The following is a 144,179-nucleotide window of genomic DNA, read 5'->3' on the forward strand; positions in this document are numbered from 1 at the left end:
GTCCAAGGGCCTCATCAGCATTGGTCTCCAACACTGAAGAGAGAATTCTTCATCTTGATCAACTCTTCATTTTTAGTAAAGTATGTTTCTCCACTCAAGGTGTCATAGTCCTCCCCTGTGTGGGGCGGGGAAATGATTTAACATCCTTGACTAGTCTAGAAAGTAGGCATCTAATTATGTGATTTGCATGAAACCTTCTGCAGTATCAGTAAGGAAATAGGAGGCCCTTTAATAGTTATCTCCTCTGGCAGTTGTTTTCATTTCTGCTGGGTTGGTTTTTTTTTTGCCTTCCTCCCTTTGATTTTTGATATGGTTTCACTGAAAACCTTGCCCATGGTTTAAAGTGCAAAGCTGTTTTGGAAAAAAAACAAAACACCTTTGGATTAATAAAGGAGATCAGCCCCTACCCATTAGCTCATTTGGCCTCTGGAGCAACAGGAAACAAGTCACTCATTCTCTGGATGAAGAAATTGAGTTCTACATTGGTTGAGAATCAGATACATCAATGGTCCCCGACCTTTCTGAATCCAGGAAAAGGTTTCAGAAGAAAAATTGTCTCCCGTGGGGCAGGAATGGTTTCGCGTGTGCCAATCTAGATCCTGCATAAAATCTAGGTTGGCACATGCGATGCCATTCTCCCGCTCCCCCAGTCCATGGGATGTATTCCCTCCCCTCTTCGTGGGATGAAGTTTCGCTTGGTTGTCCACTTGTGCAGCCCAGTTCACAATGGGTTGGGGACCCGTGAGATACATAATTGAATATACGCACAAATGTGTTTTCAAGAAGCTGTTTGCATAACACAGATTTTGAGTCCTCTCGCTAATTTGGACTTTCTTGCTCCGAGGGTAGAATTAAGGCAAGCAAGGAATCAAATAACACTTAATACACAGAAAGAAATGGCTCAGTGATTCAGAATCCCCGGTTAGTAAATCAGACATAAAATAAAGGAACACACATACCCACACAACTACGGGGTGGGGCGGCACCATGAGAACCCTCTTGTCTGCCTCTATTAATAACTGCTAATCCATCATCTTGGATTTTTTCACCTTTTGGAATTGTTATAATGCTGTTTTATAATTTTAAAATGTGTTAATCCAAAATTATTCTGATTTCAGAGGTTGATTTTAATTGTATACTGCCCAGAGTCCCTCTCTGAGGGAGATAGCAGTTTAAAAATATGAAGCATAAAGTATAAGAAATGAATACTTCATCCCTCATTACCATAGCATAGATACTATTCAAGCAATGGGCAAAACATTATTTTTGATTCCTTAATAAAACATTGAAATCCTGTAAAGCAGGGGTCTCCAACCTTGGTAACGTTAAGCCTGGAGGACATCAACTCCCAGAATTCCCCAGCCAGCAAAGCTGGCTGGGGAATTCTGGGAGTTGAAGTCCTCCAGGCTTAACGTCACCAAGGTTGGAGACCCTGCTGTAAAGGAAACGATGTAAAAGGAATGGGGTCTCTGTCAGTTCTCTAAAAACTGAACAGTAATTTACTATTACTATTAATCCTCCCATCCTTCCTTTCACCCATCTCCTCCTATTTATGACTGTATGTCTGTAACCTTGTTGCTTGTATCCTAACGATTTTTATTGACTGTTTCCTAGTATTTGATTGCTTATGACTATTATTAAGTGTTGTACCTTACGATTCTTGACTCTTGACAAATGTAGCTTTTCTTTTATGTACACTGAGAGCATTTGCGCCAAGACAAATTCCTTGTGTCACACTTGGCCAAGAAAAATTTCTCTTCTATTCTATTTGGTGCGATTAAAGACTTAGAAAGAGTTCAAAAATGGAACCATCCACCCCAATGCTTCCCTAAAAGAGAGTAGTCCAGAGATGCAAAATGAGGATAGAGCATTTATTTTATTTATTTAGCATATGGCATTCCTGAAATCTCCTCATAGTGATGTGCTTTAAGCCAGATCACAAGGATTGCCTGGCTGCCATTGTGGAAGAATTAGCCAACTCTATGTCATTGCCCAGGAGATGTCCTAGTTTAGGATTCCTACACCCTTCAGGGAGGCAACTTCCTTTTCTCCTGAGAGTAGAGCAGACTCACATAGCTACAACTTTATATTCCAATCTTCTGAATTCAGCACAGAGACCTCCTATGACTACTGCTGGTTAAGGGGAGGGGGGAAATCTTGAAGCCATTGCTGTTCGCTTTCCCTACCTTTGTGATAAGGCAAAAATAATCTGTCTAGAATGGAGTTTCCACTGATGCCCGCCCTTGAAGAAAAGAGAATTAAATGAGATACCAGCATTACATGTGGTTACTCACTAAACATTACTTAGAGAAGAATAGACAGTAGGTGGATTTCAAGAAATTCTACTTTTATGGTATGCTGCTGTCTCTTTCTAATAAGAAGCCGCTAATGGGAGTCCCTGTAGGTTATTTAAGAAATTGTATGTTAGAGTGTGCACGAGAGTTGCATATGTGTCAACTAACTAGTAGAAAATAAATCAGATTAGCCTTTCACAGGCTTCATCGACATTTGCTTGTCATCTTAGCTGTGACCCATGGCAATGGATGTATTGTGGTTTCGGCTGCTTTGAGGTTGCAAGATCTGGTGGATCACAATCATTAAGGGAACAAAGGATTCTGCATTGCATCAGTACATTCTAGAGGAGAATATAAAGAATGTGCATAATTAAAGCTTAAACCACTGTGAGACATACAGCATCCTAAACACATAAATGATTTTACAATAAAATTGCTGTTTGGAGAAGAAACATTGCATCATGGAATAGCCAAATCAAAGACCCCACCTGAATTAAAAAAAAAGTGGCATTACCTGAAAAGCTTGTGCAAAGTAGCTAATAGGCGATTACTGTATTATTGTCAGGAAATGGGTTGAAATCATTGCTACTAAAGGAAACTAAAATTTCACATGTTTTTTTTTCCAATAAGAACATTGATGAATGTTGGCCCAGTGAGTTCAATAGACAAAATACAGTTTGTTGTTTGTTTAACCAGAACCTCATTATTAATAGTATTTAGAGAAACGTCAGACACTATTTTAGGTAAGTACTGCAGGATTCCTGATAATTCTGAAGAGTTCACAAATCTCCCTTCAATTTTCCCTGCCTAGCTTTTCTGCAATATTTTTTTCTCGAATCACTTTTATTATACCCTAAAGAAAAAGGTGGGAGGAGTGTTTATTCTAAGTAATGCTTGTCTCTTCTGGAGGAAAAATCTGTTGGTAAGATACAACTACAAAAAGTGGGGATAGCAATTGATTTAAGTTTTTCCATCTAAAATAAGTTTTTTAAAAGGAATTCATGAAACTTCAAAGCTCAGACATAGAAACGTGAACCCAGCACCCGAGAAAACTGACACTTGACTAATTAGAAACTGCTGAAATAAAATTCACATTAAAGATATAGATCATATTGATAAGACTGCAGGCTCAGTCTAATCCTAACCCAGTATTTGTCAATCGTATTATGTGAAATAGATGTAAAATCAGAGCAGACATAATACCCAATGTAGGAAATATTTCTTTTTAGTTGCTTAGTAAACTTGACATCCATGGAATTGCATACAAATCTCACCTACAGGGATTTTAAACTTAGCTCCTCTTCAGAATCACAAACAGACTGCTTTCACCAAAGAGAGCTTTAAAGTAAATCCTTACTTTTCTTTTGCTAGAATAAAAGTTCATTTTAACATCATCAGTTGGGAAGAAGTAAAGCAAATATTATCTTAATTGCTTGGTTTCCCAAATACTTATCAACAGGGCTGTGTACTATTGTTCATATATCATAAAAACATAGTAAAGTTTTCCAATCCTTAAGAATTAGAGCCATTTGAAGTATCACAATACTATACATGTTTATTCACGTTCACATAGAATGTACACCTATCAGCCATCACACACAAGGTTATACAATAACCAGCTGCTATCTCTTCAGAAATATTTCAGTAATACTTCTGATGCAAACAGGAGATCCATGATGCTTTCTCACAACATAATTGGGCTTTGGATTGTCTGCCTCTGTCACAGTGGAAAACAATCCACAATTAAAACAAATTTCTGAGTCCCCAAAGGAAAGAACCCAAAGTTCTCCATCAATGGAAGCGTCGCCTCTTTCCCTGTTTACTTTTGAGATGGCCAGCGGACCGTCTGAGTTTTCTCCTCTCTTCATGATGGAGTTTCTCTGCTTCTTGCTGCTTTTTATGGTGCTCGGACTGGAAAAAAAATATTACAAAAATCACTTAAAGACAACCCAGTAGTTAATATCCAATGGAGTCCATTTTAATAGATATCTTTCAGTGGAAGGAAGAGACCAAATGGTGCCCTTCTCCTTCCAATCGTATCTTTTCCCTTCTCCATTTTCACTTTTGGGTTGGGAGACATATGGAGAAAAGGGAGAGAAATGAAAAGCTTTGGGGATGTGAATTCAATCATTAAATTTGCAAATAGCTTCATATTCCCATAAAAGAGATATGAAGAAATAGTATAAAATGTGACAAAATAAAAACAAATTTAGTGAAAAGTTTATCAAGGAACATAAATAAGTGGATAACTTTTTAAAATCTGCTCATAATCTTAAATTTAGATCAGGGCTGTCAAACATCCGGCCCGTGGGCCAGAAACATCGCATGCTGACCACACCCCCGCCTAGTATAGAGAAGGGGGGAAAAGTCCCAATACGTCACGTCACACTGCCGTGACAATACGAGTTTGACAACCCTGGTTCTAGAGGTAGACCAAAAGTGTGTCTGGGGGAGAAAAAATCTCAAAGAAAAATGTGGACACCATCTCTCCTTCCACTCTCTCAGAACTGGCAAAAAGCTTAAAGATGTCTACAAATGCAACTTAGGGTGTAGGCTGAAAATTCCCAGTTTAGCTACCAAAATACGTCCTAGAAGCTAGTTAATTCACCAAGCCATCTGGATACAATTAATAGAAGCAAAATTTTGATGCAGTACTTCAAAGCCCTTTTTAGTTTGCACTAAACAAACCTAGCTTTTGCAGTTATGAAGTCAGTCCAAAAATAGGATCAATGATGGCCTGGATTCTAAGACACGGCTAGTCATTTCTATTTCCAATTCCTTCCTCCTGTCACCTTGCCTATGTACTTTTTGTGAGTGTGGGATGACACGTGCAACAATGATCAAAGCTAAGAGGGTGGGAGGGGCTGAAAGAAAATTGGAGAGCCCTAGAAGCAATGTGTATGGAGGGTGTGGTGGTGAGAACATGAAAGAATCTAAGATCTATCCCCATTTCTGCTTTGGTTAGACTTCTGCAGCAGCCAAGCCAATACCCAGCAGAAGCGTAATGCTAAATAGATCTAGCTGTCACAACACAGTCAGACAAAGATTTGGTCCCCTCCCACAGCTGGTTGCAGCAAATTAAAATATGCAAAGCAAAAAGAGAGGTGCACGTCTGACCAAATTGGTCCAGCATAGACAATTCGGAAACAGTAGTCCACCTGCGGAGCACAAGTGGGAAGCAGTCTCATTCAAAGGGCCACTTAGTACTTCTGCTACATTGGGCTTAACAGTTTTAAATTTAGGATTGGTATTTACCTTTTTTAATTTAAAAGTAACTTGTTTACTTCCTACAGTGGTATCATGTACACTAAGTGCACCAACTCTCTCTTCAAGTTGCAAGCGATCTCCAAGTGACTTTCTGCAAACGAATAAAAATAAAAAAATGAGAGGATAAACTCAGCATCTACTTTCATGATCAGCATATCGTTTTCCATGGTAATTGCTTTGAAAGCAAATGAAATGAAATCAAATGAAAGGGATGGAACCAAGCTAGTTAAAGTATCTTGAGAAAACTTTAAATGATCTTTAGAATAGGACCGGCCAGTGGGCTGACTGGCTAGTAGACTATGGATCCTATAACATATCAACCTAAGACAGTATCCAGATTTAAGGACCTTGGACACTGGCACAATGACGCCACATTGGCCTTGTGCCTCCCTATGCACAGCCCATTAAAATTTCTAAGGAGTCAACGGAGATGGTAGTTGCACCTCCTTTTCTAATTGGTATGCAAATGAATGGATGAATTAAGAGAAACCTCTTCATTATATCTGTGCTTTGAAATCAGCTGCCTTTAGCAGAAATCTGAAATCATCACATCTTAATCACGAGCAATGGAAAAAAAAAAAAAGGACAAATCACTAGAATGGGATAAAATAGTGGTCTTACTTCATTAGCTTTTGCTTTTGGGCAGTGTCTTGGAAACTTCTAAATTCTTCCCCAGCTTTAATCTCAAAAAACTTTGGTTCCAGGACTGTTTGCTGATCCTCCTTGAACCTTTCCTGCCGTTTTACTTTTTCCTCTTGGCGTAGAAGGCTGCGCTGTTTCCTGACCTCTTCAACCCATCCTTTTTCATCATCTGAAGACTCCGAACTTTCTGCATCACTTGGTTTTCCTTCTGGCTCTTCCTCTTCTTCCTGAAGACCAAAATAGTCAGTTATAAAAAAAGAGAAAGAATTAACGTTCCTTAAATGAACCATATACCTAATTAGGAGTACGTGACGCCTCACAGATGCACTGTTGGAAAGGACTTTAACACAAGACCGGGCAAGATATTTTCAACAGAATGCCTCAATGGCTAATTACCATCGCCAATGATATACCTCATATTCTTAATCTACAATTCTACCTGTAACTATTAAAGTACCCCCCCCCCGGTCCAAAAGGACAAAATGTATCCAGTATCAATTAAATTTAATATTCTTATTGTTGAAAAGAGACAAAAAAAGATCCAAGACTGCTAGGAAGCAAAGGATGTGCTACATATGTCCTCCAACAGCTCAATTTAAGAAGCAAACATCTGAGATTAGGAACCAACGTATTAGGAAGCAGAGAAAGGGAAAATGGAGAGCCACCCCTTGAATTTACAATAATTCAACAAAACAATAACTATTTCCAAAGATAAACAAACAGTGGCACGAGAAGACCAGGACAAATAGATGTGTTCTTAAAAAACACAGACATTTGCATGAGTTGGGGATCTATGTATACGTGAGGGAAAATCATTCCACAGCATACATGCTATCAGTGAGACTCCATCGTATCTTCCAGGATCAATCTGCAAAATTGTGACAAAGAGAACATGTCTCATCCAAAGGCTGCAGGTGCCTGATGTACCTGGAGATGCTTTTTAAGATAGCCTGCGACTAAGCTTGGTGGCAAACTGTTACACAATTCTGATCTTTTAGCAGAGGGATGATTGCGTCATGTGGGGCAGTCTAGTTAGTAACCTACCCATTGAATTTGCACCAATGGTACCTTCTGGACTACCCACAAGGGCAGTCCCACAAACAGCAGTTATAGTGGACCACTCTTGAGGTTGCCTAGGCAGTGAATTGCTGTGATTAGGCAATTCTTCCTGAGGATACAGCAGAACTAATCTACCAGTTTAAATTGATAAGATACTACCATTGGTAGATCCAGAAATAATACTAAACTGCAGATTTGTTCCTTTGGGAGAAACCAGTTTAATCTAGAACAGGTAAATCCGTACTTTCTATATGAATTATACTTGCCTTTATCCTTCTCATCTTTCCTATATCCTTCTCCTATTGGTACCTTATGATTTATCACTTGGTTGTTTGTATGTACACTGAGAGCTTATGAAGGAGAGACAAATTCCTTGTGTTCAATCACATAAAGAATATTCTCTTCTATGAGGCAGATACTCCTAATGCTTTAAACTTATGATGCAAAAATATTTTCACTCCTGGAAAACATTTTAAGACCGTCTCCTACTTACATGTAATCAGAGTGCACGCTGCATTCCCATTTGGTCCAAACTGTTGGCATTTTTCAAGGTTTTGAGCTCAAACAACAAATACCGCGTAAAAGGGAAATGCCATTTGTCATATTTGATTGACTATCCATGTGTGCCTGTGCACAAGCAGGAACTGGACGTCTATGCAAGATGCACAACGTAATTATTCCAAATCTTGCTGGGGATTCTTAGCTAAACAAGTGATGGGGATAGAAAAGTTAAGAAAATAGGGTTCTACTGAATCCTCCTGGGATCCTTTTCAAATGGTAGAGAGGAATCACATCTCCATTTTTTTTTTTTAATAAACAGCTATTGGAGAACACTAGAGAAATCTCAAATTCTCAGATTTTACCTCTCCCAAAGCTTCTTGGTACTCTAACATCTTTAACTTCTTCTTCCTTTTCTCACTTATTTTAGAAACAAGTGGATTAAGCAGCCTAAATTCTTCGCTCTTCTCATCCACCTGGAAATCAGGATTCTCAAACATGATTTTGAAGCGGTCATCACTAAGGATGCTAGGCATTTTCTGGAAGGAAAAATAAAAATGAGGTTGAGAACTGGTTCCCTTGCTTAAATTTTCCAACTATATTGGTTAAACACATTTAGATCTCCAGAGACTTTTTGCACAGCAAGAAGCAGCTTTGTGAAATAAACTTAATTTTTTTTTCTTCCAATGAGTTTTCTATTTGTACTATTTATTTAACATCCTGCTAAACCAATTTTCCCCTGCCTTTTAATAGGTTGCTTTGGGGACTATAATTCCTCTTCATATATTTGCTATCTGAGGAGTTTTTATGTTTAGTTTTTCTTTTAACGTCAGTTGTTTTGAGTGCTATTTGTGGTAGAAAGGGAGGTTGTAAGTTAAACAAAGTAAAACAAATGCAATTTGCAGGTTTGCAAAGGAAGAAGGAAGCTGCCAGGATTGTTTTATGTGTTTTCTTCCAAGTTCTTCATCAGTCCTTGAAATGTCCACATTACTTACCCAATATTATGCTGACTTAAATTTATTTGTCATACTTTAGTTTATTTTTATTTCATTTGTTTTACTTATTTAACAGATTTTAATATACCTATTTGCACTTACACATAATTCAAGATAAAGATATTATTTTAAGATTAATGACAGAAGGGATAGCAGGTTGCTACATTAAATGTATGAGTTACAATCCTCCACAGAATGAATCCTTTGGGGATTGAATAAATAGACATTTTTCTGTAATAATTTGGAGAACAGCTTTCTGAAGAGATCCATGCATGCCTTACTCAAAATTGGCCATAAAGAAATAGCTGGTGTTTGGTATGTAAGTGAGGTTCTTCTAATATCATAAAATGTCACATTTTTAATTTCATACAGTGATTTCCTTGATAGTGCGGTTTTATTGCTAGCTTTTGAAAAATAGTATACATCAATTGTGTATCTTCTTATATTATTCACAATGGCTCCTGTCAGCTTGACTAGGATCAAGGCTCCCACCTTTACCTGAAGTAGATTTTGTTAGAAAATCTGAAGCTCACAGTCTATTGATCAAGGTACTCAGGGTTTAAGTTGGGATTCAATGTCTCATTTACCACGTAATTAAAAGACAATTCCACCTTTAAAGTGAGTTAATTTTAATTAAGATTACAGTGTTCTGACAAAGCTACTTAATCACTATTTGCATTTTAGAGTTAGGAAAAGGTCATTTGAGCCTGGGCTGCTGGAAAAATACTAGCATCTGGGAGCTAGCCTTGTCCAACAACTTGTTTGGACAGCTGGCCAGAAAGGAAAATTCTTTGAGCCACTAAAATTAGTCTAACATACCCATTAAGTGTAACTAAAAGAATATTACTAGCACGAATTGCTTTGTGGTCTAACAGGAATCAGGAGTTGCTGGGTAAAATAAAAACAGCTTCAATTTAAAATACTAAGAGGCAGGAACACAGTATTTTGATCAAATAATTGTATTACGCCCCATTTATTATGTAGCTGACTAACTTTTAGTTCATATAACTTAAAATAGTTTACATTACCTTACTATTACTATTACTACATCATTAATTTCAACATAACTTTTCTATGCAGGGATGTGCATAGTGCACTCTCATTTCTGATCACAATACAGATGTACTTTGATTAATAGAATTCAGCTTAGCAAATAAAGCTCTTTTAATTCAGTCATCTAAATACCATTTCCTGCCATGCTCTCCAAGGATTAGGGATTATATCAGTCATATAGCCCTGTCAGCAGAGGCCCAATAACTGGAGATAACAGGATAAGTCAAAAGGGGACTTTCAAAGTTTCTGGTCTCTCATGACCTTATACCCCTCCATCACCCCACACATATTCAGATACAGGCATCTTTGAAACAGCACAACTGGTCAATTTCATTTCACATAATTAATGCAACAGAAACAAGGAAGGGTACCTACCTTCTGTTTCTTCTTTCGAGCATTTTGTAGTTCCTCTTCTCCCTCCTCAATCAACTTCAGTGCAAGTTCTTTATTCACTTTGGGAAGTTTCTAGTGAATAAAACAACCATGGATCTCTTTAGTGTGGAACCTGGCACCTTCAACATATTTGCTGATTAAACATATGAATCACAGTACAGACAACCGTATGGAATATATAATAATTTAGAATATGTTAAATTATATATTAAGTGAAAAGCAGGTTCTAGTTACCTCTACATAGATTTCTTGGATAATTTGAGAAATGCCAAATTATTTAGAAGGTGCTCATACCAGGGATTTTGGTAGAAAACATCATGGATCTCCTGAGATACCCAAGGATTTCTGATTTTACCAGTGGCTTAAGAAAGAACAGGGTCACACGTGTTTTCACATGGTTTAAAAATTAGTTAAAAGAAAGGCTTCAGACTTCACCACTGGTCTGAGGAATCCACTTATAAAAATTAAGGAGACTCTTAAGGAAACTCAAAAGGGCAGATCGACAGACCACTGGATCTTTTTCTGTCATCAGTTTTCTATATCTCTGTGTTTCTTCAAGCATAGAGATCTTTTTTCCTCAGATTCACAAAGAAGCCTGAAAAATGTTGGGAATCTCTCCTTCATGATGCAAAGTAAGCCCCAAAGGACAATTCATATTACAACCACTGACATTTTACCTAGCTAACACAAAGTAAAATTCAGGTTGCTGACTTATCACCTGGTTCAAATATAATTTCTTATCAGGCAAACCCAATCTACATAGCGGGCTGCATAATTCTCCCATCAAGAATGGCCTTTTTCAGATTCCTGGTTTGCATTCTGGGGGAATGAGAACAGTAGGATTCCTGCCAATAGCCGAGCCAATGCCAGTTATGTCTTTTGAGATCTCACTACTTACCCCAGCAAAGAGAAGAACTCTGTACCAGATGAAGTTGTGCTCCTTTCCTTTCAGATATAACAACTCTAAAACACCCCAAATGTAACACACACACACACACACACACACACCTCTCTTTTTCATTCTCTCTCTTTGATGAACCTATACCGAATGAACCAAATTTCATATTTACCTTTAGCTGCACTCTTTGTGCACGTGTTTCTTCTATCTTCTGTCTAATTTTCTCCCTTCTGTATTCCTCATAGGCAAAAGGATTTACCATCATTTTAACCTGCAAGCACAAAGCAATCAGGGAGAAAAAGGAAGAAATCATAAATCACTGCGTAATTCTCCCATTTGAGTTAACATTCTTATTTGCTAGGTTGACATTCAGGATTGCTAGCAAGAATGAGAATTAAACTAAACAAATCAGGCTACATACTAATGAAACATTGCTAAAAGATGGCAATAAAATGAAACCCACAGCAGCCAACTAATTAAAAGGCATCTCGTCCATTCAACCTGAAAAATGGTGCGCTATAAGAAAGGGAGCCTAGCCTGACTTCTTTGGGCAAATCCACATACCTTATGATACAATCGTATGTCCATGAAGAAGCCATGCATGTATGCCCGAAGAAGGGGTGAGCCAATAAGATGAGCAAGCCCTGGAGACAAAATGGAGGTGGGGGCAAGGACAGAGGGAGATACATGTATTGAACATGACCTTAATATAACACAAAATTTTAATAATAAATTTCAGGGTACTTTACAAAAAAAAAGTTTGCATCTATCATTTATGTACAGAAAAAAAGTGAAGAGCTGGTCTGGAAACATTACCAGAATGTGTCAGCCCCCAAAGAGAATCACATATCTTTTCAAATGAGAAATACATGGAGTATCCATGGGAAAAAGTAATATTGTGGTGTCAACGTTACTATAGGCTTTTGATTCCAGGTCACCATCACAGAATCCCTGTAAAATCTAAAATAACCATTTTATATCTCTGCTACTTAGCTATAAATCTTAAGAAATGAGAATTTTAAGTATTCCTAAAGGAACAAAGAACAAGTAGTCTTGAAAAAAAAGATTTAGTGTAAATATTATATTCTTTTAAGGTTGATTAACCTTAAAAGAAGGTTGATTAAGGTTGATTCTTTTTAAAAAGAAATCATATGCTTAATTGGCTTCTCCTTGGTAAAATATATTTACATAGAGTTTTAACAGTTTATTACTAAATTAAACAAGTTTAATTTTCCTCAATTGCTAATAAAAATGGAGTCTTAAGCAGCTTTTAAATTAAGGTCTTTAGCAGGAAAATTATTCCTGCAAAAATACTAGTTATATGTGTATTTTTTTCCATAATAACGTAAGGTATTGAAATTGGGGGAATTAGAGTTTTGAATCAACCAATATAAACCATTCCTTGGATCAAGGTAGAAATCAAAGTTCTCAATTTGGACAAGGAAAATAAGGAACTCAAAACAGGAATCCTCCACCAAAGACCTGGTAGGTAGAGATAGGAATGCAAATATATTTCATTTTGGAATACTGTAGGTTGTAGCCACTAAGGTACATATAAGTAAAGAGAGTATCTAAGGTCATACTCAAAGGAAAGAGTCAAGATAAAGTAAATAACATCTACAGCCATTGTACTTTACCAAGATTTTCAAGATCTTTTCTTGTTACAAATTTATAGTCATCGTAAACTGTTGTCTCCGGGTTCTCCTCCAGCTCTTCTGTCAGATTATCAAGAAATGAGCACCACTTTGGAGCAGGACCTAAAACCTGTAGATGAATATCAGAGTCAAATGTGATAGCAAATTATTTCAGTGAAAACCCAATGACCCCCTCCGTCTCAAAATGATTGCTGCCATTTCCTCCCAAACGAGGGTGGCTCATCCTTTTTCCACTGCTGATATCAATCTCTCTTCTGCTACCGTGAGCACACAGGCACACCCAGTGAACCAAGATTAACTGAGTAAACTTCAGTATGTACAAAGCATTATCAAGGTGCATGTTGAAAGCTCTCTCTCTCTCTCTCTCTCTCTCTCTCTCTCTCCCCCTCTCCCTCCCAGAGGAAAGGACAAAGGAAATAATGGTACCTACAGAATGGAACTTTAGATGCCCCACTTCCTTTTCGAATCTATCAGTGACAATAATACAGGGAGAAAGTAAACAAGCCATTTCAAAAGAGAACAGCTGCCATCTAAGCCCCTCAAACTGCCCTACTCCAGAGCAAAACATATTCCAGGGATGCTGGGCCTAAATGCTCTTCGTATAATGACTCTTATCATTGCAACTGAGATCGTTACCTATCAACCATCTACACAACTCTGCTCAAGGATAAGAAAAATATTTCTACAGCTCAATAAAAACCTCCGGTACCAATTATCTTAATATGCGTTCAGGATACTCCAAGTACTTCTTTGGACTTGTTAATATAAGTTTAATTTGTCAATTTCACACATAAAAAGTTGAGGGAGGGGTCTCTACGAATGATTAATGATAAATCTTGAATAAAAGAATGCTGTGTACAGAAACACTCAGCCTGTGTTATCAAGTATATAAATGGCACGTGGCAGTTGCTTTAGCAAGAAACCTAATGAAGCGTAATTTTTCCTCATAAAATATTTTTGCTAGCTGGAGATTTGGGTTCTAATAAAGATGTTACTTCATATTACTATTAACTGTAGTTCTCCAGCTATTGTTTTCTTCTGTCCCTCCACATTTCAAGACTCTGACCTGAAAAGTATAATTATCATTTTCCTCAAACACCCAGAGAAAACATTCTTTCAGAATTAGGCATTCTCTTGTAGTTGTGTTTGTCTAAACTACTGACAGCTTCCCCATTAACCTACTTTCTAGTTGATTGAGAATAAGCCTGTTAACTTGTTCACTTTCCTTTCAGTATAATTATGCCATGTTTTGTCCCAGGCTTCCTTTCCTCCCTCACTAGATACGCCCAAGGATGATAAATGCTACCATTCATTTTTTTTCCTTTGCTCTAGTCAAACCCAATCCTAGCCGTCTCTTAGGTTCCTTTCCCCTATTTCTCCCTTGTTGCTCTTGTGCGCTTTCCCTATCAGGGGTGTCAGAATAAGTGTATCTGCTCCTGCCATCAACAAATCTTCCTTAAAAAAATAACATGGGGACGTATTTTCCCAACAATAGTTACACCGTCACCTACTCTTTCTTCACTTAGGCAGCCTAAATACGAGAAAAGAGCTTACGCGGGATCAACCTGACTGCAGATTAGAGTATTGCCAGCTAAGTTCACCATCACATGTTGGTTTTCTAACATTTTATCTGCAAGCAAGGACAGAAAGCAGAGGAGTACTGTTTTATCTACAGCACCAATCTGAGTCACTGGAACAGCTTCAGGTAAGCGATTTTGTTGAAACGGAATCTGCGAAGGGAAGAGTTTAAATTCCTTTCCTTCATCCCTTACCCTGGTGTTCCTTCTGCTGTCCTTTATTTTTTTAAAACATGCATGTTAAAAGACAAGCCACACTTGAATAACATTTATGGTAATTAAACTGACAGAGAAAACACAACCTGCTGCCCAGCAACCATTCCATGTTTCTCTTCCTCTCCTCTGCTGGATTTTAAACAGCTGAAGAAAAAGGAGTTTCAGCACTAACTAAAATGCTCCATTCTACACAACTATTCAAGGACCTCTAATCTTCTCCATGACTGGCCATCCTCTTTGATCTCTGCTTTTGCGCCCTTTTCTTCAAAAAGAAATTCAAAGGAATGGAGGAAAACAACAACAAAATATAAAGTTTTTTCTTTTCTTTTAGGTAGGAGCACAATCTTTAAAATACGGATCTTCCCATGGACAAGCAGTCTTGCTGCCCAAACAAAGTATAATGTGTGTTATTATACTGTATTTCTGCGCTAATGTTATCTGTTAACCAGCTTAGGGATTTCTAACATTATCAACAATCCAGACCAATTCAGCATTGTGCTTTATGTGTCATCCTTCGACATCCCACAATCTTATTTTGATTTCTTTCCTCTCAGGCATTGTTAATCACTATGAGGATTTGGGATATACTTGCTCAAGTCTTGTGAGCAAGTTGCTCCAAGGAAAAGAATCCACAAGAACTCCAAACAAGAAATCTCTAATTTTCACTCATTTCATTCTTGCTGTGCCTTTTTTAAAATTTCTCTTCCGTTTAGGTGGCCAAAGTTAGATCTGTGACTCCTTGAGCAACCCTGTGGCAAGGCCACGCTTAATTCTGAAGCTTGCTCATTTCTAGGCCAGATATTTTAATATAGTTTGAGTCACCTGTATTGTAAGAGGGAACGAATCGCAAGATTATTCAAACATACAGCAGTGAGAGAAATTACATGGAAATTTAGAACATTCATAATTTTGCAATGCTGTGACCTACATTGTGATGTGATGTTTCATCTAAGCCTCATTAAGAGATCAAGAGAGTCTGGTTAAATAAACAACAAAAGAAGGTAATGTCAAAAGCTTTTAGTGAGCACACTGAGCCAACTTTCTCTGTCTTTGTTGGGGAAAAACAACTGGTGCTGCCTCTTTTGGCAATGATAACTTCAATCTAACGTCTCCTGCACCTATTGATCGATTCTTAACATCAGCTACAATGTATTTTGGTTCACTCTTCTTTATAGAAACTGCTTCAACTCACTTCAGATTATGACACATTTCAGCTGGATTCTGGGCAGGACTCTGACTTGATCATTCCAAAATCTAGTCCCATTTGCCCCCTTAAGAGAGGCAATTATCCCAGGGCACCACATACATTTCTAAGGAAGTAAATATTACTCGGTACAATCAAAGGATGACAGAGTATACTATTTGGGCTGGTTTGTTTAAGCAGAATTTCTTTTCTATGAATTAGATTTAGATGAAGTGGGCCGGAGTACTGTTGGATTACACGCTAATCTAAAGATTTGAACACATTCTGGTATTACTCCAAAATCATCCTGCTGCACATTTCTCCACAATAACCAACTATCACAGAACTGAGAGGCAGGTCAATAGAAGCTAATTATGATGGAGGAGGCAATCAGGATTGTTTCCAGAACAAGACCAGCCAAACAAAACACATGTTGCTTCTCCATCTTCTGGTCAAACAAAATCTTGTATATGTAGACTCAACAGTGCTCTTCATTATTTGACAGCCATACTAGTCCATCAATTTGGAGAAAGCGTCTGCTCCTAGATTTTCTGAGCTTTGAAAGGAGTACAACAGCTTTTCCTAAAAGTTTGAATGAAAAAACAGTTGCCTATAATTTCCAAATATTCCCAAAAATCCTTCCTGTACCTAAGTCTACCATTACTTTGTAAAGTAGCAGAAATGGTCTATTTCAATGGCCTTCTGGCCAAACAACGATACGTCACTAAATTAGACTTCATATTCATAATAGAAAGGAGCTGCCATGTAACAGCATCCTTTGCCTATACAACAACTAATATCTATCCTTCTCACTAGATATAACTACCCAATTCCTTCTATAACTTCTAACATGTAGAGGTGGAGGTATAATTCCATCAGTTCAATGACTTTCCATGGCACAGTGAGGGCCATACTCCTCATAGTGGATGGGGTCAGGTTCCCTTATAATGCTTATGGTACCTATAGAACTTTAAATCTTCCCAACTGCACAGTCCCAAAAACACACATGCACATCAAGTGTGGGGTGGGGAATTGGCTTCAAATTTTTTGGTCTTTCCAACTCCAGGACCATAAAATAGCAAGCCACGTCTCCTTTTTTTGCTCCCCTGTTCCAATAAAGCTAAGGTGTTCCTGACCAGAGGGATTTTATTTAAACCGAATGTGATGGGGAATCTCAAAGCTGCACTGATTGATTACTAAAGTGGTGTCTGTGTTCACATCTCTGTAGAGCTTCCTATTCTATTTCAGGATAAAAATTCACATTTAAAATAAGGATGTTATAACAGATGGGGCAGGATTAAGAACTGCACATTTTTATTTTAAATGAAAGAATAGAAAACACACATCAAGCCAAGGTTTGGTATGAACCTTCTTGTACTACTAACGATGTGGTCTTCTCTCCACACAGGCAATCTTCATCAACTGCAGCTATATCTATATGTTCAACTATTACAAAGTCTGCACTACTATTACTGTTAATCTTCTCATCACTCCTTATTGCCCATCCTCTCCCACTTGTGACTGTATGACTATAACTTTGTCGCTTGTATCCTTACGATTTTAATGGACTGTTTCCTGGTATGATTTGATTGCTTATTGTACCCTACGACTATCATTAAGTGTTGTACCTTATGATTCTTGACGAATGTATCTTTTCTTTTATGTACACCGAGAGTATTTGCACCAAGACAAATTCCTTGTGTGTCCAACCATACCTGGCCAATAAAAAATTCTATTCTATTCTATCTAATAATATAAATGCCACACCTTCTTCACACCCAGTTCCCAACCTATTCAATGGTGTGTAAGATTTGGGAAGTAAATCAATGAATAATCACATCGCTCCTATTTCTACCCCTCCTCAAAATTTTAAAGTGTACGTGCAAAAATCTGAGATCGCTGAACAGAAATCCCAAAACTGGGTGTGATGTGGTTCATGACTCCCCCACTTCCTTCCCCAAAGCATTCTCTCCTGGTGTGGCCCTCCTGCCCCCACCTACCACTCTCTATTTTCCCCATAACCGTTTCCCCTACGGGCGGGTGGGGTCCTTGCACCTGTTGTGCCAAAGGCCACAGGCAGCCTTCAATAGCCTTGATACTTATCTCTAGACTCCCTCCCCATCCCGCCAATCAACATTAACGTTCTATGTGCCAGAAGTGGGAAAATTCCTAATTCAATGAAAAATAATCATTTTAACTGGTCAGTACAATTTAGTAAAATAATTCAATTCAATCAGAGTTATATGTTTCCCTTTCTCTACTTTCTTCTTTGTTGTAATCCTGCCTATGTTGTAAAGTGCAGCCCACAACATGCTACCTAAAGCATTTCCCTTCGTAGAACATTTTATCCTCCCAGAAATGCCCCTTCCCATCCAGACCCACGTTGGTCCACAATCCACGACCACCCTTTAATTGAAGTATCTGACTTTCGCATCTGCTCATCCAGCTGCTTATCAGGCCCACAGGGTCTTCCCCCCCACCCAACACAGAGGTCCAAATGTGTTAAAAGATTCTACAGGATGGCCACAAAATTACTTCCTGAGAGTCGCACATGGGATGGTTTCCGCACCTATGCCCCCCCCCACACACGCGCATTTCCTTTGAGGCAACATGTTATGATGGGAAGTAGAGGATTTCCTTTGTTGTGAATAAGCCCAACGTGCTACTTTTTAGGTTGAAAGTATTTATCCAAAAACAGATAGGAAGCCCACGTTTCCTGTTTTGTGGAGACTCAACAATTGTCTGGCAGATCGTACTCAAAAATATTGGCACACGAATCACAGTGTTTCACCGCATTACCATAAGAAGACCCAGGAAAAAGATGATGAAATTTCTAGGGAAAACGTTAATGCTGGGTGTGCAATGCACAAGGAAAGCAACAAGCACGTTCCCTTCAAACCTTTTTTTATTTCATTTTAATTAGTGCTACATCTATGGTTATAACACCACATTGGTGAAAGAAATTGGTATCTGATGATCAACTGTGTCACTGTGACAGCATAATAGAGAAAAAAATCTCATTGACAAGCTTCGTCCAGTGTTCTATGTATAAGAAGTGGAAATCTCTGGAAATTACCAGTTAATTTCATGTCATTGTAACAATTTTTGCAAATAATCTGTGCTATAAATATCTGTGTTTTCTCTGAGAAAGAAAAGATACAGAACTAGAGTCCAACAGCAGAAAATCAAAGCACAGAATTATCTTTTATAGCATCACAAGCTCTCTGCTCCTTCAAATAAATGCTTTATTTAGTATTCAAGCATAAATTCACAATTCTATGGCAATTTTTTCCATATAATGTGGAGGAGAGGGGTCTGACTTATCATCCTGTTATCTAAGGATGGTATTAGTTCCTAGCCACATTTTATTTATGAAAAAGCAATGTATTCGAGCAATGTATTCATAGGAACAGGTTGCTTCTAATGACAGCCTGTCCCCAACTCCTTTATTAAAAGTGTAAGAGGCCCATCTGAACAGAATTTGGAACATATATAGGGTAGGAGAGATGAAATTGAAAGTTCTTTGATATAATACGCATCGTGTAATGCTACACATAATCTAAAATCAACCTGGGCCTTTCTTGAGCCTTACCTGCTGTCTTAATTCAAAATGCTGAGGCTAAAATTGTTTTCTTTTATTTACTTAAATTTGTTGTGGCTGGTCACTTTAACAGCTTCTGGGCAGCTTAGAAATCCAAAACACGGTTTTAAAAAGTTAAAAAACATAAACAAGGCAGGCTGGACTAAAAGATCAAGAAAAAAAAATAGGAGAGCTCCCCCCCACCCACCCCCAATTAACCAAAGGCCTTTAAACAAAGCAGGTTTTAGTGACTTTCTGAAACCCCAGGATAGGGGGAACCCTTTGTAGCTGGGGGCAGGGGGAGATTATTATTCCAAAGGATGGGGCAGCAACAGGGAAGACACACTTCCTTTGACCCACACAATGACAATCTTTAACACAGGAGACCTGGAGCACACCCACTCTTCTGAAAGTATTGGATGGAGAGAAATAATTTAAGATAGATGGTCCCTCAGATAACCAACCCCTAAAATGATTTGATAGCGGTCTCACTGGATCACTGTGAAAAGGTGGGATGTCAAACCGAAACAGATCTTACATTTTTCAACTATTTCCCCACAGGATCCAATAAGCTATAATCAATCTCCCATTCTAACTGCAGCTCCGGGATTTTCTAGAGATTTCCCCTTGTAGTACAAACGAAATACCACCTTGCTTAGATCGACCAATGGAGGTATTGCCATCATGAAAAGACAACTTCAATGAAATAAAGTAAACTGTGAAATTTCAATAGGACGGGAATAAAAAACAGGCATCAAGAACACTGCTATTTCTTTTTCAATAGAAGTGTAACTTATGCATTGAAATATGTACGGTAACCCTTGCAATTGAATTAAATGCAAAGTGTACAGGTCTATTCTATCACGCCCAGAGGCAAAACAGCAAACATTAACGACCCATGTTACTTACTGGAATGTAGTAGATGTTCATTTTAGGGGCTTCGTTAGCTGTGAATAGCATCCCTGCAAATAAAAAAAAAATAAGATTGATGCTCTCAAATGCAGAACTTTTCCTCCATTTTAAAATTTGAGGAGACTGAACTAACTAAGATTGTTAGTGGGCATAAAGCTAAAATATCATACAGTCTAGAGTCATTTTCAAAAAGAAATTAACAGGTCCACTAATATAGCAGCAACTCTAACTCAGATAGAAGAATGTTTAAGCCAAAGCAACCATCTTTCAACATATACTTTGTACTCAATTAAATACATTTGCAGATAACTTAAGAGAAAAACCTAAGTCAGACCAACACTGATATTTGACAAAGAAGAAATCGTTCTTCTATAATATTGGTAGTATTGAAGAAGAAGGCAACATCTTGTTTAACTTTAATTGTCAGCAATGTCCATTATTTTTATCTGGGATATTATCCTGAGAAACAGGTTCTAACAGTCAAGAAACTTAGAATAAATCTGGATTTTTGAATTTTTACATTATCCCATAGAGCTGACTCTTAACAATAGTAAGAGATATGTTCTCTAATTAATATGTCTAACTTAATCCTTAAACACAGGGGAAGGAAGTGTCATCGTATAGCCAGATGGGATTAAGATGATCTTCACAGGAATTAAGGTATTTTTTTAAAAATAAAAATCAACATTTCTTTTCATATTTCTACCCTCCTTACTCCTGGACAAGAAAGTTAAAAAATAGAAAATGAGAACACTAATCAAACTAAAGCGATCACACAGAATTTTCTAAACATGACCGTCCATAATCACTTCCATATATTGCAGTAAAAGATACAAGCAGTAAAACTCCATAGCTTCCTGTAGCACTCTAATTAAACTCCGCCAATCCCATCAAATGGTATCAACTTCCTGCAGAGTTACAGATTTACCATTTGGCAGGATCCTGGCTCCCGTGAAAACATGTATACAACTGTGTGAAGCTTCCAGCAGGAAGCCAAGATTGTCTGAGTGATTGGTGCTGGGGGGCTTAACTACAGCACAAGGACTTTCGGAACATGTGAATAGAGTTCAAGGGATACTCTATTTAAAGCAGGCAGGTCTTGTATTTTTATTTTCCCATTCAAAAAATGACAGGCATCCAATAAAGATGCTTTCCCCCGCCCCCCTTTGACGCCAAAAAGAATATAATGGTTAATTAATATAATGGTTGATTAATTCAATAGAAAGAATCTCTACTGTTCCCCACACTGGTATAAACTTAAATTCAGAACAATTCAATAACCAGAGGAAAATGTGTACCCATGGTGTACATGCCAGTGGGAGAGTACTCCCAGAGAAGCACTATAAGGACACGACATTATAATATACTTCCCCGGTTAGATGCTCATTGAGCTGCAAGCTTCAAACTCTCGGAGTGATACTTGTAACATATCAGGAAGGCATCATGCTCAAACATGAAAGAAAAATCCTGACTGCTTTGAATAATCTCATTAGTAAAAGAGAATCTATGGAGACATTGTTAAGACATCATAGACATCTGACAGTGAAATGTTGACATCTGACAGTGAAATGTTGACATCTGAAAAGTGAAATTTTTGTGACCAGGGAATAAAATGCTCCAGTTCTAACATGACGACATTTTCAGTGAGAGATGAAGATTTTGGAATTTAGAAATGAACTGATTAAAAACCTCTATGAAGAATCATTACAAAGAATATGTCTATCTTTAAATATCAAACTCATCACCCCATGAACTGAACAGATTTTTAGGAAATCACAACCAGTTCTCTATCCAATCTTCATGGAGGATTCAATATACAGGACAGCCCAGTGCTTTCTCACCAAGATATGTGGCTTCTATAAGACGTGTGGACTTCAACTCCAGGGGTGGGATTCAAAATTTTTTACTACCAGTTCTGTAAGCATGGCTTGGTGGGCATGGCTTGGTGGGCGTGGCAGGGGAAGGATACTGTAAAATCCCATTCCCTCCCCATCCCACTGACCTGCTTTCCAGCTCCATTTTCCTGTGCAGGGCAACAAAAGAAGACCCAGCCAATCAGCTGGGACTCAGGAGGCAGAGAATAGATGGGGTTGGCAGGGCCAGTCAGAGGTGGCATTTGCCAGTTCTCCAAACTACTCAAAATTTCCACTACCGGTTCTCCAGAGCTGGTCAGAACCTGAATACAACCTCTGTTCAGCTCCCAATTATTCAGCCAGCATGGTTGGCTGGGGTATTCTGAGAGTTGAAATTCACATATTTTAAAACGGCTAAGGTGAGAAACATTGTGATAGCCTGTAACAGCGAAAGGGCTGCAATGCTGTTGAAAATTGTTAAGAATTCTGAAACTTTCAACAGATGATTCAATTGTTAAATACTGTCAGAGGAAAAATGAAAAAGGTCACCCTCCTTCCAAATTCTAAAGAAGTTATCTAATATTGGGGCTGCCAGGAAAGCTTTGAGTCAAGAAAATCCAGATTTTTTGTTTGTACTTTACCTGAATTGGGGTACAGGCAAACATCATTAATATTATGTTCAGGTTCTATAGAGGTGAATATTTTTCCCTGAAAAATAAAGTCACACAATTCTTAATAAAAGCATACAAAGTAAGTAAGGAATTTTATACTATAGAAAGAGGATTCTTTGGACAGTGAGATGGATGACCTATCAATTCAATAAATAAATTCTTCAGAAAATAAATAATCATCTGTAAAATATTGTTATTGCCTTCATATTGCTAATATTAATCTGGAAGTGTATGAAATTAAATAGAACAATTTCATCACTGTTTCAGGAAGGAATTAGTTCAAAGTAATGAATTCCACTGTTATGCAGAGCTGTACTTTTTATAGTTGCATTCTGTAATTTATAGTACTTTTTTAAGATTGTAAAATCTATTTATTTATTTATCTACCTACCTATCCATCCATTCATCCACTAAATTGTTAGCTGAACCATGCAAAGAGCATTAGCAGCAAATTTCCATGTCCAAATTACATTTCCTTTTAATAAACAACACGCGCCAAATTATAAGAGTAGTCAAATTGTCAAACAGCACAGTCATAAATTCTATTGATTTAAGTGGCTGTCAAGTTTTTTCTTCTTCAGAAAAAGGAAGGATTCCTTAGCTCTGGCTAGACTAGATTCATCTTTATTGCCAACAAGCTCTTCTCTATAGCCATAGCTCTTCACTTCCACAATGTGTTTTCTAGTATTTCTAGTTCAGTAGATAATCCATAATGGAGGCACAAGGTCCTCTTTTTTTTATGCTTGTAGCAAGCTCCATTTTCTATCATTTGAAGGCAGATTCTGTAACCATTTAGGCACCCCACATTCCTTGGCAGCCAATTCCACCTACTTCCAAAGAATTTAGAAGAGGTCAATCAGACAATTGTACTGCTAGGTATGAAAAAAGCAAATCAATGATACAGAGAAAGGAAATTACTCTTCTGGTATTTTTCTGGTGGCTGGATTGCAAAAACAAAAAATTGGCAAGCATTTTGAGGATATGGATGTTGACGATTTTAACACAACAAACACACCGGCAAAGCTCATATGCTGGAGACGTCTTCCTTGAGTAAGTGTTAATTAAACAGTACTACAAGCAAACATTTGCCAATACAGAATTCGTATCTGCCTGCTGGATCAGTCATTTCCCTATGCTTTCCCCCCCAGCAAGTATGAACATAGTTTTTCTGGGCCTTCAAAGAAAGTATTTTCTCCCTTTCCATGGGAAGTATGTGGATTTTCCGTTCCACTTGTAATATTTTCCACACCCTATTCCAACATTTTCATGTAGAGGAAAAAGATGTTTGGCCAGAACCAGATTTAATTTAGAAGTGAATGTATGTGTGTAGGGAGGTATGAAAGAGGAAAGAAGACCTACTGCTTTGAAGAGGGCAATACATTGTATTAATGACTGCAAGTTGGTTGAGGAAGCTTCAGCCCTTTTCCTCTCTACTATAAAAACAACTCCCTCACTCCCGAGACAAGTGAAATGTTAAAATTTTGTTCCACAACATGCTGGGATCAGAACACTGGGATAATATTGTGCAAAGTCATGGCTGTGGCAGAAAAGGCTTGTGGTATGCTGGGAAAAAATTGAGGAGTCCACATTTCTGGTTCTTACACAGAGACTCCCGCTGTATGGATATATATTCCTAAGTTGGTAGTCTTCAAATATGGGCTTCATTTGTTAGTATCAATCAAATGCATATCCCGGTGGAGTCATAGGATTCTTGGCAGCTCACAAAACAAATGTACGATAGAAAAACGTAACACATAACATAATTAAAACTCAGAGACAACATTTGGCATCAAGCCCCCAAACTCTTCCAAGAAAAAGTGGTAGGATCACCCAACTGGGAGCCACAGCAGAGGGCCCAAAGAGCCACATGCAGCTCCAGAGCCGTGGGTTGCTGACACCCGCTCTAGGTACAATACTCTTCCTTTCCCTCCCTGTTTAATTCTGGACCACACACACTTCTGCTGCTGCTTTCTTATTCATTAAGAAAAAGGTTTTCCTCCAACCTCATCTCTGAAAACAAAAGATGAGATACTTTCCAGCTCCAGGCAAAATGCACGAAGCTGCTTCCTACCTTACCACCTTCCTCTTTTGTCCAATGACACGCAACCAGAGGTGATCAGCGAGCAGCTGAGGCAGAGGCCAGCAAGAATGATTAGATCTGCTTTAAAATAAGAAGACCTTCTCATTTGGAGACTCCTCACTGAGAAGAACACGAACCATAGGGAGAAAAGCATCTTCTCCCTTAAAGTTTCATTTACAGAAATGGGTAACAGTGTCTCCCTAAAGTTCGGTCAACCCTATTTATTAAAAGCAATGACCGAATCTTATTTTACAATTGTATAAATACGTATAAATACGTCTGAATCCTGGGACGTATCCTTTGGCGTCTTGGTGGGTGATGTTTGTCTATTATTCTGTGAACAGAAGGGTCATTTCTGGACATCTGTGACACCAGACAGTTGGGGAGGAGAAATGCCATATGGTTGGATAACGGGCAGGAAGACTACAAGAAGGAGAGATGATCAGCAGTTGTGTCATTCCCGCAACTGACCTTGTTGAATTAGAAGGACAATATTAAATATGCCTTATCCCACAAATTAGGCACTTGGGAACTGTAGCAATACCAGTAGGACGTTCAGTTTTTGCAAAATCCAAGACATGCAAACACATTTTCTTGAAGAACTGAAGCACTTCTACTTAACAAAACAGAGTGTTACCATTATGATTTATCTGGCACACTAAATACAAATAAAAAAAACCACTATTCTTATCTCGAATGGGGCACCACCGAAAGTAAACACACTACTTACGATTTAGCTATAACAGTAGAATGTAGAAGTGCTCAGAGAGAAGACATGAATCATTATCCTTACCGTGTCCTGGTTCCATAGTTTTATAATTCGTGAATCAGCAGAAATAATCAGATCCAATGCATTGTGGAACTGGATTGATTTGACTGGCAGACCATATTGGTGATCCTTCATTATTAACGGATTACTCGACCGAAGATCATAAAGTAAGACCTGGTACCAGAAAAGATTTTTTTTTCAATTTTTGTGGTCAGGTATTGTTTAATATAGGTACAAATCTAAGATATTGTTTATATTTTCAAATTAAGAAAAAGAAAAAATATATATTTTGATTTACTGAGTATTCTGTAAATCCACCCCATGGACTTTTAAGTAACAAAACCTCTTAAAATAATTCATAGTATTGATTTGAAATCAAGCAGCATTAAGCATGATTTTATTTAGCATAACCATTACATAGTTTTATTAAAACGGTATGGAGCAGAAAACACCCGCTGCAGACTAGCTCAACCCTCATCCACTGTATGCTTGACAAATCTCTATTTATATGTTGCAAAACACAGAAATGTGTGGTCATAGTGTATCATCCAGCCATTGGTTTGGTTCGCCTACAGTAATCTCATTACATTCAAGAGCAGTGTTTTATTTATTTTGTAAAACTTTAGAGGAGCTATCACAATAATCCTCTGGCCTATGAATTATACTAATAATTATAATTAGACTTCCATTCGGTCTGGTTTTGTTTGGTTGGCTGAAGTTCTTTTTACAGGAAGGCACCACAAGAAGCCAACATCAATAATCCAACTTAACATGCAACACATCAACTAACCCTTTTGAAGAACCCACAAGTGTCGTGGACTTGAATTAAGCGATCTAAATTACAATGCTTCCAGTACTACATTCACTTCACACAAGTTCACCTCATCAAATTAACCTTCCTTCCTTCCTTCCTTCCTTCCTTCCTCCCTCCCTCCCTCCCTCCCTCCTTCCCTTTTATATGCCCCACACCTCACTCTGCAAAGTGACTCTGGGTAGCTTACAATTAAAATCATAAATATTAAAATATTATAAACATTGGGTACAAAAGCCAAGAAACAAGGGGAAAGAATGATGCAGCGGTGGCATCTTCCCTATTAGTCCATCAGCCACCCTCAACATAGAGCACCCCTGTCAGAGCCCCAAGCTACCAAAGCCAGGTTTTAATGTCCTTCCAGAAGGCCAAAAGGATGGGGGCTACCTCACTTCAGTAAGCAAATAGGTTTACTTGACAGCCCTTGAGGATTGCAATAAGAAGGTGCACAGCATACCTGCCCTGTAGATATTCCAACAGCCATCTTCAAGCTTCCATCAAACTTCAGGGCGGAAACAGCAGGCAGGCCACCTACCCTGGGAAAATTCAAATACATTTCATTCAGATGCAGTAAAGGTCATCATAATCTGGACTCAGGCTGATCTCCCCCAATCTGCACCTGACAGCATATTATTTCTGTTCGAAACATGACACGGGAGAGAGATTTAGAAAGAGTATCAAGAAATGTCCATACTCTTGATCAGCAGTCACGCTGTTTAAAGCGCAATCCAGTACTCCAACTCGATTTCTCACTCTAGGATCCCAGCATTCCACTTTCCCCTGAAGGAAAAAAACAAAGAAAAATGCCACTCAGTGTTCTGAATAATTCACCACGGTTCACCTGCTTCCTGATCTGCTTTGTACAGAAATCACTGAAATCACTATTCAAGGGGTCTTTGGAATAATGTGCATTTATTCCTCCAGTTTAAATACAGTATTTTGCTGCATTCAATTCCCCCAATTCTGAACAACAACTCAGGAGATTCTAAAGGCAGAATAACACAGCTTCTACAGAACATCAGCCAGCTGAATTATTTGGAGCACACCAGAACAACTAGATACAAAAACAGTTTTCCCCCGAAAGCCATCACTCTGCTAAACAAATAATTCCCTCAACACTGTTCAGCTATTACAAAGTCTGCACTACTATTACTATTAATTTTCTCATCACTCCTTATCACCCTTCCCCTCCCACTTGTGACTGTATGACTGTAACTTTGTTGCTTGTATCCTTATGATCTATATTGACTGTTTCCTAGTATGATTTGTACCCTATGACTATCATGAAGTGTTTACCTTATGATTCTTGACTCTTGATGAATGTATCTTATCTTTTATGTACACTGAGAGTATTTGCACCAAGACAAATTCTTTGTGTTTCCAACCACACTTGGCCAATAAAGAATTCTATTCTATTCTATTCTATTCTATTCTATTCTATTCTATTCTATTCTATTCTATTCCAATTCCAATTCCAATTCCAATTCCAATTCCAATTCCAATTCCATTCTATTCTACCTAATGAAGAAAGGACCATAAGAACCAATTAGTATAAACCGTGCTTGTCTGGTTGAGCATTTAATTGGTAAAAATTGTTTGCTCACTCCAAGTTGAAGCTGGATAGAACCCCATAAGATTATAGAGGCAATATCTAGTAGTACAGGTATTCTTCGAATTGGGAATAGATTCATTTCTAAACAAGACAGTTGTAAAGTAAGTCTTGCCCTGTTTTCTGACCTTTTTGCCGTGTGTTTTAAGTGAATTATGGCAGTTATTAAGTGAATCACAAGGTCGCTAAGCAAATCTAGCTTCCCCCACTATGTTGCCTGTTGGAAGCCACCTGGGAAGGTTGAAAATAGTGATCACATGACCCTGAGATGCTGCAACCATCAAAAATACATGCTGGTTGCCAAACACCCAAATTTGATCACATGACTATGGGGATGCTACAATGGCCATAAGCACCAATTGCAAATCCCATTTTTTAGTGGCTGCTGTATCTTTGAACAGTTGCTACATGAATGGCTGTATGTCACTTGTATTACCCTAGGAGGTGTTTGAGCTACAGGAACTGGAAGAAGGTTTTCAATTATGGTAACTGTGGATCCTGCCTCGCCTGGCTGTTCACGATGGCCAGTTGAATAAGGATAAGCAGCTGAATCTAAGCAATGGTCAGTACCACTTTGTGGGAAGGGAGGTTTCAGCAGCCCTGAAATAGGTGCTGGTCTGCTGACTCCTCAAAAGGACAGCCACGGATCCAACTTCAATGGACAACTACTATCCAAACTTGTTCTAGAGAAGATTGTTGCGAAAGTGGTAGGTCAATAATTAGAAAGCTCTAGTACAGGGTTGTCAAACTCGCGGCCCTCATGCGTCACGCGCTGGCCACGCTCTTGCCCGGTTTAGCAAAGGGGGAAAAAGTTACAATACATCACGTGATGCCACTGTGACACCGCGAGTTTGACATCCCTGCTCTAGAAGATGCAGATTATGTGGATCCATGGCAGTGTGGATTCAGGCCTGCCTACTCAGGAATAAACCTTGTTGAATTTAATAGAACTATATCTATGTACTCCAAGGTAAAAGAGAAAGTAAAGGAGTATAGAAGTGAAGCTTCAAATAAATGTTAATTATTATTTAACTTTTTGTAGTTAAAATGTCTCAAGCCAAACATATCATACAAAAAAGAACTGCCAGCAACATCCTTTTTCAGGATATATTTTTCCATTTCCCAGTTATCTTTTCTTATTTCCAAAAATCAATGTCCTCTGCTCAGTATTTAATAACATTTGTAGAGAGTCTCCTGCTATCATTTTCCATTAAAAATTTTGGAGATCATTTTTTAAAACATATTTCTAGAAATGTCATATTTTCCTTACATCTTCTATCTCCCATTCTTGTGTGAGTGATGCTGTTCTAACCAAATAATTGAACCATCTCTGGAGAATAAGCATACCGTTAATTTTGAACTCACTTACCTCAATTGTCCCAGTGGCAAATAAACCATGTACAGGATTTATGTCGCATACGTGATTTTCTCTAGAAAACAAGAATAATAAGCATTTAATACAGACAGAATAAAATCCTCAAGGATCATGTTTGTTGGAAATATTAAAACCAATCAAAATTTATAGAAAGCAAAAATATTTTAGGACAAATTGAATTCAGTTGGCTTGCATTTGAATTACTGCATTTTCTTTCTGGTGTAAAATATGCACCATAATATAAATACAAAACCACAAACTATCACAGAAGAAATAATCAAACATTTGCTTTTCCCATAAAGTATCTCAAATAAAAATGTTTTTAATTCTTACTAGGTTATCCTGACCCAATCTGCAGTCATTTAAACAAATGCTTTATGATCAGGGTACAAACCAGGGGGAGTGTATATTTAAAGTAACTGCTCTTAGAGAGGAGCAAACCCTCAGCACTCAACTATTATTCCTAGCTCAAATGTAACAAGAAGCTATGTTAACACAATGAATCAAGGCTTATTTTACAACCAGTGGAAAGAAAACACCAAAGCTAAAAAGAAAGTGAGGATTACAGATAGAAAGATTCCTTTTGCCTTTGCTAGACTACTCAGCTGATTTTAGAATTAATGTAACGAGCAAATCTGACCATGAATAACATTCAACGTTTACACTGTATATGTAGTATTATATGTATAAGTACAGACACAAAGACACAGACACACACAGAGAGATATAAATACCAATACCAGATTGTTTAGAAATTAGTTTGTGATCCATCTATGGTGTTTTCACAGACAGATCTTATATAGTTTGGCTCCACCTACTGGAAAAAAGATTCTTAGATTAAAAAGCAGAAAATATACTTACGAAGCATCTGTTCGTAGAGAATTCAAATACCTTCCTTGTTCCAGATTTAGCCTGAATATTTCAGAACTGTAATAAGAAAGAAAACACTCAATTTGCTTTTGATCCCTGAGTCTTAACAGAGAGAGAAAATCATGCAGACAAGAAGTGATGAATTAAAGACCGCTCTGCTAAAGATAAAGACGAATGCGGTGGAATGAAGAGCCAGTGAATAGACTGGCTCTTCTCTATTCTTCTCTGGACAAGAAGAGGATGTGTGATAGCCCTCAAGTGCTCCCTACAGCCCTTGTCACAAGGAGACTGCAAGACAATAGTTTATTGCAGGTTTAGAGATGTTGGAGACAAGGGCATAACCATCCTGCTCAAACCACAGTCAGCAACTTTAAAGATACTGGGTTTTCTAGTAATTTTTGCCAATTGCTTGTGAACTGCTTTTTAGGTATCAGGAACATCTGGATTGACAAGACTGAAAACACCGGGTGAGTGACAAAAATCCCAGTACTGCACAATACTTCTGTACTTTTGTAACAAAAACTTCATGGAACTGCCTATGAAGTCAAGAGATCAGCTTGCCTTGACGGGGAGTTTAAAATAAGATATAATAAATATAACAGTTATAAATATATAATTATGAATAGAGATATAAAATAAAAGTTTTAGGCATTGCTATGTGAGAGTCAGAAACTCAGTCATGTCACCCAAGAAACATTATGGAAACAGGATTCTCTACAGTGTATAGAGATACTGGTAGATGTACAGATTCCTCACCAAATGTCAATGGGAATATGTAACTTCAATGTAAATTCTGAATATAATTCCACTTTCTCCTTTTTTAATAACAAGTCAAGAAAAAAATGTTTTATTGTTTGGAAAGAATGTAGGCCAGGCCTTCGTAAAAGGGAAGGAATGAGCACTCCATTAAGGAGGCATTTTCAAAAATGATTACTTCATTTTGAGAAACAAAAATCATGAAAAAGAAACTCGAAAATAATCCCACCTTCATTTTGTTTGGGGCAGAGACAAACACAATCAAGTTCTCAAGGTTCTGTAATTCTCTTGTACAACAGTAAGGAATATTTCAGCAATCTCAACTGTGCCTGTTTTTTGATCTTGCCCATCTTAAAAGTCTGATGATTCTTACGCTTCCAAGGAAAGGACTGGATTATGTTTCAAAGTTGTAATTATACATTTAAAAAAAGCTTTTTAAAATGTCATTTAATTTTCTAAGATTTCCAATTATGATTTTTGCATTTTTTTTTTACAAAACTTTAAAAAGGAATTTAGATCCTCAGTTATTCATGAAATTGAAATGTGCCACAAATATATTTAGAAAACTATTTGATTTCTGAACAGCACTGCAGCAATTGTGCTTGACATATAGAAATGCTTATTAAATAATTTTATTATTTAACTCAGGGAGAGAAAGAAAATGAATTTTTAAGAAAAAAAGAACTAGTCAAAAAACTATTTCCCACATAGAAAAATAGAAGTAGAATTTAATAATGATTCAAAACACGACACATACCTTGCTCCTACGAAGTATAAGTCACAGGATGGATAATGATAGGAGAAATCTCTTCCAAATTTTGGTATTCTTGTCCTGTAATAACGACCATGTTGTGAATGAAATTCCACATATCTGTCATTGTGCAAGAAAACGATCTGAAAAACACAAGGCATGAAACCGCATTGGAGAGGATTACTTCCTTCTCCCAACTGATACTCTTACCAAGCAGCATTGAAACAAGAAAACCCCCACAAAGCTGTTATTTAAAACAAAGAATTCGTCATTCAAAAAACTGGGTCACTCAAAAAACTGCGTCACTCTGGCTATTTAACTCTTTGAAAGGATGATTTGCTTCAGGAGTTAACTAGGGCTTTTTTAAAGCCGTACCAGACTTATCTTTCCCGCATACAAACAGCTTCTCCCTGGTCACGGCAGCTACCATTTGTACTGCAGTCCCCTGAGGGACATCACACCCTGGTTCATCTCTGTCAAGGTGGACCAATACATATCCAGGAAGTGCTTTTTCTCACCGGGTCACAGCAAGGAGCCTCCAAAACTGACGCTCTTCAAGCAGCTCCTTATCTGGGCAGGGAGTTGGACTAGAAGACACCCCCCCCCCCGAAGGTCCTCTCGGGCCTTATGATTCTATGACAAGGTAAAGAGCAGGCTGCCTACATCCAGGGGTGGGCTGCTACCAGTTCCCACCAGTTCAGTTGAACTGGATGTTAATTTTACATCTGGTTCGCCGAACCAGTAGTTGCAACGACTAGCTGATCCCGCCCACCCCTCCCGGATTCTCCACAGGGCCCAGGTAAGTCCAGGGCCCGCACAGAGGCTCAGGAAGGTCAAAAAATGGACTTCCTGGTGGCTCTGGCCTCTGAAGAGCCTCCAGAGCCCAGGAAGGCTGTTTTTTGCCCTCCTGGAGACTCAAAGAAAGTCTCTGGAGCCTGGGGAGGGCGAAAAACGGGCCTCCAGAAAATTCCGGAAGGCTGTTTTTGGCCTCCACATAGCTTCCAGAGCCAGGGGAGGGCGAAAACGCCCCCCCTTGTCATGGTGCAGGAGGCTGACTAGCCCACGCCCACCCAGCAACTGGGTAGAGAACCGGTTGCTAAATTTTTTGAAGCCCACCCCTGCCAACATCCTATGAACCATGTGAAGCCTGTTTCAGAAACAGAGAAGATACAACAAGGGATAGAGACATCACATTAGCTCGATTTGGTTATTTCTTTTGTAAAGGTATATGGCAGCAGTTACAAAAAACACATTGTGAGTTTTACTTTATTAGCTTCACACTATACACATGAGAGCCAATTAGCTGTAGTGGTTGAAACCAGGCGCCCTTGAGTTCTAGTCTCACCTTGGGTACAAAGCCAACCTGGGTGACCTTGGGCCAGTCCCTCTCTCTCAACCCCAGGAAGGAGGCAAAGACAAACCACGTCTGAAAAACCTTGCCAAGAAAACTGGAGAGGCTTTTCCACCCAGTCTCCAAGAATAGGATATAATTGAGCAAAAGAAGAGAAACGCTTCGCACAGCAGGCTATGCCATGCTATTTTTTTTAACTGTAGTTCTTAAATTTAAAAAATTAAAAGTTGACATACCTTTGAGTAATCATCTGATAAAATATCAAACGTGACCACTGGGGAGATGAAAAATAGATTACAAATAGCAGTCAATTATATAGTAACTATTCCACACCATACATTACCCCACTTTCTCAAAACTTAATTACATTATCTGCCAAACACTCTCTGGTCTTACAGAGTCAGGGATCAGACCTGGCCATTACAGCTCTCCATCTGCCTTCTCCGCCAAACATTTCTCTCTTGGGCTTTTGATCCATGGTATTACCACATCTTGAACCAAGAACCTCCACAAGGAGAACAACTTGTGTTTCAGTCCAGGCTCTTACTACTGTAAAAAGGTTTCAACCTCTCCCATTAGGATCAAGGCACTAAGAGAAGCATTGGCAAGATTTATTTACGTATGACATTTGTACGCTGCCTGATTCTCTTTGACCCTGGAACCCCTCCAAAGTTACTTTCACAGCTCTCTATAGGCTATCTGCTTTAGAATCAGTTATATAAATAGATAACTTATATGTATGCCAGGAGGGAGTAGCTCAGCACTCATCCTGGACGAGCAATAAATGTTTGCAAGCCTACATATTGTTTAAATATCCTGCCCAAAACAGATCAGTATCAGTTGATATAGAAAGTTATATTTTCTAAGTACTATACTAGCAGATAATCCACAAAAAAACCCCAAGAGATCATTCTCTCACAGAGTCTAAATAATGAAGAGAAGGATCCATGTTCAGCAAGCTTTCTCTTCCAATGATAATTTGTTTAAAATCAAAAATCTTTCAATGTACTGCCCAAACAGAGTGAAATTTTGAAACATTCCAGTTTGCCACAGTCGTATGTTTTTCAAGAATGAAAACAATTTTCTACAATATATTTTATATATATTGTAGGATATATAGAATATCTTTGTCATTGCATTCAAAATACAATGAAATTTGAAAGCTACTCCAGCACAGTGCCCCAAACACCAACAACGCCACAATCACACTACACAGTATTTAAAAAGTAAAATACGTAATAATAATAATAATAATTAAAAACCTAGTCTAAAACCTATTTAAAACATATATTAGGTTAGATAGTTTAAAAATGCCACTTTATATATAGAACTAAATTACAAATGTACTGTTTGATTCAAGACAATTATTGCCTTGGAAAAGAAACTGTTTCTCATCTATTAGTCCTCATTTTAAGACACCTATAACATCTCCCTGCTGGTAACAATTTGAAATATGAATGATCAGGATGAGAACGGTCTGTGGAGATTTTTAGTGCTCTCGAGAGGAGCCTGGTCTTCGCAATCTCTTCCAAAGAAGAAAGACAGCAACCGATGATTTTTTTTGTGTTGTGTTTATAACTCTCTGGAGCATCATCTTATCCACTACAGAGCATCCAGCATACCACACCGTTACAAAATATGCCAAAATGCTCTTGATGGTAGAACGGTAAAAAGTAAGCAGCAACTTCTCACCCAGACCACTCCTTTTCAGCAGCCTCAGAAAGTGCAGGCGCTGTTGGGCCTTTTTTGCAGTGGCCATAGTGTAGACCAACCAAGTAAGGTTGTTGGAAATATGAGTTCCTAGAAATTTAAAACCATGAACTCTTTCCACACAATCTCCATTGATATATAGTGGGAGAGGCTCTGCTTTGCATCATCTGAAGTCTATAATCAATTCTTTGGTCTTTTTGATGTTCAGGGCGACTCTTGCACCACAAGACCAGTCTGAGAACCTCTGACCTATAGGCTGTTTCATCTTCTTCTGATATGAGTCCCACCAATGTGGTGTCGTCTCCAAATTATATATAATATATATAATTATATATTATATACAAATATATAACACATTTTACAATATATTTTATAAAACTATACAATATAGTTTTCTACAATATATTTTCCAAAAGAACAAAAATAGCCCACATTGAAACTGTGCTACAACGTCATTCTTGAAGACCTAGATTTTCCCTTGGCATTGTGGCCAAGATGTTAGCTAAGCTTGATCAGTATAAAGGTTTTATTATGTGTTGTGGTTAAGTTTTGAAGTCTTGTTTACATGATATTATACAGTATTGTATTGGTCTTATTTTATTTTGCTTTATATTGGGTTTTTCATGTATTAGCTTGCCGGAGTATTGTTAGGCTGAACGGATTACTTTATAAATTGCACAAACATAGTACAATTATTACATTAATAAGCAAAAAATAGATAACTTAGAGTGCAGCCCCTATCTGCTCCCCAAGAAAAACACAGATCAGAGGTGTACTTGTTTCAAAATAAACATGGGTTGATTTACACTTTGAGATTTTTTTTTTCCTTTTGTGCCTAATTTATCCATATTGATTTCCATCAAAATCAAGATTACTAACCTTCAGCATCTAAGCATCTTTCAAATTTCATGGACAACTGATAAGTATCAAAACATCGGAGCCTTGGCTTGTATGTGCCTGTTAAAAATATATATATTTAACATCAAAGTGAAAAGAAAGATTCAGAGGTTGCTTTTCTTTAAGAGATTTTGATCTCAAAATTAATTGTTAGGCAAAAGAAAAATAGCCTGAAATTTTGTTCCTAGTGAAATTCAGTAATGAAAATGATCCTAGTTTACACAGTATAAGTTCATGTTTCATATGCAAATGCATTTACTTGAAGGCCAAATATGTACATATATGCACATATATAAATGTTTATAAAACCTGCCATCCATGGTTTCCGTAACAGTCACTACAGCAGTGCCCATATTGTCTAAGTGTGTCCTTGGGAACAAGTTTGAAAACCACAACCCTTTTCTAATTTCAATGTTACGTCAAAAATCTTTTTGATATTGTAATATAAAATAAAATTGAAACATTAATGCATCATATATAATCCCTCATCACATCATCTTTTTTTTAAGGCTCCCAAATACACAATGTAACCTTTGCAAGATTTAGCACCAGGAGGCACTATTTAGATTTCTGTGCAATCTCCAGAACCCAACCCAGCATTCCTCAGTCACAATTGGACTTTGCAGGTTTATTAACTGGACCTGGTTTTGGCCAAACTTACCTGTTGCCATTATGTACTGCCCATCTTTTGACACCTTGATCTTGGTGCTAACAGCAGGCATATCAAAATCTTGGATAAGTTCAATTCTTCTGTGAATATCTTTAAAATGTGAAATAAAATTTAAAGAAAGACTGCATAGCAGACACACCACTATCGTAGGACATTAATGGCAACAGCACTGATTAACATTGCTCCACTTAGTCCTAAATACTCTTTGTTACCCAATGCTTATGCAATCTGCTCTATAAAATGTTATCGCATAAACACATTTGCATTTACCATACAGCACTCCTATGAGCCTCGCATCTTCTTCCTCAAATGTGCTTCTGACACACTAACAAAGCAAAGGAAATGTATCCTTCAAATTATTCTCAATCCCTGCTGACCCCATGAACATATCTACGTGGTTTTCTTTTAACAATAAAAATGTCCCATTTCTTTTTCCTACAATTTTTGTAATTTTCAGTCTAGCCTAAAGCCTGATGATTTGCTGATGGTCTCTCATCCAAATATTAACCAGGTCCAATTCTGCCTAGCTTTTTCAAGAACCAACCCAGAAGCTGCTATCTGCTATGACAATAAAATAAAGAACAAATATTTTCTTTTGTTAGTCAATTTTTCTTCATCAGTTTCAGAGTTTTCAGTGTTCTCATTACAACTCTGAAATATTGCTGTTTATGTCTCTTGGATCAATGTTTCAGGGAATTATCTTGTTTTGTTTTTCCCCACCTGGAATTTTTTATTTAATTAAAAAAAAATCTTACTTCATGTATACTATGCTATTTTGGAAAACATGTGTTCTGCTATTTAAAACACCTAACATTACTTCTTTGTGCTCCTAAGCTTTTAATCAAACATAGTAAGTTCAGAATATTCTGTACTGTACTAACACAACATGCCAACTCCCAAAACAAGACTAACTAGAATTGAAAAAGGAAGAAGTTATAAAGGAACTAGAAAGCAGGAAATATCTTCCTTCAAACATTAATGAAATACAGAAGCCATGGTTGATAGGAACATGTCTTCAGCTTGGTATCATTAAACAATTTGTTGCAATCAGAAATAATATTAACATGTATGAATGAACATAAGAACTCTTTTTAGAATAAAATAAGGACAACTCACCAACATTTTTCTTTTGCAGTGCTCTTTTTTTTCTATCAGAAAGCCACTATAAAAAAAAAACATAAATAAGACTCTGAGGTTTAATGATTTGTAAAAAGACTAAAGAAATGTTGTTCAAGGCGGCCAGTTTATATTTTAAAAATCAGCTTACAAAGGATTATATATTAAAAATACAATAAAATCAAATAAAACAATAATTGCAGTAGGATCCAACACGGAAACTAAGTATTCAAAAGCGACGAACCTGATTCTGTAACTAAAGATACCTTTACCACCACAAGTAGCGTATTACAAAATTAAAAATTCAGGGAATATATAAGGGGTTGGTTAAAAATTTTCATTACTCCTGTGGAGGTGATTTCAAGATAATTCACTGCAATCCCTGCAGCTTTGTTTTTTCTTTCAAGAAGCTGGAGACACTATATTTGCCTCAGCAATAAAGATCTAGTGAACTTGGTAGTATGGTCAGAGAAGTGCTTTATAAAAAAAAATACTCCAACTTTCACACAAAAGTAGTATAAAATTTGCAGAAGAATATGTTAAATACATAAAAACACCTTTTGCCAGTTTTCTATCTGCCAGTTATGGTAGAATTTAATTTCTAGCCAGCGTATCAACAAAAAATGTGACTTTTAAATAGCCCAAATGTCCACAAAAACAAGAGGGTTCGAGGGGACATTTTTTTTCTACTTGTCCTGAGAATAAGTTCAAAGAAGGTACTCTTCTAAATACTTGTACTTAAACTTTGCAGGATTCATATTAGACATACATAGGATTACATTGTGAGTGATATTACTAGTAGTCATTGCTTACCAACCACTAATTCAGCAACTATTCAGAGTTACAAGGAGGGGGTGAACAAGGAGATTTAAGACCTGACCTTGAAACTAAGGCCCTGGCACCCTGTCCATGTAATCATGATTTAGGTGCTTAGAAACTGGTGCATATTTACGTTGGTTGCAGTCTCCAGCAAATGTGATCACCATTGGTGATCTTCACAGCTGGATTCCCAGAGTCATACATTACTTTTTATTTTGCAATTGTGTCACTTCGCATTGGATGAGAACTACCTGCATGTCTACAGATTATAGTACTAAAACCTACATCTTGTTGAATAAAAATAATCACCTTATCTAAATTTCATCAGTATTCTAAAACAGAAAATGACTAGAAAGGACCACTTTTGATCGTCTACAAAGCTATGAGAGAGTGTCAAACAAAACCACCAGTATGGCAAAGCCAAGCAATATTTCACAGCTCATTACAAATTCCTCCAAGGCTCATTGAATTAGGTTTTCATTCTCACAATCGAGTCAGAGTTATAAAAAAGGAAACGATGCCTGCAGCACTTTAAAACGAACTTCTCAAACCTAGAAAAGTGTGGACTACAACTCCCAGATTTCTTAACAGCGGCCATGAAACAAAATTGTAGAATGCTGCCTTCAAGATTAATACATGTATTTATAGTAAATATTAAACATTAATGATCTCAAAGCAGCTTATTTCTAAGGAAGTATAAAGAAGACAACCTAACCAGATCCAAAAGCAAGAGATTTTATGTACTGCCTGTTTCCATTGGAGGGACAAACAGACTTAAAAGGCAAAAGATTTGAAAATGAGCTGCCTTAGGGAAACTAACAAAAGAAAATATTTGCATCTCAGGAATGAAGTGAGGGGTCCTTGGGGCTCTCGGAACTTGGTTTTCTTGCAGAAATTTCATTACCCAACTAAGTGCATCACCAGCGCTGAGGATGCTACCTTGTTTGGGTAATGAAAGATCCGCAAGAAAACAATCAAGCTCAGAGAGAGCATCAGGGAAACTGCAACCAACCAGGTCCACCAGAGGTTCTTGCAATATTCCTTTCTCATCATCTTGAAGCATTGGCCATGCAGGCTCCAGGAAGCGGAGGTGGCTCTTGTTAGGAGAATGAGCGCATACAGGGAGACGTATAGAGAGTAGTGCTGGAATAATACACACAGAGCACACAGATACACTGTACAGTAAATGTAGGTTTTTACTTCCAGAAACGTTAAGCAAAGTCCAAACAAGCAATCCAAAGTCATTCACAAGTTAAATCAGTCAGTTTTCAATCCAGGGATAATTCAATAACAAAGTCCAGTGTCCAAAAAAAAAAAAGTTCAGTATCAAACTTACATCAAATCCAGGAATATCAGTCAATTAGGAAAAATGGAGCAACAGCAATACTTTCCAACAGAAGGAAACAGACTTATATTCTCTCCTGAGACTCAGACTAAGACTAAACAACCCAGGTTTCTGGCTCCATCTTATGGCCGTTTGCAAAACCTCACCTAATTACAGTTTTGCATTTTCTTAAAGATACAGTTTTAAAATGTTTATCCTGGTTTATATATTTCAAACCCAAATACCTGTTAGGTGACTCGTATTCCTAACACTTCTCCCGTAACAATATTTGATTTTAGAATGAATGACCTGGAAGGGACCTCGGAGGTCTTCTAGTCCAGCCCCCTGCTCAAGCAGGAGAACCTATACTATTTCAGACGAACTGACTAAACCTCCAGTGATGGAGCGCTCCCAATTTCTGGACGCAAGCTTAATTGTCCTCACTGCTATTCTTCTTAATTCCGGGTTGCTTCTCTCTTTGATCAGTCTCCATCCATTGTTTCTTGTCCTGTTCCCCCCACCCCCGCGGTGGTTTGGAGAATAATTGGACACCCCCTCTTCTTTGGGGCAGCCCCTCAAATACTGGAATTACTGCTATCCCGTCACCCCTAGTCCTTCTTTCCTTTAAACTAGCCGGACCCATCGTCTTAGTTGCTCTCCTCTGAACTTTTTCCAGTGTCTCTCAACATCCTTTTGGGTAGTATGGTGATGACCAGAATTGGTTGCAGTATTCCAGGTGAGAACATGTGTTAGAAATGTTGTTAATTTTTTTTAAAAAAATATTTCTTGGAAATAGTAGCCAGAAATACTTTTCTCCCCCCACCTCCCCGTAACGATCGGCTTTTTTGACGCGTATGAATAGGGGAGCGAAGCGATCGCGCGTAGCCAAAGGCGCGCGCTCTGCCAGGCAGCGCAGCGCGAGGGGAGGGGGAGCGCGAGGACAGGGCAAAGGGCCGGTGAGGTGGTGGTGGTTTCGCGCTCCCGCGTTCTCACCTCCGGCAGGCTCCGGCCGGCGCTCAGGCTGTAGATCTTCACCTCGTTGAGGCTGGAGACCTGCATGTCGCCCTTCTTCCCCGAACGAGACCGGGCTTCACTTCCGGGAGCGAATGGGAACTCTTCCGGCCATAGAGTGCGAAAACCCGCTCGTAAGGCACTGGGCGGTGACGTCACGGACGGCGGGGTGACGTCGATGGTGTCCTTCTAGTGTGCGCTTCGTCCTTTTGGGGTGCGCTTTCCCCCGCCCCTCCGCCCCTTCCTTTGCCCAGAAAGGGGAGGATGGAAGGGAAGGTTGCCATCAACTTTGAACTTGGTTACGAGTTTGGTGGGAAACAATGGATGAAAACTAAGGAAGGAAGCAGAAGCAACCTGGAATTAAGGAGAAACTGCCTAACAGAGAGGACAGTTAACCAGTGGAATGGCTTGCTTTCAGAAGGTGTAGGTGTTTCATCAGTGGAGGCTTTTAAGGAGAGACTGGACAGCCACTTGTCTGAAATGGCATAGGGTCTCCTCCAGGGGCGGGGTTGGACTACTCCAAGATCCCTTCCTGCTGTATTCTGATTCCCTTGCCAAAGTGCATGCTTGAAAAGGGTACACAGAATCCTGACCCGCTTCTCCAATGCATAGGCAAGTTCCCACTCTTCCTTCTTCAGGGCTGTATGTGGCCTCTGACCTGTCCTTCCATGCCAGTTGGCTTCATGCCCAAGTTTTTCCATGGACTGAATGTGAGCCTGGCATCCCCCATTCCAAAAAAAAAAAAAGGACGAGAAAGCAAGCTGGAGGCAATTGGTCTGATGCCTTGGTTGCCATGTTGTTCATTGGAAATTGTCTTTTCCAGGATTCATTTTCCTGTTTCATTCTGGAGGAGCATAGTGGTGGCTTTCTTCTCCATTGCACCACACCACTTCTTGCTCAATTTCCCCAGAGGTACTGGGGTAAAACTGCCTTTTCTAAAGATGTGAAAGACCATATCTGAAAAATATAGATGGATGTTTAACTCTGGCAGTTTCACCTATCCTTTCCACTAGCCAGCTGCAAATGACAGATTTGAAGTCTGCCTTTACAATGATAATCAAAGAAACTTACAATAGACAATAATAGCGGCAGCCAGGGTAGTTTTGTAAGTAGTTCTGTAAAATTTGTATGTATATAAAGTTAATTCTCGACTTATGACAACAGTGAGCCCAAAATTTCTGTTGCTAAGCAAGGCGGTAGTTAAGTGAGTAGTGCCTGATTTTACAACCTTTTTTTGCCATGGTTGCTAAGTGAATCGCTGCAGTTGTTAAGTGAATCATGTCATTCAGCAAATTGACTTCCTCTATTGACTTTGCTTGTTGGAAGCTGGCTGAGAAGATTACATATATGATCACATGATCCTGGGACAGTGTAACTGTCATAAATAGATGCTGGTTGCCAAGCACTCAAAGTTTAATCACATGACCATGAGGATGCTGCAGTGGTGGTTAGTATGAAAATCAGTCATAAATCACTTTTCTCAGAGTTGTAACTTCAAACAATCAAGAAACAAATGGTGGTAAGTCAAGATCTACATGTACCTTTGAAATTAACAGAGATATTAAAAGCCTTGGAAGAAAATACTGTACTGCTGGCTGCTAGGCACGTCTTCCTGGAAAGCCGTTCTGGAATAGGAGGAGCTACCATTGAAATGCCCCTCCACCACAACAGATGGTGCCCAGAGAAAAACTATGAAATGAAATTAGGGTGCATGTGGAAGAAATAGAAGTACAAAGAGGTCTTTCTTCAGCTATAAGAGCTTGATGGATTAAAATCAGCACTAGAATTGTGACCAGAAATGAAATAGGGACCCATGAAAATCATATTAAACTGGCCAATTATGTTGGTGCTATCCTATTATAATCAGTTTCCTTGTTGCAATGCGTATGCATGTTTCTCCATGAATGTATTTCATATATGAAAGAGAATAGTTAGGATATATATTGGGGGGATTTTGTAAATAGGGCATCTAAGCTGTTAATACTGATCAGTACTTAATTAATTTTTCCTTCTTTTAATGTCCTTGTGAATGGCATATGGACAAGTGTACATACATGACGTGGAAGCATCTTGTGTATGCTTAACTGAAATGAGGGAATATCTAAGTTCACATTAAATGGTGACAAAGATTCTCTCCAGAGTTATCTCCCCACGTTATGAATTTAGATATACTAACATAAATTGAAAACTGATTTTAACTGATGTTAGCATATCTAAGTTCATAATGTGGGGAGCTAACTCTGGAGAGTCTTTGTTTAAATTGATTACAATTACAATCAAAATAGAGCTGGAAGGGACCTTGAAGGTCTTCTAGTCCAACCCACTGCTCAAGCAGGAGACCCTATGCTATTTCTGACAAATGGCTGCCGAATCTCTTCTTGTGGGAACACCTACAACAGGGGTGTCAAACTCACAGCATCACAGTGGCGTCATGTGATGTATTGGGACTTTTCTCCCCTTTGCTAAACCAAGCGTGGGCATGGTTAGCATGTGACACATCTGGCCTGCAGGCCAGGAGTTTGACAGCCCTGATCTGCAACTTCTGAAGGCAAAGCTGTTTCACTGATTAATTGTTCTCACTGTTAGAAAGTTTCTCCTTAATTCCAGGTTGGTTCTCTCCTTGATTAGTTTCCATCCATTGTTTCTCACCTTGCCTTCTGGTGCTTTGGAAAATAACTTAACCCCCTCTTCTTTGTGGCAGCCCCTCAAATACTGGAATACTGCTATCATGTCCCCTCCGGTCCTTTTCTCTAGACTAACCATATCCATAGTAGCATTCAATTTTTTTTTACTACAGGTTCTGTGGGCATGGCTTGGTGGGCGTGGCAGGGGAAGGATAGTGTAAAATCTCCAGTCAGAGGTGGTATTTGCCGATTCTCCGAACTACTTAAAATTTCCGCTACCAGTTCTCCAGAACTGGTCAGAACCTGCTGAATACCGCCTCTGATCCAATTCCTGTAACCATTCTATATGTTTTAGACTCCAGGCCTTTAATTATCTTTGTTGCTCTTATTTCTGTCTATTCTTTATTTTAAGAGTGGATCGTCTTAATGTATGTTTGTGTTCCTTTCTAATATTGTAAATACAGTAAATGAAACTTCTAGAGCATCTTAAAAGTAACCACACAAAAATTTCATTGCAATAAACTGAAACATCCAGGCAAATCAACAAGGCTGTATTCTAGGTAAAGGTCATTCTGCAGGAAAACCTCTAGTTTAAGTACCAAAACAAGCCTAATCCCTGATTGAAATAAATAGAGAAATAGATTACTAAATGTTTTATTTGTTAAGAACTGAAATTGGTGAACTGGGAACCACTAGTTTTCAAACTAGACTGAATCTTTATTAAACAAATGCGTTCCTGCATCAAAGCCACAAAAAAGACATCAAAATTTCACTTTACCCGAAAGGGTGAAAAAATGACCTAGAATTTAAATATTGGATGAGACATATAGAACAGAGCTTGATTTCTGTATATAGCAATAGGCAGATCTTCTTTGTGTTTATGATTTCTGATTTTTCTGCAAGAAAAAAAACTTATTGAGCCAGATCATCTGAACTTCCTGTTTATAATCAAGTTGCAGAAATATGAAGTGAAGTTTCTGTAGATTTATTGCTCGGATGGCCATGAGATCAGCTCATCAACACAAAATTATTGAGAGCAAAACTGGCAGATAGAATGCACACATTATTCCAAACAGAATTAGATCAGAATAGCATATACATTCTTTACTTAAAAAAAAAAACACAACCTGACTTTGTCACCAACCCTTTGGTCATAGATTACTATTTGGGATTAATATACATTCACAAAACTGGAAGTCAGTGGTGTTAGTTTCACTAGGAGTGTGTAGAAAGTTAGCACCCAGCCCCACAATATTATATTTCCCTGGATGAGAAAAGGAGAAATATGTTTTAAAGACAAAGCAGCTTCCTGCAGCTCCCTGCCCCCCCCTTCAGCTCCAGGGTGGTGGGATTAAGACATGGGCATCAGGAAATGATAGGATTACCCATCTGGGAAGATTGCATTAGCCAGCACTCAGGTGAAGCCATGTGGTCCAGACAAAGTCTACAAAGTTAGCTAAGACCCCCGCCCCTGGGAGTCTGACAGCCATTTCTTACACAGGAACAGGAAACACTAAGGTGGGGCCCAACAGAGGGTGTAAAACCAAGGGATTCTCAGCATCTCTGCCCTTTTCACCCAGGAGCTCCAAGCCATGTGGTCCACTATTTAACCATCTTCCCAAACAGCCTCCATGTTTCCAGTGTCTTTTTCCCCACTTGGAATGGAACCCAGAAGGATATTGCTTCCAACAGGTGCAAAACCCTTTGATCCAATTTCTGAGAAGTTTTACTTAAATGTGGATTTCCTCCTTTTACACAATTTCCTCGTCACACAAAATGAAAAATAAACTAGGCCCGTCAGGTACAACAGTGACTATAATTTATATCATGATACAATTTTAATTATCAGCTAGAGTTAGGCAAAGGTAATTTGTTTGAGAAGAGAAATTTTGTTTGAAGAAAGGCATAGTTAACTATGGGAAGCCTGTCTCTCTTAGGAGCAGGGGGTAAGGTGAAGGTTTTTACCTTTTGGAAATGGGATAGAGAAGAAAGGCTGCCAGGGTATATTTTGGCTCTTTAGGAGAAACTAGAAGAGGCACTATGTGAATTGCTATATCGGGCTGAGGGTTTTCATAATCTCATTTCCATGTACAAACCCAATGTTTATTATTATTTCAGTGTCTGTTTTCAAAGGCAGAGAACCATGGTTACAGAAAGATAGATAGGATGTAGTCCAAGGTTGTTGTTTTTTTTACGATGCAATTTAGAAAAATCTAAGTTAATACCTCATGTGAGGCTCAGATCTTTTCAAAATTTGCAAGAAGTAACCAATCTCAACCATGTACCAAAGTGGCATAGTGGCACCTCTGAGACTGGCAGTGATAGGAAGGAAGGAAGGAAGGAAGGAGGGAGGGAGGGAGGGAAGAGGAAGGAAGGAGGGAGGAAAGGAGGGAAATTATGCGCCAGCCCTGAAAAAGTTCGAAGCTTCCCTGTCTGGTCGTGTGCGCGCCTCCATCGCCTGACTGGCCTCCCTGAAGAATCGTCCATCCCTGTCAGGCGTCTCCAGATCTGAACCACGCAAATAACTGGGAGGAGGAGGAGGAGGAGGCCAAGGAGGAGCTTCCCCAAGCGCCACCGGCCAGAGAAAGGCGGCGGGGTGGGCCTCTCCCCTCCCCTCCCTCCTGCCCAAAGCGAAGCCCCAGCCGCCAGTGGCTCCGCGCCCTACAAAGTCCATTCCTCCGCTCCGGCGTCCCCTGAGAGAGCTGCGCCTGCTGCCGGCGATGGACGGAGCCGCCGCTACACTGTGAAGGAGCACCTGCCGCTTCTCCCGAGGGCTCGGGGTAAGTAAAGCGGTGGGAAACTTTTCCCAATGCCTCCTTAGAGAAGCCGGTTGCTGCGCTGCTGGGAAGGGGGCGCGTTGCGTCGCCGGCTTGGAAAGGAGACCCGAAACCCGAAATGATGGGATCGGATCGGCCTCGGTGGGCTTTTTTCTTTTCTTTTTTGGTACCCCTTGGTCCATTTGATTCAGCTCGGAGGCCGGCGCTGCGTCGTGGGAACAGAACGCGCTATTTGTTAGTCGTTGAGCCTGGCCGTTTACTGTTCCTGTTTCTGAAAGGCAGCTCGGAGTGAGGATGGGGAATGGCATTTTCGCCCAGCCGTCTTGAGCTCCTTTTCAACATCCAAGTAGACGTGTGAGTCATCCCAATAAAAGCTGATCGCAAGCCTAATTTTGTGATTATTATGTTTTTTTTTGTAGGATGCTTTGGTTGTTTTGCGTTGAAAGGCAAAAGGAAGGTCGTTTTAGAAAGGTGTCCGTTTTGCCTTGGAATCAGCATTCGAAGGCCGATTGCTTAAATGAATTAGAAGATCAAATGATGAAGGGAGAAACTGAAGAACGTTGATGATGATCACTTTTCACACCGATTAAAGCGGTAGCCAACCGTTTCCCCTTCTTTTGGTTGCACATTCTGTTTTTTTTTTAATGATCTTTCTGGGTTAAAACATGGATATATAGAATCAGCCTAATTTGTTCCTAATGGTACTAGGCAGTCTTTGTAGGTGACAGCCTCCAACTTCTCTGAAAAAGCTAAGCGGAGAAGGGATTGATTAAGGATAGGATAGGAGACCACTAGGAAATCCCAGGGCTGAAGGCTAGGTTGGAAAACTGAAAGTTTCCCAAAAGATAACTGTGGCAAACACCTTCCGTATCCTTACAATCAATGTAGATGTGTCCATCTAATAACCAGGAGTCAAGCTCAATGTAGGTAGTATTTATCTTTTTTAAAACTGATGAAAATGATCATAGATGCTCATATATGAAATGCAGAAGGAGAAAACTGCTTCTTCTGCACTCTTTCTCATAATGCCTTAGCAATTTTATATATACATTTCATTGTTCAAATGTTTCTAAAAAGAAGTTGATTTTTTAAAACAAATCTACAGCATGGTCATGCCAATATGACAACAGATATGGATTAACTGCCTACCCTTTAGGTTTTTACAATGAAGTTGATTTTTGTTATCTGTTTTGATATTTCTAGTATAAAGATGAAGGACAAAAACATATAGAATATTTATGCTAACGTGCGGGAATTCTGGGAGATGAAGTCCATGCATCTTAAAGCTGCCTAGTTTGGAGAAGGAAAATGTTTTAACCTCTTTGCATCCTTCTCATACAATGTTCCTTGGGTTTGAGTAATGAACAGATCAGCCTATTACTTCTGCAAATAACAGTGAATTGCTCCATGTACACGTACCCTTACGATTAAAAAACTCCTCCCTACTAACAAGATAAAACAACCCAGGGCAGGGAGGAGGAAGAAAAGAGGAACTACTGCCTGTTGGTGACATTGAAGAGAAGGTCACATTTAATTTTAGGTTTGGATTGAAAGGTGATGGACGTTTCCCTGTATGGAGTGATACACTGATACCTTTTTAATTTTTTTTAAATGGGTTTAAAGTTTTAGCTGATCTATTTTTGTGTTCTTGGGGTTTTCTCCTTCTTTGGTTATAGTGATTTTGTACTCAAGGATCCTTTTCCACCATGTCAGAGTTCTGGCTAATCTCAGCTCCAGGGGATAAGGCAAATTTGCTTGCCTGGGACAGAATGAATACCGTGACTTCGAAAGCCAACCTGTCCAGCAACAGCAAGTTCGCCATCCCTGACCTCAAGGTAAACAGTGGGATGAAAAGCTAGGAGGGAGAGCAGAAGAAAGAGCAAGACAAGAGCAGGGCAGGGATCAAGCATATTTCTTCTTCTTTTTTAATAGAATGGGTCTCTGTACAGGGAAAACTAGTCTAAATAATATGTGTAATTCTGCTGCTCTCTGAAGTTCTTGAATAGCATGCACCATTATTACTAATCAGTGCGTTAATTGCTAGCAGAAAAATCTGGAGGTTTAATTTGGTTCTACTCAAGCCTGTCGTTCGCAGAAAATCTCAAAAGAATGTAAGTTAAACAATCTATGAGCATCCTTAATAGTCAAAATTCCAATTAATCCAAGTAGAACTCTGCCATACTATATCTTATATAGAGACAAATTAAGTAGAACTTACTCACAAATAAACATACTAGGAATTGTAGCATTAATAGACTAATAACTCCGAATGGATACAATGGAACCTAATTCTCAAGGAACCATAAAGTTCATTGGACATACACACTTTGAATGAAGATGCGTAGCAATTTAATGAGTGTCTGCAAGGAAGCTGGGGTGGGTAGGAATTATAATTTCCCACATAATGTCAATTTTACCATAATTGATAAATCATAATGTGCTACCGATGCCATTAGCATGCCCATTCCAAATAAGTCTTAATTGGCTGTGTAAACTTTCTCATGGTTAACAGAGCTTGGAATTGTTAAATTACTTATTCAATATCACCCTGCACGAACGTGTTAGCTAATTTTGGTGAAGTACTAGACATAAAAAAAATATAGGGGTGAATAATATGACTATGATAGAAGTGCTGGCTGATATCTGAGAACCACCTTCACTGTTGGAATCTTAAAGTGTAATAATTTCAGGAAGAGATGCAATGGATTTATTTGCTGCAGCCAGTTTCTGCTCACATTATATATAAATGAAGTAAAGGTTTCCCATCTTAAGGCTTAAATGTTTTTTTCCGACTGAAGTTGGCAAGAAAATATATATTCTGTTTAGTGCCTTATGATTGCTTATATAAGACACTGAGCAATAAAGCTGTTGAGGAACACCAAGAATAAAAATAGGGAAGAAATCTTATAGAAGTGGATTTATAATCACATGATAACGTACAGTTTTTCCTTATTTAGAATAGAAGAAGAGGCATTTCTGTCATTTTCCATTGACAGAAAATGTTCTCCCGGATTGACTTTTGCTTCCTCCGAGTGCCTTAATACTTTGTTTATACAAAGGATCATTCGTGCCAAAAATAATAAAAAAGGATCATTCTGGTAAAACAGTTGTGCAGCTCTTCTGTTTGTGTTAAAGTACTTGTGTTCCCTTCTACAGGTAGGAACTCTGGACACGCTGGTTGGCCTCTCAGATGAGTTGGGAAAAGTTGATAGTTTTGCTGAAAGGTAAAATAGAACTTATTTACTGCACACAAACACAAATGGAAGTTGTTTCTCCAGGTCACAGGGTTCCTGCCTGAACCTAACTCTGACTTGTTTAAGCTTGGTCCTAGAGGTCAGCCAGATCAGGCAGGTTTGGCTTTATTCTGTTTAAAGAAGAGTTGGTTTTATTTTGAATCGAATATATTTAGATCTAGAGAAGCAGTGAGCTTCGCCTCAATGTAATCAGCAAATCCTTATGAAAAGTGGTCCCCGTCTCTTAATTGATCTATTCTATGCAGTTGTTCTGAGGAGCCATTTACAGAGATGAGGCAGAGGCTGGGGGTGTGTGGGGGTGTTTGTGTGTGTGTGTGTGTAGGAAATAGTATTTTTGCATACTTTTAAGAATATCTAGATAGCTCTGTTCTGTTTTATTTGGAAAGATGTCCATCTGGAGCCAAATCTTCTCTGAATCTGCCCTCTCCTGCCCCAAAAGTCTTCAGTGTTTAGACTTCACATATCTGAAGGATGGTCTTCTTTGTTTATTTCTCAACCCAGAAGCAAGTCCTCCTATATTGGAGGAAGCTAAAATCAGTCAGGAAGAACATTTTCCTCCCACATTGGCAATAGTAAGTCCTCCTACATTGGTAATAGAGACACAGGAGGACTACTAAGACACACAACCCAGAATTTGGGAAAGAAGATATAGGGGTGAAAATGAAGTGTATTTTTGACACGCTATTGTGGGATTTGGCAGCCTGGAACAAAGGTTGGATTTTGGGGGGATGGCCACCCCTTCTCCCATTTGACACTGAAAAGCATAGCCAAACAGGCAAGAAAGATTAGAAATCCCACTTTCTCTCATTTCTTTTTCTAAATGCCCACTTTCCAATTCTCTTTCCCCTTTTGTCTATGTTTCCCCTCAATCAAACAGGTCATGGTTGTCTCAGAGGATCTTTTTCAAAAGGCAACCGGATTATATATATTTTTTCTTTTTCCCTTGAGGAAAAAGACATTTTGCTTTTCATTCAAGAAGCTTCATCAGTTCTGGCTGGATGTGGGGGAATGGAAGGGTTATCCTAATCCTTCCATTCCCCACCACCTACCACCCTCCAGCCAGAATTGATTAACTTTCTAATGAAAAGTGAAACATCTTTTTTTTTCCTTCAAGAGAAAAAAAAACATACTCCAGTTACCTTTTGCAAAAGTGCCTTTGAATCCTTCCCCCTTGTTTTCTTGCTCCTTGCATCTGGATGAAAGGTTAGAAGTATGAAGCTGTGTATTTTATTGAGGGCTTGAGAATGTTTTTTAAAAATGCAGAACACACAGGTCTATAATTAGGAAATAGATTTGGTGCTCCTCAGTGGGACATTGTTTCTCAGAATCCATCTGTTTTCTCACCAGGCTCCTAATAATATCATGGTCACCAAAAATTAAATAATTCAACTTTGCTCTATGCATAGACATCCATTCCTAACCATGGTGGTGCCAAAACTCCAAGAAATGGGTTCCCGCACTGGGATGCACATTTAATCTCTTGCTCCCCATGCAAATATTTTCATTTTTATTTATGTATTACATTTCTGCATGACTCATCTCACCTAGGTACCTCTGGGGGGCGGTTTACAATAGCATAATAGAACAATAGAAACACCCAAATAAAAAGCACAGCAAAAAACAACAACACAGAATTAAATACAAGTTAAAGCTTACAAGTTAAAAGTAAAAAAAAAGTTAAAAGTTTAAAAAATTTAAAGTTAAAATTTAAAAGGCTAAAAGGGTTAATGAGGCAACAGGAGTATCCTCAAGCCTCCAGCCACCCCCAGGATTACATCATACTCTTATATTCCCATGCTAATTAGAAGAGCCAATTCTTAATTCTTTTCTGGAAAACCAGGAAGCGGGGTGGGCTTGCCTTGACTGGGGCAAGATTTTCCAAAGGGCAGGGGCAACTGCAGAGATGCCTCATAAATAATAAGCTTTTTGCCTTGAGATTTAAACCCACATTTCCATTAACGACTTTTTTTTTTTAATAGAAGAAGCTGACAATCTGATGGGGAAGCTCATCTGATGAGAGAGCAGAATTATATATCAGACTAGCATGTTATAAAAATGAATGCAACAGATACTGAAGCCCGTGGACAAAGAGAGAATAGGTCTAAAGCTATGCCAATGAACTCAGCATTTATATTATAGTTGCAGGGAAGAAGATTCGTTCGTGGAATTGTTATTAGATCAACATATGCAAGAAATGCTGGTACATCTAGCTGGGCAGCAGAAACCAGCCGGCACTGCTTCTGACCAGCGTAGCAGGGAAGGGGCAGGAGTTTTCAGGGTCTCTTGTTTCCGTGCAGTTTTATTACTTATTTACACAAGGAGGCAGAGTATTTTTCCATGTCACTCTGAAGCAGCCTGTGGCATTCTGATGCTTTCTGCATCATTCCATTCTTGAGCTGTTTCCATCTCGGATGGCACGCTCTGCTTGCAAACCTATTTTTAAAGACTCACCAAAGTTAAAATGATATAGAATAAAGATAAGAATCCTGGGAAATCTGTGAAAAGACTTACTACTTCAAAAGCAGCTTAATGTTCATTTCTAGATATGTTTATGTGGGAGGAAGCATTTTTGGACTTTTCCCCATTCTCCATTACATGCACAAATCTGAAGGAGCATCTGTGGATCCCAGGGGCTTCAGCAATGCTTCCTCCATTCATGGTTGCTGTAGGCTACAGTTTAACACAAACTACACTCTGATTTTAGGCTTGCTTCTTCCTCTTCCTGAACAAGCCACACCTTATTTTCTTGACACCCAGTAGCAGTTGGGATACGTAACATAGAGAAATTATACCACTGAATTGTTAGCCCATCAATCAGAATTGGGTGCAAAATAACAGAATATCATGCACCTAGAATTAAAAAAAAAGCTTATCTTCTTATTTTAAGTACCAGAACTCAACAGGTCTTTAATACATTACCCCAAACACACTTTAAAAAATACCCAGTTCCCTTTGTCCTTAATGAAATATCCTGTTGATCCATCACTGATCTGTCTTTTGTCCACTTCTGTCCATACCTTGGTTCTCCCCTTAATGTCTGTGAAAGCGATGGTTTTTACTACCTATCTGTAAAGTTATTTCATGATTCTCGAATTAATTTAAACTAAAATGTTGCTGTTTTATTCTTATATGAAGTGTAATAAAGAAAATTGCCCAGTATATTGGAGAAGTTTTAGAAGATTCAAAAGATAAAGTACAAGAAAACCTGCTGGCTAATGGAGGTAGGCCTTGAAATCATGGATATATTGTTGTGTTTGGATGCAGTTTGTTGTTTTTCACTCAGCTTCCAGTAAGAACCGTTGGAATTTACACGCTCATTTATTAGGAAATTAGATGGTGCTTCTAGTTTTAGAAAATAATGCTTGTAAGTTGCATTTTTCATTAGCTTTAGGACAAATTCCTGTCATTGTATATGCTGTGAGTTATGGATGAAATTATTTTTTTCTTCACTGTTTATATGATTAACAAATTGTGATTGTTTTACAAGGAGTCTCAATTTCCAGAGAGGTGGCTATTACTCTACAATTTCATACAGTTCTATTCTACAGATCACAAAGTATTTAATTATTTCTAATGATTCAGAAAAGCCTTTAAAATGGCAGTCAGCAGTGAAACACTTAGCACAAGGAAAAGTTAAATGTAACAGATAGGGAGAAGAAAATCAACTCAGGCTAAAATGACAGTTTTGAGAACACTGCAATTGTCACAGGCTAAAGTGAGATGCAAATTGCCTCAAATTCAGCTTTAGTTCTTACCTATGTACAGAAGCTTTTGTGCAATCTACTGAAAACCACCTTTAATGAACTGTTGAAATGTCTATCGATAGCATAAAACCAGAATGGAATTCTGTTCTTCGGCAGACATCTTTTACCAAGCGATAACTTTACTTTTTAAGTCAGGTGTTTTTGAAGATCAATAATTGCACTTACTATATTTCAGGCGCAAAGGACAAAATGAAATGTCTAAAGGGTATGTTGTGTTTGGGTGGCAATGTGTCTTGGCCAGCATGCACTAGTGTGTTTAATAATAGAGTCGAGCCCACATCTGGTTGTAGGGGTACAGTGATCAGGTTACGAAGGATTTCTCTAGTTACAACCCCGTAGCTTGATCACCATCTCCCTATGACTCAGATTACTGCAGGCCTGCATCCTTTATACTACTCGATTTTTCCTTTCCTTCAGTCTTTTTCTTTCTTTTTTAACTTACTCTGCATGTACAGTGAAAGGAACTGTAGGGACTATTGGAGTGTGTGACACTTTTTGCATGCACCTGTTTTCTTATAATCAAATGTACCATGGGCATTCTTCAGCGTGTAAAATAAGTTGCTGCAGTTTTTATTGAATAGATTGATTAGTTCAGGTTACTCATCTAAACTGTCAAAATTCAGATGGGAGTTTAATGGCAGCAAATATAGCTTGCCACTGCCATCTAGTGGTTATTTAGATTTTGCAGCCCGGGGTCTGGTATACAGGTAGTCCAACTTAACGATCACAATAGAACCCCAAATTGATGTTACTAAGTGAGAAATTTGTTAAGTGAATTTTGCCCCCTTTTGTGACTTTTCTTGCGAGATAACATGACCCCAGGACACTGCAACAGTCATTAATATGAATCAGTTGCTGCAACAGTCATTAGTGTCAAAAATGGTCATAAATCATTTTTTTCAGGGCCATTGTAACTTTGAATGGTCACTAAAGAAATGCTTTTAAGTCAAGGACTACCTGTATCCAAGACTCTTCCGGACAGGTGAGGGTTGTTCATTAGTCCTTAAAGGGGAAAACAAAAAATTAAAAACTCCAACGCACACCACCCTGGCATCAACAATCTACAATCTTTCCCAATCTCGCTGGCTCCTGGTACTTTCCTTATCCATCTGTTGTTCCATATTAAGGAAAGGAATTGGTGATTCCCCTTGTTTCATTTCCTGCCCACCAAGCAATGCTTGCTGATTAGGAAACAGTCACCAATCTATTTCCCTCACGGGTAGGGAGTGAGGATGGGAGAATTAGATGATTGGTTAGAATGGCAGATTAGCCCACTAAGGAAGTTGCCTTACAATTAGTCCTCCCGACCACAACTGGGACCAAAATATCAGCTGTTGAGTGAAGTGGTCATTAAGCAAGATGCCCAAGATGACTGCTTTGCCCAATGAATGCAATCCCAGCATTTTCAGTTGCGGTCATGAAATAAACTTGTTTATCTCTCAGGGCCTCCCTCATCCCTTGAGTCACCATTAGCTCGTTTCCTTACTGTTCTGCCTCTCCACTCAGGTGCTGAAAATCTCCTTTGCCAAAATCCAAAATGGACGTTCAGTCTTTGAATAAAGCAACATTCATTCACAGCCAGCGTCAGGCCTCCAAAGCCCACCCACTCCCTGCACCTGCCTTAAATATCCCATGCTCATTACCTTACCACACTGCCACTCTGCTCTCTGATTGGATTTCGGACCCCTTTGTTTCTGGGAGTTGGCTGAAAGAGCTAGCTGCCTGCTGGAGGATTTCAGCTTCCTTCCATGCAGGGAAGGGAACTCCTTCAGTGGGATGCAGGGACAGTGCTGAAATCTTAAGGATTTCAGCTCCATTTCTGCACCTGCTGAAGAAGTTCAGCTCCTCTTGGCAGGCAGCTCTTTCAGGCAGCCCCCAGAGGTGAGAGGCAGGCAGCAGTAGCAGCTTGCAATATCCCCTGCTAGCTTTCCCAGTGCCTTTCTGGGGAAGTCGATTGAGAAGACTTCAAATGGTGACAACATGATTGAAGGGTGCTTGGCAACTGGTTGCAAAATGCAAACAGGGTGCCAAGCAATGTTTTATGACAGTTGGAAATGCTTTATGGGCCATAAAGCGCCATTTCAAAGCCATAGTCATTCTGGACTGTCGTTACACAAATACCATAGTCGTGAGTCGAGGACTACCTGTAAAAATATGGAATTGGGACAGGGGGAGACCTCTGGGGGGAGACCTCTGCCAAAGCTCCTTGGATCGTTTGTATCTATCAGTCAGATCATTTCCGAACATGAGTAAGGTGCTCTGAAAAAAATGCTAAACCCATGTTCAAAGGTAGCTTGGATCCACAAGTACGGAGGACAAGTAACAAGTGAAACAAAATGGAGCTGTGATGCTGTCAGCAAGTCACTTTCCATTTTAAGCATCTGGCAGTAACCAAGAGACAACCATGCAGAACATGTGTGCAGTAACTGGCTTCCTGAATCACACAATTCTGGATGGTCTACACATAATCATAACACCAAGGCATCTGCTGCTGCCAAAGCCAAAACAGAAAGGAATAAACTATCCTTTCCTCTCCCACCAAGGGAGTTCATATGTATCTGTGATGTGGTGTGCCAAGAGTCACAAGAAATGAAGCTGCATAAAATGATCTGGGAGCATTGGCCAGTGGAGATAACTATTATTGTAGCCTTCTTGTCAGCAGCAGCAATGGAAAGCTTTTAATGTACCTACTGGTGACAGTAAGAGCACATGGCTGGCAGAACCTGGTTCTCTATTCCTCCTCTGCAGTACAGGACTGGTGTTCTTTCAAAAAAGCACTAAACTCACATTATATATTTTAAATCACAATGTAAGGGAGACTGTGAGTTCTAAACCTGCCTTAGCCACAAAAGCCGGCTGCGTGACCTTGGGCTGTAACATATTATTTGCATTCATGGTTTATTCAGAAGAAAACAGCACAGAAGAACAGATTCCAAAATAAGATATGTGACAACTATAATAAAGTACTGCATGGTGGAATAGTTCTGTTTGAAATCCATTTCATTCCCCATTCAGGAACGAGGCAGAAAGGCTTAAGGTAGCGGTATCCAAACATGGCAACTTTAAGACCTGTGGACTTCAACAGAAGAATTCCTCTGGAAACTGAAGTCCACAAGTCTTAAAGTTGCTAAGATTCGCCATCCCTAGTTTAAGGCAAAGGAAAGGGCCAGCCAGTTAGCACGGTGCACTATTTAACACCGGACTCTGCATTTAGGAATTTTACAAACATTTTTGGAAGGAGTCCCATTTGCTTCTTGTATGTTCCTACTGAGCTGTCTCATACATATTTTATAGAAGGAGGCTAAAGATGAAGCCTGTTGATTTCAGGTCTCCAAGTCCTTAATTCTTGATGTGCACATTAGATTTTCGACACCCAGGAAATATAAGAAGGTAAGGTGACTCTTTCTAGGAGAAGCAAAGACTTTGAGATACCAAAAGGGAGCCAGTCTGATACCACAAAGGTAGGGGACTGTTGAAGGCATTTGAAAGAGGCATACTATCCACTAAGGAAGAGGTCTCCACACCTGCTTATGTGTGGCTCAGTCACCTCGATTTGCACTGTGTATGTATCCAAATGCATTGTGAATGTTTAATCCCACAAGTTTCTTACAGACATACCATCTCACACACATGGATCTCTAAGTGAAGAATGTTTCACTTAAGAATTCCTTTTTGTGAATTATTAAGGCCTCTCTAAGAACTACACAAAGTTGCTGGGATGTCTAGAAGCAACCTCAAATGTTCTTTCTCCAGTTTTTTCAGCTCTAACTGTGTGCGTGTTTGTCAACTTGTTCGTTCCAGCACAAGTGTATTATTTAAAACGTGATTTTTAAAAAGTACCTTGCCCCATACACTAGGACCCCCTCTTAATCATTTCTCCCCCCCCGGCAGTGTCTCCACGCTACTTTTGACATCATAGCAAAGGTCACTTGAACAGCTTTTAGATGGACCAAACTGGCTCAAAAGACCAACCCACAAATGGAGAGAGCTACAGCTACAAAAGCAAATAATAAAATAAGTCAAGGGGACTTTATGGTTTTCCCTAGCCAATAGGAACTACACCTTTCAGGCCCCCAGATCTTGCTGATTGTGGCTGTGAAGCATTTCAGTGCAGTGACACATTGTGTGGGCCATGGATTGTCTAACCTGCCCTAAATTAAAGCTAGCTACAGTATTACTTTTAATCAAAATCTTTATTTTCTTATTTGCTAGCTATATTGACAAGATGAGACCTAAGAGAAATATATTCCTCTTCATGAAATTAATTGGGTAAATCTTTATTTTTAAGTTGTAAAGAATTGGCCCAGGGGAACTTGAGATGTGGATTAGCATCTAGAAAAGGGAATAAATACAAGATGGCAACACTTCCCAATTTATATCCCAAATCAATGCAAGCTAGTCTGGATGCAGGTTTTCATGAGAAAAGACTACTTCATTCTCATAATAATTCTTATATGCATGCAGCTCACTGGATTTACTTTTATCGTTTCAGTTGACTTGATTAGTTATCTAACAAAATTTGAATGGGACATGGCTAAGTATCCAATAAAACAGCCACTGAAGAACATTTCAGAAGGATTAGCAAAGGTAATCACTGTTTTCCCTCATTTCTCCTATATCGAGAAGCACCCTTATAGAAACTTGTTCCCAGGAATGATAATAAAGTTCTGCTAATGTATTTAATTACTGAGGACAGCTCTCTCAGGAACCCAGTTCTGGATACGATGGCTACTGACCAGAGGTGGGTATTCAGCAGGTTCTGACCAGTTCTGGAGAACCGGTAGTGGAAATTTTGAGTAGTTTGGAAAACCAGCAAATACCACCTCTGACTGGAGATTTTACAGTATCCTTCCCCTGCCATGCCCACCAAGCCATGCTCACAGAACCTGTAGTAAAACAAAATTGTATCCCACCACTGCTACTGACTCACCTTGAAATTTATCAGAAAGCAAACTGGGTCCAATTTTAGCGTTATGTAAATACCTTCTTCCTCATCTTTCTCCCCACAAAGATATTTTTGTCTGCAAGGCAAAGGAAAAATAAATATGTAATATCTACGTCATCCTAAGAAGTATCTCCTATGACCTAAGGAGACTATTTAGCTTATAATTATATATTATATCTATCTTAGAAGCAGTCACAAGTCTGTCACGTAGTTTTCAGCAGAGAGAAGGCATTTATTTCTGTTTCTGTAAATCTGAATTAGAAGTGTGTATTTAATGAGGGATTTCACCCTAGTACAAGGAAGGATTTTCTTCAGGTCCATAACAGAGCAAGAATAAATCAATTTCCACCTTTCCTTCCCCATCCGACTCTTATTCAAAGAGAAAGACAGCTGTATCTATTTAATTTGCCCCTAAAATGGAAAATAAGTTTAGTTTTGGTGTGTAACGCATTTGGTAAGTCTAACAATAGAATCTATGTTCTCTGTAGACTTTTGCATGTATGGAATTATCTCAACTTTAAAATGGATGCAGAGTTCATATTACATCATAGAATAACAGAGTTGGAAGGGACCTTGCTCAACTAGATTTCCTCTTTACATTTAGCAAATTACACAGATCGAAGCAGACATGAAAAGCCGAGCTGCTGTCTACAACAACATCAAAGGAAATCTTCAGAATCTGGAAAGAAAAACGGCGTATGTGTTTAGATAGGTTTTAATGAATGGCGTTTTCTGTATGCATTGGCATGTTGACTTCTTATGATGATGTCTTAACATGTCAGTTGCATTGGGAATATGGTAATACAGACAAATAATATGGGCTTAATCAAGGAGTGGGTTTTATGTGTGTGTGTGTGTGTGTGTTTGGGTCAATATTGATGACTTCTAGCCTTTCTCTAGACAAGTCGGCAAGTTGACATTGCCTGCTTCCTAGGGCTAAGAGAAGGTGATTTGCCTAAAATGGTTTCATGTCTAAGTTGGGAGTAAATTCACGGTCTCCCGGTTTCTAGCCTAGGTTCTTAACCATTACATCAAATTGCCTCTCTAATCAAGCTCTTTCGTGGGTCTGCATTAATTAATCTGTTTAAACAGAGTAAACAAAAGTACCCATTTCCTCTAAGCTTACCATAATATAATAGCCAGATTTGCTTTAAGTTTGTCCGAAAATTCCCAGAAAACATTTTCTTCCTAATCATCCAGTTAAGCATCTACTTAACACTTAGAAAGTATCAGTGGTAGGTAAATCCTCTACTGATTTTTTTTCCTATCTTTTTTTTTTTCCAGAGGAAATCTTTTGACCCGTACATTAACGGATATAGTGAACAAAGACGACTTTGTATTGAATTCCGAATATCTCATCACTCTGCTTGTTGTAGTTCCCAAGTAAGGAAAAAAGTTGGGTTTCCCAGGGATGGGCTTAATTATATTAATTATACATTATAATACAATATATTATTATATATATTATTATAATACAATAAAAAGTGTTGTAATACTTTTTAGAGAAAATTCTCTATTCTGGCAGTTTTGCCAGGAAAATTTTGATGCAATGAATTGATAAAAAGTCCTCTACTAACCAATGAGTTAATGGAAAAGGACAAGGTTTGAGAGTTTAGTGCCTATAATAAAATTCTCAGCTTAGCTCTGCTCGAATTCACACTGTGTCTTCACGTAACGACTGCCCTGTTTAGTGACCATTTGAAGTTATGTTGGCACTGAAAAAGTAACATTATCAGTGATTCTTGCAACCACAGCAGCCATTCCTGTGGCCACACAATCAAAATTTGGACAATGTCAGACATTTATGACCGTTGCATCATCCCACAGTCCCACAATCGCCAAATGCCTGCTTCATAACCAGATTCTGGGAAGCAGAATTGATGAAGAAGCTGGCAGTAAAATTGCAAGTTGTGGTCATGCGGTGTTTCACTTAACAATCATAACAACCATGGCAGACAGAAGTGAGGTCGTAAGTGTTGCAGTCACCTGTCTTATTTAATGACTGCGTCGCTCAGTAATGAAGTTGCTGGCCTCAGTTGTGCTTGTTAAGTGATGTATCGCAAATATTGTAAATTCCACATGAGAGATTCAAAAGGCAGGTAGTCCACAGCTTGTAACAGTTAGTTTAGTGACTGAGGTTACAACAGCAGTGGAAAAAGTGACTCATGAATACTTTTCACACTTACAACCATTGCAGCATCCTCATGGTCATGAGATCAAAATTCAGACACTCGGCAACTGACTCATATTTATGATGGTTGCGGTATCCTGGGGTCATGTGATCAACTTCTGAGAACTTCTGACAAGCAAAGGCAATGGGGGGAGCCTGATTTAATTAACAGCCATGTTACTAACTTAACAACTGCAGTGATTCACTTAACAACTGTGCCAAGAAAACGGGGCAAAATTCGCTTACCAGCCGCCTCACTTAGCAACAGAAATCTTGGGCTCCATTGTGGTCATACGTTGAGGGTTACCTGTACCATGTGGCTTGCAATGAGGCCTTCTTTATTTTTGGAAAACTGTAAATGCTGCTTTTTCTTCGTAATATCAATCCAAGGATGCTGGCACACAAAGAACATCTTTTGTTCATGCTTACTCAAAAGTAAAACCTGTTGAAATAGAACTGACTATTGATTGATCTCACTTCCTCTCCGTCATCATATTACTAGTTGCCTCAGGTAGATTTAGAGAAGAGGAGCATCATGGAATCCTTGTACCGTGTTTCTCATATAATAAGGCCGGGTCTTTTTTTTTTTTTTTGAGCTCCGAAAAAACAGCTAGGCTGTCTTTTCGGGGGTGACTTAATTCCCCCCCACCTTGCATCTTAGGGCGGGCGGCGAAGGCTTGGATGTTGACCTCGGCGTTGGTGGGGCACTTTGTATCAGGGTCAATGCAGGCAGCACCGTATCTGGGTGTGCAACAAAAGTACTTCCTAACAGCAAGCCCCCCCTGCCATTTCCCCGCCATTTCGCATGTTTTAATATAGGCCTTAATTTGGGGGGAGGAGCTTAATTTCATTTCATGCCTATAAAGCATGATGGGACTTCCTATTGGGGGAGGCCGTATTGTTGGAGAAACAGGGTAGATAAGATTCTAATGCAGTTAGTTCTCCACTTATGACAGACCTCAGAAAGGGGACTTTAAAGTTCTGACGGCTGGGTTACATCCGATCTCCATAGTTACATGAGTGAACTTTGGGTGCTTGGAATACGACTGCATTTGCAGCCATTTCCAATTCTCCACAATTACATGGCCACATTTGATCAAAACCTGACACTTCCAGGTTTTACCAAAACTGAGCAAAACTTAACTTTGGTTCGCTGAATGACCCTGGTGATCACATCACGACTGCCACCCTTGCAAAACAAAAAGTCACATTAATTGTACAACTATCACAATATATGACCATAGTAAGTCCATTACAATCATACGTAGAGGACTTCTTGCATGTGAGACCAGATTCTAACTGGAAGCCCTAGTATGGAAATTTCAGTATGAACCCTGAATTTTCACCTCTCAAATCTTGGGCCCAGCACCATCCTTGGATCCACTTTTGTCAACCTAGTTGGGAAGACTATTTCGGGAGTGCAATGCAAGCCTTTTAACATCAACTATTTACATTGGAAAATGGCTGATCCCTAGGGGGAAAAATGGAATAGGGATTGGGCAACCTGTGTTTCTCCAGATTTTTCTGGGCTCCAAAAAAAGTATAAAAGGTGCAGCTCAAGAAGCCCAATGCTCTCCCATTGGAAATTAAGTGGGGCCTAAAATTTTAGTTCTTGTTTTTTAAAAAAGTTTCGGTTATGAGGTAAAATGGGTGCCTGGCAGAGTTTGAACAGTACGTTTTGGTTACTTTTGGAATTTGGCACAGTAGAGGCTGCCTAGAGCAGAAGTCTCCAAACTTGGCAACTTTAAGACTTGTGGACTTCTGGGAATTGAAGTCCAAAAGTCTTAAAGTTGCCATGTTTGGGGACCCCTGGCCTAGAGGCTCAAGCTGATGGAAATGGAACATTCTTGTCACGCAGGATTGATTTCCTTGTGGTCTCCCCCCCCACCCCAAGGGCTGTCTTAATGCATAGGCCTGATGGGCACTTGCCCATGGGTCCCATGAACATAGGGGCCCCATACTAATCTGTGTATGTTAACCCTTCCATATAAACACATTATACATATATTATGCAAATACATGTTTAATTTTATCGACCATTTACATTTTTATTCCTGTGAGTAGTTGTCGTAGGTATACTGTACACTGCTTCTTTGCCTGGGTCCCATAATGCTGTTCAGATGGTCCTGCCCCAGAGGTGGTATTCAGCAGGTTCTGACCAGTTCTGGCGAACTGGTAGTGGAAATTTTGAGTAGTTCAGAGAACCGGCAAATACCATCTCTGACTGGAGATTTTACAGTATCCTTCCCCTACCACGCCCACCAAGCAACGCCCATAGAAACGGTAGTAAAAAATTTTGAATTCCACCTTGCCCCCTTCCCCCCACTTATCAGCTTGGCATTAAGATTTTCCTGAATTTCTGTAAAGGGAAATGACAATCATTATACTTAAAAGTAGCAGTTTATACAGAGACGCTGTACAAAATCTGTCCTGTTGCAGAACAAGCTATGTGCAGTGGCAAAAAAACTATGAATCGCTCTCAGATATGGTGGTACCTCGGTCTACAAAGTAAGTACAACGTTTGGACAGTATTGTTTCTCTTAAACAGATTTCAACCTTTCGCTCAGAAGCGTTGGAAGAAGTCAGGTAGCATGCAAGTATGGATATTTGCAGGGGATCCGACCCTTGAAAGAACTTAAATGGGATTAGGTACTGACGAGCCTCTTCTTCCACTAGGAATTTTGAAAAAGAAAGAATTTGGATTGTGGCAGACTGTGACAAGAGATACCTCTTGCTCTTATTTTAAAAAGTATTAAATATTGATACTATCTCCTTGCGTAAGGCATTTGAAGGGTGCTGAGGGAGGTTGTATTAAAGCTGCTGAGCTTTACCTTTGTTAGATTTCTTCTTATATAATAACAAGGTTGCTTTTTATTGCTGGGGAGGCGAGGAGAGGAGGGGAGGAGAGGGGAGGAGGAAGAGGAGGGGAGGAGAATAGAGGGGGAAGGGGAGGATCAGGTCAGGGGAATGTAGGTAGCAATGTTTGGAAAGTGTGTTCAGTTTTTTTTTTTTTTTAAGGACCCAGTTCCTTCTGTTAATCAAATGAACTTGGTGGTGGTGGCTAAATGGAAATTAAAAAAAACTTTATGTAACAATAGAGTATATATACCGTAATATTATTGTATAGATTAAGAAACTGCTGAGGAAGTAATTGAATCCCTTAATTAATATTTACTATAAGTTATAATTGTTAACTATTGCAGTTATATACTCATTGTTAATTACTTCAGCACCTATCACGGAAAAGCAGGACAGAATTAGAATAACTAGACCAACATAATTGATTCTTCCAGGATGATCGCTGAAGACTCCGAGGGAGGGCTCTTCACAGTCACCCTGTTCCGAAAAGTGATTGATGACTTTAAGACCAAAGCCAGAGAGAACAAGTACTGCTTTCTTTCTACTTTCGTGCCAAAATAGTTCGGGCTTCTTCTCCTGTTCTGAAATGAAACATGACACATCCATGCAGTCATTTATCAGAGCTCTCGAATAATTTGCACAGGGGTGGGTCTGTTTCCATCAGCAGAACAGGAAGAGGTGGCAGCCAATTCTTCTCTGCCCTCCATGAACCTCGAGGATGTAGGGGAACGTCTACTAGATGAATGGACTTCTACTTATCTTACCTTAAAGATACGCCATTCATGTATGTTTTAACCAGATTTTAAACCTGTTTTAAGAATATTTTCATAAAATGAATATCTGGTTCAACATTGAAGAGGTAGAAAAGAGAGGAAGATGGTTTTAAAATATCCATTTTAGCCAAGCATTTTCACTGAACATAAATGAGGAAAGGATGACAAATAAGATAGTCTTAAATGTCATGGCTTTTTAAACCATCGGATTGCTTTCAAATATTTGATGCTTGTGTATCAAACCTTGAATAACCCTTACCCCAAACTTTGAACAATTTAGAGACAGTTACCTAAAACAGCCCCTTCTTTTGAATCACAAAGGTTACAAACAGAAATTTGGCTAGTATCGCCACCACTTGTAGATTTCCACGTGATGTTAAGTGAGAGAAGAGCTCTCTTAGTGGCATCTTCTATGTACTGCATGAGATCCCCTTCTGGGCTAGGCTCTGATTACAGGTAGTCCTCAACTTATGAAGATCACTTAGTGACTGTTCAAATTTACAATGGACCTCCCTGAGGATACTTGTTACCCTAAAGTTCTGAGAGGCACACACCCTCCCCAAGTCATGTGGCTGCATGTTGGCCCCTTGACAACCAGCCTGCTTTAATGGCTGTTTTGGGCATTCTGTAATCATATGACTGTTTTTACAATTTTTCTGAAAACAGGCATCAACTTCTGGTTTTCATCAAAACCAGCCCATTGCAAATTATTAGTTCCCTTAATAGCCACTTAACAATTGCTATGGAAATTGGATCAGTCACATGGGTGACCTATTTTATGACCATTATGACTTCTGTCCATGATGGGAAGTCTCCATTACTATCATAATCATCAAGGACAACCTGGTATCTGTGGGATACACACTCTGCTTAGGCACATGGTGGAAGTGTACAAAGGCCTGCTTGGACTCGCAGTCAGGGGTGGGATTCTACCAGTTCGCACCTATTCACTAGAACCGGTTGTTAACATTCTAAGCAGTTTGGAGAACCAGCTGTTAGAGGAAATTATTGGCCTAATCCTGTAAGGAAGGCAGGAAGGAAACATTCTGGTGTTGCTTATAGAAACTGCCTCTCTGTTAACCCTTATTACATTCTTGGCAGGACTAGACTTCCTGTCTCTGGAACTTCTCTGGAGTTTTTTTCCCCTCCTTTGCTGGTACTTTGTGTGGAGTAACCATTCAAAGTTACAATGGCACTGAAAAAAGTGACTTATGACCATTTTTCACACTTACGATTGTTGCAACATCCCCAGTCATGAGAGACCAGACGAGGAAATGCATGCCTCGATGTGAGTGATATTGAGTTGGCCACACCCAGCCAATAACATAACCATCAAACCATGTCCACCCAATCACATGACCATCAAGCCACACCCATCAACTAAGCCACACCCACAGAACCAGTTGTTAAAAAATTTGAATCCCACCCCTGCTCGCAGTTCTCCTGCAAATATGTTTTGGATTGCTGCCTAATGAGGCGTCCATTGGGAGAGGCATCCAAAAAGATGTTTGAGGGTTATTACAAAGAAAAAGCTGGGGACCACTGATATAAAGGAATGGGACTTCAATTGGGCCTGTCTTCTTGAATCTTTTGATGACCCCACCCCCACCTCCAATGGTGCCTCTGTAGCCTAAATCATCACTTATTTTGAGTAAATTGGGACCCCGGCTCTCCTTCCAACCAAACACACAGGATGACTGTTAAATTCAGAGAGGAAGGATACAGCAAAATAAAATAAAATAAAAACCCTTCATAACTTCAGCTAATGAGTCACTTATTCCAGCCTGATGCATCGGCAGGGTCTCACAGAGCTGAAAATAAAGCAAGCTTATTAAGGATGACAAAGAGCTCCTATAAGCTCTGAAAATTGGTCTAATCTGATTTACTCCCACACAGCCAAAACGTACCTTGTTTCCCAGCTAGGTTTTCAAAGTGTACCTTGTGGTTTGAAAGAACATTTGTGTTCAAAAGCCCAGGCAGGAAACACCTTTCTAAAAGCCCATGTGCTGAATGTCTACATTGATTTGTATTAAGGTTCATGGTGCGGGAATTTTATTTTGATGAGAAAGAACTGAAGTGTGAAAAGGACGAAATGAGGAAGTTAGCTTCTGATAAGAAGCAGCAGTATGTAAGTAAACACGTTCAAGTTGTCCATATTGACTTCTGTGCCTGATTTGCTGATTGTTTGCTAAGTTAATGGTTTTCTCAGAAATGCTGTATGTATTCTTGGGATGACATCCAAGATAATTCATTATCTGAAAGTGTTGTTCACACAACACATTTAACCCGATTGCTGAATTAATCCATTGCCATAATTCGCATGACTCATTGGCCCATAAATTAATCAATGACCTAGATTTGCTAAACCAAAAAAAAAAAAAAGGAACCACATTCAACACATTCTGAATACAGCTATAATGTTTGTAGTTTATGTTTACAGGTTTGGTTTTACCTGTAAACATTTGGAGTGTGCATGTGTATGTTTGAGACCATTTTGCTGTAGTGGTTAAGGTACCAGGTAAGAAACTTGGAGACTGTGACTTCTAGGTTGGGGCTCAAAGCCGATTGGGTAACCTTGGGCCTGTCACTTGCTCTCAGTTCTAGGAAGGAGGTAAGGGCCAACCACTTTGGAAAAACCTTGCCAAGAAAATTGCAGTGACTTGTCCAGGCAGTTGCAAAAGCCAACACTGACTCAAAGATGCGCACATGCATCCAGATGCATGCACATGTGCGCGCACACACACATATAAACACAGAGCACAAATCAGTGCAGTTTCCTCTCATCGACATTATATATAGGGCAGAATAATACTCTTGATTTTCTAAAAAGAGGACTTTCAAATGTCTTACCTGTGAATGGATGTTATGTTGTTTGTTTAATATGGCCAGCCGTCTTGCACAAATAACTCTGTGCAGCATATAAGGATTAAAAGCACACAACCCACAATATACAAGCCCCAGTGCCCACAGATAAAACATTGACCCCACTCTCAACTACTAGTAACCCCCCCCCCACCCCACCCCCGTAACAACAGCAATAGATATTGTATAAACCTACTGACCCAAATGCCTGGGGAAATCATTATCCCCTAGATCAGTGTTTCCCAACTGTGGCAACTTTAAGATAGATGGACTTCAACTCCCAGAATTCCCCAGCCAGAATGTCTGCCTGAGGAATTCTGGGAGTTGGAGTCCACAAGTCTTAAAGTTGCTAAGGTTGGGAAACACTGCCCTAGATGCTGAACAGAATGCAATCCAACAGACACCATTCAAATAGGTTGGCTAGTTCTTCTGCAAGCTTCTCCCAGCCAGAGGTAGCATCACGAACTGTAGGAAGCTTGGTTACTTGAATCACTGGCTAATATCACATTTGATCCATTTTTGAAGGGCTTGGATTTTGAGGGAGTGAATGTGTAACTGAAGCCCCCGCAGACTTTGTTTTGCATGAAACCCATGAAAACATGCCATCACTGAATATTAGTGACATAGAAGTGGAACTTGAGGCATAATAGGAGGTTCTGAAGGCCATAAAATAGGATTGCAGCCCACAAGTGACAGGTTCCACATGGATGTCACATTCCCGCTATGCCAACTCTATTTTTCCTACCAAGGAGTCGTTTTTTAATCCCTGGATGCTGAATCAGATTACCTGCAACCTTGCTGGGAGGGGGTCAAGGACCACAATTAGACATTTGGGTTAAGTATTGTGGGACCATGATGATATCTAAATGTAATTTAAGACAAGGTTTAATTTAAGAAAGTGTATTTCATTGCTCCTCACATACTTGATATTTTGTGAAATTTTCAAAAAAATATGCTTACAGTTCTTCTGTTGTCTGATACCGTATTTTACGCTTTAAAGGGTCCTCTGTTGAGATGGTTGAAGGTGAACTTCAGTGAAGCATTTGTGGCTTGGATCCATATAAAGGCACTAAGAGTTTTTTCAGAATCTGTCCTCAGGTAAACAGAAATTTCATAGGATACATAAAGCCAATCACAATCTCCATTCAATCATTACATATCCCCGGTTGATCAGTTTAACTTTCTCACTGATTTTAAACATAGTTTGGTGGTAGCTTGCAGAGTGGGTTCTTAAAACATTCCAGGAATAAACAGATTGTAATTAGGCAAATGTTGTGATAAGAGTTAATAAGGAAAATAAATAATCTTTGACACAGTTTAAGACTCTCAAAACTCCTAGTCACAAACCAAAACAAAATGAGGGTAGTTGAAAGTAAAAATTCCTTGCATTGCATTCCACTGCTTCCACTTTAACCTACATTGCATCCATTCAAGGTATGGATTACCAGTGAACTTCCAGGCCATGCTACTTCAGCCTAATAAGAAATCTATGAAGAGATTGAGAGAAGTATTAAATGCTGTTTTCAAGCATCTGGACGAAGTAGCGGCAGCCAGCCTAATGGACGTAAGTATGCCATTGCAGGTGGCCCACCTAAGGATGGAGACGGCAAACAAGAACCGTGGGAAGCATACGACAAAACGGGTAGCGTCTGTTCTCTGACCATTCCCCTTGTCTCATTTTTGACACTAGCTTCTGCCTCCCAATCAGGAGGCTGTTGAAGAAAAGGCAATAAATCATTTATAGCAGAGATGAGGAATTATGGCCGCTTTATGACTTTTGGACTTCAACTCCCAGAATTCCTGAGCCAGTTGAAATCCACAGGTCGTAAAAAGGCCATACTTCCCCAGCAGAGTACTGCGTGGAATCCCAGGGCTGCAGTTACCCCACCCTTAAATTGGCCTATTTTACTCCTGTAACATTTCCCATGAGGTTTTCAGAAGACCCAGAGACTTCCAATGGGGGATCAACTTCCTTACATTAAGCTGGGGATTTCCAAATTAACCTCAGTATTCACCGCTTGTTGAAACCTTTCACTTCACAGTACTTGCTCCTGCTATGGTTACTGAGGTTTTGGAAGTATTCCCTCACATTCCGTAAACATTGTAGCACATATCTAAGGAGTCTTAAGGAACTCACTCTATTTTTAAATTTTTCTCCCCAGACTTCAGTCGACATTCCTGGCTTGCAGCTAAGCAATCAGGACTACTATCCTTATGTCTATTTCAAGATTGACCTCAGCCTTCTCGATTCCAGCTAGTTTACTGCACCAAGTGTGACTTGTTTTTCAGTATTGTAGGATTTGTGAATGAAATGTCATGTTTTGTTTTTAATGCAAACATAATTGGAATGTGGCCCTTTTGATGCGGAAAGACCAAGTAATTTTAAGCAAGTGATCACTGTAGTTCCTAGATTTGGCTTGACTATAAGTAGACTGGTTGCTTTTCCCCCCAATTTTGAGAATTAAAAGAAACTGGAAGCTTTTTTCTGATTGTATTAGAAAACATGCTTCATAAGATGTTGTGTTATTGTTGTATTTATTCTGTTATAATTACAAAACACCCCTGATCATCTAATGTTTTAAATAAATAAAATCAAGATATCTGGCAGTTAAGGTAGAAATATCCTGGAGTCATAAATCTGTAATTGGTTTAATTCAGTCAACACAGAAGTTACACAGTGAAAGTTCAGAGGGAAATATGTTTGGGAAGTTAATTTTAATTTTGTTGCTTCAGTTTAGCATTTAAGAAATCTGGACAGAAAATTTTTCTCCCTTGTTTCAGTGAAACCGCTTCCCCTTCCACCAAAGACTGAATCACTACAGACATAATACAAAACTTGAAATCTCATTTTGTCGGTTTGTTGAAAGTAGTATGGCCTTTTAAGCATCCAACTTGATTAGAATAAAGGGCAGCACTTCCTCTCACCAGCATTGGTTGACAATGTTACAGCATAAATGAAATCTCCTTCAATGCTCCTCAAACGGTAGTTTACCAAAAGAAAAAAGTGAAGTCCAACAAATGGCTCCAATGATGCTGGAATCCTGGAGGTCTTAGAGTAAATTGAGCCTTTTCTAAAAGAGAAATATTGCCTTACTTCTTGGAACAGGAGAATTTAATACTGACCCTGGGTTGTTTTTTTCCATTCTTCCAAAGAAATCGTGTCTTCTGTTATAGGAGTATTATACTTTATAATTTAATTATACTAAAATTAGTCTCAAGTCATAATTCTGGGCTGAGAACAATTATTTGTCTGAGACAACAGGAATTAGCAGACGGCTTACTTTTTTTCTTGAGTTACCATAAAAGAACATTAGTTTTGAAAAGATTCCCATACAATTGATAAAATGTGCATCAAAAACCTGTCACACGTTACCAGTAAATAGTAGTTCTCTCAATCCTACAGGCTCCCCAAAGAAAAATAACAGTTGGAAGTATTTAGACTGAATTCACAGACCAGATTCATATCCAAAGCTTAGTATTGTATGAAACATTTCACTATAGCTTCTTCGAAACAGCAGAATTTAAAAAGTGACTGGCTTAATATGAGCACGCAAGCATCATAATATTCATTGCAAAAATGGCTTCAAATACTGCACTGATATAGGGAGATCTCTCCGTACACTGTACAACACTGACACAGAGTCAAAAATATTGTTTTATTCTTTCATTGAAATGAAAGCTATACTGTGGGGGAGGAGAAAAAAGATCACATTTTAAAACTAAGTACAACAAAAGTCTCAAGTTACAATTGACCACCACATGCCAGCTAGTTTTAAAAAAACATCCAAGAGCATTTCAATGAAAGATCAGTGTTGTTCTCAAAATATCTGCTACACCGGATACAATTTCACTCAATAAAAAAAATTCATAGAATTTGTGAGATATTTTTTCTTAAGAGATGCTCAGTTCACTGATGACCATGTTTCCAACAGTTTCTCTCTTGGCAAACAAGGCCACTGGTAGATCCGTGTGATGCAAAACGTTCTTCTATCCAATCCAACCACTGCCCAGTGTCTCTCAAGAAACCAAGTTATCTTCAGGCTCTCACAATTCATCCTTCTGAGTATCCCAATCATCAAGATCTACATCACTGAGATCAATATCCTCTTCAGCTGGGAGCTATGAAACAACAGAGTGTGAATTGATCAGGCATTTATATCACATATCATCGCATACTTCTTAGAACAAGTTTCAACCCCCCTAAGATGCTGAGAAAATACTGTTCAATAGCAAACAATGTTATATTAAATAACTTTTTCTAAAGAGACAGACCTAAATGTTCTCTTGTGCTTTTTAAGTTTATGTACAACTGGCCATTTGCTTTTCTGATCTTCCTTTAAAAGTATAAAATACACACACAATCTTATCCTGAAGGTACGGTTTTACCATTCAGATAAGTGATACAATTAAAGTGGAGTTTCAACACCACCATTCAGTCCAATGCTGTTATTTTAAATCAGCAGAAAAATTAAAGCTATGATTAGTGTCTGATGGTTAAGATCAAAATAACTAGGTTTACACTGCGTGCTAAATCAAATGTTGGCTTAACATGATAAGGGAATTGGGCTACATGTTTATTTACAGCTCTTTGGCTTCTTGATTCCTGTTCTGTGTCTTATATCTGCTAAATGTCTACAGAAATGTACAGCAAAATCATCCAACAAAGTCAACTCAAAATTGGCCAAACAAGGCATTATTATTTTATCTGTCTACAAGATGGGCGGTTTCTTTTTCATTAAGCAAGCCCAGGTGTGACATTTTGTGTGGCTTCAATAAGCAATGGAGCAGAAATTGTCTATAAAAAAGCAGAAATCAACAAGTAGACTCTAAGCAAACAATAAAAGTTGGAAAATCTATCTAAGCTTGAATGCAACCTGAGCAGCTGGATAAACAAGCAAAGTAGGAGTCACATGATTATCAAGTTCCTCTTTATAACCCTTAATGCAAGAATGCTAGACTAGTTGAACATTTGGTGAGCAACCTGCATTAGGACAGGAAAGAAAAAAAAAAGAAAATAGTCTGCACAAGAAGCATATCAGAATAGCTCAAACAGGATATAGAAAATAAAATGATGCCAGAAATAGATAGATAAACAAATGTCAAAGCTTTCAACAAAATTCAAAAGAGAACAAAGATACAGAGCCACATTTAGAACTAAGGTGGCTTCTAACAGATAAGGTGGATGACAGAAAAGAGAAGAAATAAAAAGAAGCAACAAAGTTTTAACTAAATAGATCTTTGAGTACAGGCTTTAGGGTATATATTTATCAGGCTGACTAAACATTCAGAAATTGACTTGAGAGTGAACCAATTTAAACATATGGACCCTAAAATGTCCAAATAAGAATTTCCAAATAAGTTCTGTACGACTATAGAGATGAAAATGGAGTCTCTCTTACCTCGCCATCTTTGCCATCCCAGGGCTCCACTGTGTTAATTTTGGCAAAAGCCCCTCCACCAACTGGTGCTGTGGACCCTCGTCCAACAGAAAGTTCCCTAGAAATGGAAATACCATTTAGAACATAACATACACCCCTCTAGGGATTCACATTTGAGAACCAGTTTAATTAAGGCACTGGGTTAGAAACTGGGAGACCATGAGTTCTAGTGCCGTCTTAGACATGAAAGAAGGCTGGGTGGGTGACCATGGACCAATCATTCACTCTCAGCCAACCTACCTCATGGGGTTGTTGTGAAAAATAGAAGGAAGGAGTAGTAGGTATGATCACCATCTTGTTTATAAAAATAGTAACGGTGGGATAAATAAATAAATAAGCCTGATGTGATGAATTATATAGCGAGCAGCACTGAGTGAGACTGGTAACTGGCCCTCCTCCTCCCCCCAGTTAAAATTTCATGAGATTTCATTTTTTTTAAAAAAATGGGAGGAGGAAGTAGAAAAAAGATGGGATTCAGGAATACCCTGAGCAAGATCGTTTTTTTGTGTTCAAAAAGGAAGTCAACAAACATGGTTACAGAATCAATTCTGTAAATAAAATAAAAATCAATTATTTCCCCCCGCTATTTTTAATTGAAACTCGTCAAGCACCACACAGCGTTCATATGCTTTGAGGTACCGACAAAGCAGCCTTACCTCAGGAATTCGTTAATCCCTTGCTCGCTGAAGGAGCCTTTCAGCAGGGCAAATTTCATCTTTCGAGCATTCACAGCTGCCATGGCCGGGTACCCAAAGCCACCAATACCCAAAGAGCTTTCGAGATCAAACTGTGCTCCGGCTTCTGTCCACAGCCACCTTGGATAAGAAGAATTAGGTGCTTTATCTCGAAGCAAACCACAGAATATCACTTTTCTCCACACTTCCAGACCTCCCTGGCATCACCCAGTTTCTGCTGTAAGTTGCAGAGCAAAAGGGCTGAAGAGAGCAGATCAAAACCAGCTCATTTCCTTAAGCTTCCCCTACCTCCAAGTTCGTAAGCAATCTAGCCTAGTCTGTGCTGTCACGGAGCTACTATTTCCATTTCAATGGGAGCAAGATTGGTATTCCTCCCTGCCCCAAACCAAAAGCACCTCTGGCTGTAATCTGTAACTTACCCCCATATCTTCCTTTTATATTTGTCTGCCATTTTCAACATGACTTCCAGGTAGGCATTTCTACCTGCAGCTCCTGTTTAACAGAAATCATAAAAAAGAAAAGAAAAAGAAAATCACACTTGAGGCCAGTATAAAACCCAAAGGTAAGGGAAAATACTGTCTTGTTCTTACCTGTGTCAAGTATATGGGGCAAAACAGAAATGATACAAAGTTGGTGAGCATCACATGTTTGCTTTAGGACATCTTCGTTAATAATCTAGGCGAGAACAGATTTACCAATTCAGACTCCTAGCAATTAAAGAATAATAACTAAATTGCAACTACAAAGTTAATTTTCCTACAAGGTCTTCTCTTGCTCAATCTTTGTTTTTTTAACCCGGTTGCTTTATTTGTCCTGATAGGAATTTCTCTAGGTCTCTATATAGGCAGTCCTCGACTTACGACCACAATTGTGCCCAAAATTTCTGTTGTTAAGTGTGACATTTGTTAAGTGAGTTTTGTCCCATTTTACAACCTTTCTTCCCAGGATTGTTAAGTGAGTCACTGCAGTTGATAAGTTAGTAACCCGGCTGTTAAGCAAATCGGGCTTCCCCGCTGACTTTGTCAGAAGGTCACGAAAGGGACCCCGGGACACTGCAACTGGCATAAATATGAGCCAGTTGCCAAGCAGCTGAATTTTGATCATGTGGCCATGGGGATGCTGCGGAAGTTGTAGTTCTGAAAATGGTCATAAGTTACATTTTTCAGTGCCGTTGTAATTTTGAATGTTCACTAAATGAACTGTTGTAAGTCGAGGACTATCTGTATTCTGATATCATTAAGACTTTTAAACAATTTTGATCTACACAGCTAAGGCCACAACGATGCCAGTTTTCTTAATTCAAAGTCCACAAGTAACTTTACTAAAATTAGGACCTCTACATCATGTCATTTCTTGCTCATGATCTTCAAAGAGACACTCTCTCACAAAGCTCTTTGGAAGCAAATGTCACTATATCCATGCAGCTCATATGAACTAAGGGCAGACACTTCACCAAAGGGCTTGAAATTTCCAACCACATGAATTTAATAAAGGCAATAAGGTGATTTTAAGATATTTTGGGAGAAACTCAGTAAGAAATCAAGTTTAGCTTGATTACTCATTTCCAAAGAAAATGATTTGAAGTATATATAACATTCCCTTAATTTTATCAATAAAAGGCATCATAATAGCAAATTTGGTTATCAAATTATGACAGCTACGTAGCCAAAATAGGACTCATGAGATGGGGGTAACTGCCATGCACAGGTTTGCAGAGGAGAAAATACTAAGAGTTCTGTGACTACAAAATAAATGAGAAGGGGTCTGAAATGGAATATGCATCATTTTGAAAGACTTCATGGCTCCTCACAGGACAGAAGCACCCCATACTGCAACATTTTCTTCCGATTTCCCTAGGAAGTAATTGCTTGATCAAAGTAAGGATACCTCTAGGATTTCAGGTGCTGGTGCATTCTCTGAAAACAAGTCCAGAGCTCGAGCAACGATATCGGATTTTGTCCTTCCACCATCATAGTCAACAGGTTCTTCTCCTTTTTGGAAAATTTTTATTGTCGGAAATCCACGGACCTGGAACACAGAATCAAAGAATTCAAATCATAGTGAGCACAAAAGGTAATCCACCTTGGTATTCGATGAACTAAAAACCAAAATAAAATAGCTCTTGGTTTCACTGAATGTCAGCACAACCCAAAATTTCTAAATAGGCAGTATGTAAAATTATCACAGAAACCATTACATCCATCCATCCATCCATCCATCCATCCATCCATCCATCCATCCATCCATCCATCCTTCCATCTATCTATCTATCTATCTATCTATCTATCTATCTATCTATCTATCTATCTATCTATCTATCTCCCTCCTTCCTTCCTTCCTTTTAAATACTTAAAACATTCCATTCTATATGATGTTGCCTCTAAAAAAGGACACATTCTCCCCTCTGTGTTATTTGGGAGACAGCAAGTAACAAAAGCATTACCACTTGCACTATCTACTCACCCCATACCGGCTGGCTAACATCTGGTGCACGGTAGCATCTACAGCACCCAGTTTAACTTTTCCCTTTGTTTGCTCCTTCACTTCAGTCGCAGCTGATGCCCACTCTGGCTCCAAACTGTAGAAGAAAATGTGTTGCTACATGTGAGTGTTTTCTTTTAAAAAGTACAGCAATAAATTACAACAGCAATTTAAAATTAAAACCACTTTTTTTTAAAAAAAAAAAAGCAAAGTGGTTAAATTATGATAGTTCCAAAGGCCATAGTTGAGCTCAAAATTACTATAGGTTGGTTGCTTGTTACCTAATTACAAAACATGGTTGATTCAACTTTTACTAACAGATCACAATGACTACTTGATACTCCTCAAAAGGATCTTATGACTTGACATCCTTGAGAAAGCTTGAACTATATTAGCCCTAATAACCCTTATCAATGATCAGATTCCAGGAACCAGGATGCCTGAAAGTCCTACTTCTGGATTTACAAAAGATTATAGATTTTCATCAGTTTTGTCTTAGGTGACAACACATTATTGAGTACAGAGGAGAATCATATTAAAAGCAAATAGGGAAAATAAGTCAAGAAAACCCAAGGTAACTTCACTATGGCTCATGTGCCTCCAGAACAGGGGAGTCAAAGTCAATTTCCGTGAGGGCTGCATCAGGGTTGTGTTTGACCCTGGGGGGCTGGGGTGGGTGTGGCCAGCTCGACATCATTTGTGTTGGGAGCGCCTGTGGTGGCCCGAGCGTTTTGCCAGTGAAAACAGGCTCCTGTGCTCCGTTTCTGGCTACAACGGCTTCCTGCAATCCTCTGCCATGCGGCCCTCCCCAGATCTGTTTTTGCTGGCAAAGGCAGTGCGGACTGGTCCCTCAGAGTTTCCAGGGCAGTCCCATGGGCCAGATCTAAGCACCCCACAGGCCGGATCTGGCCCAAGGGCCTTTGTTTGACACCCTTGCTGCAGAGGTTCCAAGCTTAAGCTGCATTTCTGCATTTAGTTCCATTGAAGTACGGTAAGCAGGACTAACCTATTGACAGACTGCATTATCAATATTATTGCACCCAACTACTACTCAAACATCTGGTGTATGTATGTATGTATGTATGTATGTATGTATATGTAAATTTACTGTAACAATCCTGAGTACAGCCAGAATACTTACTTTTTGCAATGTCCACACCAAGGAGCATAAAATTCTACCAGCCAGACACTGTCACTGTCCATTACGGTCTTATCAAAGTTATCATCAGTCAATTCGATCACATCTTTTTTGTTGGAGCCTCCACTTTCATAACTGCTCTATTAAGGAAATGTGAAAAGGGTATTTAGCGCTATAAATTTTACTCCAATTCTAATTATTGATGACAATAAATGACTATATGCTTTCTAGTCAAAAAAGGTTTAGGATAGAAACTTATATATAATATTTTAGCTTATAAAAAAAACCCAATCCACCTCTGCTTGAAATCATAGTCTGTACAGGATGGAAAATGTAAACGCAAAGTCAGCCATCGATTATTCAAACAGAGTTTTTCAACAGTGAACATCTGGATACATCTGGTCCAGTGGTAGTCAACCTGGTCCCTACCGCCCACTAGTGGGCCTTCCAGCTTTTATGGTCGGCGGTAGGGGTTTTGTCCCCTACTGTATAAATCACCATTACTGTGGAACCGGTGGGTGGTTAGAGAAAACTTTACTACTAACAGAGATACAAAAGTGGGCGGTAGGTATAAAAAGGCTGACTACCCCTGCTCTAGTCGAATTAATCAGTACAGCTTCACTTCCTCTATTTCAGCAGATGTACTGTATATGTTGGCCTGAGAATGGGGAACTTAAATAACAGAATAACAGACTTGGAAGGAACCTTTGAGGTCTTCCAGTCTGAATCCCCACTCAAGCAGAGACCTACATCATTTCAGACAACTGGTTGTCCAAGCTCATCTTAAAAACCTCCAATAAAAGACTTAACATGGCTGCCTATCTGAGATCTATGCAATCTAGAAGTCTTGCCTTTTTCAATGAGTCTCTTTCAATTTATTTACAACCATGATTTCTTTATAAATCTTTTAAAATAATTTTTAACAAGATAAAAAGAATGCGACATGAAAGAAAGAAGAGACAAAGATCAAAAGAAGAAAAAGATTATAAAGTGGCTTCCAAGCCATGATTTCTAGAGCATATGTATAATGGAGACATCAGAAGTCTGAAGAATTTCCTTGCCATTCATTTATCCTGCCAACTCTTTACTTTTGTGTATTCATCTACTACCATTGACTGCCACTATCCTCTTACTAAGAAACTACAGCTCCGTTATTATTTTTTTTGCAAAATGTGACTCATTTAAATGAGCAAACCTGTTGACCTACTAAATTTTCACTCCTGCCATAAAATAAGCCCTTGTTCAATCCATCATTCAAATGCCAATGTTACCAATTGTCCTGTAACATTCTTCACAAAATACAGGCATGGAAAGAACGAGGCTTTGCAATGAGTAGGAGTCAAAGCCTAAAAGGGGTACCTGTTTTCCAGAACTGTATCCTCCACCTCTGCCACTAAGACGATCTTTTACCAATGACCGGACAGCACTTAAAGCAGAATCAACAATAGCATCACTGGTCCTGGCTCCTGAGACACAAAAGAAAAGCATCATGCTAAGCAAGACTCCACACAGATCAACTGTCAACTCTGAAGCTGGCCTGACTTGGGGCCATCTTTGAGGCTTCAGTGTTGCCACAACCGAGAGGAGGGTTAGAGAGTGGGGGAAGTAGAGCTAGCTGGGGTTTTATAGCCAAAACAATATACTTTCCCCTGGGAACCAAGGATCTTCCAACAGGTGGCTGAAGAGAGGAGTGATGTTACCAAGCAACTGGAGAGCACCCTGATTGGACCATGTGACTGGTTGTTTGGGGAAAGGGAAAGAACGTTTACTTTTAATTTGGTGAAAACCGCAGGAACCTTTAGTCAGTTTTTACCAGTCTGTGCCAATATGATATATCCAATAAACCTGTTCTTTGAGGAACTTACTTGCCTCAGAATTCTGTTTGCTATGAGTGTATTACTTGGAACCCTGATATCAACATTCAAATATTCATTCCAGTAGCGGTATCCACCATTTCAGTCCTTTTAACAGGAAGGGGGAGGGAACCAAATGGGCAGCTTATGTGGTGCCACATTAGGAGAAATAACAGGAGGCTTCAGCCTTGAACGGGAAACCCAGGTTTTAAGTAACCAATAGGGTCCCTGCAACCAGGGTGGGGAACCTATGTTTCTGAATGTTCTGAATTGTAACTCCCACCCAGTCCAGACAGAAGTGAGGTACACTGGGAATTGAAGTTCAACACCATTTGGAAGACCACAGGTTCCTAACTTCCGCTGTAGAAAAAATACTCAGTTCTTCAACCAAACGTAAGGCTGCCACAAAAGTGGGAAATTCTTAGGAATTTCAAGTCACCAAAAAAGGACCCAATATATTATAGCAGTCTTTTCTACTTAACTGGGCTTGTTGTGAACAAGAGAAAAAAATATATCAGTTTTGCTCAAGACGCACATCAACAAAAAGAAATGTATCATCTTAAAAATACCTTGGTAGTCTTCTGCTTTGTGCTTGTTAGCACCAAAAATCTTGATAGTGGGAAACCCTTTAACACCATATTGACCACCAAGAGATTGGTGTTTGTCTGCATCAACCGCCCCAATTTTCACAACACCCTGGAAGAAAAAAAGGCTTTTAAGTTAGAGAAACAAGACAAAACAATTCCACAAAGAGAAGGCAAAATATGTTTTGCCGAGTTCACACACGTGTACTGACCTAGGTCAAAACAATGGAACAACGGAACGCATGCACAGAGAAATCCTGGCTTTGGTTTAGATATTCCTTTGACAAAGTGGTTTCATAAACTTAAAAGAATAATTCAGCTTGAAAATAAAGGATGGTGTGTTTCTTGATTCTCCCTTTATATTCAAGAAAGTCATGCATTTACATTAACTATGTTCTCCGCAAGGGATGTGCTGCCTTTGGGAGCATCCTATGTGGTTTGCCATGACTGTGATGGATCAAGACAATATTACTCAGGCAATTGTCCAACAGCGAATGCTTGCTTATTAGGAAGTCAAGACTCAACCCTCTTCCAAAAAGCTGGCCAAGAAAACTTCAGGGACTTGTGATCAATGAGAATCAAGACTGAATCAATCACGCATGCACACACACACATGCATTTCCTTCCCTTTCTAGGCTCTCAGAAAACAAACCCTATCAAGCTCAGCCATAAAATACTTGAAAAGGGAAGAAATGTTGATAAAGCTGGGAGAAGATGCTAGGAGGAAAGCAGAGGCCCTCAGAGGCAAGAACAGTATAAGACAGAGATGCTGCATCTGCACCGTTATCAGGTATGCTTTTGTTGCCTCTGGTATCAAAAGTAAACAATTTGACAGAAGGGCAGATTGGTCTCTGTTATAAAGAAACTCTTGGGGAAATCTGTAAGGAAAAAAAAAACCTCCTTTACAGCACGTGGGGTTAAAATATCCTAACGTAACAATATGTGGTGCAATGATTAAGGTATTGAATAAGGATAGGGGAAACTCAGGCTGAACTGTGTTCTCCTTTAGGGAAATTCAGAAAGTATCTCTGGGCTAGTCACACTCTCTTAGCCCAATTTATCCAATAGATTTACTGCTATGGGAAAAACTGGAGGAAGGAATCAGCACACTTCCTTGAGTTTCTGGAACACAAGCAAGCTGTAAATCTAATAAAGAAAGATTATTTATGGATATGCTACTCACTTTTAAGGCAGTTGCAGCTTTCTTCCATTCAGGTGTCAGTCTTTGGCAATGGCCACACCTTGCAGAAGATAAAATAAAAATATTACCTTCAAACATTTGACTGATTCCGAACCAAATACCCCCTTTACACGAATCTGAGATATCACTTGGAATATAATGATTGTGTGCTCCCTTATATAGTTTTCAGAATGAGAAAACTATATAAGGGAGCACACAATCATTATATTCCAAGTGATATCTCAGATTCGTGTTTATTTTTCTTGCATTCCATATGGTTTGTAACCAATGTTATTTGCTCCAACTTTCCACACATGTAATATTGCACAAAACTGTAAGATATATGGACTGCCAAACATGTCTCTTGTCCTTTAAAAAAATTAACAAACCCTAACATTTCTATACAATTGAAGTTCAACACCTATAATTCAACCACAGCATTTTCATAGTAGGCAATTGAAATTCTTTCAATTTCTAGCTGCACGTTACAGATCCTTTTTCCCCAGAAAAAACACCACCACCAAAGTTGGCAACCATACATACTTTTATAATAACATAAAGCTTTCTGAAAAAATGAGAATAAACTGGAGGTATTGAGCACTGTTATGACTTCTCTAGCCTTCAACAAATATTTCCACTCTCATTTCATCAACTGAAAGATGTAGGAACAGCATTTATATTGTTATCATGACGAACACATGCAGATCTGCATTTTAATAAGGATGTTAAAATAAGTTAAACTTTATCAACTCTCCAGGGGTGTTGGGCCTGTAGGTTGTCTGTAAATTCAGCAATTTTGATACCAACATCTTTGAAGGATAGCAGTGAGAAAGACTGACTCGTCTATTCCTGTCACCATCTCAGTTAATAAGTATTAATATGACCAGAACAGCCTAGCTAGAAATTTTGCATTGAGATGCAAGAAACTATTTACAGAAATAAGACAGCTAAAGTATACACATGAACAAGCAACAAACCGAACAAACAACAACCATTTTATTTAAGACAGCTGAGTAAATACATACCATGGTGCATAGAATTCTACTAGCCATAAACTATCACTCTGAATAACCTCTCTGTTGAAATTTGTTGGTGTAAGTTCTATAACATCATCACTGGAAGAATACAAGCTGTTAACAGCCAAGAAGAGGGTGCAACTTACAATACCTAGGACACAAACAGAATAAAATTCAGATAATTACAGATAAGCTTTATATGTTTTGGGTAAAAAACATGCACAGCTGCTAAATTAACGGTAAAGCAATGTAGAAGAACCCTGGTTGGCTAAACCATTAAGATCAGGATACTAATGGAAATACAGCGAAGTTGGAAAAGATAAAAAATAAATACATCTAAAATCAGACTAGATCTCAGGACTGGAACTTTTCCTGCTAATCTGATACTTTCATTTCCGCTCTATGCAAGTGTGGCCACCTGAATTTTTTTTTTTTAAAAAGGAAAAGGCTATTTTTCTCATCATTTGCCATGAAAACATGCCCAATCATCAACAGGCAACATAAACCAAACATATACAAAGTAAGGTCATGCTCTTCTCGCTTAATCCAGGGAGTCTCTGATTTTGTGGTCAGGACCCTTAAATGACGCATGGCAACAGTTGCCCTTTTAAGAGGAGAAAGCCTCCAGCCTTTTTAAAACCCCTTAAACATTTTCTCAGCAAAGCTAGAGCCTCACCAGCCTGCATTCAGGGCTCTCCTTTGCTTGGATAAGCATATTTGCAGCTTCTCCTGGCACAGGGTGAGTGATCCCTATCAGTCTGACTTGGGTGCATGGGCCCTTCCAAACTTGTTAGTTTCTAAATTTGCTTAGACCTCTCATAAGCAAGAGTTCAAGTCTTTCTGACTTCATCCTTTACACAGCTTAAATCAGGGCTTCCTGCACACAAGCTGGATCCCTTTGGATCCATGGGACTCCCGGCCCATGGGCCGGATACCTCACATGCTGGCCACGCCCACGCCTGGTTTAGTGAAGGGGGGAAATTCGATACATCACTTCATTCCTAAATTCATTTACAGGAAAATAAGCTGCATTAGACTGAATGAAACCATTCCCAAGGAAACAGGACTGCATGGGTTGACTCACACACTTTTCAATTATACTGCATGTGGGAGTGGTTCTTCTGCTTTCAACAGATTACACCACAGTTTGTAACACTGATGAATTGCATGCTTTATTATATTTTTACTGTTATCTTAGGGTGGTATCTTTAAATTATCCTGCTTTGGGATCTGAATGAAAACCGAACTTTATTAGGATAATATGCCATCTGTTACTGTTCTTTAAAGATTCTGTAATGAAAACAAGAAAACAAGCTTAATCTCGTCATCATTGGGTTTTTTTTGGAAACATAGTCTTTAATACCTGAATATTAATTTGGAAAAGATGTGCTCTGATCAGTTTGCTGAACCATTCATGTGAAGGTTAGTTTGCAATAATTAGTCAGGCCAAAAATGTATCTGTCTAAGGCAGGGATGTCAAACTCCCGGCCCATGGGCCGGATACATCACATGCTGGCTGCGCCCACACATGGTTTAGTGAAGGGGGAAAAAATTCCGATACATCACGTGAGATTGACACCCCTGGTCTTAGGTAAGGTAATCTACGTGAAAGCACTGAGCAGCCTTTCAAATTCTGGTGAGATGCGCAGGCGGGTGGCAAATAAATTTAATAAATAGAAGATGATCCCTAAAATAGAAATCTGCATGTGATTAAGAAAACTGATCATCAGCAAGCTGCATAGTTGAAGCATTCCAATAAAGAGATCATTTAATACAACTGTAAGCACTTTTATTTCTGCAAGACACTTTCCTAAGCCAGAAACTGTTGGAAATTTACACACCCTTATTTTAACATGTAATTACCATCTCTACGTCAATCACTTGATTTATATCAAGATGACTACAAGTCTGATCTAAGGTCTGGAAATGTGTTTGTATATATGTATGCATTAGAAATGCCCCAAATTTGTAATCAGGAACGGAACCAATTCTGTACATCTCTAAAAGTAATTTGTATGTATTTGGGACTGCACTACAGTAAGGTTTTTTCCCTTATGATGGGGGGGAAAAAAGGCCTCTCATCAAAGAAAGAATCTGTGTTCAATTGAAAATGCTGAACAGTAGCAGCAGGAAAGCAACCGGGTGCCTGAGATCAATCCCATTCCCACCCACTACATTCTTTGCAACAGCAGGGTTTTTTTTAATATGCCTTTTAATTGAAATAAATGCACTGCTGACATATTGAAAGTAAAGCACAAATCTCTTGCATCAATGTAATTTACAAAACTGTTTCTGGACAACACCCCCCCCCCAAATTAGATTGTAAAAGCAAGGAAAGAAAACGTGTGGGTGCCTGTAGTCCTGAATTCGGTTTCTCCTGGCTTGATGATAAGCTAAGCTTACAAGCAGCATCCTTGGGAGGTGAGGAGGCAAGTGATAAAACCAGGTTTGTGCATAAGTTCTGCCCCTTTTACACATGCATGATGACATTACACACCCACACAAAAGAGGTGGGGCTTCTGATGTGACACCTGCATTGCTATTTTGATGAAAGCACTAGATCCTGCAGATACCTCTGATCTTCAGGTGGGCCAATGGGAGCACTGCATGTGTTAGGACAGTCATGCTAAAGCAAACTTTTTTAATGGCAATCATTTTGCAAAGTTTCCATGTGTCCACTGACCCTAAAATTACAAGAAGCCCTTGACTTACAACCGTTCATTTAGTGACCAGTTACAACGGCCCTGAAAATATGTTACCCTTGACCATTTTTCACACTTACAACTGTTGCAGCGTCCCCATGGTCAGATTATCAAAATTCAGAAGCTTGGCAACTGACTCATATTTATGACGATTGCAGTGTCCTGGGGTCATATGATCGATCCCCTTTTGCAACCTTACAAAGCAAACTCAATGGGGAAGCCAGATCCACTTAACAACCGTGTTACTAATTTAATAACTGCAGTGACTCACTTAATCACTGTGGCATTAAAAAATCGTAAAATGGGGCAAAATTCACTGGACAAATGTTTCACCTAGCAACAGAAATTTTGGACTCAACTGTGGTCGTAAGTCGAGGACTACCCGTACTGCCTCTCTACGCTAGAGATAAGATTTGTTCCAGGGCAGATACTTTACATTCTTCTGTTCTTACTTGATTGTCAGCGCTAACAAGGTCCACAGCCCTAATCAGGTCTGGTGCATTGAGAGACACCAGATTCCAAGGGGGTTCAACAGGATCTCCTTCTGGTCTAATGCAAAAAGCAGAATGATGCTACTTGATACCCACTGCAGTAGGCATCAAGCTAAACCCAGACCTCAATTTCCATTCAGCCTGCAAACACTGTAAATGGGAAGAGCTCCAGGCACCCTCGAAACAACCGTTCTGAGTCCAAACTGTTGAAGAAAAGGGTGCCAAAGCCGCCCTTCAAACAAGGCCTTCATGGGGCTTGAATAAAGCATGATTCCTATAGCAAAAGGGGAAAGCATGGGGAAAGGCAGGAAGGACCCTGGGCTTTCCTATTTATTCATCCTATGGCATGCAGCCAGGGCTGTCTTAACGCATGGGCCTGATGGGCACTGGCCCGTGGGCCCCACGAGCATAGGGGCCACATCCTAATCTGTGTATGTTAACCCTTCCGTGCACCTTGCATCATATAAACACGTTATACCTATATTATGCAAGTACATGTTTAATTTCATTGGCCATTTTACATTTTTATTCCTGCGAGTTGTCCTAGAGCCCTTTGCCTGCTTCATTGCCTGGGACCCATAATGCTATTAAGAGGGCCCCGAACACAGCAGAGGGATAACACTTAATAACATTATACAGGAACAGCACATCATACGAGGGCATTATTTAGCTTTCCTTAAAAAATGGGGTGAATAAAAAAGCAGGACAGCTGCATGATAAAAAGCCATGCGGGGTGGGGGGGAAGAGAACCCACCTCGCAAGGAGGAACCCCAGAAACATGCAAATCACAGCAGCCGCCTTAAGAGGGGGGAAAAAAGAGCCTGATTTGACTTCTTTCCTAAGTTACTCCTTGCATCCCCCTCAAAACGCTTCTTAAATAGCCCGATCTCTCTCTTCCTTTAAAGCAGTGGTCTCTAACCGTGGCAACTTTAAGACTTGTGGACTTCAACTCCCAGAATTCTCCAGCCAGCAAAGCTGGCTGAGGAATTCTGGGAGTTGAAGTCCACAAGTCTTAAAGTTGCCACGGTTAGAGACCACTGCTTTAAAGGCCCAGCTGTTCTAGAACGAGATGCAGCAAATTCATCTAGAGCCCCATGGCTGGAGACCCCACGCAGCCCATTTAAGCCTGGCAAATCGGGGGGATATTTCTAGCGCTGAACCCCCATTAACCCGTCCTCGCTTCCCTTCCGCTCCAAGATCTGTCCTCCACGGCGGCGTCTCCTTCCCTCCCTCCCTCCTTCCTTCCCTCCAATTACCAAGCAAAAACCGCTTTCCACTCAAGGCGCCCATGTTACCCTCCGAGGAGCTCCGGCACAGCTAGCGTCGCCGCGATTCTGCCGCTCCTCTCCCGAGAGAGAAGGCAAATGTTTTCTGCGATCCACGCCGTGTCTGCCGCTCATTGGTTCTCGCCGCGATCCCTCTTTTGCATAGCCAATTGGAAACGGACGGGTCAGAGCCGGAACGAGGCGTGGAAGGGTTCGGGTGGGCGGGGCTTAAGGAAGACTCGGAGAAAGGAAAGGGAAAGGAAGTGAGAGGGGTCAAGGGGTGTGTAGCCGGCGCCGCTCGACCACCCGCTTCCGGCCTCTTACTGGCACTCTTACTGAGTGGCCATAGAGATAGGAAAATGGGAAAAGAGTACGTGGAAGGGAGGGATTCCTTTCGGGTTTTTTTTTCCCCTTTGCGGACCAATGGAACTGCTGCCTACCGCGGTTTTAAAGCCTGGCGCCATGCAGATAACCTAAGAGTTCAGCTCCCACAATGCTCAGCTGGGCTGGCGTGGAATTTTGATAGGCGTCATCCTAACCTTTGTGGAATGTGTCCCAAGCTGCAATAAGAGAGTCGGTTAACACGTTTGCAGAAAGTAAAGGTTGAAAAGAGTTTGGAGATCATTTGATCCTGAGCCCTCTGCATTGCTCCCCGTGCCCTCTCTACCTACTTGTAAGATGGCACTTCATGCGGTTAGCATTAGCTTTTTATCCTGCTTGCCATAGCTCAATGTGGGAAGCATACCCAATACGCCTGCCTCCTATTTTCCTCATTTTCCTTTGTCCTAAAGCAAAGAAATTCCGGACCGAACCTCACCCAAAATATCACTTGGAAGCCAAGGTTGCCAAACAGAGGTTTTGGTGAAATCATGAGAGCGAACTCACTGGAAAAGTCAAGCAAGCTGGGAATGATCAACGGAAAAAGGAGAAGAGATTGCCCTACGACTACCTGCTGATTGGATACTATAAAGCAGGGGTGTCAAACTCAAGGCCCATGGGCCGAATTTAGCCAGTGGGGTGCTTAGATCTGCCCCATGGGGCCACCCTGGAAACAGCAAAGGACTGCCTCGTGGTGCCTCTTCAAGCAAAAACGGAGCACAGAAAGGCCTCCGTTTTGGCCATAATGGCCTCCTGCAGCTCTGCCAGCAAAATTGGAGCTTGGAGAGCCGTGCACCTGAGGGGGGCCTGGAGGAGCGTGCGACTCCCCTGGGCTCTGTTTTCACTGGATGAGGGCTTGAAAACAAACGACATACAAAACAAAAGGAGAAATGTTTCCCCTTTTGCATTTGAGCATGCAAGAAGGGACAGGAAAGGAGAAAGGGAAAGAGGAAAGAAAAAGAAGGAAAGATGGGAAGAGAGCAAGGAAGGAAAAATAAGGAAAGAGGGAAAGGAAGAAGAAAGGAGAGTGAAGAGGAAAAGGAAGGAAGGAAGATTATGAGAGGGAGGGAGTCCTGCCTTAGCACTTGACCACCACACAGATGCCCCCGACATGAGTGATGTTGAGCTGGCCATGGCCACACCAGCCATGCCCATCCTGGCCCCCAGAGGTCAAATACAACCCTGATGCGGCCCTCAATGAAATTGAGTTTGACACCCCTGCTATAAAGGATGATGCTGGGATGACCATGTCGAATCTGAAGGAGGCAGTGCAAGAAAAAAAGACATGGAGAATGTTCTATAGAGAGCTGAGGGTTGTACATCACTGAATGGCTGAAGACAACGATTTTCCCCACAACAATAGGTGGGCTGGGCTAACAGAGATGACTAGCCCAAAGACATCCAGCAGCTTTCATGCCTGAAGTGGGACTAGACCTCCCAGCCTCCTGGTTTCTTGGCCAGCACCTTCATCGCTACACCAAACTGGCTCTCTTATGCAAGAGGACTCTGAGTCTGTTAATTATCCCAGATGGGAATGCTATTTAATTGAAAGAAGCACACCAGTAAAGAAAACTGTTAAATTGTTAACATTCACTGTATCTATTAAAACATGGGGACCAGATTGTCAAAATTTTGTTTCTTCATATAGTCTCTATGAAACTTGCTTTTACAGAAGTTTGTATGATGTTATTGCTGTATGTATACAGGTAACTGGAACAGTTTTGATTGGGTAGAATAGCTTTCCTTCTAAAGTGTTATGCCTCTTTTACATATACGTGCACAAATGTGCACATACACCATTATAAACCTACATCGCACAGCAATGATGAGCATGAATCAAGTATGGAAAAATCAAGGACAATAGCCTGGCAACTAAATCAGATTGATATGTCAACACTGCTGGTAGAGAAAAGCCATTTAAGTTTGACCCATTGCAAACAAACAAAATTTCATTATAGAAGCTATCCTAGAACACAAGTATTTTAATATTCAACTTGTATTGAGCTATAAGAAGCTTTTTGTTGTTAGGACAATATTTGGATTAGGATCCAGCTTGACTATCTTTATTTAGCAGGTTCTGATAGTTCATAACGTGAAAGCACACAAACATGAAAATGCATTTCTGAATACATTTCCTTCAGTAGAGTGGACTTGTCAAAGTCAAATTTTATTTCAGTGACTGACTGTAAAATTCTAAATTCAATATATGTTCAAAAGAGAACAACAGTATTGTTAGCCTTCGTTTGTACACGTAGGAATTATAACAATAAACTACATTACTCACGGGATTCATTGTGAATAGGTAGATTTATTTTCAATCGTTTTCCTTCAAACACGGCAACAATGGATATACCGGATAAAGTCAGCACTGAGATCATTCGTCTCTCAGCGCAATTTATCAAGCAGCCCCACCCTATTCAGCTAATTAACATCCGCCCTCCCCATTAGTCCTAGACGCCTCCACCCTGCAATGCTAAATGCCACTAATTACCAAACAGAATGTGGTTTCCATTCCCAGGTTGTGCTTTAACTTCCCCAATGATTGTGTTTCGTTTCGGGTAATGAGAGGAGTTGGAGCGACAAACCCTCTCTCACCCCATCCCCACTGCACGTTTACGCTGACACAAGATAAGTTGAACTGGGGTGGGATCCTCAAATGCACGAGACGCCTTCCACGCCTTCCAAGTTGATATATTGCAAATGGCAGGATCGGACTTTCACTCCCCAATCAAGACAATGTGTCGGCATTCACCTCAAGAGATAAATTGGTCAGTTCTTTGAATCCCGACAGGTGGCCCCCTCTACCATTGTTCCTTCTGTAACAGAAAGGTTATTATTAGTTACATGTATACATCGTATTTCATCCCTCCCACCCGGCTTGGTAGGGTTTTTTATATGGAACTGTCATCTCAAACGAGATGCCGATATATCTGTATATGGTATCCATGATGCATCAGCTAATGGATACCCTGTCCACCGGACTAAATATTGCAATACTCCACGTCTACGATGTGAATTGAGTATTTCATCGATTTCAGAATGGTCATCACAGACTGGTCCTGGGATATGCAATCTAGGTTCTTGTCATGTCATATTTGCAGGTTTTAACAAGCTGACATGAAATACAGGGTGGACTCTTTTGAACCGAGAGAGAAGTCGAAGGCCAACTGTCACAGGATTGATCACTCGTATAACTTCAAAAGGTCCAATGTATTTTGGACTTAGTTTTTTACTAGTTAAACCAAGATGTAAGTATTTAGTCAATAGATATACCCAATCTCCGATATTACATTGTGTTTGTGCTGATCTTTTTTAATCTGCTTGGACTTTATACATTTCCTGCGCTTTTTTCAAAGCAAGACAAATGGAGTTCCATTGCTTACGTATTTTATCTGCCCAGGTATTTGTGTTCTCTATGTTGAGTCCTTGTTCATTATAAGGCCATTCGGGTATGGGTACAAATTCCATACCAGTTACTATTTGGAAAGGGGAATGACCAGTACTGCTATGTACCATATTGTTATATGCTATTTCAGCATATAGTATCAGATCTGCCCAATCACTTTGTTGATAGTTAATGTAACAATGAAAATATTACTCGATGGCGGCGTTTTCTCTTTTAGTTGCTCCATTGGTAGCTGGGTGATATGCTGTACTTAGTCCTTGTGTTGAGCCAATCAAATGAATAAACTCCCACCAGAATTTTGAGTTGAACTGTACTCCCCTATCGGATATTATTTTTCGAGGTACTCCATGTAAGCGATATATATTTTTTATAAATAATTCAGCTAACTTTTTAGCGGATGGTATTCCTTTACATGGGACAAGATGTGCTTGTTTGGAGAACAGATTAATAACCGTCCATGTCACTGTGTAGCCATGGCTATCCGGTAGATCAACTATAAAGTCCATTCCAATGTCTTGCCAGGGTTTCATTGGTTCAGACACTGTTTGTAATAATCCTGCTGGCTTTCCAATTTTATTTTTATTTATTATACATACAGGACAGGATTTCACAAAATTCTCTATATGTGATGTCATGCCCGACCACCAAAACTGTCGTTTTGCTTAATGTAACATTTCTAGAAACCCATAATGTCCTGCCTGTTTAACGTCATGACATTTTTTTTAATACTATTGATCTTAATGTGTTCGAAACATATAATTTAGTTCCTCGCCAAGCAATCCCATCTTTCATTTCTATTTGATTTTTATTATTTATTAACTATTCATCTTCTGTTAATATTGTAGGTAAGTCACTTGTAAGTATTGTGGATCGTAAAGATTCTATTCTATTAGTAGTTGGTATCAATGGTTGGATTATATTCTCTCGTACACTATTATACTGAGGAAGCCTTGACAAAGCATCTGCCATAAAGTTTCTCCCTGATGGGACATATTTTAGCATGAGGTTAAACCGTTTAAAAAAAATTGCCCAGCGAACTTGCTTTGGTGACAACCTTCATGGATTTTGGAGTGCTACTAAATTCTTATGATCGGCCCGCATCTCAAACGGTTGTAAGCTTCCTTATAGTAAATGTCTCCAATTCAGTAGTGCCCAGTGGACCACAAAGGCTCCCTTCTCCCAAACCGCCCAATTTCGTTCAGCCGAACTAAATTTCCTAGATGTTGGTTGCACATGGTTGTAAATTACCTTCTTTATTTCTTTGCAATAAAACAGTTCCTACCACTACATCGCTGGCATCCACTTGAATGATAAATGGTAGAGTTGTATCTGGGTGTTTGAATACTGGCTCTTTTGTGAACAGATTTTTTAGGTTATCAAACGCTGTTTGGCTTTGGTCAGTCCACTTTAACATAGCACTTGGTTTTGGATTTTCAATACCAATGGATTTAGTTCATAATAAATCTGTTAGCAGTATAGCGACATCAGCAAAACACGGAATAAATTGTCTGTAAAAGTTTGCAAATCCCAAGAAACTTTGCAATTGTTTCCTGGTTTTTGGAGCTTGCCATTTTAATACCGCTTCCACTTTTTGGGATCCATTTCCACTCTTCATTCTGAAATATGGTACCCCAAATAATCTAACTGTTTAGTGTGAAATTCACATTTCGATAATTTCACATAAAGTTGGGCATTCAATAATTTTCTAAGCAAGAACAAATTAGTCAGACATGTGCTTTCTGACTTTCTGTTAGCCTTCGTTTGTACACGTAGGAATTCTAACAATAAACTACATTACTCACGGGATTCATTGTGAATAGGTAGATTTATTTTCAATCGTTTTCCTTCAAACACGGCAACAATGGATATACCGGATAAAGTCAGTGCTGAGATCATTCGTCTCTCAGCGCAATTTATCAAGCAGCCCCACCCTATTCAGCTAATTAACATCCGCGCTCCCCATTAGTCCTACACGCCTCCACCCCGCAATGCTAAACGCCACTAACTACCAAACAGAATGTGGTTTCAATTCCCAGGTTGTGCTGTAACTTCCCCAATGATTGTTTGTGTTTTGTTTCGGGTAATGAGAGGAGTTGGAGTGACAAACCCTCTCTCACCCCATCCCCACTGCACGTTCGCGCTAACATGAGATAAGTTGAACTGGGGTGGGATCCTCAAACGCATGAGACGCCTTCCGCTCAAGTTGATATATTGCAAACGGCAGGATCGGACTTTCACTTCCCAATCAAGACAATGTGTCAGGATTCACTTCAGGAGATAAACCGGTCAGTTCTTTGAATCCCAACAAGTATAACATGTTAGTAAACTTCAAATGATAATGGCCTTCCAACCAATATCTGTCAAATGTGATAACACTGAAAAGAAATTGGATGTCCTTCAGGATGAGCCCTTCATCTTGGTTAGACAAAAGATAAATAACATACAGTAAATGTATGGTTGTTCTTTTTCATTGTATTATCACTGATAACAAGAACCTATAACAAAATCAAAACTAATAAACAGAAAAAAATAATGTAATAAAATACTTTAATAAAAATAAATCTTATTAAACAATGAGCTGAACCTTGATGACATAAAGAAGTATTGGACAGGCTTTCATGGAGAATGAATATGTTTCATCAGTATATGAAATTACTTGTCCTCTAAACTCATGGGTTGAATTCTCTCTTCTGAGGACTTTGTCAAAGGCTTTCTAAAATGCAAGTATACAGTGTCATCTTTGTCTATGTTTGCATCCCCTCTCCTCTATCATGTCTTCATTAAACTCTAAAAGTTGAATGAAGACATGATAGAGCTTGGAACAGTATGTTGGTTGCAAACAATATCCTGCCAGCAGTTTTATAAATATCCTTTTCTCAGTATCTATAACCATGTTTCCTTAAGTTAAGACATAGGTTCATCCCAATAAAAAGCAGAATGTTTCTGTTGGGAAAAAAAGTCTGCGTCTATTGATTTTAAAATTAACGCAAGGTAGCTTAATGCTCCTTCCTGCTCCTATTTTCCCCGCAACAACAACCCTGTGAGGTGGATTGGGCTGAGAGAGAGAGAAACTGGCCCAAAGTTACCCAGCCAGCTTTCATGTCCAAATGGGATCAGAATTCAGTCTCCTGGTTTTTAGCCTGGAGTCATTTGGCTGAAATGGGCAGATTTAGAAATTAAATAAGTAAGGAAGTACATTGGCAGCCTCTGCCTTTTCAGTTATCAGCCATTTCTTTTCAGAAAGCCTGTTTTTTAGTCAGTTTCACAATTAGTACTTTTAAATTTTACACAGCCTGTGGAAAATTCCCAATCCCTGCTTGCATCTTCCCTTAGTGTTTCATATTTTGTGGGGCCAACAGTTACCACTCTGATGGGATGTAATATCTGTGCAGAAAGAAAGCAAAAAGAATCTCTTGCTTGGTAACTTTTCCGGAGCATCATCTAAGGTATCCCAAAGGCCAGCAGGTGGCAATGTTTGCTTTGATGCAGCCACGATATCAGGAAGGCCAAATCAAATGAAGTTATTTTGTATATTGCCCCTGAAATCGAGAGCGCTTTCATGTCTAAATGGGATTAGAATTCACTTCTAGAAATACTTCAAAGGTTTTACAATAAATCAAGAACAAATGTCAACATTGTGAGCAAAGGTCAAACAACCTGTAGATTTGATATAAAAAATGATCCTATCAAAAATTACCAATCCTTTTTTTAAATTGCAGCGCGTCACATTAAATCAGGAAGTGCCATAGAATTATCGCTGTCTGCATTCAGTATAGTTGCACTACTACAACATCAAAAGGATGCATTCCAGGAGATTCATGACAGGAGCAGAACCAAAAGGGATTAGAACAGGATCAACTGATACTGGAGTAGGAAATAGTGACCTTTAGCAGCCCACATAATTGCAACAAGACAAAATAGCAATGCAAAGCAAAATCCATCAGGTTTTCGGCTGCAATGTAACATTTGAAAGAAGAAAAAAAGCTAATGGGAATAGTAGAAAGTTAGTACCCATCCCTCTCTTAGAAGAATGAAATATTCTAGGAAATATTAAAAAGGCAGAATATTTCCCCTAAAAGAGAAATAGAAATCTTAAGAGACACAGAAACTCAGCCCCAGCAGATATTTTGGTGCCAGCTATCTACAAGACAAAAGACTGGGCCATCTTATCTATAATACAAAAGACCCTCAGGTCCAGGGTGATAGGATTCGTCCTCACTCAGATCCAAACCAGGACAAAGCCATTAAGCCATAACAGGAATTGCCCAAAGCCCCTTCAACCAAGCCTGGGACTCAAGACAACCTACAAAGTTTTCCCTGCATGGCCCCATGGGAGTCTGACAACCAATCAGGATATATTTTTTGCCACTGGAACAGGAAGCAAGTCCAAAGCCCAACAGAAGGTATAAAGCTCTCTCTCTCTCTCAACAATGTACTCATTTTTTGCCCAGGACCTCAAGTCATGTGATCCTGTCCTCCATTAAAGCATCCTCCCAAGCAGTCTCCATGTTTCCAGTGTCTTTTTTCCCCACTTGGAACTGAACCCAGATGGACATTTCTTCCAACAGAATAATGGGAATAAAGTTATACAGAATAATCTTATATGGATCTTGTCAAAATCAAGGCTCTCTGACTGAGTTCGGTGAGGTGCTTTTCAGGTAGGCAGTGTAGGATTGGAAACGATCCTATGCCATGGATTTGGGAAAGAGCCCACATTAATTCACTGGGTTCTAGTTCTCAATATCCTTACATAGAATGTTAAATTGCTGCCTCGCTCTAAGCTTCTGAAGGAACCTTCTGACTTCTCTGTATTGCTGATGAGAGGTAAAAGAAGGCTGGGGCATTTTACCCACTGGCTTATTATGTGCTGAAATAAATAAAATTTTCTTCCATTGAGGAATCTGAGTGTCTGCCTCCCTTCCTCTTCTCTTCTCTCTCTCTCTCTCTCTCTGTCTGTCTGTCTCTCTCTTTTACTCTCTCATTCTCTCTCTCCCATTCTTTCTATCTCTGTTATTCTCTCATCTTTTCATTCTCTTTCTCAGTTTTTCATTATCTCTGATTCTCTTTCTCTCACATTCTCTCTCTCTCTCTCTCTCTCTCTCTCTCACACACACACACACACACACACACACACACACACACAATCACACATGCACGCACACTTCAGTGTATTCTCTTTCAGGTTAAGCAATACTATGTAAATGCAGACCATGAATAAATACTACACAGCAAAAGAAATTAAAGGCAAGGCCAGGGAAATATATAGCTAAATCGAACTTGCAATACATTCGTTATACTTTTCTTACTTTTCTGTGGCTGCAAACCATACTGTAGGTACTAATCTCCTAGAAATTCAATGTAGTAAATGTAAGAGATGCAACCATGTGCATCAGAATTGAGTTCTTTTAGTCCTTTTGTTTTCTTCCATAGCCATTTTCTCCTATGATTCATATTTGTCCCTACTAAAGAATGGTCTATTTCACATTCAGAACTTATCCAGATGAGTGGAATCTGCAGGCAGGCCAAAAAATAAAATGAATAAATAAATGGCAGAAATGTTGCGGTGATGCAAACCTCATTCCTTTTGGACATGCACTGCGCATATCTGCAAAAAGTGTGATGCTTCTTCCATTATCTCGTTTGTTTTGTTACCCTGAAGCTGTGTTGATCACCCTTGCCTTTCTCACTGTTTTAATCTTTCATCACGATCAAAGCAATCAAGCAATTCTATTTATTCCTTGATTCACATCATTTCCCAAATTGGGGTTGTTTTGTAGAAGTTTCAGTTAGGCCACAGCTGACCTGGCAATATATCAGTTCAGCTTTCCAGCACTGATCTTCTCTGATATTGCTTTGTCCCCTATCATGGAAACAGAGAGGTCCATAGACCTCTTCCACCATAGCACAGTTCATCGCTCCTTTCAATTGATGTACCCTGCCATAAAGAAAACAAGATTGAAATTCGAGAGCAGGTATTTGGTGGGAATCTTTTGGACGGTGTCCATCATGCTTCTGATGATAAGCAATGTTGGCCTTACGCAGCATCACAAAAAGGTTTTCAACTTTGTCAACATCCTTTTATTGCGTGACACACAAAACAAAAAAGTAAGCTCGGTTTGCCAGTTGAGATTTGCAGGAACTGAGCAGAACAGAAGTTTTATGTCTCTGAATCTTGGATGAAATTTTCTATGAAATTTAAAATATAATAGACTTTTATACAATTAGCTTTGGTTCATGTTCTACTTGTTGCAGCTCAGTGCGATTTCTACATTGGCAAAGCTGCTTAGAAATTAATGGTAAAAATTCATTTTGTTCAATGGAGCTCGTCAGTGTCAATAACCTATCATATTCTTTGCTGAAAAATGAAATGGATATAGGCAAAAAACTACATCCATTTTATCTACAAATTTCTATTATTGTAATGTGACTTTCCTTTGTTCTCTTTTTTTCTTTCCATTCCAGATATTCCCCTTTCTTTTTGTTAAGTTTGAGCAATGAGAGGCTGAACCAGAGCATGAGTGCAACAATACTTTATTATAACAATAAAGGGCTGACCGTGCTTGCCACGCCTGGAACTGGCTCGCAGCAATCAGCAACTGGTTGGACCCCGCAGCCTGCTTTTATAGCTGGCTGCTGGAGAGAATCAACCAATGAGGAAAGGGGGAAGAACGCCCACACAAAGTGAGTGGACCTGAGTGAGAACTCCTAGAGTCCTCAGGACATAACACCCCTTCCCCCCAGATGCGAACATGCATAGTCCTTGAGGTAGACGGGGGGGTTGTGTTGGCGCCCGGAACGGCGCAGCTCGGGAACATTGTATGTCCGTTCAGAATCAGTCTGAGACGGTTGAGCCAGCAGCGAGTCGCCAACGCGCTCTCCGGATTGGGCATCCTCGGGACTCACAGGGCTGGATACTGGGGGCGAGTTCCCGTGGGTTGTATCAGGTTGGTCAACTCTCGGGGCGCTGTTGTCCGAGTTCGGGCTGACCGGAACGACTGTTGGTGCGGCCTGGACGTTGGGAGCGATGAGGCTGAGAGGCGGATGAGGCGGTTCCCCTTCGTCTGGTGACCCTGGATTTCTGCTGGCAAGGGTGCTGTGGCGCCTCCGCAGTTGGTCTATGTGCCTCCTCCAGACGCGACCATCCTCCAGCCTGACCCTATACAATCTCGGCCCGGTGATGGCGATGACCTCGCCTGGCATCCATAGTGGGTCCCCAGCGAAATTCCTCGCGAATACAGGCTCCTGTAACATAAAATGTCTAACCTCCGAAGTGGAAGCGAGGGGAGAGTCAGGGCAGTATTGTGGGTGAAGTCTGTCCAATACAGTCCTCAGGCGCCGGCCCATCAGGAGCTCTGCTGGGGACTTATTGGTGACTGAACAGGGGGTTGAGTGCTGGCTCATTAGGAACCGTGAGAGTTTGTGGTGCCAGTCATCCCTGCTGAACCTGGCGAGGGCTTCTTTGGTGGTCCTGATGGCTCTTTCCGCCAACCCATTACTGGCAGGGTGAAATGGGGCTGTGAAAATGTGGCGGATGCCCAGGTTGGCAGCAAAACGGCTGAACTCTATTGATGCGAACTGTGGGCCATTATCGGAGACGATGGAGTCGGGTAGTCCGTGCGTAACGAACAGGCGCGTTAACACGTTGGTGATTGCTAGTGTGGTGGTCGTGGATAGCTGTGCTACATCAATCCATTTGGAATAAGCGTCCACGACCACTAGGAACATCTTCCCATGCAAGGGGCCGGCCAGATCGATATGGATTCTAGACCAAGGGCCGCTGGCGCTCTCCCATCTGGTAGGGGTGGCAATGGGGGGAGCAGGACGGGATTCCTGACAGATGTTGCAGGAACTTACCCAATTGACAATGTCCTCGTCTAGACCCGGCCACCACACGTAGCTGCGTGCTAATGCTTTCATTCTCACGATGCCAGGGTGTCCTTCGTGCAACGCCTCCAGGACTCGGGTACGCAGCGAGGTCGGAATGACCACTCGAGTGCCCCATAGTAGACAACCCTGCAAACTGGACAGCTCCTGCATGCGAGTCTTAAATGGAGTTAATTTGTTATCAACGATGCCACCCGGCCACCCCCTCCTCACCCAGTTGAGCACCTGGGCGAGCGTTTGGTCTGCCTTGGTTTTGGCGGCGATGTCAAGGGCGGTGATGGGCAGGTCCAACTGTGTGATCTCGAAAATGGCGTTGACAGGAGCGGGGTCTTCAGCCGGAGCGGGTAAGGGGCAGCGACTGAGAGCGTCGGCGTGGGACAGTGTTTTGCCCGGCGGTGAATAAGTTTGTAGGAGTAGGCCGCTAGGAAGAGTGTCCACCTTGTCATTCTAGGGGAAAGGACCTGAGGGGTCTGTTTGTCCCGGCCAGTAGGCCCAGGAGGGGCTTATGGTCCGTAACCAGTTCGAAAAAATGGCCAAAAAGGAATTCGTGAAACTTTTTCACGGCCGCAACAGCTGCTAGGGCTTCCTTGTCGATCTGGCTGTAATTGCGTTCCGTGGCCGAGAGCGTCCTTGAGAAAAAGGCGATGGGAGCCTCGGCGCCATTGGGAAGTCTGTGACTAAGGACCGCCCCAATTCCAAAAGGGGATGCGTCTGCTGCCAGTACTAAAGGAAGGTTAGGGTCGAATTGGATAAGCACCGCCTCTGACGTGAGTAGTGATTTGACGGCGTTAAACGCCTGGTCTTCTTTGTGCCCCCAGTGCCACGGTGACTGTTTGTCCAATAATCTGTGAAGGGGTTCGGCTACTGAGGCTTTGTGGGGCAAGAAGGATGCGTAAAGTTCAGCAGCCCCAAGAAGGCTTGCAGCTCCGTTTTGGAGGTTGGAGTGGGAGCCTCGTGGATTGCCCTGACCTTGGACTCCAGGGGTGAATGCCAGAGGCGTCAATTTTATAACCCAGAAAGTCCACCTGTCTAGTGGCAATGGCGCATTTTTCTTTTTTTTAACTTGAGGCCATGCTGTCTGAACCTCTCTAACACTGCTCGCACTCTCTGGAAAAGTTGGGGTCTGTCCCTGGCCGAGACCAAGATGTCGTCGAAGTAGGGTACTACACCAGGGAGGCCCTGTAAAATCCGCTCCATGAGGGACTGAAAAATCCCTGGGGCAACACTTACGCCAAATTGGAGACGCTTGCATCGGAAGGCACCCCTGTGAGTGACGATGGTCTGAAGTTCCGCTGTTTGGTTATCAACAGGGAACTGCTGATACGCTTGAGACATGTCCAATTTAGCGAAAATACTGCCCGGCTCGAATGTGTGCAATAAGTGCTGAATGACGGGCACAGGGTAGGCGCTAACTTGTAAATATTTATTGATTGTTGTCTTGTAGTCCGAGCAGATTCTCAGGCTACCATCTTTTTTGAGGGGTGTGACGATGGGCATCTCCCACTTGGCGAAATCTGTTGGCTCAATGACCCCTTGTTTTAATAGTTTATCCAATTCAGCGTCTAGTTTTGGTCGAATAGCAAATGGAACTCTACGCGGTTTTAGTCTGATTGGGACTGCCTGGGGGTCAACTGTGAATGAGATGGGGGTTCCGTTATAACACCCCAGCTCCTCGCTGAACACGTCTGCGAAATCAGCGAATAAGGAGTCAGTGTCTAAGGTTGAGACAGCATGGACTCCTGTTAGCCCTAGGCCGAGGTGGGGAAACCAATCGAGCCCCAATAAGGTGGGTAAATTGCCGTTAACTACCACTAGAGGTAGGTGACCTTTAAAAGTTCTAAAACTGACAAAGAACTTGCCTCTGCCGATCACAGGAATGGTCTTCCCCTGGTAGTCCTTCAGGCCGAACTCGCATCTTTGAAGCCGGGTGGTAGATAGGCTGGGGTGGAGTCTCTTGAGGGTGTTCCACGAAATTATTGAGAGCGCTGACCCTGTGTCAACCTCCATGTGGCACGGTTTACCTTCTAGGGAAACGGAGAGAGAAATTTTACTAACAGTGTGGCAAGTACGCTTGGCAAGGCGGTGCGTGCGACAGTTTAATACTTGCCTCTGAGGTCCCGAGTGCGAGGGAGGGAGTCTGTGTGCAGCGCTTTGGGGGGTTTGGCAGACTCTCGCGATGTGCCCCCTTTTATGGCAGTTGTTACAGGTGGCTCCTTTAAACTTGCAGGTGGCCCTTTGATGCGATCCCCCACAGGCTAGGCACAGTGTGATGTGCTTGGGTGGACCGGTGTTTTCTTGTTTGGCCCCTACCTGCGGCCGTTTGTCGTAGGCGAGGCGGTGGACGTCGTTTTCGTCGTTGAGGGTTTCCTCTGCTACCACCTCCTCGGAATGGACTGGGAACGATGCCAGCTTGGCGCTTGGGCCCTGTATTTCGGTGGCTGAGTTCGTTGCCAGCTCGGCTGCCCGGGCCTCCTCGACCGCTTGTGCGAGGTTGAGGTCTTTTTTTGCTAGAAGGCGCCTCTGTAGATTGAGGTCCTTGACCCCACAAACTAATTGATCGAGGAGCATGTCCTCCAGGTATGTTCCAAACCCGCAGTGCAGAGCTGCTGTTCTGAGGGCGGCCATATATTGATTGATGGTCTCCTTACTCGATTGCTTCCTCATACGGAAAGTGAACCTCCTGGCGATCTGTGAAGGCCTGGGAGCGTAGTGGTTAGTGAGGATCTCAAGCAACTCGGACCACGGGACGTTTTCAACTCTCTAGGAGCTACGAGTGCTGCGGCAGTATCGTAAACGGTGGCTCCGCAGTAGATTAGGAAATAGGATTTTTTCCGATGCTCTCCCGCATCTGCCAGGCCGACCGCATCGATGTAATGGTTGAAGCGGTTCTTATACGATTCCCACTTCTCTTCGTCTGGTTTGAACGCCGGGAATACTGGGTTGGAACTCATGGTGCTGGGAACGGCTGGGCTACCTGCGGAAAAAAATCTCTCTGGGGACAACGGGCGCTCGTGGGTTGCAAGTGAAATCAGCTCTGGAGAGGGTTTTTTGCTATCCTCTCTTTCTCTCTGGGTTAACCACGTTGGCTGTTAGCCGTTGGAGGTGTCTAGATTCGCGCCAGCGTGGGCGTTAGTGACTTACTACAGCGCTGTGCTGTGTCTCTCTTGGTTTGAAATTCAAATGACACCCGTTTGAATTTCGCGCCTAATACTGAGCGACTGCGGCTCGCAGCGCTTCACTTTTCCCGTAGCTGGGCTAACAAGCGGCTACAGACGCTTCTAACTTTTGAACCAGACCGCTTTCTCTGGCTGCGGATCAACGTTCGCTCTTTTTGTTGGCTGACCGCTCTCTCTGGCTGCGGTCAGCGTTTCTCTTGTAGTCGGCCGATCGCTCTCTCTGGGTTGCGGATCGGTGACTAGTGACTCAGCGGTTGCATGGTGCTTCTGGTAGCCATCCCACCCTCGTCGCCAGTGTTAAGTTTGAGCAATGAGAGGCTGAACCAGAGCATGAGTGCAACAATACTTTATTATAACAATAAAGGGCTGACCGTGCTTGCCACGCCTGGAACTGGCTCGCAGCAATCAGCAACTGGTTGGACCCCGCAGCCTGCTTTTATAGCTGGCTGCTGGAGAGAATCAACCAATGAGGAAAGGGGGAAGAACGCCCACACAAAGTGAGTGGACCTGAGTGAGAACTCCTAGAGTCCTCAGGACATAACACTTTTATCCCAAGCTCCTCTCCCCAATTCTCTTCATCTATTTGGAGAACGTGCAGAGAGAATGCTGAATGAGAAAGATAATCTGTTCGACTGGCAAACACCATTCCATCAGCCAAATCTTTGGATACAATCCTAATATATTGACTTCTTGAAAGTATTGTCAGTGCTTGAATGAGTGAAAGATGAACATTGGGTGTTCCTTTAATTACAATAAGGGAATAGTAGCCTAAAACAAGGATGCAAAAAAATTAATTGAAAGACCACATGTGTCTGTTCAATATACATTTGTAGATATGGGTACCCTAAATTGCTGTGGGAAAAGTGTTTTGATCTTTCTTTACATTTTAAAGATTTGGAGACTTTTAAAGGACAAAACAGTACTTTAAATCTTGCAGATGCTTAAGGTACCCATTGCAATCTTGAATTTTCATCCAGCAATTTTTGGAGTGTGGTTTTCTACATGAAGTGCAAAGCCTTGTATAGCCCTTAAGCTTATGCAAGGTTATATTCTGATCTAGAGGCATCATTAATTAGATTCTTTATGCTTTGAGTAATAAATGACTAGAATCATGATAATGATCATTATCCTACTTCAGCTGGGGTGTGTTTCATATGTTTTGCCACTTCTATCTGAAAGGTATATTTCTGTATGGAATGTCTTAAACTCAGGGCCGAAGATGGGATAAGGAGATATTTATTTAAACCTATGATGATTTAAACATATGAAGGAGCCTCTGTGGCACCGTGATTAGGGTGCAGTACTGCAAGCTACCTCTGCTGCGGCCAGCTGCCTACAATTTGGCAGTTCAAATCTCACCAGGCTCCAGGTTGACTCAGCCTTCCATCCTTCCAAGGTGGGTAAAGTGAAGACCCAGATTGTTGGGGGCAATAGGCTGACTCTAAACCGCTTAGAGAAGGCTATAAAGCGCTATAAAGCGGTATATAAGTCTAAGTGCTATTGCTATTGCTATGATAGCAGGCATATAACATCTGTATGTACAGAATATTAATAAGGTATGCAGGCATACACACACATACCACATAGGCAGACACAGAGAAAAATCAAGACCAATTGGAGATTGGAAAGTATAAGCAGATCTGATCCAATTGTATATTTCCTTCCCTCTGTAAACATAGCAGATTAGGATGCATGCTTGCTATTTATAGGGCATTGTTTACAGATTCAAAATAAGAAAACAATATGGTAAGAACAGATATTTGGACACCCTTCCAGTCAATACTTTGTAACACCTCCTTTGACAGCTTCCAAACACTTCCTTTTGCCAGCTAAGAAAGTGAGTAAGACGATTTGTCACATGTTCTGCCGTGATCTTTGCTTAAAAGGTTGGCTTCTGTTGTGGATGAGTAGCGTCAGGGAGGGAAGATATAGGGAAGCAGTTGTTCTTTTCCCTTTAAAAGTGCAAAGTGGGCAAAGTCAGCTATTCCAGAGGGCCTTCAGGATCCCTTGATGTTTGCAGAAGAAAATGTTGTCTTTCTATCCTTGAGGAAAATGTCTTCTTCAAATGCTGCTCCTACTAATGGAGCTTGATCTATTTTTCACCGAAGAAGTAAATGTATAGACTAAGGTTAACAGGTTTCTCTTAGGATGGTAGGAGCTAAACAGACAAAGTGGGTTTTTGCAAATGACATTGAAGGCTTCCTCTTGGGAAACTGGGGGCAACCAAAAATGCTGTCATCTCATCTTTGCATTAATACCTTAAGTTGACAATTGCAGCACAAAGCTTCTCTGCTTTCCTTTGCCCTAGATTAGGCTTTATCCCCAACTTTATTATTTAGATAAATAACTCAAGGCGTAAATATCACTAAGATGGGTCTAGAACTCAACGTCTCCTGGTTTCTAGGCCAGCACCTTAACCACTAGGCCAAACTGGCTCTTTATCGTATAATGCAGAGGCCCCCAACCTTTTTTGTGCCATGGCCTGGTACCGGCATCACAAAATGATCCGCGGCCCGGTACCGGCATCAGCACGCATGGCAAGGTGAACCAAGCGACCGGCCAGCCAGCCGTCCCCCGCTTCTCCCCGCCACCTTCAACTCCTCCTTTGTACCTTTGTCAATGGGCTTTGGGACGGCTTTGGGACGGTCGCTCAGCTCGCCTTGCCTTGGGTGCTGAAAGAATCCTTGCGCCTTAGTTTTGTTCGAAGCTGCCCCCCCTCGATGAAACTAAGGCGCGAGGATTCCTTCAGGACCCAAACGCCGCTTTCCAACTGGAAAAGCTCACCGGAAGCACTTTCTCATCAAAACAAGATGGCGGCACCCAGCAAACCGGTGGCCCAGTAGAAAAAGTTCCACGGACCGGGACCGGTCCGGGGCCCGGTAGTTGGGGACCCTTGGTATAATGTACAGGTAATCCTCAACTAACAACCACAATATCAAGCCCGAAGTTGACATAAGTGTAGCCATTTTAGTTAATCTTAGTATATAGCTTGGAGCTTGGAGCCAACTTCCAGTGGAGATAGTAGGTCAATCATCAGTAACTGAGCTTAAGCTTGCCTGAGATAAACACATGTCCAACATCCAGCATAAAAATTAAATACAATAAAAATTAATAAAATATAACAATAATTAAAAATAATAAGTTAAAAAGAAAGCCCCCCAAAATCAATAAACTCAAAGGTCTCTACCAGTTCTGTCCACCTCTGTAGAACCAGTAGGTCTGAAGAGCAGCAGACATAGAACTGGTTCTATGTTTGCTGATGTTTTTGGCCACCCGCCCACCCGGGTTCTTACCTGACCTTTATTTCCTGATTTTTTTCAACTTCAGCTGCCGTGGGAGGCACAGCTGCAGTTTAAAAACAAGGAAAAAAGGGCTGTTTCAAAGGCTGCTTCTCTGCAGGCAGCTGCTGCTGACAATTTACAGGCATGTGGCTCGTAGCCTGCAGGAAAGCTTGTAAATCCCGAACCAGTAGTTAACCCTGTCGTATCCCACCCCTGCTCAAAGGGCAGACTTGATGGAGCACTAGGTCTTTTTCTGCCATCAGTTTTGATGTTCCTATGTCCTCAGCTACAAATGAAACCAGTGACATCTGTGAAATTGCCCAGGTGTGACTTCATCCTTGTATGCAGAAGGAGGGAGCTGAAGTTCTGAATCCAGAAAGCTGGAAAGTAGAAATCAAGTGACAAGTGGATGAGCTGCTAACAGAAAGGGCAAAGCAATTTATAACTTTGAGCAAGAATAAAAATAGGTGGCTAATTAGCAGTCTGTCTCCAAGGGGAACATCTTCAGTACTTTAAAAAGAAAAAAGAAATAAGCCATTATTACATCTTGCTCAAATCACCAGAACGCTAACTGGGAAAATTATTTGCCATGTTATAAACTCCAAGAATATTCCCAAAATCCTGCTGGTGTAACTATTGCAGAGTATTTGATTTTGGTCTCAGCCTTTACTTAGTATCCAGGCTGCCAGACATATTGGGCTACACAACTCAGGCTGGAGAATTTTGAGTAGGGTAGGAGGTATAGCTCTGAAACTTTACATACAGAAAGGCTGCCATTTGTTTCAGCTTTATACACCACTCTCCTACTTAGGAATTAATGTACTTGTTTTGTAGTGTTGGAAGAAATATCCATCTGGTTCAGTTCCATGCTGGGAGAAAGACAGTGGAAACATGGAGGCTGATTGGAAAGATGGTTTTAATGGTGAAGCAGAAGCACATGGGTGGTCCTGGGCAGCTGACCACATGGAGTTGAGAGTGAGGGGCTTTTATATCTTCTCTTGGGCTTTGAACTTGAGCTTCCTGTTCCTGTGCAAGAACATGTATTCTACTGGCTATCATCAGATTCCTATAGGGTCATGTTTGTCTGAGCTCCCAGGTTTGGTTGAAGTTTGCTGGGTGATGCAATGTCCTTAGGAGATTGCAATGCAGTGGGCTCTGTGTCTTCTGCTAAATGGCCCTATTATGCCCCGAAGGGCCATGTCTTAATACCATCACCCTGGAGCTGATTAGGCTGGCCCAGTCCTGCTGGGTCTATTAAGAAAGGTGGGGGCTGCTTTCCAAGAGCATGTTTCTCCTTTAGGGAAATATAATATTCTGCCCTTTTTAATATTTCCCAAAATATTTAATTCTACTAGGAGAAGGGTAGGTGCTAAATTTGTACAGTAGTTTTAGCAGCTGACAGCAGCTGACTGACCTTGTTTAGGCTCAGAAGCAGAGGTGGTATTCAGCAGGTTCTGACCAGTTCTGGAGAACCGGCAGCGGAAATTTTGAGTAGTTCAAAGAACTGGCAAATATCACCTCTGACTGGCCCCGCCCCCATCTATTCTCTGCCTCCCGAGTCCCAGATGATCGACTGGGTCTTCTTTTGTTGCCCTGCACAGGAGAACGGAGCTGGAAAGCAGGTTGGTGGGGTGGGGAGGGAATGGGGATTTTGCAGTATCCTTCCCCTGCCACACCCACCAAGCTACGCCCACCAAACCACACCCACAAAACTGGTAGTAAAAAAATTTGAATCCCACCACTGCTCAGAAGCTAATTGGAATTAGGCCAGAGTAAGTATTTGGAGAGGAGACAGGAAATTCCAAGGCTGAAGGTGGGAATGAAAAACAAACAAACGTGGTAGGCCAGGTCAGAATTAACAAGTGCTGGAATTTTGATTAATACAGGGAATAACAACAGAACCTTAAAAACCTGGTTGGAATTCTCTCTCCCTCTTACATCAAAGAAAATCAAGGCAGGTTAATCTTAAATTTCTTTCTTACCCTCTTGCTAGAGAAATGACAGTGGTCTGACTGGCCACAAATGGGGACAATGCCTGTGCCTTTATAACCAGGAGATCAAGAAACTACAGTGTGGCCTTGAAAACTCAATCATGCAAAGCACTGTGGGAAAGGAGAAACTTGCCATTCTTATTTACCGAACTTTTAACATCGCCAAGGTGAACAGTTCCCCAGGGTTGATAAATATATTAATGGAATTGCACATGTCTCTATCACATTTGTGAAAAGGGAAAAAAAAAGAAAACACAGACAGATTCAAAGTGGTCTGAACAGTTGCAAGATTAGCTGAAGCTCTGGGGATGATGGAAATCTCTTGTATACTTAATGGATTGATTGCTCAAGCCGTTCTCTTGTACATAGTTCAATTGAATGGAGATTATGGAGCAACTAGATCAGTGGTTGGACTCAATTTTTTTTACTACCGGTTCTGTGTGCGTGGCGTGGGAAGGATACTGTAAAATTTCCAGTCAGAGGTGATATTTGCCGGTTGTCCGAACTACTCAAAATTTTCGCTACTGGTTCTCCAGAACTGGTCAGAACCTGCTGAATACCACCTCTGAACTAGATTATATATTGGGTATAAAACCTATAATCAGAAAATGGGCCAAGTTGCCTTGTGAGATTACAAAGCCATTTATGAAGATAAATTGCTAGAATTATTTAATAACTCAGAATAAAGAAAAAAAATCTACTGCTGCTAGGCATGTAAATTAAAAATATCTTGTCTGGGAGAATAACATTAAAGAACATTGCCTTCAAATGCAGAAAATAATTATCTCCCACCCATGCAAAATAAACAAAACAAAATAATACAACCTGACATTAAAAACTCAAGAACAAGGAGAATTTATTCCCCACAACCACATAAGGGACCAGTTTAGAAATAAAAACAGTAAACTAACAATAAACAAAAACCACCTGGAGAATATGTGATGCATTTAATATACACTTGTCTCCTTCTTCCAACACTTTTTCCATATTGCTCCAGCTGGGCTGTAATTGCACTTTAATATTTAGAAAAAAAAACGGAACTGATAAAACAAATACAAGGGGAACTCTGCAAAAAAGAGAAGACAATATGGAAATGTTATCGTCTGGGCACTGCAAATGTAAGTTCCCAAAGAACCTGGATGACTGAGAATCTCCATAGCCGTTTACCTAAAAAGAACGAAGACTCCATAGAAAATAAAATTAATAAGTTATTATTAAAACAATATTCTTGAAACTACCAATTTGGTCTGGTGGTTAAGGAGCTGGACTAGATCAGGGAAAAGTGAATTTTACTTCTGCCTTAGGTCCATACGCCACTGGCCAGTCTTTCTCTTTCAATGTAACAAAAAAGCCATGGGAGAACGTTTTTGAAAATGTTGCCCAGAAAGCTTCATGGACTTGTTCAGATGGCCACCAAGAGCCAACACTGACTCAAAGACACAAATACATATGTATATATAACACTATATTCTTAATTAAGGAAATTGTTGTAGAAGAATCCTGATGACAGTTCTGAAGGACAATTTCCCCAACCCACTAATCTGAGGATATGGGTGAACTACCATGCCTATTGTTCCCAGTCAGCATGATATTGACAGGTTTTATAAATGCAACGCATCTGGAAAGTAGTGAGTTAGGAAAAACTGCAGTAAGACACAGAACAAATTCCTGGAGTTCTAATTGAAGATTTGGCAAAACTGTGACATTTTCCAGCCCAAGGAAGAGTTTATTTCTGGTGATGAACTCAACTGTCATGAAAGATGTATTATTATTTCTTTGAAATACTGTACTATTACTGAAAAAGGTATTTTCCTTAAAGTAAATGTTGGCTTCATCACTACTTTAGTTGTCAATTTTTCCTACATTGTGATTATTAAAATAATTATATACTGCCTATCTAGCTCAGCATATCCAGATAGTAAAATTTTTTGAATCCCACCACTGACTAGAAGTGAGGAGAGTCACATTCACATCCATTGTGAGCCACAGAAGTTCACTGGGTGATTATGGGGTAGCCATTTTCTCTCAGCCCAATAAACCTCTCACAGTTCTTGTTGATGTGGGAAATTATGGGAAGAGGGCTACGTATGCCTCGACCCCCTGAAGAAAACGCAGGACATAAATCTATCAAGCAAACAGAAAATGCCAACCAACCAGGAGGGCCTCTGAGGGTGATCAGGGAAGTCAGGCATCCCTGTGTAAGAAGGGGCAATCTCTCTGAAATTATAGCATAGGCAGAATTGGTTGTGAGGCAATTTCTTCTCCCTTGATATTGTGCCTCCTTTCCAGCGTAAGAAACAAGGGAAGTCTCTTCTGACCCTTTTGTCGTTGTCGTCCCCCACACTATCCAGCGGCAGGCTACTCTGCAATCTTATTGTTCCCTTGGCAAGTTTCTTAGCCCATTCTCTCAAGGTCTTTCCCACATATCATTATAGATTATTTGAAACCAAAAAAAGAGGTACAATGGACCAAATTGTATGAATTAGAAAACTCTTGAATTTCTTACAGAGCCAACAGGAAAAAAAAAACCACCCTTGATATCCATTCTTTTTTAAAAACAATCGGGAATCAGCTATTGGAATCAGCTATTAGAAATCAATAGACATGGAATGAAATCTTCTTAGAAATTAATACTATCAAGTTTACATAAGAAGTGCATTTTACATTTCATAAAACCTAAGTTCACTGATTTTCCAAGAATAGATTTTCTAGTTCCTTATTCTATAGTTCATAGATATTACAAGCATATATTTCATCCATTTCATAGGCAGCAGATATACTTGGGGGCACAAGAGATATTATATGTATTTGAATTAAAACTAACTATTCACTTCTATAGGTAACTAAGGAATAATAAAGATCAGTGGTAATTTATAAATGGTGGTAATCCTCAAAAGAACTCTAGAACTCTACTGTGCCTCTAGCACAGTAAACAGAATTACAGTAACATTTTAGCTTCGTGTCATAAGTGAAGTCTGCATGGTCAATTCATGGATCAGGGACTTGAACCCAGAAAATTGAATGGAGGAAAGTACAGTTAAGCTACCTATGGTTAAATCTCTCTCTATATAAGTGAAATACCACTCATGAATTATCACAAAATTTCCAGAACTGTAAAGCCTACAAACTTGAAATTTGGCACATATATTCCTCTTGGCTTCTAGGTGCTCACTAAGAAAGGATTTTTTGAAATGACCATCAGAGCATTAGTATTTCATATATTATTATTTATACACTCTGATGCTAAGGAGTTCTACTCCCTCCCCTCACCTGAAAAGAAATCTGTTCCAAATGCAAAACACAAGCAAAGGAGAGGAGTTCCAGTTTCAATTTAGTTTCACAGCAGCAACCAGCTTTAGTACAGAACAATTGAGCTAAGCCATGTCCAGGCTCCTTGCTGTCTCCTTCTTGCTCACGCAGCAAATACTGGTTTAGTTTCCATGTTTCAGTTTCCAAACAGCCTTCGACTCTCACACACTGACAGGACGCTAGCCAGATGAATACCAATGGATGCTGATAGGCAGAGACACATTTTTTTTCCTCTTATTTTCCTCCCCCAAAACTAAGCCCCATCACATAGTTTCATAACGAAGCACGGGTATAGAGTTAGTGTGTCATAAAAGCTCAGCCTTTGATCTATTTTACTTTTGAAAAAATAACCTGATAATTTCAGTCAGCTTTTTTTTTCTCCTGGCTGGCTTAAGAGGTTTCACTGTGATTGCAAGGTCATTGGTGAGTTCTATCAAATTAATGTATCCATTTGGTTACAGCATTTTTCATTTACTCCATAATGGCCAAGAAGGAATCTAGTAGCTTTATTTGAGGTAAGTAAGCAGAGAAAGCAAAATCAAGGTTTTGTAAGATTCTGTAGCAATAAGAAAGATCAAGATTTAAAACTTAGCTAACACATTGTTTCAATAAACCCTTGTAAACTATGGTTGGGTATTCACAAAACATGAGGCTAAAGAGAGATGTACTACTTAGGCTGGCTCAGCAAATTGTGCGTACTAGCCAGTGTAGTTATTTGATGTTTCCATTTGTTATGTATGTTATGGATTGTATGATACATATTATGTGAACCAAATTAACTCTGGTGGCATAGTGGTTAGAATGCAGCATCACAGGCTAACTCTGTTCACAGTCAGGAGTTCAATCCTTTTTTTTTTTGTAAATTTTTATTTTATTTTATATTTACAGTGATTCCATCTTTCATTCAAACAGTGTGTTGACTGGGTACATATATCTTGTGTTAACAGTTATAATTATTACTTTTCTTACCAATAATCACATTTTCTTTATAAGCCATTATCTCTTATCTTTATAATATCTCTTATCTCTTAACTTATTTCTCTATATATTTATCTACTCACTTTTAACTTATTTTATTTTCCGACCATTGATAAAATAAGTCCCATACGATATAGTATTCAGTTTCTTCCTTTTCTTTGATTGCCAATGTTAATCTATTCATCTCTGCACATTCAAATATTTTCTTGGTCACATTTCCCTCTGCCAGTATTTTATCACTTTTCCAGCTCTGAGCAAATACAATCCTAGCTGCTGTTAATACATGAATAATTAAATATGTTTCTTCTTTGACATAACATTCAGGTATCATCACTAATAAAACTACTTCAGGTTTCAAATCTATGTGTTTCTTTATCATTTTTTCCAATCACGTGTGTATTTTTGTCCAATATCTTTTAGCTTCTACACATGTCTACCACATATGGTAATATAATCTGGGTGTCTGATGGCACTTCCAGCATTTTGCTGTTTTATCTTTAAACATCTTTGGCAGTTTTGCTGGTGCAAAGTGCCATCTATAAAACTTCTTATACAGATTTTGTTTGTATGATGTCGATATTGTTAATTTATAATTTCTTTCCTATAGCTTCTGCCATTTGTCTAATTCTATGGTATACCCAAATTTTTTCACCCATGCTATCATTGTTTCCTTTACCTGCTCTTCTTCTAATTTAACACCTAGTAAGTAATAATACAATTTTTTAATTACCTTATCTTCCATTCCTGTTAATATTTTATCCAACTCTGTCAACTGTTGGGGTTTTTTTTTTGTAATTTTTATTTTATTTTATAGCCAGGAGTTCAATCCTGACAGGCTCAAGGTTGATTCAGCCTTTCATTGTTCTTAGTTTGGTAAAATGAGGACCCAGATTGTTGAGGGCAATATACTGACTATGTCAACCCTTTAGAGAGGGCTGAAAAGCACTATGAGGTAGTATATAAATATAAGTGCTATTGCCAGTTAATTTAGCATGTCATTTTATCTACTTCATTTATTTATTATTCAAATTTATATAACTGTCCATCTCATATATACTTGGCTCTTGGTGGCTTACAAACAATTAAAAGATATAAAAATGACAAAAAAGTGCAACATAACCATTTAAAAAACAAGGAAAACAATATAAAAGCACATAAAAGCATTAAAATTCATACAATTAATAGCTAAGGCAATTGTATACATATATACACACAGAGAGAGAGGCAGGCGGACAGACTTCCTATTTTTATGAAAGATGTCCCATGGATTCTGCTGATGTGTAGCTTCTGTAGCAGAAATTTTATACATTTTATTTATTAATTAATCAAATTCATATTCCATTGCAATCACAGGATTATGGCAGCTGACAAAGTAAAATATATACTAAATAGCACATAAATGAACTGAATCCTAAACACAACACATGATACCAGTCTTCACAAGCTCTCTGGGAAAGCTTGATCTTCAACTCTTTCCAGAAAGTGGATAGCGTTGGAGACAGACTTCCCCTGAGGTGATTCCAGAGGGCTGGCTGGCTCCATCACTGAAAAACAATGTCAGCTGCAGCAGGCACCTGGAAGCTAATAGGAAGCCAGTGCAATGTTTGCAGAACAGGTAATAATATATGAGCAATTTGATCCAGTGGTTAAGGCACCAGGCTAGAATCCAGGAGATTGTGAGATCTAGTCCTGTCTTAGGTACAAAAGCTGGCTGGGTGACTTTGAGCCAGTCACTCTCTCTCAGCCCAAACCACCTCACAGGGTTGTTGTGGAGGAGAAAATGAGAGGAAGAAGGTTTGCTGGATATGTTCACTTCCTGAGTTATTTGTAAAAACAATATAGGAAAGATATGAACAAATGAAATAATGAAATAAATAAAATAAAGTAAAGCCTATGGTCTGGGCTCTATACCCGTGAGTACTCAGACCACTGCATTTTGTATGCATATTGAAGTTTTTGGGTGGTCTTTAAAGGCAACTCCATATAGGGTACATTGGAGTATTCTTATGACTGGTTGCACAGTCAGCCAGATGGTAAGTAGATTTGGTATTTTATCGACATATCAAGTCCTTCCTAAAATCCTGGAATAGGTAGATCTGGATGTTTGATGGTGTTTGATGGATATCATCTCAGGATAGAAGCTGTCCCAAGTAACGCTGCCTTTTGCAATTGACTGTTGGTGATTTGTCAATGCTGATTGGTACTACCTTTGCTTTCTTTTGCCACAATCATTCTTCTATTTTCTGGCTTTAATATTTTGTGATTTTTCTCTAGTTTTATTTTGCTGTTTCCCGGTACAATACCTGGAAACAGCAAAATAAAATTGGAGAAAATCATAACATGTAAAAATCAGAGGAAGGAGCCCCCTGGCTACAGCCATTACCTGCTAATCCAGCACAGCAACAAAAGGACCTCCAATTGCAGACCTGATCTCCAAGGGCACTGCAGCTCCATCCAAAGGCAAAACAGAGGGTATGGAACAACTCTTGGTGTATAAAAATTAGCTCCATCCTGCTATATGGCTTCGTTTAAGCCTGTTCTCTCACAACCAGATCCTTATCGCCCTCTAAGCAAAAAAGACAGAACTTTGATAGGGACACCAGGCTAGCCTGGGTCCTCATACATAGTTGATTATCATCAGCATATTGATGATCCCGGATCCAAAACTGCTGGAGAACCTGTCCCAGCAGCCTTATATACAGGTAGTCCTCATCTTACAACTATTCATTTAGTGCATAGAAAAAAGTGGCTTCTGACCATTTGTCACACTTATGACCATTGCAACAGCCCCATGGTCATGTGATCAACTTTTGGATGCCTGGCAACTGGTTCATATTTATGACGGTTGCAGGGTCCGTGGGTCATGTGATCACTTTTTGAGATCTCCTGACAAGTAAAGTCAACGGGGAAGCCAGATTCACCTAACAACCATGTTACTACAGTAACTGAATAACTGCAGTGTGACAAGAAAAGTTGTAAAATGGGGCAAAACTCACTTAACAACAGAAATTTTGGAATCAATTGTGGTCATAATTTGAGGACGACATGTACATGTTAAACAACAAAGGGAAGGGAACTGATCTTTTGAGGTACCCCACAAGAGAACAATCACGCTACAGATCTCTCTCTCTCTCTTTCTTTCTCTCCCTCCTTCCCTCCCTGCCTCCCTCCCCCCCCAATCTGACTGCCCTATGTTTTAAATTTGATATACGGGGAAACTGTAATTTGAATAATCATTTTATCACTGAGTATTTAGTATGCCATTATGATTAAGCTTTGGCAAGGAATCGAGGAAGGTGAATATGCTCACAAGGGTGATTCAGTGAAACCAAGTATGGACTCCATGTTTCATTTGTTCCAAAGTGTGGTATACAAACTCAATTATCAGGCTTCATTATCAATGTCTCAGCAAAGTTGTCAGAGCATAGTATTTCAGGATGGATGCTCTCCAAGATACTAATGAGATTCCCAGAGCTATATAAAAATATTACAAAATTTTTAAAGTGAACTAAAAACTGTTCCTCGATGAACAATAAGCAATGGCTAATCTTTCTTGGTTTAACTTGGAAATGTATCATAGGGGATAAGAAGGCCCCTTGCCAATAATTTTCTCCAGAATACTAATGGTGTATGCGGCCAATAATAAGCAAATATTATGTTTTCCAAAATAATGTCTAAGTTCTTAATAAATATTTGGTATTGTTTTACTTTTAGCATTCTTCTCAGGCATGACCCTCTTATTGAATTGTATTGAGATGACTGATGACCTTCAAGGCTTTTGCCATCACAAGCCTTGGGGGATGACATATAACAGAGGTCTCCAAACTTGGCAACTTTAAGACATGGCTAGCTGAGGAATTCTGGCAGTTGAAGTCCACAAGTCTTTAAGCTGCTGAGTTTGGAGATTCCTGACATATAAAACAGAAGATACTAGGTCTATAATGTCCAAGCACTTACACTTTTCCAGCTTCAATGGAACTCACCTGGAGTTCTCTGTCACTATAAACAACAGTAATAACAACAACAAAACAACATCAACAATCAGGTCTCTTTTTAACTTCCATACTTCGTGTCTTCAGTGAAAGAAAAAAAGGGAGGGAATCGAGTTTCCTTCCCTTATTTTCTTATTTAGAAACCTGGCTCAGAACCAGCAGGACAGCTGAAATCCCTTCTGAAAGTAACATACAAAAAGATCCACAGAGGTGGAAATGGAACCTAAACATTATATCAAGTGAAGTCACATGAACCCTACACATTTGCCACCCCTTTGCCAACAATTCTCTTCTTGCTCATTCATTTCATGTTGACTTCTGGAAGCACTCCAGAAATTTGGCTTCAGCTGAAAGTTGATATTCCCTCTTCAGAATTAAATTACAGTTCCATTCATCATTCACAGTATGAATTGGGATCCCCTTTAAAGGGCCTGACTTCAGCAATACAGTATGTCTGTCACCCTTTTATCATTCTTGTAACTTAGCACATTTCCAAAGAATTTAAAGAAGCTGACTATACATAGGGATGTTCAACAAGCTTATTAGGCTGGTCTAAGGTGACCTGAGAGCTATATTTGCACAACATGCCTACTTGATGTTCAACTATCCTGGTAGACTCAATCCTATTTCCTGTTTGACACTTGGTTAAATGTGGTTGGTTTATTTATGGATCAATGTGTCATACCAATCATTGTGTTACCTTGTTATCTTACGTATTTACATCTAGATGATAAAGTAGCCTAGACTTCAAGAAGCTCCTATTTTTATATTTTCATAGCTGAGACACAATAGGGTCCCACTTCTGATTTTCACACCAACCCATATCACAAAATGGTAGCTTCCCAATTGTTGTGGGTAAAAACTGATGTGGAAAAGTTGGTTCTCAATGGATTAGCATCTTTGTTTTCAACATCTCGGCATCTGCCATTGTGACTTTTGTCTGAAAATTGCAGTCACAACCAATATTGTGTTGTTTCTCTCCCTTTTTGTAAAAGAGCTTTCCCTCTGGTATCTAAACTGCCCCATTTTAGCTCAACTTTGGAGGAAGATTGAAGTCATGGCTCTTTAGGAAAGTGGTTGGGGAGAGTGAGGCTTGAGTTATGTCTCATTGAGATGGACCATGAATGGACATTGTTTTCCTTATTGTGATTCCATGTTAAAGTTTTTGTTGCTTGTTGTAAGACACTTTGGACCACATACAAGCCACAATAAGAGAGTAAATAAAATGAATGTCTTAATACCTCTTAAAATTTTATACATAAAGCCACTTCAGTACAATATTAGCTAAAAGGCTGATTTTAAGAGATTTGAATCCACATCACAGGAATCATGATTACCAGTTGTCAGTTTGACAGATCACTGCGTATATCAGTGATTCTGGTGACATCTTCAAAACCATACTATTAAAAATGTATGTATTAAGGGCATGTGTACCAATGTTGATTGCAATTTTCTTCTTTTTTTTTAAAGTTAGATATTCTAGAAAAGAAGAAAAGACTGGAAACTAACTGACAGATCAGAAATGATCGATGATCTTGCCTGAAACTGACTCTAAAAATTAAATTAAGGAAGCTGTTCCAGATTAAATGGCTTCAGAGAAGACAGCTCTCATATACATTTTTTTCCTGTCATCTTCTCGTTAAAAACTCCATCACCCGCCCCCACCCCCCCACCCCCAAATCATCAGTGCTTGAAGACCAGTGTTTAAATCAGTTTTGTTTCTCATCTGACAATTTGGTTGGAGTAATACAGTTGCGAAACTGATTTCCACAGCTAACAGATGCCACCTCCGGATTATAATTACACTCTTGTTAACAGTGGAAGAAGATTTGAACTGTCTGGCACTTCCTTTTCTGAAAGCATTTATTAAAAAGTCCCACTATTTTCCCTTCCTTTAAAATGAGTGCCTACTTGTACAATAAAGAGAATCACAAAATGCAAATCCCATCAGACTGCAATCTTCAGTCATTAGCTATCACCTGCCGTCCTTCCCCTTGACCTCTCCTTTTTTTTGGAGCAGGGTGGATGGGCTTAATCTAATCAAGGGTTCTACTTGCTCCCCTCTCTGCCTGCTGTGGTATAGCCCAGCAGGTATTAAGCAGTGTGTGATAAATGCCAGGTTTTGTAGCATCTCTCACATTGCTTTGGAAACTTAACTTCCAGTTGAGGAGATTTGCACTATACATCTGAAATGTCCTAGCTGAAAGAGTAGCACGGGTTTGTTTATACAAACCTTCCACTACCACTGTAGTTCTTGCTAATAACCTCTGGCTTTTGCTCACATCAAGGATTGATGAAAGACAGGTGTGTTTTTTAAAAGTATGAAAGCAGATCGCTTGTAAAGTATACTGACAGAGAACATGGTCATACCACTGATTCCAAATCTGATCTCAGAGCAGCTAATTTAAGTTCCAGTTGGACATACTTGTACCAGTCCCACTGAAGTTGATGGATCCCATTCTGACTGGAGACATTTAGGATTGTCCAGCAAATGTATAATGGAACCCTTTGGTCTCCTATATAATATATTTCAAGCAGGAATGGCCATGATATTTACAACAGATGCGGAATTATTCTGCCTTCATAGCAAGATCATATCATTGAGTTTTGGTAATACCAGCTAGCCTTGCTTTAAGCAGCTGTTTCCATGTCTTGGTGAAAAGCTTAGGTATGTTACCAAAGCTAGAAATTAAAAAAAGAGAACCAGCAGAGCTTGTTTAAACATCTAATAAATAAATAAATATGAATTGTTGGAGACATATATGAATATGGTTGAAACTACTTTTAGCTCTGTTTCCTTTTCTTTTTTTTTAATTTCATGATTTTAATTTCTTTGGCTTACTGTTTCTTGCTTACCTTGGAAGGGAGTAATATGTGTGTGTGTGTGTAAATATGTGTTTCTGAAAAATGATGTTGATAATCTAGGATTAGTTATTCTCATTTGAACAGTCAATAGTGAATCAATAAGCTGAAGTCTTTGCTTTAAAATGCCAGTTATGTTCTGCAAAATGCTGCAGGTTTGACTATTTTTGGATTATAATTATTCCCTCCGCTAGCCACAGCCAATTTCATATGAAATGCCATGAAATCAGAGAAACCTTAAGGCACATACTTAAAACAACTCAAGCTGCCTGCTAATGTGTGATATTTTTGGTTCAGTGCTTTGGATTTGAGCACTATGAGAAAAGCAGCCCTGAAGCCAGTGGAAGTTTTATCGAAATGAGAATTGCTGGATTAGATCAGTGCTTACCGTTAAATTTGTCCCCCCACCAAAAAAAACCCTTATGTGTGTGTGTGTTGTGTGTATATAATGAATAGAACCTTTTCACATTAAAAAATTGATATGGACCACAAGGTTTAGATTTAGCCTTACAGTGCTGTATTAACCTAATGTTCTGTTTATAAAAGGAATCAAATAGGATAACATGCAAGTAATTTATGCTGACTAAATTCCCTTCTATTGACAGTATTTTATTCTGTGGGATTGGGAAACATCCCATTTAAGATCCTACCGATCTGCAGACAAAGAAATTGGCCCCTGGATCTATAAGCAGAGAAAATATAAAAATATGATACGGAAAAAGCAGAAGGAGGATGTTAAAGCTAAAGGTAAAATCTGAGGGCAGACTTAATCAAAGCATTAAAAAGGCAAACAACTCCTTAACTGCCCTCTTGAGGCATATCCTGAATCTGAGCCACAAAATGGCTAAGGTTAAGATGGAATACAATTTCCATCAGTCAAATCTTGGCTTAGGTGAAGTAGTGGCAATGTAGAAGACCACTGTTGTTTTGAGGAGTTTAGTGACATATTTTGATTTCTCCTTCATATTAAGAAAAGTTAAAAGCTTTGAGCTCATTCTGAGCTAAGCTTGTTTTTTGTCCCTGTTTACTGAATAAAATGAGGGGCGCCATGGCTCAGTGGCTAAGATGTTGAGCTTGTCAATCAGAAAGGTCAGCAGTTTGGTGGTTCGAATCCCTAGCACTGCATAACAGAGAGAACTCCTATTACTTGACCCAGCTTCTGCCAACTTAGCAGTTCTGGAAACGACAGCACGTATGTGCGAGGGGAACTTTTACCTTACTGAATAAAGGACAATGGGTCAGTGGTGGAGAAAACTTCACGTAGCTTTCTTGCTGTGAAAGTCTCAGACTTTCAACTGTCATTCCAGTCATGTGCAATCCAGTGAAGGTCAGGTCTTGTAGTCTGTTGATCATAGCAGGGCCATGAAGTCATGAAGCCACATTTTTATAAAAAACCTTGGGGTTATCGTTTGTTAGAAACTTCTGCGTGGAACCGAGTACTGTGTACTGTGGAAATTGGCCACTTTTGAGGTGTCTTTGCTGTCATTATTAAGGAGATCCTGGCAGTTTGTAAGAGATTTGGGTATTATCTTGCTTGGTATGTATGCTTTTTATATTACCCTTTTAACTTTGTTTACTTGAACTAATAATAAAACTTAGAGCCCCTTTATTTACTGACGTGCTTATTGTCTCTGGATCCAAAATAACCAATTGCCTGAGCACCTGAGCACTGCCCTGGCACTTGGCAGAGCAGGTGGCATCAGTCCATTCTGGCTAATTAAGATTGGGCTGTTATTAGTAATAATGTTAGTTCTATTTTAGTTATTTATTTCTCAAGTTTCTATACTGCCTATTTCACTTAAGTGGCTCTGGGTGCTTAAACAACACCATAAATTAATATAAAAATGTGACTAAAGCACAGTTAAAAGAAGAGTTCCAAACAAAGTTAACATTTACAAGTTAAAAAATAAAAGCAAAAATTAAAATGTTAACAAGGCTAAAAAATTAACAAGGTGGAGGAAACTCCTTCCAGGCTTCAGCCATTCCCAAGTTGCATAATACTCTTGGATTCCCTTTGCCCCAAGCTAATTGGTAAAGTCTGAAGACCAGGAAGGGCGGGGGTGTGATGACCCGGGGCGTGGCACAAAGGCAACGCAGTCACATAAGCAAGAAGAGTCTCTTTAGTACCTCGAACAGTTGCCCCCAATGACCAGGTTACTTTTGGCTGGAGAAAAAAACTCTTCCAAGAACAGTCTTTAAGTGGAGGAAATTCAGTCCGAAAACAAAGTACATAAAAACTGTATATAAAAAATCCACACAAACCATGCTGCAGCAATTAACTTGACAGGGCAGGAGAAGGAATTCCACACTTGAAATCAGATTCTGACAGGGGCATGACAGGGGGTTTGCCTCAAATTTTAATCGAACTACCCTGAAATATCACTTAAGGTAATTTCTGAACAGTGACTTATAGCATCTTTCTTGTATCACCTACCTAGTATTGAAGTGGTTAAAAACCTGTCTGCATTACTATATTACTCACACATTCCTAAATTATCCAATACACAAGGGAGAGCGAATTGAATAAACTTTATCATATCTTTGTTCCCCAATATATATTCAGAACTGAAGCCCTTTGGTAGAATGGCTTGTCCAGGTATAATTTTGCAATTAAAAAGAAAGGTTAATAGATCTGTCTTTCGTCATTAAGCAATTTTCTGGTTTGGTGACTCAATCAATGGGCAGACATAATTTCTAAATGTTCTAACCTAAAGGATGAAAAAGAGAAAAGAGAAAAAAAAGAGAAAAAAAACCAAAGCTGTGATTTATGGAAGGCACCTCCAATTTATCAAATTAAATTGAGAATTATGATGTTCAGAAAAGTACACATCTGCCTTCCTGAACAATTTGTTCTCTCAGAGATGATAAAGAGACCAAAAGGATATTATCAGATGTTATCACATATCCCAGAGTTCCAGATAATTTTGCTAAAACAGATTTATAAATAATAATAAGCAGCAATCATAATTTTGTTTCTCGTGCATGATGGTAAACATGAACATATGTAGGTGTGTACCAGTCTCACCAGGATTTACTTTTACACTGAGATGTATGCAATGCAGCAATATTGATTTAACAAGTCCTTTGAACCTGTTTTAGTCATTGCCAATGTTGATAATTCAAGGCAGCCAAAGTCTCCCATCCCTTGGAATTGTCTTACTCTGGGAAATTCATAAGATGCACTCCTTTTTTGTTGTTTAGGAAGATGATGAAAATGAATATTTTTCATAGTCTTTTAATTCACAGTCTGCAGGTGTTCATGGTGGGTACATTCAAGATCTTTTGGACTATAACTTCCAGAATTTCACCTCTATTGGTTGCAATTAAGGAATTAGGGAATTATATCAGCCTATCTCAAAGCCAGTAGGTTGAGAATACATACTCTAGTCAAAGCCACCTATTCAGTGAGATGTCAAAGTGCCCTTGCACAAGAGGGCTTTTATGACTGTGTTTTGTTGTAGAAAACCCATTCATAAATTAGTTCATTTGCTTCTACTATTTTAAACCACCAGATGTACTGTAACGTTGGACGACTTACTGTCTAGTAAGGTGTTGATGACAAAATCTTCTGCCTTAAGTAGGTATTTGCAAATTATAACAAGTAGGGTATATTTGCATCTCACTTGAAGAGAAACAAAGTGTTGTGGATCGAGTAAAGAGAGGCTAGACCAGAGCATAACAAGAACGGGCTTTATTCAACTGAATAAAGGGCTGTCGCGTCTGCCAACTAACTAGCAGACATGCCCAGCGAACAGCGGCTGGCTCAACCCAGCAGCCGGCTTTTATAGCCGGCTGTCGAAGGGAGCCAACCAATGGGAGCTGCAAACGCCCCCGCAACAGGAACGGACTTGGTTGGGGACTTCAGCCAGTCCCAAGGACATAACACCCCTTCCCCCCAGATGCGAACATGTATAGTCTTTTAGATACGCCGGTGGTCTGTGCTGGCGCCCGGAGCGACGTAACTCAGGCGAGTCACTGTGTGGCACAGAGTTCGGGGAGCCTGGACTGGTGGGTGTTGGAGAGCGGGTTTGTTCTGGAAACTGATCAGGCACCTGCGAACAGTCTCTGCCTTCGGGTTGGTTTGTTACATAGTCTCTGTCCAACAACCCGGTGGCTTTGCTGGTCAGCAACGTTGGAGACTCTGGCGGGCAGTCCCGGTCTACTGCCCATTCCCTCAGTTCGGATGGTGGTGACAGGTCTCTCTGACGGTCCCCGATTGGGCTCTGGAGAGGCAATTGGAGATTGACCGGAGTCCATGGTTCTGCATTGGCGTGACCGCTCCATCGCTTCCTTATCTGGTCCAGGTGCCTCCGCCAAACGCGACCGTCTCCCAACTGAACCCGATAAGACCTCGGACCGGTGATGGCCACGATCTTCCCCGGCACCCACAGTGGATCCCCGGCGTAGTTCCTGACAAACACTGGGTCCTGCAAAACAAAATCTCTGACCAAACTGTCAGAACCTAGAGGGGTGTCAGGGCAATTGTGGGGGTGTAGCCTGTCCAACACAGTTCTTAGGCGTCTACCCATTAGGAGTTCAGCTGGGGACTTGTTTGTGACCGTACAGGGAGTCGTGTGTTGGCTCAAGAGAAAACGGGAGAGTCTAGAATGCCAGTCCTCTTGGTTGAACCTGGCCAACGCCTCTTTCGTTGACCTAACAGCTCTCTCTGCCAACCCGTTGCTGGCAGGGTGAAAAGGGGCCGTGAGGATGTGTCAGATGCCCAGGTTGGTGACATACCGGCTGAACTCCGCTGATGTAAATTGGGGGCCATTGTCTGAAACCAGGGTGTCCGGTAGACCGTGTGTCACAAATAAACGGGTCAGGGCTTTGGCAACCGCTTGAGTGGTGGTCGTGGGAAGTAGGGCCACATCAATCCACTTGGAATATGAATCCACGACCACCAAGAAAGTCTTGCCGTGCATTGGTCCGGCCAAGTCAATGTGCAGCCGTGACCAAGGTGCGTTGGCACTCTCCCATTTAGTTGGTGTGGTGATTGGTGGTGATGGCCTAGATTCCTGACAGGGTCGGCAAGAGCTTACCCACTTGACGATCTCGTCATCCATGCCGGGCCACCAGACGTAACTTCGAGCCAACGCTTTCATCCGGACAATACCCGGGTGGCCCTCGTGCAGCGCTTTTAGGACGGATGTGCGAAGCGAGGTTGGAATGACGACTCTGGTACCCCACAACAGGCAACCCTGTAAACTAGAAAGCTCCTGTTGGCGAGTTTTAAATGGTGTGAATTCGGTTGCAAAGTTAGTGACCGGCCACCCACTCCTTACCCAGTCCAGAACCTGAGCGATTGTTTTGTCTTTCTTTGAGTGAGAGGCGATGTCGTCAGCGGTGACAGGTAGGTTGAGCTCGCTGACATCGAAGATGGCATGGACAGGGGCCGGGTCCTCAACAGGGGCTGGCAGAGGGCAGCGGCTGAGGGCATCGGCGTGGCTTAGGGTTTTTCCTGGGCGGTGGACGAGTTTGTACGAATAAGCCGCCAGGAACAAAGTCCATCTCGTCATCCTGGGTGACAATACTTGGGGGGTTTGTTTGTCCCCGGACAGAAGTCCCAGAAGTGGCTTATGGTCTGTGATGAGCTCGAATTTGTGACCAAAAAGGAATTCGTGAAATTTTTTTACCGCAGCAACTGCGGCTAGGGCCTCCTTATCAATTTGGCTGTAATTACGCTCGGTTGTTGAAAAGGTTCTGGAAAAGAAGGTGATTGATGCCTCGGAGCCGTTGGGTAGTCTGTGGCTTAAGACAGCTCCAATCCCGAAGGGGGATGCATCTGCGGCTAAGACTAAAGGAAGGCGTTGGTCGAATTGTATTAGGACAGTGTCTGAGGTGAGCAGAGATTTGACTGCTTTAAAAGCATAATCTTCTTTGGGTCCCCAGTGCCACGGTGTATTTTTGTCTAGAACTGTGCAAGGGTTCAGCTACTGACGCTTTGTGGGGTAGGAACTGTTGGGTATATGGATACACCAACCAGGTTTGGGTTGAATAAATATGTAAACCTAGGATTAAGTGTCATGTAGCTTTAAAGCTAGAAACTGCAATGTCATTGTGGGTGCGGTTGCAGGCAGCCATAAAGGTAGGAGGGGAAACGTAATAGCCCCGGCTTCTGGATGCAACTGTATGAGTCCGGCTTCTGGATGCACCTGGTTACTGTTCCAGGTCTGCTGTCTGCTGTGTGTTGGAACGTCTATCTGCTTACTCTGGATGGCTACTGTGCCAGATACTTCTCTCAACTGAACACAAGGACTGTTTATTGGTGAGCTGAGGATTCAGCATAGTACTTGAGAGAAAGGTATCATATGGAGAAGATATACAAGCAGATAAGAACATTGTATTTACTGTTTAATGGACTTGATAACTGGACTTGATAAACTGGATACTGATATATGGACTGAATGACTATTCTTAATCTCTGTATGAATTAAATACCTATTTAAACCACAAACAGTGTATTTGTCTCAAGTGTGTGTATACTCTAGGGCCAGCCTCACTCTCATTTGGCTGCCTGGCTTGACTGCTGCTGCACACTCTGCTAGGGGGTTTATCCCCAAACACTAACATTGGTTATGGGCCCAGCAGTGTGCACAGTCTAGCTAACCAGGATATACCAGTGAGAGTTTTGGTCAAGAGTTACACATTGCTGTAAAGACAAACTGTTTGTTAAATAGTTATTTTTCTCCAGAGCAATGGCACAAGTAAATTTGCCAAGTCTGTCCATGATAGCCAGACTAGATGGAACAAACTATGTTTCATGGTCAATGAACTGTAGTTTACTGCTACGAAGAGAAGGTTTGTGGGACATAATTACAAACCCACCAGATGTATCAAACTTAAATCCCAATGATGAAGAGGATTATAAACTGATACAGGACTATGAAAGAAAGAATGAGCAGGCTTTGTGCATCATAGGTCTCACCCTGTCTGACCAGCAACTGATTCATATCCGTGGAGTGGTAAATGCTGCAGAATGCTGGGATAATCTTAAAAGGATTTATGTTCGAGACAGTGTAGGAGCTCATATCAATCTTACACGGAAGCTGTTTAGAACACATCTTGAGATAAATGGAGACATGTTGACTCATTTAAACTGTATGAAAAGCATTTTTCAAGAACTGCAAGAAAAAGAGCTTGTATTTAATGAGTTACAACAAGTATACATCATATTGTCTTCTCTGGATCGAAGCTATGATGATTTTGTGACTGCTTTGGAGGTATTGCCTAAAGACAGTTTATCAGTAACTGAGATAACTGGCAGGCTATTAGAGGAAGCCAGGAGAAGGAGTGACCGTGAACAGCTGAGGGAAGATAAGTCTAATGAAGAGAAATTATCTTCAAAGCTTGAGAGAAACCAGCTGTGTAAGGTAAAGCACCCGGAAGAAGAGAAGTTATCTTCAACGGCATACACAATTAAAAAGTGTTTTAATTGTGGAGGCAGAGGACATTTGGCAAGATTCTGCAGAAAAGGAAAAAGCCAGAATTTAAAGAAGCCAAAGAAATCCTTTGAATTAGCCACATACAGCAACTGTGAAGTGAAGAGTGATTTATGGGTGGTGGACAGTGGAGCATCCCACTGCATTACGAGAGATAAGACAAAGTTTATAAAAATGTCTACAAGCTCTCAGCATATATCACTCGCTAACGGGTGGCACCTCAAGGCCAAGGGTCAAGGTATTGCTTATTGTCCATGTTTAGACCAGAATATAAACATGTTATATGTACCACAGTTAAAAATGAATTTACTTTCTGTGAGAGAATTAGATAAACTAGGATATGTGGTTACATTTGAGAATAATAAGTGCACACTGGAAAGAGATGGCAAAAAGGTAACTGCAGCTTTAAATGGAGCATTATATGTCTTACATGATAGTAAGAAAGGGGAGGCACAAACTGTATTTAATAATATCAAGCCTCATGATGAATGTATCCATTTATTGCATAGACGTTTGGGGCATGTAAACTTTAAAATGCTAAAACGTACAGTAGAGTTATCTGAAGGAATAAGGTTAAAGCCCTGTGATAAGTATTTGCGTTGTAATGTCTGTTGTGAAGATAAGAGTAAGATATTGCCTGCAAATAGGCTAAATGGTTTCAAAACTAAAGAACCTTTAGAAGTAGTATTTGCAGACATTATAGGTCCAAAGAAACCCAGTATGGGGGGTGCTCGATATATACTGAGCATTATGGATCATTACTCTAGATATGGGTTTTGCTATTTAATGAAAAGCAAAACTGAAACATATCAACATTTCTTCAACTGGTTGAAGTTTGCAGAAAGAAAGGCTAAAAGGCAACTGATAACCCTGGTGACAGATAATGGTACGGAATTTGTTAATAGCAAATTCCAGGATAGATTAAAGGCAGCTGGAATAGCTCATAAGACATCTGCACCATACAGACCACAACACAATGCATTTATAGAGAGAAGAGGCCAAACACTACAGGCAATGGTTAGAACAATGTTAACTGATTCTGGATTACCTGATTCTTTGTGGGGGGAGGCTACAATGTGTGCTAATAATTTATTAAATAACGTTGTTAACTCAACCACTGGTGAAATACCATTCACCATGTGGCATGGCAGGAAGCCTGATCTGAGTTACCTGCACACATTTGGTGCACCAGCATGGGTGCATATCCCTACACAACTCAGGCGTAAAGGGCAACACAGAGCTAAACAATTTTTCTTTGTTGGTTACCAAGCTAACCATAGGGCATATAGATTTTGGGAGAAAGGCACATCTAGAGTGTTATGTAGTGCTAATGCCCAATTTCTAGAGCACGTAGGATGGGATAAGTTAGAGCAGGATAGCAATAACGAGGTGATTATTGAATCATACAGAAATCCCATTAAGTATCCCTGTAACTTTAAGAAAAATGTAAAGCGAGAAGTACAGGAAGAGATAGTGCCCATAGAAGTAGAAAAGGAAGAAATAGCTCAGCAAGATGAGGAAAATGACCAGGTAGTAACTCATGATAGTCCTCATACAAGCCCAGTAATACCCAGAAGGACTACACGTATATCTAGACCGCCTGATAGATACCAGGCTAACACAGTGTGCCAGGTAAATAGAGTGCCAAATACTGTGGATGAGATTAAAAGATATCCTTCTAAAGAGAAAGAAAAATGGTATGCAGCAATTAATAAAGAATTGAAGTCTCTGAAGGATATGAAGGTGATCTCATATTGAGTGCTTATGCAGATGCTAGTTTTGCAGCAGAAAGAGACACTAGAAAGTCGACTTCAGGAACAGCCATAATGCTGGGTAAGACATTAATTGGCTGGAAGTCAATTAGACAACAGCATATAAGTTTGTCTACTATGGAGGCAGAATTCTCCTGTTTATCTTTATTGTGTACTGAGTTAATTATGTACAAACAAATGTTGCAGGATATGGGTATAACTGTAAATTACCCTGTAGTTGTACATGAAGATAATCAGGCAGCAATTCAAATGGCCACTAATATTGCAGTTAAAACGAGAAGTAAACATACAGATTTGAGGTATCTTAATGTAAGAGAATCTGTACAGAGTAAATTGATACAGCTGGAATACTGCATGTCGGAGGACAATGTAGCTGATCATTTTACTAAAGCCCAAGGTGCTATTAAGCATCTAGAAAGTTGTGATAAATATGGGTTTAGAATGTAAAGGCATTACATATTTATATCACCCAAAAGGGGAGAATGTTGGGTATATGGATACACCAACCAGGTTTGGGTTGAATAAATATGTAAACCTAGGATTAAGTGTCATGTAGCTTTAAAGCTAGAAACTGCAATGTCATTGTGGGTGCGGTTGCAGGCAGCCATAAAGGTAGGAGGGGAAACGTAATAGCCCCGGCTTCTGGATGCAACTGTATGAGTCCGGCTTCTGGATGCACCTGGTTACTGTTCCAGGTCTGCTGTCTGCTGTGTGTTGGAACGTCTATCTGCTTACTCTGGATGGCTACTGTGCCAGATACTTCTCTCAACTGAACACAAGGACTGTTTATTGGTGAGCTGAGGATTCAGCATAGTACTTGAGAGAAAGGTATCATATGGAGAAGATATACAAGCAGATAAGAACATTGTATTTACTGTTTAATGGACTTGATAACTGGACTTGATAAACTGGATACTGATATATGGACTGAATGACTATTCTTAATCTCTGTATGAATTAAATACCTATTTAAACCACAAACAGTGTATTTGTCTCAAGTGTGTGTATACTCTAGGGCCCAGCCTCACTCTCATTTGGCTGCCTGGCTTGACTGCTGCTGCACACTCTGCTAGGGGGTTTATCCCCAAACACTAACAGGAACGATGCATAGAAATTTAATAAGCCCAGGAAAGCTTGTAATTCAGATTTTGTAGATGGAGTGGGTGCCTCATGGATTGCTTTGACTTTAGATTCCACCGGGTAGATGCCAGAGGCGTCTATTCTATACCCAAGAAAGTCCACCTGTTTAGTGGCGATGGCACACTTCTCCCTTTTTAGTTTGAGGCCATGCTGCCTGAACTTGTCTAATACCGCTCTGACTCTTTGGAAGAGTTGGGGTCTGTCCCTGGCTGAGACCAATATGTCATCAAAATAAGGGACTACGCCAGGGAGGCCCTGAAGTATTCGTTCCATTAATGACTGAAAAATACCTGGGGCAACACTTACGCCAAATTGGAGACGTTTGCACCTGAATGCCCCCCTGTGAGTAACAATAGTTTGTAAGTCGGCCGTTTGACTGTCAACAGGGAACTGTTGATATGCCTGTGACATGTCCAATTTGGCGAAAATGGTGCCAGGCTCGAATGTGTGCAACAGGTGCTGAATGACTGGGACTGGGTAAGCGCTAACCTGTAGGTAGCGGTTAATTGTGGTCTTATAATCAGAACAAATTCTTAAACTGCCATCTTTCTTAAGAGGCGTGACAATAGGGGTCTCCCACTTGGCAAAATCCGTGGGTTCTATCACCCCTTGCTTGAGTAATTTGTCCAGTTCCGCATCCAGTTTTGGGCATATGGCAAAAGGTACTCTACGTGCTTTTAAACGGACGGGAACTGCCTGGGGGTCTACTGAAAAAGAAATGGGTGTGCCATTGTAACATCCTAATTCACTACTGAATACATCAGAGTAGTCTGAAAATAGGGAGTCAATATCAGAAGCTGAGACAGCATGGATTCCCGTTATACTAAGGCCGAGAGAGGGGAACCAATCCAACCCCAAAAGACTAGGGAGGGTACCGTCAACAACCACTAAAGGCAAATGGCCTTTGAAGGTTTTAAATTTAACGAGGAACTTGCCTTTGCCGAGTACTGGAATGTTCTTTCCTTGATAGTCCCTCAAGGTGAGATGGCACTTTTGAAGTTGGTTCCTCGACAGACTGGGCTGGATTTTCTTGAGTGTGTTCCATGAGATGATTGAGAGCGCTGACCCCGTGTCTACCTCCATGCAGCAAGGCTTACCTTCTAAATAGATAGAAAGTGTGATTTTATTAGAGGTATGAAAAGTGTGGTTAGCGTGGTAGCATGTGTGACAGTTTTCTACTTGCCTTTGGGGCCCAGGAGAAGAATAAGAAGAAGACTTTTGTGGGACACTGTGTGCTGCCTGGCAGACCCTGGCGATGTGTCCTTTCTTGTGGCAGGTGTTGCAGGTAGCGCTCCTGAACCTGCAAGATGTCCGGGAATGGGGTCCTCCTCAGGATAGGCACAAAAGAATGTGCTTGGATGCATTGCTGTTTCCATGCCTCGCCCCTACCTGTGGTTGTCTCGAAGGTTTGAGACGATGAACATCTGAGTGTTCAGTAGGGTCGTCCTCACTCACCGCCTCCTCAGAGTGTACAGATGTAGAGCTGAGTTTGGGTACGGAGCCCTGGATCTCAGCGGCTGACTGCGTTGCTAGTTCTGCAGCTAAGGCTTCCTCAACGGCTTGGGAGAGGTTGAGATCTTTTCTGGCCAGCAAATGCCTCTGGAGCCTTAAGTCTTTGACCCCGCAGACGAGTTGGTCGAGTAACATGTCGTCCAAGTAATTTTTGAACTCGCAGTGGAGAGCTGCTGTCCTCAGGGTGGCCATGTATTGATTGATAGATTCCCCCTCGGCTTGCTTCCTCATCCGAAAGGCAAAGCGTCTAGCGATCTGCGATGGTTTAGGGGAGTAATGGTTGGAAAGTGTTTCCAACAGCTCGGCCCATGGGACGTTCTTGATCTCCCGTGGCGCGAAAAGTGCTGTGGCGGTATCGAAGACTGCGGCCCCACAGCAGCTGAGGAAGTAGGACTTCTTCCTGTGCTCCGCAGCATCAGCCAGACCGATGGCATCAATGTAGTGATTGAAGCGGTTTCTATAAGAGTCCCACTTCTCCTCGTCTGGCTTAAATGGCGGGAATGCTGGGTTGGTGTTCATTTTGGAGTTTCAGTCTGTTGGCAGACTGATCTATCTCTCTGGGTGTACGTGGCCCTGTATGCGCTACCGTGAGCGTTGGCGGCTGTGGTTACAGCGTCCCACCTTGCTCAGTGATTTCAGCTCTCGAGAGGTTTTTGTATTTCACGCTCTCTGCGAGCATTTGGCGGCTATGGCTATAGCGCCGTAACTGACAGCAATTTGAATTTCGCGCTCCTGGAGAGCGTAGGCGGCTATGGCTGTAGCGCCGTAACTGACAGTAATTCAAATTGCGCGCTCCCTGGAGAGCGTTGGCGACTGTGGATACAGTGCCGAACTTCACTAAAGGGTTGAATTCAAACGGCAGCGGTTTGAATTCCGCGCTCTTTTACGAGCAGGGCGGCTGCGGCTCTCAGCGCCCGACTTTCACTTCTGTAGCTTTCTAACCGAGCGGCTACAGACGCTCTAGCTTTCACTTCCCGTACTCAGCGAACTGACCGAGCTCTCAATGGCGCGGCTGCGGCTCAGCGCTAGGTGTGACTCCAACTCTATTTGTTAGTTGCTTCTGGTTAGCCTGATCCCACCCTCGTCGCCAGTGTTGTGGATCGAGTAAAGAGAGGCTAGACCAGAGCATAACAAGAACGGGCTTTATTCAACTGAATAAAGGGCTGTCGCGTCTGCCAACTAACTAGCAGACATGCCCAGCGAACAGCGGCTGGCTCAACCCAGCAGCCGGCTTTTATAGCCGGCTGTCGAAGGGAGCCAACCAATGGGAGCTGCAAACGCCCCTGCAACAGGAACGGACTTGGTTGGGGACTTCAGCCAGTCCCAAGGACATAACACAAAGCATGCTTTATCTTCAAGTATAATAGGAAAAATAGCCGTCAGAGGTTATTTTTATATTTGGTAAACCAGCGGGTCATTCCTTCTTTCTGCTTCCTTTTAATAACCTTGGTTGCTGGGAATTAGTCTCTGAGTAAACCAGATGAGATTTTGCAAAATAAGCTTGAATGGTCAGTCTGCAGTAAGAATTTTAAAAAATTGAAAGTGGAGATTAAACAAATACACAAATTATGCTAAGTGTACATTACATGATAAAGTTTGTGTGTGCACACAAACGTGTGTGTGTGTGTGTGTGTGTGAAGCTACAATGTTGGAACGTAGCATTGGTTCTATTTCCTCTGCATTTCTGTATTTATTATTTTATTTATTAAATTTATATGCCACCCATCTTGCCGAGGCGGCTCTCTCTGAGCTGTCCCTAACACAATCACCATAAACCATTTGCCACAATTGCTTAAATGGAAAACATAGGAAAACTGAAGTGTAAGTTTTATATTAGTCTTAACACATTAAAGCAAAGAAAGAATGATCTGAAGATCTGGCTCTTTTCCACCGCCTCTGGTGTGGATGCCTGAAGCTGCATTTTAATCTAGATTGTTTTCTCTTGTTCCACCCAGCTGTATTCTGCCATCATTATCCATTTTTCCTTTTTTTGGCTTGTTGTTTTTGGTGTCTTATTTTCATGTTCCAAATCATTTGTAAACCACTCAGAGTCACTGGGAGTTGAGCATCATACTACAAATTTAGTAAATCTTCATCTTATCAACCAGGATAATATTGTCCCTTTTGGCCTCCCGCATGTGATATTCACAGCTCTAGCTATATAATATCACCAATGCATTACAACACTCTTTCTGCACAGATTTACACTGGTGTGACACAGGTTCACATTGGTATAATAGAAATTTACAGTTCAGGTGTAGGAATCAGACTGGGATTTTAAAAAAATCGCTGCATTTCAAAAACTTAACCTTCAATGGCTCTGTACATGTCACAAAGACATTTTGGAGGATGCTATGACAAGCCAAATAGCTTGGTGACATCTTTCCAGCAAGATGGCCAGTTCACTTATCATCAGCTGCTTTCTTTTAGCCACTCTGGCCTTGCGGCAGCTGCTTTTGCTGGCTAAGAAGCATGTAAACAGGATCGCAAGCTATTTCCTCACTAATAAGTTATGACTTCCTCCAGTCACTAGTGGGACAGTGGGACCTCAGTTTTCACTATTGCTATATTGGCACGGGGATAGTTGGATGGCACCTTGAGATACTATAAATTGCCAGTGAGGAAATGGCCCAATCATTCCATTATATTTGGCATGTTCAGCTTTTTAAAAATTTACTACAGAGGCCTTCGATTGGTTTTGGTTGATAGAAATACCTGAAATGTTGAGAGTAGATTGTGGGCTTTTTCAGAAAATGATTGGGTATGGGTAGCATGACTTGTCCCAATCTGATGTTCAACTCATGAGGATGCTTCCTCTCCTGCTATCTAGATTTGGATCATAATCCTGTCTTTCTTGTCCTGTGCTTAACCCCAGCTTTTTTTTTCTCTTCAATTCAATTGTGTCCAATTAATTCTCAGGGACTATCTGGAATAGTCCCTGGAGTTTTCTTGGCAAGGTTTTTCAGAAAAGATTTGCCCTTGCCTCCTTCCTAGGGCAGAGAGAACATGACTGGCCCAAGGTCACCCAGCTGGGTTTGGGCAAGAAGCAGACCAATTCTGGAGAATTGGTAGTAGAAATTTTGAATAGTTTGGAGAACTGGAAAATACCACCTCTGACTAGCCCTGCCCCCATCTATTCGCTGCCTCCTGTGTCCCAGCTGATTGGCTGGGTCTTCTTTTGTTGCCTTGCACAGGAGAACGGAGCTGGAAAGCAGGTTAGTTGGGTGGGGAGGGAATGGGATTTTGCAGTAACCATCCCCAGCTAGGCCCACCAAGCCAGGCCCACAGAACTGGTAGTAAAAATATTTGAATCCCACCACTGGCTAGAAGGCACAGTCTCCTGGTTTCTAGCCAGGTGCTTTAACCACTACACCAAACTGGCTCTCAGCCCCAATTTACATTTTTCTTTATTTCTGGGCATAGCATATATCCCCACAAAGCACCAGCTCACTTTTATTTTTTCAAGAAATGTATACAGGAGCCGAATATTTTGCAGTAAATAAATACCAATGTTTACCAATAAATAAATAAACAAGCCTTTGTTACTGGAGGCTGCTTTAAAAACTGGTTTCTGGTTTGCTTTTTAAAAAAAATAAAATTAAACAACAAACATGTAATTTTGTGTTGGATAATGTAGGAACCTTTATAGATGCCATAGATAATGTTATAGGACCCCAATCTATCAGATGGACCTCTTTTTATTTTTTAAGAGCTGGGAAAACAGTGGACCCTACTTTTAAAACTTGACATCAAACCGTCATGTATCAATTATCTTTGCTAATTTCTCAATTCTGCATTTGGACATTGGTTTGAGTTTAAAAAATACATTGTGTGTAACTGGGGACTCTAGTGCACTTTATCTCACCAAACCCATACAATACATGATAAACCTCAACCTATACTCCAAAGTATCTGAAGGCAGGATAAGAACCAATGGATGGAAACTAAGAGGAGAGAGCCAACCTAAAATTAAGACTAAATTTCCTGACAGTTATCCTAGAACAATTAATCAGTGGAATAGCTTGCCTTCAGAAGCTGTGAATGTTTTTAAAGTTTTTAAAGTAGTGATTGGACAACCACTTGTCTGAAATGGTATAGGGTCTCCAGAAGTGACTTCATTAAAGCCATGGTCCATGTATTTAGTTATTGGTGACACTAAATGACAGAAACTGAGATTAAATTCAGTGGAATAAGCAGCTCTTTGATCAATTCAGAGGTGTCTGCAGAGTAGGATACAAAAAGTCAAGACGATGGCTTGACACTATCAAATTGCTGCTGTTTTTATGCACAACCCAGAGGTTTATCACTATGATGTGGTCACCATGCTTGACTTTTTTGACCATATATTTGTCTCTTGGCTGCTGAGAAGACGAAATAAGAGCCTCGATGGCACAGTGATTAGCGTGTTGTACTGCAGGCCACTTCTGCTGACTATCAGCTGCCTGCAATTTGACAATTCAAATCCCACCAGGCTCAAGGTTGACTGTGTTATGTATTAACATACATACCTGCAATTGGTTGGTCTGTGGCGGCGGGAGATTTGAAGAGCCATCACTGGATACAGCCACGAGCAGCCCAACTATAAAAAGGGCTGCCGTGGTTTCTTCGGCGCTCAGTCCTAGACAGAAGTAAAACAATTGACAATCATGCTGGTGTCCTGAGTTAACAACTTAACTGCAACTTAACAGCCTTAGCCTTCCATCTTTCTGAGGTTGGTAAAATGAGGACCCAGATTGTTGGGGGCAATAGGATGACTCTATAAAACTGCTTAAAGGGCTATAAAGTAGTATATAAGTCTAAGTGCTATTGCTATTGCAAATTTATATTCCAGTTATGCTCACTTGTTGGAAAGACAGTATATGAAGGAGTAAGCCAACAAGAAGGGACGAACACTTACCATATTGGGGAAGAAGAAAACAACAGCATTCATAATTTCAAAATCTCTTGATATATCTATCTCTCTATTTATGCCCATTATAGCTTTGTGAATAAATGTTTTTCCTCTCCAGATAAAATTATATGACTAAGAGGGAAGAATATTTTAAGATGTGTAAACCACATGTTTTGTGTTTTGGGGGGGGGGGTTGATTTAGGCAGTTATTTATAGGATCGTGGCTCAATTAATTATTTTGTTCAGAGCAGCCCACAAGTGACAGTAATTATCTTTCTAACAGGGTTTTTTTGTCCACTTGCAGTGTATACATCCTCATCTCGCTTGTGCAAAGAAGAGTGTGGGTATATGGGCATGGTGTTACTTATTTTGATTTGTTTGTTTTGATACCCTGGTACAGTAAGGACTTTGGAGAGTGTGTGGAGAAAACCAGAGGGTGAAAATACAAATGCATCCATGACAAGAGGAAAACAAGTGTGTGTATATGCGGACGATGGGCGACAGTGTCTCAGTGGGAAATAAAACAGCTCTTTAGATCAGGAACTTGGCTTCTGCCTTGTGAAGCATCTAAGTTATGTATCTATCCATCTCTGTGACTAGCAATGAGCAGGCAAGATTAGGCCTCCAGGAAAACTAAACAGGCTTAGTGGGGAAGAATCTGCCAGGATGATACAGATGGCATTTCTGAATCCTTTCCCTTTTCTGAGGGTGTCTTTTTCCTGTTTCTTCTGGAGTTTGAGCTGTCTTGGTGAAGTGTCCCAGAGTTGGTAATGGTTTGTTCTCTGAGCTTGTTGTTTAGTTTCTGAATGTTTTATCACCAGGCTAGGTAACAAATGAATAAGTGTCTTATCTCAGTTCTCTTCTGTTTTTAGTAGCAGTATCCCAGTAATAGAAAAGCAACCCATCCATGCCAAACTATACCATTTAGTTTCCCTCCCACCATGCAGGAACTTCCTCTAAAAACGCTGTCCTTGATTATCATGAGATCGTGGCCCTTCCCTCTATCTGAGTGCAGGCTTGGATGATGTGAGGGAGACAGCAAAAATAAAAATGCATCCGTTGTCCAGTAAAAGAATGCCCATGCCTTGGTTGGATCCATTATGTTTTCCTCTTTTGCCCCAAAGTGGTTAGTTTTTCATCTATCAACATTTGAGGAGAAAAAGAAGAACATTCCTCTACCTAATCATACAATGATCTCCCTTGTTCCTGAAGAGCATTTTGGAATAAATTCTGTTCTGTATTGCCTCATTAGCATTCTTGTAACCCCTCGTCCTGATTGGCCAGGACACACGGCATCGGATTGGCTGAGTGAGCCGTAGCGATTGGCCCGCTGCGAATCTCCCGCAATCGGTGGAAACCGATCGCGGGGGATTCAAAGCGGTATCATTGGCTGCGGCTGGCTAGGCGACTTCAATATAAGCCGCCACCGATCCGAGGGAGAGCCAAGCCAATCTCAGACTAAATAAAGAGCTTAAAAAGAGTCACTGAGTCTAGCGTCTCCTTTCTTCTGGCAATCGGCGAACATGACAAATTCAGTCTTCACTGATGGAAGGATTTTACAAGGGAAAACAATCAGGGGTGAGATTCTACTGGTTCGGACTGTAGTTCATGAACCAGAGCATCTGGTGATCATTTGGCCCTGCCCACCTGCCCCTGCCCTTTTCCTGTGCTTTATTTCCTTGTTTTTGAGCACAGCTGATTCGCGCGGCAGAGCAGTTTGCCGCGCATCAGCTGTTTTACTCACTGGAGCTGCAGCAGAAGGTAAGTATTATAGCGAAAAATGGTCTTTTCTAAATGCTGGAGGCACACACACACACTCTCAACCAAACCGGTTCTTACACTGTTTGAATCGCACCACTGAAACAATCTCTAGTCCTAGAATAAATTTGTGTCCCTTTTGATAATTCTTAGACTCTGCTGACTCTAAGAGTTGAAAACAAATAGCAGTTCCCTGTATTATCAGGCAGGGAACATAACAACCTCATGCGAAACATGTACGGAGACTTACCACAGTCTAAGCCAGCTCCCAAAATTATCCCTCCCTAAAACACAGCTTCACCCACATATTACTATGATGGTGCTATTCCGGATCACCTTAAATTTCTTCTCTATAATAACAGGAATTCACAATCAAACTTCTTATCCATTGCCACTCCTTTGAAAGGCATGTGGAGGAAACCTTGATTCGGTGTCCAACACAATGTTTCACAGAAAATCAGTTTTGTAACCATATCCAAACCCTTCTGAAGTCTTCTTTCCTCTTGCAGCAGTCTAGGCCAGAGGTCTGCACAAGGGTGCCATAATGGGAGATATACTTTGGGATCTCACATTGTGTGAAGCCTTGGTTTGTTTTAATTTGTTGAAAATGGTATAGTGCAATAGTCTATATAGAATGCTATATAAAAGTCTATATAAAATGTAAAACAGCAGACACGAACTGCTATTCATATAGTATATCTGGAGGTAAACATCACTGGAATTTAATGAGCTCTTAAGTTTTGCATTTTCTCAATCAATGTCATTGTTGAGATTTCATTATAAAGGCACATTTACTGTAAGTGCACAAATGTTATCACCAATTACTCGTAATTGAGCTAGAGATCAGTCTGTATGCATGCACACATAAGTTACATTTTTGGTTCATTGGATATAAACACAGATAGCCAAGAATGGATCATGTTCTTCTTTGAATTAACTACCCAAAACAAATTTTGAGTAGCAAAAATCAGTAGTCTGGTACCACCCTTTTTCTGATACATGTTTTTTTTTTAAATTAAAATGCATACATTTTCATGAGCTCATTTCATCGGTTATATAGATGTTTAGCAAAACAGATTTCTTAGAACCAGAAAAGAAACAGTTCAAATGCACTGCAAGGGATGTGAGAACTCACCTGGAGAACACAATACATTAAAATTGTGTCATACATGATAAGTGTAGCCTCCTGCAGCGTAATGATAGTTTGTGGGTTTTAAACAACTCCTCTCCATTCGACAATGATTCCAAGAGAAGCGAAGAGTGTCATCTTGGGACCTGTCAATTCTAACTGCATAAGTAAAGACCAGTGAAATTGCCCATTTAATTAAGGTATTGCAAATTAGTTCATCAAGGCGGTAAAATCAACATAAGGGAATTAGATCGTGCATGAGGCGAACTGAAGTTAGGATTGTGACTAGGCTCAAATGGTAGGTGATTGCTTTGCTCACACCAGGACACGGGGAAACGCTCTTCTCCCTTCCTTAAGATAGTCATTGTGCCTATGGACTGGCACTGGGGAAGGCATATTCATCCCCACCCCCCTCATTATGTCACATATAATAAGCAGTAATGTTTTCCTTTTAAACAGCCCTTCCTTCTCCAGCTTCAGTTTCTTTCAGCCTCGGAGATAAATGCCAGTCATTTAAGACCCTTCAATCTATCCGGATATTAGCCAGATCCGATTGTGTTTTTCCACAGATCTTGAAAGAAAAAGATCATGAAGTAGAAAACTGTGCCGTCGACGCGTTTCATTTGCAGTACAAAACGTGCTTTTGCTTTATTCCACCAGAAGAGGGTGGTATTTAAGAAAGAACTTTGCGTCAGCCTGGGATTCCTATTGTGCTTAAAAACAGGCGAGGGGGAAAACAACCACAACTTTTCTCCTTGGCACCTTGCTAGACCTTGCCTGGAGCAGATGGTGAAAAACACCCAAAGTCCTTCATTACAAAAGGAATGCAACAGATTTTTCCCTTTGGAAGCTGGGAAGCCACGAGATCCGCAAAAGCTGCCAGGGGAACTTAAGGTTGTTTTCCTCTCTCTCTCCCTCTCTTTCTGTGCCAGAGCTGTCCTGTGTGGGTACTTTTTATTCTTCAGGAATACAGCATTTTCTCTAGCAAGGATGATCTGCTTCTGATGGGGAATCCATGGCCCTTTGGAAAAAGACAGAGCAATTACCCAACACTGGGTGAGTTTCCTTAAGCATTTTTTTTCTCTGCGTGGAAATTTTGTCAGGACCATTCAAATAAATGTGCTCTGGCTCCAAAGCAGCCGGATGATCTGTCTCTTTACCGAAGCTTTGTCGCACGCTTTCGCAAGGCTTCGCACCCTGCAGATAGATTTGGGTCCCCTTTCCTAGCCCTGCTGAAAGTTGTTGGACTTCAGATTGGCTAAGACGCTGCGAGTGCCGGCTTTTTGCAGAATTACTCAAGGTTTGTCCAAGGGAAGAAGCTGTTAGAAACACAGCTGCAATATATTTTTTTTTAAAAATAAAAATGACCGAGGATGTTAGTTTGCAAGAGCTGGACAGCGACAGGTCGGAAAAGAGTGAAGAGACGAAGATTATTGTTAATGTTGGAGGAGTAAGGCAGGTGCTATACGGGGATCACCTGAACCTGTATCCTGACACAAGGCTGGCAGAACTTGTGAACTGTTTATCAGGCGGTTACGATAGGATTTTTTCACTTTGTGATGACTACGATCCTGGGATAAGAGAGTTTTACTTTGACAGAGATCCAGATGCTTTCAAATGCATCATCGAGGTTTATGATTTTGGGGAGGTTCACATGAAGAAAGGCATCTGTCCCATTTGTTTCAAAAATGAAATGGAATTTTGGAAAGTGGACCTGAACTTCCTGGATGATTGCTGCAAAGCACATCTGAGTGAAAAAAAGGAAGAGCTAGAAGAGATTGCCCGTCGGGTCCAGTTGATCTTGGATGACTTGGGAATGGACTCTTCCGAAAACAGCTGGGCCAAGTGCAAAAAATGTATCTGGAAATTCCTGGAAAAACCTGAATCATCCTACCCAGCTCGAGTTACAGCCGTCACATCTTTTCTACTCATCTTGACCTCGTCTGTAGTGATGTGTGTGGGAACCATCCCAGAGCTGCAGGTGCTGGACTCTGAAGGCAAATCAGTAGAGCACCCAGTTCTGGATAAGATTGAGACCGCTTGTATTGTCTGGTTTACTCTTGAGTATGTCCTCAGGCTCATCTCTTCTCCTAATAAGTTGCACTTTGCTCTTTCTTTCATGAACATCATTGACGTTTTTGCAATCCTTCCTTTCTACATCAGCCTCATCCTGACCCATTTGGGCACCAAATTGATGGAATTAACCAATGTACAGCAAGCGGTCCAAGCCCTTCGGATCATGAGGGTGGCCAGGATTTTTAAACTGGCACGCCACTCCTCGGGACTACAGACACTGACCTATGCGCTTAAGAGGAGCTTTAAGGAACTGGGGCTTCTCCTGATGTATCTAGCCGTTGGGATCTTTATGTTTTCTGCCCTGGGTTACACAGTGGAGCAAAGTCATTCTGAAACCTTGTTTAAGAGCATCCCTCAGTCCTTTTGGTGGGCAATCATCACCATGACCACCGTGGGTTATGGAGACATCTACCCAAAGACAATGCTGGGGAAACTCAATGCGGCTATCAGTTTCCTTTGTGGGGTCATAGCCATTGCCTTGCCCATCCACCCCATCATTAACAACTTTGTGCGATACTACAACAAGCAGAGAGTGCTAGAGACAGCTACCAAGCATGAGTTGGAACTGATGGAGCTCAATGCAGGGGATCAGAAAGGCAGCGGCTCCCAAGATAAACCAGCACACCTTCTGGGGGATGGAAACAAACATTCCCGATGGAGCAGTCACCAGAAATTCTCTCACAGTGACACTTTCATTCACCTCCTGTCAGATGACAACTATTACCGAACCAGGCTTCAGAGTTGCAAGTAGTCTGAAGTCTGGAATAAAAGAGAAAGAATAGAGAGGACTTCCTTTGAAGTCAGACTTTTTTTTTCTCCCACAGGCTTAGAACATACAAATATATCAGCGTCTCCACTTTCTTTTGGTAAATCATGGATTAGAGAAACGGAAGAGTGCAGAGAATGTATAGCCTACCCTGCTGATGCAGACTGCCACTTCAGAAGCCAAAAAGAGAAATAAAAATAAAGATCTGTGAGTCTCTTGGGCCAGTTTCATGTTTCATGATTGCTAATACAACCGTATAAAATCTCAAAAGATGTTCTGCATAATAGTAAAAGCGAAAGCACATGAACTGGTCAAAGATCTCTCTGAGTTGCTTCATGGAAAAGTCATTTCAACATTGCTGAAAACTTGGTATGTACAGCACAAATGCAACCTAAGATTTTTACAAGTGAAATCCAGTTGAATATGTAATACTCTGAGAAATGTGTTTTTAAAAACCTGTAAGATTTGGTGATACAGAACTTCCCTTTTTAGCAAAGAAAAAAGATTGCTCCTGAAAGAACTATAATAAAATAATATTTATGCCAAATAAGATGATCTTCATTGGATATGTTTTTCTTGTTATGATTTCAGTTCCTTGTAGGAAAGTTCCTACTTTAAAACCTTACACCAGCCTTTAACCCTTTTATAACTAATACTGACATTCATTTGCCTTCAGTCTTGCCATACAGGAAAAATAAAAGCGATCAAAGGAAAACTTGTCACAACAGCATGTATTCTATTTATAGCGGTAAGATGTTTGTGCGGTTTCTAGCAATACAGCATTTGATTTCTTAACAAGGGGACAAATCTCTCATGTAGCCTAGGTTCTGAAGGATGCCTATACAGCTTGGAGAATGTATACAGTGATATCTATGGATGTAGCCAAATATAATCAAACAAAACATTTGATAAACCGACACACTGTATGTATGTATGTATGTATGTATGTATGTATATGTGTGTATATATATATATATGTATATATATATATATGGATGATGGCTTGATGTTTTTATGTTTTGTTTGTCTATGTTTGTCTCAAAAACCAATAAAAATTTAAAAAATTTTTTTTTGATAAAACTAAGGGACTTTAAATGGCCAGAGCCATTTATTTCTGGATGGGGTGGCTTTATTGTGCTTAGAATTTCATGGTACAATTCAACCCCAAAGTGTGATTGATAGTTTACATTTCAAGAGTGGCAGAAGAGAACTGAGTAACTGAAATTCTGGCAATATCAAAAAAAGTGCCCTAAATAGGTAGATTTAAGCCGCTGTCCCACCCACCCACTCCGCTAAACAGAATTGCTACAGTTGTGATGAAATTTATTGGAACTGGAGTTTGATATCGAAAACATATATTTCACTCACCAGCACTGCTTAGTTTTACAAGTCATGTGATAAGAATGCCTTGGATCCTTTTCTTATGTGAAGACTGTTGACATGTTTTCTGAGAAGTTCAGTCACATTGCCCAATGCTGAATAGCTGAGGCAAATAGAAAACAATGACAAACTTTTAATTTTGTAACACCCTTTTGACAGATGTCATAAGAGGAATGCAAATGTCCTCTGCCACTGTACTTGCTCTCTTGTGTTCATTTCTGATCCATCAAATTGGAGGGTAATTTTTTCAAAAAAAAAATCCTCGTGCTTCTACTTTCTTCTATGACTCGGAAGATCTCAGTAAGATGGCGTGCTATTTGTGGGACAAGTAGAAAAGGGTATGAGGCAATATTTAAACCCCTCAATTTTTTTAAAAAAACCAATCTTAATAGATTGTATGAAGAGCAAACGAAGTTGCATAGAAGGTGTTCTCTCTTTTTCTAGTCTGATATCCACCCCACAAGATCAATAGAAGCAGAAGCAGTGATTCAGCAAAGAACATCTCACTTTAGACTCGTGACCAAGTGGGATTTTGAATCATAGTCTTAGGCAATGGTGGGATTCAAATATTTTTACTACTGGTTCTGTGGGCATGGCTTGGTGGGCCTGGCGTGGCTTGGTGGGCCTGGCTGGGGACGGTTACTACAAAAACCCATTCCCTCCCCACCCCACTAACCTGCTTTCCAGCTCCATTCTCCTGTGCAGGGAAACCAAAGAAGACCCAGCCGATCAGCTGGGACTCAGGAGGCAGAGAATAGATGGGGGCGGAGCCAATCAGAAGCGGTATTTGCCAGTTCTCTGAACTACTCAAAATCTCTGCTACCGGTTCTCCAGAACTGGTCAGAACCTGCTGAACACCACTCTGGTCTTAGGGTTGCTAGATATCCCCCCCCCAAACATTGAATAATTGTTATATTTGGAAACAAATAATTTACCACCAACTCAGAAACAGAAAATAGATTCTTGTGGATGGGGATAAAGATGTAAAGTAAATTGTAAGTAAAAGGATTTGGAATTCTCCAAATGCCCAAATACAAGTGCTAAATAAAATTGCCAACTAAATATTACTGCAGCCTTTAGTACAATTACTCTCATTTATAGCATTAAATTCATCTGGTAATGATTCCTTTTATTACAAGTAATTAATTCTTTAGTTAGAGGCCTGAGTAAGAAGCAACACATACGTTTCACCACTCCAGAAACACACTAGGAAGGTACAGGACTCTTCTAAAATAAAAGGACTCCTGTGCCATGTTTCTCGGGGCTTGGCCATGACAGAAAATAGCATCCAAACTAGACCTAGTGGCAGATCTAGGTCCCTCACAACTCAGTCCAAATTCATCTCCACAAAAATCTAGAAACCTCTTCACCATAACAACAACCATAACAGCTGTCAGCTATACCAGGTAAACTAGACAGGAAACATGACCAGATAAGTTAATTCTACTTTTTTGTGAAGCTATATGAAGAGAATCTTGCAAGCCTGAAAGTATCGTTTTCCTACTATCCCCTTTACAGTCCAATAACTTAGGGGAGATCTCCTGTGCTTCTTGTTTTGCCCACTATGCAACTGTGGGTTGTGTTGCCTCTTATCTGACCATTCCCTGGACAGCATCTTTTTGCCTAATATTCCACGGTCATTACATCAACAGAGGCTGTGTGCGTGGCCAAGGGGCACTTTCCCCTTTTTTTTACTCCCTTCTCCACTTGTTGGCTACACAACTGGCATTGGTAGAGCATCGATTAATTATTTACTTTTCAAATTCACACCCAGATTTGAAAGCCAAGAAAGTCAAGCCCGCTGTTCCTAGCTGATTAGCAATTGTAGTCTAAGGCATCTGCTGCTTCGTCTTGGTTATTCATAAAGTCTTCCTTCATAGTTGTAATGCTGGATTTTGACTAAGGTGGCCCAGATTCAAGTCCACCTTCAACATGTAAGTTCACCAGGTGATCTTTAGGCCAGTCACTCCATCACAATCCAGTCTAACTTAGAGGGTTGTCACTGTGGGATAATGGATGGAACCGGTCCACCACTAGAGGAAACAAGTTGGAAATTTATCACCAAACAACCTTGCCTTGAAGTATTCATTCAGTTGTTGGAACATAAACAGCAGTTTATAGTTTGTCTTGGAATAAAGATCTTGAGCTTCCCACGCTTATTCTGTTTCTCCAAACAATGAGAAATTCAAGAGATACAGCACTTACTGAGATCTTGCATAGCATTCGAAAGAAAGCAGCTGACTTTTTATGATTTTATAAATTTATAAAAAAAACATTGATTCAACACTGATTGATCGATGACCAGAGCCCACTTCTTCCGTTTCAAGTCCTGGAAGAAAGAGTTACTCCTCCAGATGCCTCTCTCAATTTTCTGTAGCTTTTTCCTTCTCTATTTTGTAAAAAGAACAGTCAACTGTAGCCCAGTGAGACAAATGCCTCATCTCCCTTCTTTCATATGATGGGAGAAGATTTACAGGTAAAAGAGATGGCTACACCAGTCCAGCCAAGACTGGAAATTATATTTAAATATAATGTGAATTGACTGGAAACAACTTCAGACCCACAAATCCCTATTTCTGCAATCCAAACATGCTGGAAAAAAGGCTCATACTTCTTTCCCTCTGCCCAGCTTTTCCACCAGCTTTTTGTCTTGTGGACAACAGTTCTACCGCGTTGCATAAATGTTAACTCTGGACTGAATCAAGAGATAGCTGTGTGATCATGTGAGTGGCAGGACCCTACAATATCCCTGGATCCCCAAAATTAAACAAAAATGCATTAACATAAAGTGCATTAATATTAGAACTAAAAAAATAAATAAAAGGAAGACAGAATATTGCCATACGTGGAATAGATTTTACCAATGGTTGGACTGGAGAGGTAGGGGTCGGAACATAAAATAACTAGGTTAAGCAGGCTCAGAATGTGACATTATATATGTACCAAAATGAGTATAAAAACAACTGTACAAAACTAGCAATGTATAAATAGTATGTATGTTATCTGTCTTTTATTTCAGGATGTATGGAGGAGGAAAACACCAGGAAGGGCACATTGTGCTCGATATTTATATATGTAAATTAATATATATGTGTGTATGTATGTATATATATATACACACACACACATATGCATACATACACACACACACACACACGCTGTACATACATTAGAAGTGGCAGAGATCTTGAAAGATCTTAGACTTTTTCATAGCAGTTTACAAGATTTAGGACATTTTTCATGTATTTTTTGGCTCCCTCACCTGATAATCCATAGTTCCTGTGGCTTCTTGCCTAAACCTGGCAGGGGAAATCAACTGTCCAGGTAGAAGCGGGAATGTGGGAGGAGTGGATTTGTTCTACCTATCTTTCAACAATTTCATTGGTGCTACTTGCCGCAAGTGGACTCCAGGCAAAAAGCTTGCTCAGGAGTCCACAACCTATAGTGGACTATTCCATTTATAAATCCTCTCACCTCCATTTTCTTTCCTCTCAGTTCTTTTCCTGGCTTGTTTTTTTTTCCC

At 40.3% G+C, this 144,179-nt stretch overlaps 4 protein-coding genes and 2 long non-coding RNA genes across 14 annotated transcripts in view; 3 read left to right on the plus strand and 3 right to left on the minus strand.

Moving 5' to 3' along the window:
* Positions 1–3,822: 3,822 nt before the first annotated feature.
* NOL10 (nucleolar protein 10) lies at positions 3,823–40,776 on the minus strand. Of its 2 annotated transcripts, none has more exons than XM_026695289.2 (21): positions 40,648–40,776; positions 37,512–37,557; positions 36,387–36,485; positions 35,708–35,785; positions 33,355–33,392; positions 31,774–31,910; positions 30,252–30,317; positions 29,385–29,445; positions 27,101–27,186; positions 26,864–26,942; positions 25,620–25,769; positions 22,717–22,783; positions 20,220–20,272; positions 12,737–12,863; positions 11,664–11,743; positions 11,272–11,370; positions 10,184–10,273; positions 8,126–8,299; positions 6,183–6,430; positions 5,550–5,652; positions 3,823–4,205 (listed from the first exon to the last, which is right to left on the minus strand). In XM_026695289.2, exons 1-21 carry the CDS (start codon positions 40,711–40,713, stop codon positions 4,086–4,088), a joined length of 2,067 nt encoding a protein of 688 aa, XP_026551074.2. In that variant the 5' UTR covers positions 40,714–40,776; the 3' UTR covers positions 3,823–4,085. The 2 variants fall into 2 exon arrangements, with proteins under 2 accessions (XP_026551074.2, XP_087773288.1); XM_087917162.1 differs by lacking the exon at positions 40,648–40,776 and adding an exon at positions 39,667–40,127.
* A 4,920-nt stretch (positions 40,777–45,696) lies between these two features.
* Positions 45,697–69,313, plus strand: ATP6V1C2 (ATPase H+ transporting V1 subunit C2). Of its 8 annotated transcripts, none has more exons than XM_087917175.1 (15): positions 45,697–46,069; positions 46,258–46,420; positions 46,513–46,660; positions 47,743–47,901; positions 49,223–49,290; positions 52,456–52,541; positions 57,577–57,671; positions 58,634–58,725; positions 59,314–59,412; positions 62,639–62,707; positions 63,493–63,585; positions 65,866–65,959; positions 67,694–67,791; positions 68,128–68,257; positions 68,856–69,313. In XM_087917175.1, the coding sequence occupies exons 4-15, from the start codon at positions 47,773–47,775 to the stop codon at positions 68,949–68,951; spliced, it is 1,149 nt and encodes a 382-aa protein (XP_087773301.1). In that variant the 5' UTR covers positions 45,697–46,069; positions 46,258–46,420; positions 46,513–46,660; positions 47,743–47,772; the 3' UTR covers positions 68,952–69,313. The 8 variants fall into 8 exon arrangements, with proteins under 8 accessions (XP_087773301.1, XP_087773296.1, XP_087773297.1 ...); XM_087917170.1 differs by having other exon boundaries at positions 45,725–46,069; positions 46,486–46,660; XM_087917171.1 differs by having other exon boundaries at positions 45,725–46,069; positions 46,486–46,660; positions 47,759–47,901.
* LOC148127819 (uncharacterized) lies at positions 56,656–57,110 on the minus strand. Its single transcript, XR_015740248.1, has 2 exons — positions 56,997–57,110; positions 56,656–56,720 (listed from the first exon to the last, which is right to left on the minus strand). It is a non-coding gene; the product is annotated as an uncharacterized LOC148127819 (long non-coding RNA).
* A 1,017-nt stretch (positions 69,314–70,330) lies between the features above and the next one.
* Positions 70,331–85,612, minus strand: PDIA6 (protein disulfide isomerase family A member 6). Its single transcript, XM_026695290.2, has 13 exons — positions 85,528–85,612; positions 81,088–81,229; positions 80,066–80,123; positions 78,868–78,994; positions 77,805–77,911; positions 76,449–76,585; positions 75,290–75,404; positions 74,714–74,854; positions 73,417–73,501; positions 73,246–73,318; positions 72,788–72,946; positions 72,093–72,189; positions 70,331–70,812 (listed from the first exon to the last, which is right to left on the minus strand). Exons 1-13 carry the CDS (start codon positions 85,559–85,561, stop codon positions 70,738–70,740), a joined length of 1,350 nt encoding a protein of 449 aa, XP_026551075.1. The 5' UTR covers positions 85,562–85,612; the 3' UTR covers positions 70,331–70,737.
* A 51,546-nt stretch (positions 85,613–137,158) lies between these two features.
* Positions 137,159–144,179, plus strand: part of LOC148127820 (uncharacterized) — a 9,593-nt gene continuing 2,572 nt past the window's right edge. The window contains exon 1 of the long non-coding RNA XR_015740249.1: positions 137,159–137,490. This is a non-coding gene — a long non-coding RNA (uncharacterized LOC148127820). The remainder of the gene's footprint in view (positions 137,491–144,179) is intronic.
* Positions 137,486–139,995, plus strand: KCNF1 (potassium voltage-gated channel modifier subfamily F member 1). The gene has a single exon (XM_026726522.2). It carries the CDS (start codon positions 137,798–137,800, stop codon positions 139,259–139,261), a length of 1,464 nt encoding a protein of 487 aa, XP_026582307.1. The 5' UTR covers positions 137,486–137,797; the 3' UTR covers positions 139,262–139,995.

Source organism: Pseudonaja textilis, chromosome 1, assembly GCF_049901715.1.
Source record: "Pseudonaja textilis isolate UNSWEBS1 chromosome 1, rPseTex1.2, whole genome shotgun sequence".
In the NCBI taxonomy this organism is placed as follows: Eukaryota; Metazoa; Chordata; class Lepidosauria; order Squamata; family Elapidae; genus Pseudonaja; species Pseudonaja textilis.

Excerpts from the sequence above, each read along its gene's own strand:
- NOL10 (XM_026695289.2), bottom strand. The coding sequence starts at position 40,713 with ATGCAGGTCTCCAGCCTCAACGAGGTGAAGATCTACAGCCTGAGCGCC. Across the intron at positions 12,864-20,219 it reads TGAACATCTACTACATTCCA|GTTTTAGGTCCTGCTCCAAA; the intron begins GTAAGTAACATG and ends ATTCATCTACAG. Across the intron at positions 11,371-11,663 it reads ACATACGATTGTATCATAAG|GTTAAAATGATGGTAAATCC; the intron begins GTATGTGGATTT and ends TTGTGCTTGCAG.
- ATP6V1C2 (XM_087917175.1), top strand. The coding sequence starts at position 47,773 with ATGTCAGAGTTCTGGCTAATCTCAGCTCCAGGGGATAAGGCAAATTTG. Across the intron at positions 58,726-59,313 it reads AATCTGGAAAGAAAAACGGC|AGGAAATCTTTTGACCCGTA; the intron begins GTATGTGTTTAG and ends TTTTTTTTCCAG. Across the intron at positions 65,960-67,693 it reads CTGATAAGAAGCAGCAGTAT|GGTCCTCTGTTGAGATGGTT; the intron begins GTAAGTAAACAC and ends TACGCTTTAAAG.
- PDIA6 (XM_026695290.2), bottom strand. The coding sequence starts at position 85,561 with ATGGGCGCCTTGAGTGGAAAGCGGTTTTTGCTTG. Across the intron at positions 78,995-80,065 it reads AAGCTGCAACTGCCTTAAAA|GGTGTTGTGAAAATTGGGGC; the intron begins GTGAGTAGCATA and ends TTTTTCTTCCAG. Across the intron at positions 77,912-78,867 it reads CAAAGCAGAAGACTACCAAG|GAGCCAGGACCAGTGATGCT; the intron begins GTATTTTTAAGA and ends TTTGTGTCTCAG.
- KCNF1 (XM_026726522.2), top strand. The coding sequence starts at position 137,798 with ATGACCGAGGATGTTAGTTTGCAAGAGCTGGACAGCGACAGGTCGGAA.